Source organism: Amphiprion ocellaris, chromosome 13, assembly GCF_022539595.1.
Source record: "Amphiprion ocellaris isolate individual 3 ecotype Okinawa chromosome 13, ASM2253959v1, whole genome shotgun sequence".
Lineage (NCBI taxonomy): Eukaryota > Metazoa > Chordata > Actinopteri > Pomacentridae > Amphiprion > Amphiprion ocellaris.
In genome coordinates, this window is record NC_072778.1 from 15,333,656 (window position 1) to 15,477,337 (window position 143,682).

Genomic DNA, 143,682 nt, shown 5'->3' on the forward strand with positions numbered 1-143,682 from the left:
CTCGACTCTGCAGGCGAAAGCTAACTGTTACCAGCTTTGATCCTCTGCCTCCCAAAGAAACAACCAAAAAACAACAAGACCATGGCCCCGTAGCGGCAGAGCGAGCAGCACCCCAGGCCTTTTGATCAGGACAGAGGGAGGCCCCAGAGAAGAGCTTTCATCTCACCAATGCAGGTGTCTGCTCTCAAAGCTTCTCACCCCAGATGGGGGGTTGCTGTTCTTCCTACTGACACTGTATGGTACAGCTGAGTGTGAGCGACACAGGAGCGAGTATCACATTTACACTGTGTAAACAGGAACATGTAGAGTTTGATACTGCGGTTCACTTTGTGGTTAGTAGTGTAACAGGAAGTTAAAGTCCCAGCAGCCCACAGCTGGACAGGCCCCCAAAGTGCTGATTCAAGCCCTATCATTAAAAACATGAGGCCAGGAGCAATATTCCTTGGTTTGAGTGAGCTTTGGTTTGTGAGGAAATGTTCCATGTTACCTTCATGTAGGTGGACCGGCGCCTGAAGTACTGTGGCTCCGGCGCCCTCCTGGATGCTCGGCTGTGTTGACCATCTCTGCTGCTTCCACCTTCCTCCTGAGCCTCTGCAGGTCTCATCACCACAAAGTTCACACGCACCTCACTGCCCTAAACACACAGAAATGAAAAGCAAAACATCTGATAGCAAATAAATACACGATATTTGGTATCATGCAAACAACAACACTCATTTATGTGACTGTCAACCTCTTCCACACCAAAACTGAGTTGACAGATCGAGGATTAGAATCACAGAAATTTCATAATGGAATCTGACTTTCTTGAGATGCATAATCTGTTACATTCACAACACTTACGACAACTTTATGTTTACCATGCTTGTAGTTGGGCTTGTGGTATTATAGCCCCATCGATCACTTTTCCTTTAACAAGATCTTTGTATTCGACTGTCCGAAAAGCTGTGACATTGTATGTGGATTCTCTTTTTTCCTTCCCTTTACTGTCACTACCAGGCCAAAAGATCTCATAACAGGCATTTTGTCAATGACAGGCTGCCATTAAATATGTTGGATAGATTTGTGCTCTTGAGAGTTAAATCTGTATTAGGGCCAAGGCCTTCTCTATCATGCAACGCTCAGAAAAATACTCAAACTACTCGACTCTGTTGTGTTTGCTGTTATTTATGTGCCATATAATGAACACTGCAGCATTTGTTGTTGTTGTATTAGCATTACATCATTGCAAAGTATGTGCAAGCAGATACTTTGAAAGCAGCCTCGATGCCACATTTAAATGCTTCAATTCTATAGCCAACTACTGATGATGGGAAACTAAGAACCGATTGTTGAACAGCTGCCTTTTTATGATTTAACTACAGTATTCTATTATCCATTAAACAAAATCAGTGTTTGCATATTGTTTATCTTCTTATTGGATTTCTTGAAAATCGTACCTCCAAGTGAAGGTATGATTTGATTGCTGTTTGTCTGTTTATCTCTCTGTCTGTCTGCAGGATTACATAAAAACCACCAGCCTGAATTGTATGAAACTTGGTGGAGAACTGGAGCACAACCAAAATAAGAACTCTCTAAACTTGGCACAGATCTTGATTTCTTTCTAAATAATAATAAAAAAACAGCCAAATAGGGCATTGGCTCTGGCGGAGGATAAGCTCTCTGAGTGCTCCTCTAGTTCATGAGTGTGATGCTTTTTGGCAACCATCTCCAAAATCTAGAATGTCTGTCATTCTATAAATGCAACAACAGAGATGAGTTCAGAGTAGCCAATGCTCACCTAAAGCAGCCTGGAAGTTCTAAAATCAATCTTAAATCTATAAAATGGTTTTAAAAAGTGTCAGTGTTAATGTTTAGTATCTGTCATCTGTAGTTAATGTACTAGAATTAACAAAACCACATCTTTGGTGCTTATAATGTACCTGTATGATCTGGGCGGCGCTCTCAGGCGTCCCGTGCCTCAGGTCGTGTCCATTGATGGCCAACACTTTGTCGTTGTTCCTCAGTTTTCCGTCCTTGGCTGCCAAACCACCGGACAGCAGGTCCAGGATGAAAACCCCGCTCTCATCTGACTTGCGGATGAGTTTGATGCCAAGCGGTTCTGTGCGCTGACTCTTCATCAGCGTCACCTGCAGGACCGTGCCGGGGTTGTGATTGGAGGTAGCGTTGCCGTGGGGACTGTGAGAGGGTTGGGAGGCAGTGGAAGTGGCGGGAGTGGACAGGTGATGATCCGACCGTTGATCCCTTAATTTGAAACCTTTCTCCTGCATAACAGTGAGCCTGAGGAGGGCAGGCTGCCGCAGCACTGTGATGGCCCGGGCGTGAGGAACTAAAGCCAAACTGACGTCATTCACCTGGAAACACGACACCAGAGAGAGAAGAAGCAACATTGTGAGTGATGAGGCAGCTGAACACACACACACTGCACTACATGCTGTACATGTATGTGCACTGCATGTATGGAAAATTACCTTTTTATTGTTAAATAAAAAAGAATAACTATCCAACTTTATCTGTAAGTTAATTTTGCTAACATCAGAGGAAGTGATTTTAATATGATCTCACTTCCTTTGTCCTCTCCAGAATTAAAACAGTCATAACAAGTATCAGTTACAGATTTATTAATCAGCGTGCCTCTTCTGCAGATTGAGTTTCAAGATCGTAGCGATGCAATCTCCACACATCTTGACCATATCTCTTTACGTCCACAAACTTTCCATAAAAATAAAACCCTGCAGCTGTAGTTTCACATCCTGAAAGTGGGCTGTTGGCTGGCAGGTTGTTGTTTTCATTTCCAAGTTTGGGATTGCTTGGCTTTAGAGGAAAAGCTGTATTTCAGAGGACACACTGAGGCCAAAATAGTCTGTCAGCTCAGTTTACAGCAGTCCCACATACCGGGACAACCGCAGGGTAGAAACACAAGAAGGAGGGCATTACAGGTATAGTGGAGATCACTACTTCTTAAAATCTCCTGTTAGTCATTTTCTGTACTTCCATTCTTGTCAGTGGAAACCAAAATATCACTGCAAATACAACATTAAACCAAACTCAACATTAGCACTTTAATACATATAACACTTACATAGGTATTGACCTAATGTTTTGCTAATGATTTAGATTTTAATACAATGATTACTGTTGCCATCAAACTAATCACACTGCTTCATAATAACTCAGATTATAGTACTCAGAACAGAAAAGAACAGACTAAATACTAGCTGTCGTTTATGTTTGAACACTGAAGCTCACAAAGGGAAAGGTATCCATCAGTGACAATAACCAGGTAAGGCTGTTTACACTCGATGCATTAGTAGTCGGTCATATTAACCACGCCTTGTTACCATGGAGCTAAAACATGTTTATCTTGAATATCTACTTTCCCATTCCCAGGTGAAAAGCACCGTGTTTACAGTAGCGAGAGAATACAACCACAAGGTGCTTGTGCATAGCTATTTAGAGCCGCTCCGTGTCACGCGATGCCACCAGAGTGTTTCTGAACGTGCTTGCTGAAGGAGGGAAGAACAACTTCACCTTACAAGTGAAGTAATCACAGCTCTCTCCTCGTTTAGTCTCTCTCACCTCTAAAATATGGTCCCCTGGGGCCAGTCTGCCATCACGAGCAGCTAGTGAGTCTCGGACTATCTCCTGGATGACTATGTTTCCTAGCGGTGTGTCTTTCCCCCCAACGATGCGAAGGCCCAGCTCCTCCTCCGGTTCGTCTCTGAACAGCTCCACCACGTTGGCCTCGGCCACCAGACTGGATCGCAGGGGGGTGTTGTCTGGAGCAAGGACAAACAGACAACCAGGCAGGATAAACAAGGCTGTTCCTTCCTGTTTATGAAGCAAAGACTCCCAGTCCTGCACTCTCTTTGACTGAATTTTAGCTTGTAAAATGCGTGATAAACAAACGTTTGAAATATTATTTGGTAGCCAAAAATAGTTACTTAAAGGATAATTCTGGTGTTCTTTGATGTAGTCACCATTTCAAACAGCAGTTAGAACATTGTACTCTGAACAGACAATATGAAGGTTTCAGCTGTTTGTAGTCTAGATTGAATTTGGATTATTAAGTTTCTTTTCTGTCTTTGTTAACACTTTGTGATCTATTCTTACTTCACCTGCCTGTCAACTCAGCTGCAAGTTTCACTTATCATTTAGTCAGTTTCATGAAGTACAGAGCTGTCATGTGGGGGTCAAAAAGCACATAAAAAAGTACACAAGCACCTATAAAAATCTACAAATTCCTATTAATAATCAGAATTAATTAACAACAGAGCATTTCAAGGTTTTAAACAATATTGTTTCGCTATTTATACATAAAAATATAGTAGAAATCCAAGAAATAACACTAATGTAGTTAGCTACAAGTCAAGATATTACTGAAAATGCTAATAATTCCTGGTTTGAAAAGTTTCTTTACTACACATAAATGAGACACTACATGAAAATTTCACAACAGCACATTACTCAGCTTGTCTCCACATGGCATACACATAAATAAATGTTGCTGTAAACAAAAAAAATGCTTCATGTATGAGACCCACAGTGGGATGAGTGGTTGAGGTGGGGTCACTAAGAGGAATCCCACTATGGGGAGAGAAGGTGAGGGACCGGGGCAGAGATATAACAAATATTAGACATTTTTGTATCTGTCATTTTGTGCGACTTTTTTAGCTAGGATTATTCCTTTTAGCAGCACTACAGAAACACTGCTTTAACTTTGAGTGATAATTCTGTAGTCATAACATTTAAAAGGTATCTCATGTCATTCCATGAGAGCTGCTGACCTCATACAGAAAGCTATGGGAACTTTTAACTGTTGAGCTGTTTGTGTTAAAAGAAGCTGAGCACATTTTGGACCCAAATCTCTTTGCTGATTGTGGAGAGATAGATATGATTTTCTTATCTATATACCAACAAAAATTCACTACATTTTTTAAAAGTATTTCTTTACCTGTAGAGACATGCTAAAAACTGAGCCGCATCAACCAGCAGACAACCTGCAGAGGAGCTTTAGGTGCTTATTTTTCCAGCACACAGTGAAGTCCAGCATGAACAGGAGACAGCGTAAAGCAGAGTGGACCTCAATAATCATCGCAGGAAGACAATACAAGTTCTCACAAACTGCAACGCACAGAGTACCTCAGCCCTGGAACTGGTCTGTGCGTGCACACAGAGCATACAAGTATTTACACGCTACAGCTATCTCTTCAGCAGTTCTATTGATCTATTTAGCCCCACGAGCGTTACAAAGGTATGAACTCATCTGACAGCAGAGATGGTGCAACCTGGATGAGTGAATATGCTGACATATTTACCGGGAAATAATTATTTAACTATTTAGCGTCACTGTTAATTTAACTACAGCTGCAATTCATTTCTCTACAGACTTCAAGAACAACAATTTTCAGCGCTAATTTGTTCAACATAAAGATTATAATGACAAGAATACAAACTCCTCTGTGGACACTGATTACCAGTTGCCAGGCAACCGTGCTTTAGCGGACTTTGCTCTATGGTGCTGGCTTGAAAGTGGCTTTAAGGGTTTTTCCCATGATAAGACTGTCTGGTTAAAACATCTGTGAGCTGCTACATGTGCTTACGGCTAGGCTGATGATTCACCTGCGACAGACAGAATCAAACCCTCAAGGCTAAAACCAGCCATTCCTGTGTGTGTCTTGACAATCACCCCAGCAAGTCAACTATTTCCACTGAGTCTGTATAAACATCATTCATTGTGATTTCCCCACATGCACCTCCTATTTCAAAACACTTCCTAAGACTGGGGGATTTTAAACATTATGTTTAGACAGAAAACAGACTAGCGGGACTGTGTCACTGTTGATGGTGGCTGTTGTGAAAACAAAATGACTCCATACCGTCCTCACTTTCCTCATAGGCAGGATTAATAAGGCCAGGCTGATCGCGGGCGTGATTTCGAGACTGTGTCGCTGAATGTTTAGCATCTTCAGACGTCTCCCCATCACCTTTACGTCCTTTTAATTCATTCCACGAGGGCCTCTTCCTCTTCTCTGCCTCCTCTCTGAGTCTTCTAAAAACAGGACATCTAAGGAAAGAAGGAACAGATAAGGAATAGTAACTGATCGGTGATTTTAATCTTTAAAGATGTGAATATAATGTTTCATGTTACTAGGAGTTTCATGGATGAATACAGAAATAGAGAGAACAAATCTAAATGGTAAATATGTTTTGATGTGGCAAAGAGAAGGGAAGAGAAGCACTATGCAGATGAGTGAACAATTTCACTGCATTGCAGGGTGTCTGGTGAGACAGTTTGAGTCTGATTAAGTCAGTCAGAGTGCTGGGACTGCTGCTCGTCCCTCATGCCTGAACTTTGCCTCCTCATTGTTTGCACAGAGAGGCTGCAGCAGGACAATCTGCCTCCCACAGAGGACTGCGTCATGGCTGGCCAACGGGACGATAAGCACCATACTGGCCATGTGAAAAACAAGGCCACTGACCTGCGCCTCATCTTGAGCTCAGTAATTACAAGTTTGTGTGTTCACAGAGAAACTGTGTCACCACTAGTAAACGGTACAGCTTCAGACAGTTGAAGCACATTCCTTGAGAGGACACAAAGGAGAAAAACAATTCGATGATAGCTATTTTGTAGCAATGTAGTTAGAATTCTTTGGCCCTGACTTAAATTTCACGTTTTTACGTTACTTAGCTTAGCTTAGCACGTAGACTGGAAACAGTGAAATAGCTAGATTTCCAAAGATTAAAAAGAAAATCTGCTTTTCACCACATCGGTGGCTCTATAATTAGCATGCTATATCTCATTCCAGATGAAGCGTAAAAACAACTAAGTACAACTTTCACAGTGATGACAGGTATACAGGAAATTGTGAAATTCTGAGATGCCTGTTTCTGCTTGTTATGAAAGTATCCTATGATTTCTCTGCAGTGGGAGTGCTTGCAATATATAAATATGAGTGGCTACACTGCTCTTTGTCTCGTTGACTTTAAAGACTATTGCAATTACAAGAGAAAATAATGACAATCGTTATTTAAGGATCCACTTTATTACAGCATTTCTACAACAGAAGAATCCATAAAATTGCTATATAGTCTGTTACACAAATCCTCACATAATACTGTAATTTGTCATTTTTAGATCATCCATGTCAAGAAAAGTTATCAAAACAATATATTCACTGGTGAGCTTTATCAGTGCTAGTAGATGGATTATGTTACACAGACATGCTAAAGGCAAATTTTGACGACATAAATTTTGTCTTCCACCCAAATCTGCGAGGGTCTGTGGGTGGCCAAAACATCTGACCATGCTGACAGTAAGTGCACTGACTGAGAATGTACAGGAAAAACAAATGCCACTAGATATAAATATTATGCTTGTTTAGCGGATATACCAGGAGAATCTCAGTTTATCATTAAAAGAGTTGAAATTTAAGAAGCCACTGCAGGACTTTGGAGGAGCTTTGATTTATATATGCTTTCCATCGAAAAAGCCAAACGCAGTGGGGAGTTCTGAGTTCTCCAGAAATAATGTGCTATGTGCGGCCGGTGTATCGAGCACTGTGGGTAGACATAGCACAGGATTTCTGAAGAATTTAAAAACTGCCCAGAGTAGTTTTCAGTATGAGGGGCAATGTGAATCTGCGCAGTCTGACACAGACCTACAGTAGTATGAACACAATTGTGTCACTCTTCATGCCAAGCAAAGCTAAATGGATGCTACTTTAACTTCATATAGAAAGGACAAGCAAAGCAGCTGTCTTATTTTTCTCAACTAACTCTCTGCAAGTAATTGTTTCCTAAAATGCTGAACTTGTCCCTAATGACTACATGACCGATAAGAGGGATTTGTTTTTGTGGATAATAGAAGGCTAAATATCAAACAGCAATACGACATAAGACACAATAAATCAGCACCAACACAAACTAGCTATTACCAGAGGTAACTGAAGGTTAAAAATGAAGGAAACTAGCAAGCACATTGTACATAATTGCTTTCCATACTATGGTTTAATAAATACTTGGGAGTGTCTCCAAGGAAAAGATGTTTGCGCATTCCCAACTAAAACAACACACCACCCATTGTGTTGATATAATGAGATGAATAAAGAACAATATCCACTAAAACTGCCGTTATCAACCTGCAGCATTCTTACCTGTTGTGCAGGTGAGGCTGCAGTTCACAGCGTTGCATCTGCTGCTGGCACTCTGCATTGTGAGGACACATGACTGTCAGCTTGTCCAGCAGGTTCCTGACCAGCAGGCTGGAGGGGCGACACTGATGCAACTGCAGCCGCTGGCGGTCCACAGGGCAGAAGTCCTGCTCCTTCAAGAAGTTGCTCAGACAGTGAAAGCAGTAAGTGTGGCCACATGGTGTATCCATAGGTCTGAGCAGGGGCTGCAGACAAATGTGGCAAACCAGTTCATCATCCACCTCGTCCTGGTACTCGTACAGGTGGCTGTCCGGGCCCTCGTGCTGCTGGCCACACTCCTTACAGACACGTGCCCACGACAGACCTGCAGCGCTGCCGCTGCCGGCAACTTTGGTTTCTGTTGTAGCCATTTTCTGAGGAAGCTCAGTCCAAATTCCTGTGTTTGAAAAAGATCGGCGTCCTCTTATCTCCACACAAACTCTGTCAAATATAGTTTATAGGTCTATGTGTGCATGTTCGAAGCTGAATCCACTCAAACGGAGAAACGACGATCCAGAGTCAGCAATGTTATCTCCATGTCTTCATCTTGATTTTCTGTAGAGAGAGAAACACAGTTAAAATGTACAGCAAAAGTTGGACTGTGCTTCCTCGTACTGGCCAGCTACACAGGAAATGACAAATCCACAGAGCAGCAGCAATATGGCAACAAGCTACAGCTGCTTCCTCCCAGCGAGTTTCCTGAGGGACAAAAGGAATTCTCATCTCAGCTAAAAGTCGCCGTGCTTCTCAGTGAAAGCGCTAAACTCTGTGAAATGAGGCAGAAGAAAATGGACTAAAGTCAAAGCGCCGCTAATGGGAAGGAACAAAGGCATGGCACTACGCGAGAGTAAGAATTCTGAATGAACGGGGCAGAAATGCAATCCCCTTCACTAATGACCCCTTGCACCCAATCGGCAGTGGTCTCCATCCCTTTGTGCAGCTCCTAATCTCCTTTTAATTCCCCTTCATAAGGAGCGTACTGATTGGGAACGCATTCTTTGGAGAGACTTTTGGGACATATATCAATTAAAATAAGATAAATATACCTTGTAAGACAAATTTCTTCCACTAAAATGACATATGGAGATGGAAGTGAAGATTTCCAACTGGAGCAAATTTTTAATAAACGCTATGTAAAAAGTAAACATTTATTAAGTGCTATAGTGTGGTACATAGTCAGGAGCAAAAAGTGCATAACTACATAAAACTTTGTGCTGTCTCAAGGACTAAAACACCACCAAACACCACCCCAAGATACATGACTTAGTCCTAACTACACAGAAGTTCTCTCTCTTGTACATGGCTACCACAGTGAAGTCACTACCTTCAGTTTCTTTGTTTTTTGTGACCCCTGTCCAGATCCCAGTCACGAAAAGACTGCTTTATCTTCAGTGTTATTGAAACGACTCACCCGAGATGATATCTTTGTTGTCAAGTGCCCAGTAGCCACTGCACGCAAACACAAGACTCTAGCAGTTGCCTGAAGCCTGAATGAAACCAGAGCTCTGCCTCCCCAGCAGCAGACCATCAGAATAATGCCTGTGTGTGTGTGTGTGTGTGTGTGTGTGTGTGTGTGTGTGTGTGTGTGTGTGTGTGTGTGCGGACATATTTTGTGTGCATCAGTGTGGATGTGTATGAGCTTCGACTGCTCCGGTGTGAGGAATGCAGAGGGGAATTGGTATAACTAGGCAGCGTGAGAGGAAAGAAAAAATGTTCCTTCTGCCTCTGTCATCAGTGCCAGCGAATGTATGTCTGTGTGTTCGTGTGTTTGTGTATGTGTGTGTGTGTGTGTGTGTGTGTTTGGGGGTTGGGGGCTCAGACTGCTGATGTTGCACTGCCACCGGTAAAGTACTCTCAGTAGCTGAATGACTGATTGCAAACACAAAAGCCTGGCTACAAATATGTGTGCACACACATGCATGCACACAGGCCTTCTCCCTTCCTTTGTTTCTACTTTGTACAGGTGATAGGTTTACCTGTAATGGATAGGGGTCACGGATCCTGTAGCACAGACGGAGAAGCACAGTAGAAACCAGGCTATGCTCCATTTATATTGAAACCACATAACCTGGTGCAAGAATGTGAAATAAGAGAGAAACAACACAGTACACTTTTAAAATATACCATGGTGCCTGACGGCAAAGGTTCTCTTATCAATAGAATATTCATAGTTCCACTCCTACCAAATTCCTTTCCTATTAGTTTATATCTAAAGTGTATTATTTGATTTGTGATATAGTGACATGCACAAACAGGTCATAGAGAGTCACTGCAGATACTTACTGTGAAGGTATCGGTTCAAATATCTATCAGTGACCAACATTTCCAAACTATCTGCAGTGTTTCACTACCTTTCTCAAGGATACAACATGAAATCAATAACGAGACTCGTCTTGCATGTGAAAAGGAGACGCACTAAAACGGTACGGCATATTGTAGTTCAATGAATGGATAGGTCGATTTTCTATTTACAGATTTCTAATTGCAAGCTTTGCTGTTTTAGAACATTTTAAACTGATTATCTCTGTGGTGTTGGCTGCTAGTCAGAGAAAAGAGGAGAATGAAGACATCACCACAGGCTTTAATAAATTGTGACAAATGCCACACATCTACAGAAGCCATCATTTCTATGCTTTCCATTCATTGTTGACGTAAACAGCCCTGAAATGCATTCTGGGAGCTCTGCGATTGGCACCTCGTTACCCACTTCTCATTTGCATAAAGTTGAGGTCAAGGCTACATTATGTAAATCAGGGTCATCCAGTCACCACCAAACTCCAGAACTCAGGAAAAACCTTGAAAATAACACTTGCAGCTGTGAAATGAACACATATACAGCAGTTGCACTGCTTATTTCAACACATTTTGGTGAACTGTTTTCGTAATATAAGCAAAAATTTCCAAATGAATCATCATGTTGGTCCGGTTTAAAATCAAAGAACTGGCAGCCGACAATTCTGACTAAATTATTCAGTAATAAACATAAAAAAAGAACAATAATGAAAATGTGTATTCACTGCCTTACAAAAGTGCACATTTCTCATTTCATCGACTGTTTTCAAAAATCCACTGCATATAGCGTAATTCTAATTATCAAGCAAACTTCAAGAAACATCTTAAGCAAAACTATACAAGTTTTGCAATAGAGGTGGTAAAATATGGTTTACAGGTTTAGAGTCAACCAAACATATACAGCTCAATACAACCAGATTCAAACGAGGGAAACGCCTTATCCATATCAAAAGCCTAGTAATCATGTGATGGGGTAAGCTCTCCAGGGAAACCTCTGTGGTCCAGCAGTGTCCTCCAGTCTCCAGTGGGATTACCCAAGGTGGAGTTTTTTTCAAAGCAGGACCAAATCACACGCTTTGATGGTTGACACAAATGAGTCACATGTTCTGCCACACCCTCGGTATGCACAGGTGAGGCCTTGTTAGATAATAATTTCTCCCATCCATGAGACAGAAGGTGTGTAATGTCTACCTCTATCTTAACCAATGTCTGGTATTGCTAATAGAAATAAGTAGTAGTGCGCATGAAATGGAAAATTTGCCAAATCACTACAAAGAGGTGAATAACTCTTAATCATCAGTGTCTGAGTATGACATAATCAAGTGGAAAGCTCAAACATGTGCATGAGATTAAAACATGTTTTTGCTCAAAGCTTGAATATGTATTGAAACTAATAGTCCAAGCATAAAGATACTGTCTGCCTTGTGTAGCCTCAGTACAGAGAATGTATTGTTCCAGTGCTCAAGGTAACCTTAGATAAGGCTGCACCCTGGGAAACCTAGGAAATGTAGAGCGGCAGTGTCTTATTGTGCAGAGCTGAAGTTTGACAGATTACTATGACGTGGGTGTGTGTTACTTGTGCATGTGTACAAAAAACTACTTGCAACTTGTATCTATGTGAGACACAGTGAGATGCTGATGAAATTTTGCCTCTCCTGCTTGCATATATAATAAAAAATCTTTTCTTTATGGTAAGAAGCAGTTTGATTCCTGAGTGTCTCCCGCTGTTTGTTAATGGTATTGTATTATTTCTCTCATAACTAAAATGAAATGCTGTCTATTTTGAGAACAGTCTGAATATTACATAAGTGCTATAGCAACAACATGCAAATTCCCCTGCTACAGTGACCAATATTTACATTGCATTTTAAAATGCAGAATAAAAATCAAATCCAACAATCATCTGGGGGACACTGAAGCCATCGTTCTACTCCACAACATTCATACAACTAAACCCGCCTCAGTCTCAGACTCACATGTGATGCACCTGTCTCACACACAAATCATATGTAGAGGTTAAGCTTATATTCACAGGGCATGTGAGGCTCCACCTGTACAGCAGCAGCCTGCACATACCAAACAAACACCACCCAAGGTGTTACCTTAAGTTGTCACCATTATTACTCGAGTACAAAAGCAGCCTGTTCAAAGAATATTATTTTAGGTAACTGCAATGCTGCACAAGGCTGCACAGTGGCTCGGTGGTTAGTACTTTCGCCTTGCAGCTAGAAGATCCCTGGTTCGCGTCCCCGCCTTCCAGGAATCTTTCTGCGTGGAGTTTGAATGTTCTCCCTGTGCATGCATGGGTTTTCTCCGGCTTCTCTGGCTTCCTCCCACAGTCCAAAAAGATGCTGAGGTTAATTGGTAACTCTAAATTGTCCGTAGGTGTGAATGCGAGTGTGCTAGTTTGTCTGTATATGTGTCCCCTGCCTTCAACCTAAGTCAGCTGGGATAGGCTCCAGCCCCTCCACGACCCTAATGAGGATTAAGCAGTGTATAGATAATGGATGGATGGACAATGCTGAACACAATACCACTAAAAGAGACGTATTTATGCCACTACGCAACATTTCCTCTTTGAAATATATAAGAGTTAAATTCAGTTAAATCAGACAGCGTGTATACCAATATATCAACATTGGATGATATTGTCCTGTCAGATATATCAATACATATCAGCAGCATACATTAATAAACTGCTAGCACTAAAAAGTACAATATGTCCACAACGGAATGCAAGAGAGTTGAATTATCAAATGTCTGAAGTTTAGTTTTAAGCATCTATATTGCAGATGATGAAAACTTGTAGTGTCTAAAAACTTCCTACTTTAACAAATCTGCTATTCTTTACATATATACACATTTACTTTCTAGCAATGTATTTGCCAAACTCATAGCCAGCTTATAGTGAGGACACCACATGACTCCGCACCTCCTTCTGTCATATGTGCTCTGCTACATGTGCTGCTGACACACATATTATTACTAGCGTATAATAATAAGCTGTTAATTAAGTGTTTTTCTTCACAAAGTCAATACGATATCCACGAAAAAGCCACTTATCAACAGTAACAAGGGCATTTGCCATCAGTTTCCAGCCTGGATGTGTTTGCTGTCAGTCACCATAAATAACTCACTGTCCCCCACTGACAAACCACGACTGCTGGTGTGGTCCTAATCACTTCACCGCTGTGACAGATCCAGCTGACAGAGGAGGCAATAAAAGTATTTGTCGCCAGGTAAGAGTGTCTCTAACAGGGCAGGTAAAGTGAGACCAGGACGGCATGTCTTCACCTTCAGCTAACCTGCTCCCACGGCGCTAACGGCTACACACCTTGAGCTCGGTCACAAACTCACTTTTCTGTCAGCCGGTGGATTTTTTCCTACTCTAAACCGGCAACATTTCACCGTTAAACGGGCGTTTGTCTCACAGGCTAAAGTCTGACTCTACCTTACGTTCATGTTGGTTCACATAAACGAGTAGAAATTGCCCAGCGAAACTCGTCTTACCTGTGCGAAGGTTGTTTTGCGGAAGCGGCTAACGCGTCGCTAGCTAAAACAAAGACACAACCGTGAAGTGGGAGAACCGAAAAGAGCCCAAAGTGTTGCCAGCGTCCAGCCCGCCGAGGACTTCTTCCGTCCGGATCATTTCTACCGCAGAGCTGGGAGGTGAATTATCGCAGCCTGCTGTCCCAGGTGGAGCTCAGGCTGCAGGCGAGGACTGGGCGACTTTCCCAGTTTCGAGCAAACACACTTAGAAACCCAGAGGTTAGAGCTCAGGAGGAGGTCCATGCAGGTGTACAGACACACTGAGCCTCTTTCACTGGAGGGTAACTGATCAGGATACAACTACACAGCCAACACATATCCTCATGTAGACAAAACAGTCTCTAAAACAAGAAATCAGCCCCAATCCTGCAGCATATTTCCCTATTTAGCTCAGACTTTGAATTTACAAAATAATCAGCTGTGACGAAAGGCTCAGATTTGCAAAGAGTTCTGTATAGTAGCTTAAAATAGATTTCAAATGGTGAAACTAATGAAATTGTCGTGCAGATTTAGTACATTCACAAAATCCTGCTCATACCAAAAATAATAGACCTACGTACATTGTGACTTGAAGGATCATTTAAACGGTCCCCATAGTGTCTAACTGATCTATTTGTCATGCAAATTTGGCACATCCTTTTTTATTCTGTGTTTTGTATCCAGTGCAACATTTAATTTTCTTCCAGCATGTCATATTCCATATAGATGTATGAAATCATGAGAGTGTTTACATGTGCACTAGCGTCCTTGTAACGATCGGATTTTGAGTGTATCCTGCGCACTTCATGTAGACAAAATAGTATTTTCAAACAAGAAATCTGCCCAATCCTGTGGCACATTCCTCTAATTAGCCCAAACTCAGCATTCAATTTCCTCTTAATTGTGGTCTAACAAACTATTCAGCTCAAGCAAAATAAAAAATAAAAACATCTACCTGTTTCAGCAAAGAATTATATATTGTAGTTTTTTCATATAGGCAAAATAATATATACAAAAAAAGCCCAAATCTTGCTGCATATTTCTCTATGTACCAAACTCAGCATTTACCAAGCAATCAGCTGATGCTCATATTCGAAAAAGAGTCCTATATCGTAGCCTAGAATCCAACCTAAACAACCATACTAATGTAATTGTCATGACAATTTCATACGTCACACTCTTGTGCATTAGCAATGCTGGTTATGATTAGACTCTACTGAGGCCAAACCTAACATTACATTTCTTTTTAATTGTGGATTAACAAAGTATTCAGCTATGGCAAAATGGGGGGGAAATCCTGCTCATACGAAAGAAAGGCCTGATATTGTAGCTTAAAATATATTTCAAATTATCCACATTACGTTTAATTGTCATCTGCTGCATATTTTGAGTAGAATCTAATACTTAATTTTCCATCTGACAAGTCATATTGCAGTGAAATCATGTGATTGTATTTACATGTGCATTAGTATCCTGGTGATGATCAGAGTCTATTTATGGAAGATTCAACATTAAATTTCTTTCTGATCGTGGTCTAACAAAGCATTCAGCTATGACAAAGGGAGGAAAAAACATTCTGCTCAAACTGAAAAAGAGCCCGGTATTCATCCTTCCATCCATTAGCTGGTGCTGGAGCCTATCCCAGCTGACATAGGGTGAAAGGCTAATGTAATATATCTTTGTTGTCTGGTTGGATTGATGTTGTTAGTGTTTGAGTTTTAGAGACTTTTTTTTTTTTTTTTTTTAACCTTTGAAAATTTCACCTTTTTTTGTATTGTCTGCTGGCGTGCCCACGACTTGGCTGGTACTAGTCTCGTTTTGACAGTCCATCCTGTAGAACATAATAGACTGATACACTGATGAGCAAATCAGTATGCTTTAAAAGTTGTGGAAAAAGCCTGAAAATCTCTTTTAGAGTTGGTAGCATCATTACTCTTCAAGTCAATCACAGATGCAACTGATATGGAACAATCCTTCGTATGTAACGGCATATCTCAACTTATGTTATGAGCCCAATGCTGTTGCCTAAATGATCAATTAAATGATCCACATAGGGTGTAACTAAAGCGATTGTTGTACAAATGTAATATATTGCACTTTATTATGAGTTTTGCATGCAGTGCCCCATTTAATTTGACAAGTCACATTGCTTGTAGATGTTTGAAATCCTTTGAGTGTATTTCTATGTACATGAGTATCCTGGAAATTATTTGATTTAGGATGCATCCTGCTTTTCTCATTTACACTAAATTGTCTTCACACAAAATCCATATAATTTAAATGATCCACACAATGTATAATTATTCTAACTGTCATGCAGATTTCATACATTCTTCTTACACTACCGTTCAAAAATTTAGGGTCACCCAGGGAATTTCATGTTTTCCATGAAAACTCACACTTTTATTGATGTGCTAACATAGTTGCACAAGGGTTTTCTAATCATCAATTAGCCTTTCAACACCATTAGTTAACACAATGTAGCATTAGAACACAGGAGTGATGGTTGCTGGAAACATTCCTCTGTACCCCTATGGAGATATTCCATTAAAAATCAGTTATTTCCAGCTAGAATAGTTCTCTGTGCTGATGACTGGATTTCTGACTAATTTAGTGTTATCTTCATTGGAAAAAAATGAACTGCTTATTTAGTTGCTTATTTAATTTACTACTTAGGTTACGCTAATAGTCACAGCAGCCAGCTTGCATGTACGGAACACCACCTTCGACTTCAGCTTAAATTGTCATCGTTGTCTTCGTCATAAAGACTAGATGGGAATTGTATTTATGAGCAAAAGCCCAACATGTGGAATTGACCCCAGATTCAGAAAGTAATAATGCTACTCTGTTGGTGACTGACTTTGCTCAGAAAACAATAAACATCAAAGATCTGGAATATCCAAACTAATATTGTGATCAGTCAACATTTGCAGTCTTTTTATTTATAAAGATTCGACTTTAAAAACTGTTTTTAAAAAAATGTAAAAATAGAATGTGCAGAAGTGGCACAGATGTTAAAAGATTAAGGTAAAATAGATAGACTGATATTTGGATTAAATGGGTCAACTTAAATTATGTTTACAGAAAGCTTCTCAAGTATAAAATGGGCAGTGGGGAGGGGGGGATCTTGCTCATATTAAAACACATCTTGATATTATTGTATTGTTTAACTGGTGAGAATCTCAAGGTTTGGATGAAGTCCCTTTGTGCTCTAGATGACTTTGACAACATCAATTAATTGAGAAAATAATCAACCGTTATGGAAACTGTAATTAGTCACAGTCCTGACCAGAAGATTTAGTTTAGCATTTAACATTTAGTTGTAGTAAAGTATTTTTGCTTTGTGATATACTTTTACTGAAGTAAAATATCTCAATACAATATAGGATATATTCAGACTGTATCACTTTATTTTCCTATGTGGTTGTGTGATGACAACTGTCAGTGCTGTCAGTGCTTATTAGACAGTGCACCTAAAATCTGACTATAAATGAAAGCATTACCTCCCTGGTAGCTTATTTAAGTAAGAGATAATTTAAAAAAGGGTGGTTGCTTGTCAGTTGACTGGAAAACAGTTGTGGAGGTTGTCAAATGTCCATTCTGATACTTGAATGTCAGATTAGCTTCTGCTTAAGTCCAAAAATAGCCAGTTTGAAGCTAAGCCTTTGCTGTAAAAGAGAATATGTGGTATCTTCACCAGTGTTTCACCATCTTCCAGCCTTTTAGTTTAGTATTTTAAACTAAATATACCACATAGATCTGCATCTGAATATCCATCATGTAAAACAAAATACTCTAACATATGTTTGTTGTGTGCTACTTCCCATCATCTGCTTTATTCAGGCTGTATATATATTTTTACATTAGTGATAATGAGGTAAGAACAGTTAGTGTTGTCTTAACAGTACTACACTAACTCGATAATGGCAATACTTTAAATGTTTCAAATTTCCACACTTTCAGTACTTAAACACTTTTATTATTAAATCAGTTATTTATTTTTACCATAAACAATCAAGTCTGAGACTATCAGACAGTTGTCAAAAGTCTCCCAGAGCCAAAGGTGACATAATAAACTAACTCTTTTTTTGACTTGCACTATGTAAGAAGAATCTGTGATGTGCACTGATGATAAATCTAAAAGAAAGACTGAAGTGTACTAAAGCCTTTCCTGTTTCTGCTGTAATAGGTGCATACTTAACACAGATCCCAAACACTGAGTAGCCTATTTCCACATCATAAGAAAATGAAATAAAGTACTTTAATTTCGATCATTTAGACAAACTGAACATGACTAACCAACCAACTGAGCAACTTATTAATTTAAATAACACATTAGGCATTATACAGTGCATTTACAGTGCAGCAAATTCTTATTTTTAGGAATGTGGAACCCAAATGTTATTGATAATTTACTCAAATGATTAATAGATTATCAAAACTTTTCAGTATTCCGGTCTGTACCGTAGCTTACAATGCCACAAGTCAAATGAAGTGTCTGTCAACAGATGCTGGATAGAATAATACTCCTAGTTTTGGGACTGTACCAGTTAAAAGGGCTGTGACACATGAACGGTGTAAAGCAGAATACCCCCTGCAGAATGGAAGGGAAGTCTGTGCCATAAAACCTCTCTGTGAAAGCCTGTTTCCCCCACAATTTATAGCGGTGGTAGAAAACCTCAATACAAAGTGACATTTGCTGATACAAGCTCACAGAATGAGACACTCCATGGAGGCAATACAGATGTCAATTGGTGTGTATTTCATAAGACGGCCAGGAAGTGAGGCTACTTATCTCCCTAATCTGACATAAATTTAGGGGCTTAATTGGGAAGTGTCATAATTTTTTCCATGAAAAAGTGGTTTAACCGACATTCTTGCCTTACTGGCAGCCTGAAATAAAAGGTAGTGGACACATTTATTAGCAGTTACCTAAAAACAGGATGCATTTACAGATTGAAAACAAGATAAGATAAATCCCAAAACCACATACAATACATACATGTACAACACTCTTGATTTAGGTGTCATTCTGCTATTACTAATTTAACCATTTTAAATCACAAAATATGTAACTTTAAGCTCAGAACTATAGCTTTTAATAACCCAAAGCACTTTAACCTCGTTGTGACACGTTTTCTTACACATACTTTATCAGAAACATTGTTTATAACAAGCTGACAGCAGGATGGTATTTGATAAATGTTAATTGGGTAGGAAACAGTTGGAGGTTGAAGGTTTCAGGGCTTCTTCCAGCCTCAGATGACATCAATGAGAAAGAGTGACACCATGTGTTGACACGAGGTATCGTAGGTCAAATTCTTTCAATAGTTGTTGAACGCATATAAACATACATATCTAACAGTTTGATTATGGTTCTGATGTTGATTGATTACAAATGACAGAGTGAATCTATCTATCTTATCATATTTTGCACCACCATGATCACAAACTCTAATAACAACAAGCAGGTTTAAGCTATTTTATGTCACACAAATCTGGTGTGTTTAACCGCCAAAAGGCGCGTCCTTTTTCAGTATTTAGCAATTGTTTTCACAGCATTGAATTTGGTCAGGAAACTTGGAAGTGGGTTGAAAACACGGAGACAAGACAAACAACGACCCAACAATACAATATATCCTGGGGCTCGGCCTCGCTCGCTCTCTCGCACACTCTGAATAGATCCACAGCTCCGTGTTTGAGCTGCACTACCTGCAAACAAGAAACAGGCTGTTTGTCTTTCCTGGGATCAGTAAACATCCTCAACACAAACAAGTTCCTCTGGAGTGAGAGAGGAGAAACTCACACCGTCAGGGCAGCTGCACTCTCACTCCACGCCGGCCTTTGATGTCCTTCAGAGAGAGCTGATAATGAAGGCTCCTTACATCTTAATTCTTTTAATTGGAGCAGGGATGTAACAGGTTGATGAGACCTTGCTGTCATTCTCTTGGCTGGGGACAAATTTAAAGAAAATCATAATTCTTATTTTTCAAGATGTGGGGAGAAAGTAGGTTGTCTAAATAAAGAATAAAAAAGAGGAATGGCTATATAAAGAATAAAAGATGTCTCTCGAAGGACAAATATAGAACTCCGTGACTTTGTTGTGGTGTCATCTGATGATCTGACAAATGCTATTAAAGCATAAGGATGACAGTGTTCTACATGTAGTTCCTGTCGCTGTTAAAAAATGTCATGAAAATATCCAAACCAGCAATGTTAGTCTATATCTCAACACAGTCTGACTCTCTGTGGCTCTCAGGACAAGGAACATTCATTTCTACTGAAGAAATTTACACTTTTTAAAAAAAACTCGATAGTTTTGACTATGACTCAAAGAGGAGTAAAAACAAGTATTTGATTAGGACTATTTTCACCTGCAGATTGGTAGTCATTTGGTTTTCCAGTGAGAATTAACAGCTGTAGGATGAGGCATGTGGGATGAACTTTAAAACGAACTAGAGCGTGATGAAAGAACATGTCTCAGGGTGGTGGCGTGACTCAAACTGTGTGTTTTTACTGAGGTTTCGGTCATCAATTAATATCTGTGGTATAAAGGAATAAGCTTTAAACAGCACTGGCTACACAACAGATGTTAGATTTGAAAATAAAGAAAACTATATTGAACATCTCCAAATGTTTCCGTTAACTTTCAAGCCTACACCTCATGGGCCCTTGCACAGCCAAAGAGAAGCAGCCAGCTTACATCTGTGTCTGCTCTTTTGTTTTTAACTGTTGCTAAGGGGAAACCAAGGACACTTCAGCTCTGCAGCAGCTTGCAACCTCCCCCCTCTGGCCACTCAAGGCAAAATAAAAGCCCTCCTCCACCTCGCCCTGGGCGAGACAGCGAGGCATTTGGTTCAGGCCACAGCTTGCACTGCAGCCCCAGGTCCTGTCTGGCCTCCACATTACAGATTTTAATCAGTAACTTATGAAGCAAATCTCACCAGACTACACTGTGACATTCAAACTTCTCATCACTGGTCATTGGTTGATTCTGAATTTCTTACCTGATTATGGCAAAAAGATTTGCTGCACTGTACAACCGATTTGTCTCTTTTTATTATCAGCAGATCACTTGTCAGAAAATGAAGCATCATTTGTGCTTTCTGTTTTATAAAATCATAGCTAAACATGATAAGAATGCTATTACAACATGACATTAGGAACACGCTTGTATGTTTACGTGTGAGAGACAGAAGTTGTCCCTGTGTAAATATGTTTTAGCTCCAGATGATCATCAAGGGCTTGCTTGTTTGTACCTGCTGTGTCGTTCTGCTCGTCCACTCAGCATGACACCCTGTAGCCCAGGATCAGGCCCTTGGAGATCAAAAGACTCATGTGATTCTTATCAGATAATATTCTTGTTCACCTTCCCTCCCCTTTGAGTCCAGTCTCCTCACAGTGTTGACCTGGACTGTGCACACTGTTCGTTATGGCCCCTTGGCCTTTCCTCTTCTTATCAACGTGATGACCAGGCTGTGATAAGGCAGGTCCGGCCTCAGGACACAGGGAGGGAGCTGTCCACTCTTTTCAACACTTGCATAACTTCAAGGCAGTAAAGGGGTTATCTCAGCTCTGTGTGCTCTACACTCTCGCAAAAGGCACACGTGGCATATCCCTCACCGTGCACAATATACTGGTCGTAAAATTACTCTGACTTGTGCAGTACAGTACATTAATTTTGTCTGTTCATGTGAAAGAACCACACCCATTTTTATAGTTATAGACAGCATCTCGACTTCAGGTCCATATGAATTTGATCCATGATTACACCTGATCTTTTTGCATTGAGGTCTTCATTTAAAAAGGTTGAAATCAGCTGCATTTTAACCCCGACACGTGACAGCAGCACATCTGTCTCAGTGCTACATACATTTATGAGTACGCCGGCCGGCTGGGCAGACAGACAGGGAGGACTGGTGTCCAAAGTCACGACCCTGCCCTGACCTGAATGAAGGAAATGCTCATGCTGCTCGAGACAAAGCAGGGCAAAGGAGAGTCTGAGGGGCTGGCTGGTCAGCCTCTAACAATAGGTCCGTGCTTTAAGGCCGTGGGCCACACAAAGGCCACACAAACCCCCTCCTTCCCCCTCCCACATTGCAATAGAGCTGGCATTTCACACTGGCCTGTGAACAGCCATTCAATCAAACTACTGTTTAACCTGACCCCTGGCCTACACAGAAATCAAGATGAGTCTGGCGGGATGTATTTAGGTAACTGACCTGACCGACGCTACTTCAGCTAGCCAGCAGAGAGTCACTCCACAAACCTTCCTGTCTGCTGGTAATATTATATTCAGTTCAGTCTCAAAAGACAGGATGTGTCCTATTTTGTCATTATTCCTTCAGATTCCCTCTGAATATTCCTTAAAAGCATGTAATCAATAGGGCATCCAATAAATAATGTGTCTAGTGATGGGTCTAAGAAGCAATAGCACCCTGGGGAACAAGAGACACCACCAGACCCTTCGTCTGGGTCGACTACCCTCAAGCCAGGGCTGAGAGAGGCAGCCACATGACCCTCTGTCTCCTCAATGGACTGCTCCTCCCCTCTACCTGTACATGGCTCGGATCAAGGTGTGGGGGCTGCATATCAAACAGACCAGGGCCTTTGATGTGGATGGAAACACAAACACTGTTTTGAGCAGAGTCGTAACAGCTTATTTGTTCCCTTTAGTCATTCATTGAGCTGCTTGTTGAATGTGTATGTCTTCAAAGGAGTGCTGCATGCACCGGCGGTACAGTAGCCGAGGAGGCCTTGAGAGCGCCTCGGCCTGGAGAGGTTGCAAGAAGGCCATCTGGCTTCCTGTTCCTTAGATTTGATATTGATTTATTGACTGTACATGGGAAGATAAGGGGACAACAGCTGCCAAAAGTTGTCCTCTGCATCCTCGCCGACAATAGACCTCCTGGTCATCTGCATCCTCACTGGATACATTTTGCATCATTCATTGTTTTTGCACAGGTTTCACATAGAAAATAGAAATTATACATGAAAAATAATCACAGTTTGTTATTTTTCTACCAGCTTAAACTGTCTTTTAAAAAAATTCAGCAACAAATACAGAATTTCACTGGATATTTTACCAGGAATTATATAATATTATTCCCAATATTTTTTAAATCAGTGCTTCTAAAACTATTGCACAAATTAACTCCTTGAGGCTACAGATTTACTGCTGATTTTACACTTTAAAGACTGTGTAAGCACATTTACTGCTATGCAGAGCTGAGATAACAGCAGTTTCAGTGTTTGTTGTAATAAAGACTGTTCCCAGTAATGAGGTGCAAAAGTGCATTTACTATTCCTAACAAACCCTGATAACCTTTTCACAGTTTACACCATCACACAAACCATTAATTCAGAATTAGGCTCCTATGAATAACAAGTCTCCCATTCCTGTTAAGTGAGCCGGGAGCAGTTTGGCCTGAGCCCGTCGGTGGAGGTGTGAACACACTGAATTGTACTTATGCCTCATTTTTCTCACCAGTGCAACCCCCGCCTTTAGAGAAAGAAAAGGGACACACTCACATACAGACAGACTCTAGTGTCAGCTAACCAAGCTTGTTCCTCTTGCCTACCCCCAACCTTTCTTCCCTTTCCCCTCCCCTGCCAACACAAGCCTGTGATGTGACTGTCTGAAATAATGAGGTGAGAATTTTACTGCAGCAGTCTGTGGGCCTGGCACCAGTCTGTGAGGACCACAGCCGCCACGGCCTCTGAGCAAGGCTCTCTGGTGTTGGTGCGCCCTCTGTTGATTGCTCTCGCTGCATACACAGGCTGAAGCCCTGGAACAATGCACTTCAAAGTGGGAGATCAAGGCTTGACTTGCGCATGACATCCAGAGAATGACAATGCCTCAGCCAGCCTACACCTACTGCAAGGTGCCAGTCCCCGAGACACAAAGGCAGGCAGGCAGCTCCCGCACTGCCTCTCTTCATGGAGGAAGTGCTCATTCAGGGGCGAGATATACATACAGGAAGAAGGCAGTGCTCTATCTGTATTCTATACAAACACTGGTGGGCAGAGGGCCAGAGGAAGGACAGCGGAGGAGACAGACTGGCAGCACATTCTTGCTGGTGGCCTGTTTGATTGCTGAAGCATTAATTGATAAGATACAACATGAGTCACACCACTTATCTTTAAAGAAAGATACCCCATTATCTTGTGGATTACAAGACATATGACAGGGAGATCAAAGAATTTTCAAAGTGGGCCTTTTTTGGCTACATTGATATTTCTCAGTTGGAGCACAGATATGAAGGTAACGACTCCTTTCACCAGCCTGCTACGCTCAGAACTGCATTGATTTGCTGATGACTTCAGTTAATTTAACCATCTTCCACTGCATCAAGATTGGTTCTTGAGTTTGCAGCAGTGAAAGCCACTGTCCCACACACACACACATGGACACACCCTTTTCTCCCCCCGCAGTAGGCAGCTAGAGGCGGGGAGTCGGGGCAACTTCTTGTGATCAGGCTGTCATTTCCTCTGGTTTGCTCTGTTATTCCAGAGCGTCTTTGTGAAGGAGCCAAGTGGCCCAGGCACAGACAGAAGGTGGGCTCCTCACATGCATCTGTGGTTGTCATCCCGGCAGGGGAGGGAGGTGATCCTGGCAGGCCGAGACAAGGACAAAACAAACACGGAGCTGAAACAAGACAGTGACATCAAATCCCTGCTGATGAATACACTTATACTGTGAATCAGAGCCGGTTTACATTGTGGTGCAAAAACAAAATCATAATGGATTAACCTGGTTGATGCAGACACATGTTGACAGTGTCACTGCAGATGTTGAGACAAAAATGGAGGATATGATATGATTCATAAATTTGTAATATAATGCAGATTTGACAAAGATGTGCAGGAAAAGTAGTGTCTCTCAAAAGGCTATCCTGAAGATAAATCAAAAAATCTATCTACAATAGAATAAAAGCATCCTTTAATTGTTCCAAAGCTTAAAAAAACACAGTTAATAACCAACATTTAACTCTGTTTGATTGTTATATTCTGTTTGTTGTAGCTGCGATAACAAACATAAATCAAAAAGTTGGACTTTTGCACCACCTGTAGAGATAAAATCACCCCACAAATACTGAAAACGTGTGGTTCCTGCAGACAGCAGCTGAAAATATGAGAAACTTTCACAGTTCCTTACTTACTGAAAGTAAGTCATGACAAAAAAAATAACAAAAACTAACTGCACTGACCACAACTTTCACTTCCTCCAGTCTGATCATTGTGCACAGTAAAATGCATGCACTCGTGACCTTCGAGGTAAATTTTAGCAATGTTTTAGTGTCTATCAGCTCCATGCACTGCTGAAGTCATCAGATATCTGATTGTATCAGGATGAAAAGTACCAGATGTCCTTAGAATTATGGTTTTTAAAAATATGCATATTTTCATGAAGACATAAGTACTTGTGCGGAAAAAAAAAGTCTAAATGCAAAAGTGCAATTTATAGTGATATCTGAAACTCTTCTAGCTCTTCTACCTTGGACTCTATTTGTCACTCTACACAATGATTTGTTACTGGCAATAGTTCTGTCTCGGATAGGTGTGCTAGACACATGGATCTATTCTTTTACAAAGCATATACCTGACTTTTTAATCTTTTACATGACGCTGTTGCAGTCTTTTTTATGTTGGCCTTTGCCAAACACACTGCAATGGTTAGATTACACTACAGGTGCTGTTTATACTAAACTTGGAAAATTTAGTTTTACTAACTGTACACCTGCAACCTGAAATAACATGCACAATTTAGAGCATAACTCATTTTCTATATATGTATTATTTGGGTTTATTTAAAAGTACTGAAAAGTAACTAAAGCATAATATACGTCAGTGCAGTTTTGGGTTATTGTGTGAAAGCTTCACTGTTTCCATTTTATGCCATTTCATACTTTTCCTGCACTATGTTTCAGAGTTTCATGTTAACCTTTTGACTGCTCTTCATTTTGTTAACCAGTATTTCTTGATGATGTTAGCTCTGTATCATATAAATAACATTCATTCCAAGGTACACAGTTTGAGTACCACTGCTCATCTGGAACGTCAGCTGAGCTTAGAAAGACAGAAGAGGGATGATCTGGCTTTGCCTAGAGAACAGTGTCTCATACTTTATATTCCATTTATTCCAGAATAGCTTAAAAATGGTGCAATTATCAGGTTAACATCTAAAGACTGCTGGTGCTGTACTAAAGGTCCCCAGTGTTTCAAAATCCTAACAGTACCTTGGGTTGTGGACATCCTGGCCTGACAAACACCTAATTTCCTGCATTTTTCTGAATATTTATGCATCAGTTAGTTTTCTACATCAGTTTATGGTTGCAATGTTTTATTTATGTCAAGGAGAACACAGACTGAAGGCACTATGGATAAATGTTTTTGTTTTTTTCCATAATTGTTAATGAAGGTATAAATCAGAAGCAGTCCACCAAATAGGTTGTCACATATGAGGAATTTCATTTGGCGTTTCAGTGTATAACAGGAAACAATGGCAATTTATACAGTTCTACAGTTTCGTTTAGCAGATGCTTTTATCCAAAGCAACGTACATCTGAGAGTAGATATAGCATACTCTAATCAGTAGACAACAATTTGGATAAGTGCCATAAAATAATTTTAAAATAAAGACAGAAATATGTATTTTTAAAAGTAAGTGTAGCAAATCCAAGGGGTTTTAAGTAAGCAAAGGTAATACAAAGTAATAGAAGTGTTTAGAGTGTGCAGGAATGTACAACATATGCACATATTTCTAAATACTGAGGGGCATGTGTCCCCCGGATGTCTGCACATCTGCATGCAGGTTTCTGTTAAAACAGGTCACAGAGCGTCCTCTAGTGGTCACTGCTCGGCCTCAGCTCAAAGTGACGTGAGTTTGTCACATAACTAGTGATGGCTGATCGAGGCTTTGTTGAAGCTTCGACACTTCATTCAAAACATGGTTCATTACTCGAGGCCTCAATGACACACAGTGCTCGAGTAGGACATCTAGTGGTCAATAATATGAAGTGCAATCAAGACGTGGTCGTTGGTTCATGGATTGTTTTGATTTGATTCGCCATGCACACATTCCTGTTTGACTACACTAGATGATTGTATGGGTTGTAGTGGACACAAAAATAATATTACTAGTAATAATAATGACAATAACTATTGAAGAGCACGTTTCTTATTTCCCATGTTTTTTTGTATCCCTATATACTCTTTGCTTATATTCTGTGTTATGAAACATTTAAACGGTGCTGCTACATTCATGAGATGCTCTACAAATACAGACTGATGTCATTTTCACATGGGGCTGGTGCAAATAAAGATTATATGGATTATTATGGATTTTGGCAAAGTATGTCTTGGGGTTTATTGGTAAAGAGGTCAGTAAAGAGGGTGTGCTTATGTAACTGGTTATGAGGTTTTATTGAGAAATAATTTATCAACAGTTTTGGAACCACTGTTCCCTCTAAGCTGCGCGCGATACTTTTTTTTTTTTTTTTTTGCGCATTTATCATCTATTTTTTTTTTTTTTGTCATTTTCGAGTTTTTTTTAACTTGAGTCTCGACTCGATCGTTTTTCTCAGGAGGTTGGACTTCAGCCTTTGTGCTGGAGGGTTGAACCCTCAGTTCCAAGACTTTCAAACCCTCCAGACCTCCCGAGTCCTCAGGACCTGAGCTTTCACACAGTCTGAGGGCTGAAATTTTCTGTCCCACAGTAGTTCTCTGTTAGATTGAACTTCCAGACAGTCCAAGGACTGATATCTTCTAAGTTCCTGAGTACTTCTCTGTTAGTTTGAACCTTCACACAGTCTGAGGACTGAAATCTTAAAAGTTCTTGAGTAGTTCTCTGTTAGTTTGAACCTTCAGTCTGTTAATGTTTCGATTAAATCTTTAAGGTTTTTCTTTTTAAATGTTTTACCACCTTTTAATGTTTAATTTTCTTTTTAAATCCTTCATTGTATTTTCAGTGTAATTCCTATTTGAACTTTTATTGTCTTTAAGATATAATTTTCTAATTAAACATTTCATTTTTTAATTAAATGTTTTGTCTTTTTTGGATAGGTGTAGTGAGAGACTGACAGGAAACGGGGGAGAAGAGTCGGGGGAAGACTTGCAGCAAAAGGCCACGAGCGGGAATCGAACCCGGGACGCTGCATCAGGAACCAGTCCCTGTACATGGGTCACCCGCTTAACCCGTTGAGCTATATAGGTACCAATGTTTTGTCTTTTTAAGGGTTTAATAATCTGATTAAATGTTTTGCATTTTTATAAATGTTTAACATTCTTCTTGTTTAATTGTATTTTTTAAATGTTTAATGATGGAAAATACTTTATCTGTAATTTCTAATATTTGTATTTTAAAAATTTTGTTTAATTTCATAACGACATGTATTGTATCGTGTCGAATTATCTCATTCCATATTTTGTCTGTTTAATAGAGTTAAACATTAAATTACATTACATTCTATTAAACAGACAAAATATGGAATGAGATAATTCGACACGATACAATACATGTCGTTATGAAATTAAACAAAATTTTTAAAATACAAATATTAGAAATTACAGATAAAGTATTTTCCATCATTAAACATTTAAAAAATACAATTAAACAAGAAGAATGTTAAACATTTATAAAAATGCAAAACATTTAATCAGATTATTAAACCCTTAAAAAGACAAAACATTTAATTAAAAATTAAATGTTTAATTAGAAAATTACATCATAAAGACAATAAAACTTCAAATAGGAATTAAACAGAAAATACAATGAAGCATTTAAAAAGAAAACTAAACATTAAAAGGTGGTATATGTACATATAATTTAATTGTATTTAATGTTTAACTCTATTAAACAGACAAAATATTGAATTAAATAATTCAACAACATACAATACGTCATTATGAAATTAAACAAAATTTTTAAAATACATATATTAAAAATTACAGATAAAATATTTTCCATAATTAAACATTTAAAAAATAAAATTAAACAAGAATATTAAACATTTAAAAAAATGCAAAACATTTAATTAGATTATTAAACCTTTAAAAAGACAAAACATTTAATTAAAAAATTAAATGTTTAATTAGAAAATTACATCTTAAATTTATTAAATCTTTTTAATAATAAAACTTTTTAAAAGTTTTATTGTTTTAATTTTTTTCGTTTGATTTAATTGCTTTTTGTTCATGTAGTTTATTTCTTTAATCTTCTTTTTCTGTCAAGATTTTAACCCCAACCTTAAAAATGAAATAAACCCTTAAATCACAATGAAAATACTTCTGTTGTCACAATCATGAGTTAGTCAATTATTCAGTTTATCAGTTCAACTTTATTTGTTTAGCACCTTTTACACAGATGACAAAACTAAACAAGCAAAGAGAAAAAATTATGCTAAAACTAGGATTAAAACTCAAAAACATTAAAAAAAAAAAAAAAAAAGATTTAACATGGTAATAAAATATGTTGTGTCCAGGGATGGAGGAACTTTATTGAAGTCTTCTTGGGCTCACATGGGAAATCATTCAAAATATAAACTTGATATTCAGTCTAAGGAAACTGCAGACCAACAGAAGAACCGACAATATCTCCTGTTTTCTCCTTTAATGAGTCGACTCTTATTGTGCTTTCAGACCAAAGAACTACAGACTCTTCACAACCTGCTCAAACTCTTGGTACAGGACTTCACCACACGGATCAAGAAGGTTTCTGTCTCATTTCTACTCTGAAGCTCACCTTCTCCTGCTCAAACTGCTGACAAATGTTTCTGCTGCTCTAGAGTCTGGTCTCCAGAACTTCCTAAAAACTCTCAAAGTCTCTTCTGCTGCAGGTTGCTTTGTAGAACTGTTCCAGAAAACCTCACTAAACCACATGGAGGGGCCTCAAGATAGTCGTCCAAATGAAACCGTACAAAAACCAAACTAGCACAACCCAAATGCTAAAGTCTCCTGCAGCCTACCAGAGAACCTCTGAGAACAGAGAATCAGGACAGGAACTCTTACCTTCTAGACAATCAACATCGGTTCTCAAACAAGAATACAGAATGTGTCTGACCAAAAACCTCTAAAGACTCACTACAGCCAAGATCAAGACACAACTCAGCTGTACCAAATCCACTAATGACTGCACACATTAGCACCATGTGTTAACTGTGGCTAAAGAACCACATTTACCAAGACAACTATCCAGTACAAAGCCCTAAAACACACCAAGAAACACATTAAAGACGATTTTACTGCTGGAAGCTGCAAGCCAACGCCTAAAAAACAAACTAAAGCAACAGAGTCAAACCCAGTTCTGTGGTGAAGAGAAACAGAGGAAATGTTTGTCTGCAGCTAAATAAAGCAGGAAGACACTGAGCTGCTCAGGTGTTCCTGATAACACCAATCAGCCACCTGGACAGCCAATAGGAACACAGCTTACTGGAAGTCCAGAGGGCTGGGTTAGTGAAGGAAATTTAGTTTAAAGTTGAAGCAGAAAGTTAACAAAGAAAGTTGAAAACCACCTTCTGATCCCTGAAATCTCTGAGTTTTCACACAAAGAACACCTGAACATGTCAAACTGGTTCCATAGTAGAACCATCATTGTAAAAACGTCATAGTATGGTGTGTTGCTCAAAAAACATTAGGACCTGGCTGTAAGGGGACAAACATGTAAGAAACATGAGAACAGAGAGAACTCAACCAGTAGGTCACAGTTTATCATCCCCCAGTCATCTCCTGAAGTCCATATGGTGAGAGACATCAGTATCTGGTTGTTAATTTACCAGAGGATGCTTATAATCATGCTGATGTGGTCTGTACTCTACAGTATTTTAGTGACTCAATAAATGCCTAAGTTGTTTTTTTTAAATGCTTTTTAGTTTTTAATGAACATTTAAGAGCCTATGTGTAATCAATAAGTGGCCTTTGCCTATCTTAAGAAAAATTCACTCAGAACTCTGATATGTTAACAGTACTAAATAAATCAATAAATACATGCATACACACAAAAATAAGTTAATACATTAACTGTGTTAAGATAAGATTTAGATTTTTAAAAAAAGTTGTTTATGTTTTTGCAGAATCCAGTATTGCTCACTGGTTGGTCATTACATTTTGTTAGTTTGATTTCACTGTTTAAAATGATGCCACCTCTTTTCAGACAGAACCTGTGATAATAAAACAATACAAAATTTTTAGTTCCGTGTTAATAAAGCACTTAAAGCTTTAAGTATGGCTAAATGCTTTTTTCAAAATTAAATATATCACTCCTTAGGTGGTAGTGGCCCCAAGTTCAGTAAAGTTGGAAAGATATTCACAGATTCGGACTTCCAGCATCAATAACTCATTAGATATAGGTTGTCAAAACATAAACGGTGCCTCTTTCCCATTGTTGCAAGGCAGACAATGTGCTACAAGCCCAGTTTTATCAAAAGTAGCTGTCTTTCAAGCTACAGGAATAACATTGGTGTCTATGGAGTGAACAGGGTCCGTCTGCAATTTGCAAAACCACTGCAACAGTAAAGAGAGACAAATATTCAATAACTTCACTCTTATACATTGTAGTGTCACTAAAATCACTGCAGCCTTCAACTGGCTCCTGTTGACAAAGTGTTTTAACAGAAATGTAAATGCTGTAATTTGATTCTTTTAATGAACCATGTAACTTGAATGGATGTGATGCTGGTGTGACCACAGTGCACACGTCTGATGTTGCTCACAGTGGTCCAAGGGACGCTCAGGGAGTTTGTGTGTTTGCTCAGACTCATGAAAAACTAGAGGGAACATTGTTTGGGACTCAAGCAGTTCCTTCTTTTACTCACTATCTCCCCAGCCTTAGAAAAAAAAAAACCTGTTCACACGGTACAGATGAGGCTGAGGTACACAGGAAATGTTTGGCTCCATTGTACAAGTTTGGGTAAACAGTTTTGTGGGTTTCCCAGTAAGCCAGTGGGTCTGCCGTTCTTTCTACAATTGCATTCGCTGTGGCACTTTGCATTTGCCAGGCTCTACTTGCGTCTTCGTCTAATAGGCTCCACAGTTGAACTGAAAAATATTGAAGATCATCATCATCATCACCAGAAATGTCAGTCATTCCCTATTCAGAAGAGAAAAAGAATACCTGTGGAAGGTGCTGCTGGTGGTGCTTGTGAGGTAGATGACTGCTGCTTGGTATTCTTTATGTTAATTGTTGTGCATTCTGTTATTAAACGTTGTTTCACACTGGCTGCCACTCTGATTGGTGAATCCAAAAGTTTTGAACTGCAGAGCCACAAGTGTAGCAACAGTCAGTGAACTGTTCTTTTCTTTGTTTTGTAGTCTGTCAGCTAAGCACCTGACAAGGTTCTGTGCCAGGTGTTGTGGCATGGGGGTGGTGAGTTGGGAATATATATATATATATATATATATATATATATATATATATATATATATATATATATATATATATATATATATATATATATATATATTCTCTACGAAATACGAAATCTGACATACTACTAACTCTCAAAGCAAAAACAACAGCAAAAAAAACAATCTGTTCTGCGAAAAACAATTCAAATGAACAACACTAAATAGGGATCTCCTATCCCGGAACACTCGATCCCGCTGAGTGATTCACATAACAAACCGAACCAATCAGGTGATTCGAAGCAGTTGAGTGCTTCAAACGTCACTGAAGTGATTCGAACGTCACGAGTCACGTGACCAAACCACGCCTCGGCACAGTGCCTCGATACGTTTGCTTCATGAGCTACAGCGCATGTGTCGAAGCCTCGGGTATCAGAGGACCATCACTACACATAACACCGCTGGTCGGGACAGCAGACGGACACCTCCTCGCTGTCTATAATTAGATGTCTAACCTGCACGAACATATCCTCCGCTGTGCCTCGTAGAAAACAGAACTCATCGCAGGTGGTGGACGGTGATGGCCTCAGTGAAAAAGGACAACAGACTGACGAGCTCGCAGAGCTTCCTGTGCGTCGGTTTCTCCGGAGTTTTCAGCAAAACGGCCACGTCGCCTCTGGAGGTGGTTAAAATTAAAAGCCAGGTGGGGACTTTTCACTGTAAAAGAGGCTTCTGGCAAAGTTTCCTCATCATCTACCAGAATGAGGGACTCCGAGGGTTTTGGAAAGGAAACCTCTCTTCTTGTTTGCGGCTGTTTCCTTACACAGCTGTTCATCTCACAACGTACAAAAAGTAAGTGAAGCTCAGTCTGAATACAGTTTGTGTCACATTACATCCACCGAACAACCTCTTCTGTGCGGGTTTACACATATTTATGCTAAATTAGCTTGTTAGCCAACTCGGTCAGCTGACGTTGACTTAGCACGTTTAATGTTGATGAAGAGTTTAAAATAACAGAAAACACATATTAACTTATGTAGCACAAAAGTATTTATGTGCGTTACTTTTTTTTAATGTGTGACAAGAGTAAAAAACAACATTTTTTCGTTTAAGTTGTTTATTTTCATTCCAGCAGCTAAAGCTGTACTTCCTGTTTCACCGCGCAAGGCGTAGCGTCTGTTTTCAGCCAATCAGAAGGCAGCATTCGCTCGGTCGATACACAGCGTGTTTTTAAAAGGCAGCAGGTAACTGAGCCCTGAGGATTGTCTCACAGGTAGTCTGAGTCAAACTACAGTAGCTCTAAGTTGCAAAACACATCGTGAAACACAAATTCGTCACATATTTCACAGAACAGTCAAGTCACTTCAGTGTTGTCTATTGTATTTAAACGTGGTGTTTCATTGTGTTTTACACCAAAAGATACAGCTTAAGAAACTGTTAGTGGATTAATTAATAGAGAGAAGCATGATCCTTAACTGTTTTGAAATTCATTCATTCAGTTTTTATTTAAACTCGGGAGTACCTTGAGATACGAAAGCCTCATTCACAATGTAGTCAAGCAAGGAAATAAAATATGTAGGCATAGAAATAAGAGACTTGGACAACAATAACAATATTTAAAGTAAAAGCTACTGAAGTAATAAACACTTTAATTAGAATATGTACATTTTAAAAACAGATAAATCAGCTAAAACAAAATGAGCTGCAAATATACCAAGCTGAATTGCCCAAAGAAATAAAATGAGTCCTGGCTTAGATTGGTTTGCAAATTATTCCTTGTTATAGGTGCATAATGGGCCAAACTATAATTGTCCAAGCTCAGTAACAGTCTGTGGTGTAATCCAATCATTGTAGCGTGTTCGGCGGAGCCCCACATTAAAAGACAGCTTTGATTCGGCCAGAACAAAACATGTTTTTTCAAAAGCCGTCAATCTGCTGATTATTTTCTCAAATAAGTCATTAATAGTGTCCTCTGTAAAATGTTTGATAGTAGTCAACAATTAAGCCCTCAAATGTGGCCCAAACCTAAACATATTCCTTTTCCTGTCTACATTTAAAACGCAGTTTATAAGCTGAAGCTATTATAATGAACTTAAATATTTTGTTTAAAAAATGGCAGTATTGGTTATCAAAATAGATCCACAGATATTGATTGACGTAATAATGAATTGACTAAAGACTTAAGCATGTAAACATTAGAATAATGAGTGATTTTATACTACAAAAAGATTTCCCAATTCCATCCATATTATTGTAAATAGTTGTCGTTCATCTTTGCCATCTGTGATAGAACAATTACTGTTTTTGCGGTTTGTTATAGTCTGAAAATGACAATAAGGGCTTTTTCCCCAATTTTTTAGTGTGAATGATTGATGACACATTTTAGTAAATTAATTACTGATGAAAGACAAGTACAGTCTTATTTTAAACACACAAACAGTCGTTACTGTTGGACCGTGGTTTGACAGTCCTGTGTGATATAAACAAGTCATCCAGCGTGAGAGGAAGTTGTGCCTGTGAAGCAGAACTCAGGGTAGAAACTTTCTGTCAAATCCCTCAGGTTACTACCGGACAAAATGTGCCACAGTGCTGACAGCTGATAATTAAACAAACATACAGGGCAGGTAGTAGTAAAGACAACAGTTATCCGGCATCCAGTCATAAATCCGCTATCTGCTGTCAGTGAACTTACACGAAACTATCAGAGAGGAGGATCCTGTGACGCCTGAAGACACGTGTGCGGGTGTAAACACCATTGACTGTCCTGTTCTGTACATTGCGTTCCAGGAAAAGAAAACTCCCTCTTTGTCTTAGTCACACGCATGGCTTTAGTTATTCATGTGCTCCTCTGTAGCAGACTTGCTATTAATGGCCTTTTAAAATAATTACTTCCTCATGATGGATGTCTACAGAGAGATTCTTATTACTCACTTAAATAATTGCACCTGCGCAGATGTCCTGAATGCAGTTGGTATTATTTGCACGTACACAGCAACACAGAAACACTGGAATGATGCATTAATAAACAAGGCACCTTTTGATGTATTGAACAAGGGCTGCAACTAAATTAGTTTCTTTACTTATTAATGTCTTAGTATATACAACAAAATAAATGAAACTGGAAATAAATCTCCATCACACTTCCCCCAGAGGCCAAAAAAATCATTTCCTTTAGCAGTTCAACAGTCATTACCAACAAAAAAAAAATCAATATACAGTAATAGGAAACAAAGGAAAGGAGCAAATTCTCAAATTTAAAAAGATGTAATTAACAAATAACTGTTATCATTCAAATACCTCAACAAGTGATTAATACCAAAAAATGTTTCTGAGTTTTCTGTCTATCCACTAATGTATTAATCAGCTCAGTCAATCCATTTGAAATGATCAGATTTTTAGAACAATTTCTAAGCAACCATCTATTATTTGCCTGATAGTTTTATATCTTAAAATATAGATTTTTATCTAGATATTTTAGCTTGATACATAAAAATTTTCCGAGATAAATTCTCAACACACTAGTGGCAAGTTTTCTTCTCACATTAAAAGTGAGCCTATATCTGAATGATAATATCTCAGGAACTGTTAAAGATAAAAAGCCAGAAATTTTAACTGTTGTCTCTCATCATTAATTTAGAATCTGCAGTATTGGACAAGTAGGTCAAATAGTCTCTGATTATGAGTGATTTGCCAAAAAATCATAAAAAGTTCATCTGTTTTTTAAAGTCCCATTTTCGAGCCCACATTAAGCCCACATTAAGCAATTGATAATACAATATTCACCCGGTGATATTTTCTGTACTATATGTAGTTGCATGTCACAATAATACAAAACAAAGCATATAGAAAGCTTTTTAATATAAAATATCTGGTAAAAAAAATGAAAAAAAAAGCTTGTTCTTTTGAACTGTCATAACTGAGCATTTATGAAATGTTCTACCACAAAAACAAAAATATTACTTGGTAGCCTAATCAAGTTCTGTAGTTTCAAAATAGTCCTGCAAATATAACTAAGAAAATATTTACAATGTAGAAACAGATGGAACTCTTACCATATTTATTATACTTGGCGTTCATATACTTTTATAGCAGTTACTGTAAATGTTCTTGCACTCACACTTTCACTTTTTGCACGGAGTCCAGCTTGTGATATTAGTCTTGAAGACCAAGTTTATTCCCAATGAAACACAAACCAAGAGAATCTAGTTCCACAGTGATCATAAGAATACATTCACCAGTAAAGTCTCACTCACAGAAGTACCTCAGATTAACATGAAGTATATTTCAGGCTTTTTTCTTTAACAGTTAGTGAGATAATGTCATCCAAACATAGCTTCCAATTTCATTTTATGAAAAAATGTGCTGAAAGTGGGTCAAAAGCAATTATATATATGTACACTGATCAGTCATAACATTATGACCACCTCCCTAAAATCTTGTTGGTCTCCTTTATGCTGCTGAACTCCTCTGACCTAGTGGGGCATGTCCTGGTGGCACCAGTGAATTCTGTGGGTCCTGTGGGTCATAATGTTGTGGCTGATTGGTGTGTATCCAGCTGCAACAGTGTTTACATACTTAGCTTCACTCAAAGAAAATCCTTAGTGTATGAAATTAAAGCTTCAGTAATGACTAATTTATAAATTAATTCATATATATGGTTTAGTTTATTGTTTTATTGTTATAAAATATCCAGAATTTATTATACAAAGTTCCAAACAAATTAGAGACAGTCAAGCAGGGGCCACTGACTAAACTAAAAGGTAAATATGTATGGACTGGCTAACAAATAAATCATAACTGACACTGAATGTTTACATTGTGAAATAATCCCATCAATCTGCCTACAGTACAATAAATTGATTGTGTTTTGCCCTCCTCTGTGCAGGATTGTCCACCTTCACATGGATGAACAGGGCTTCATCTCTCAGTGGAGGGCCTTACTGGCTGGAGGACTGGCTGGAGTTGCTGCTGCTCTGGTCACGTATCCTCTGGAGGTGGCAGAGACCAGACTCATTGTTCAGAACTGCAGACAGCCCACATATATCGGCGTAGTTCACACACTGTCGAAGATCTACGGGAATGAAGGGCTGCTGGCTCTCTACAGGGGATTTTCTCTCACTGTCGTGGGTGTGTATGCACAGTAATACAAATTAAATAATATCTTCTAGGTAGTGTTGAGATATCAGACATTAATGCTGGTAAAATAACTCTGCTTTTCACTTTGTTTATCTTGCAGTCATGTAGTTTTTGGTGATTTCGTGACCAAAACATTAACTGTAAACTCGATCCTTACACATTTCATTAATGATATGTTTTACTGTAACTTACAGTACATTTTAATTGTCTGCAGGAGCGTTTCCCTTTTCTGTCGGATGCTATGCGGTCTACATGAACTTGGACAAGCTCTGGCAGGAGCCTCCTTTTCGCTTCACTCCACTGCAGAACTTCATTAATGGCTGTCTGGCAGCAGGAGTGGCTCAAACCCTCTCACACCCTTTTGAAACTGTAAAGCGGAAAATGCAAGTAAGTCACAGAACACTTCTTCTTCTGCTTCTGTATGTCGGCTGTTTTTTTTTTCCTGAGAATTAAAATGCGTCTATTAGAAAAGGATTTCAGTGATTTACAGTGGAAAACACATAATTACATAAATTAATCAATACATTTGACACAAGTGCTCAGTGGGAATTTAGATTTCTTGGGTTTTCCGTGTTTAGTTTTGAAGGGAGCAAACATAAAATTATTAATTGGTAATGTATTGTAGTATATAATATTGTACAGTTTTCACCTCAATCTTCAAATTAATGAATTGACCTTTTATTATACGTCATTGTAGAGTCTTAACCTAAATATTATAATTTGTCTTGTATATTTATATAGTAAATAATATTGTAACTTAAATTTCTAACGTTAATCTTATTCTTGCACGAGAGTCCACTTTGGCTTAATGTCTGTTGTTTTAAATGTGCTACATAAATAACATTACCTTGAGCCGACATCAAAATTTAATACAATCGCCTGTTCTGAGTCAATCAACTAATAGTCACTAAGGGTTTTGTCCGCTGAGGATTTATTGGTTTTTAGTTGTTTTCTTTAAGGTCTTGAAGGAAAAGCTGGAGTTAATGTAGTAGTTATTTTAATTAAAACTGCTGTTCCTCTTGAAGTCATTCTACTGCTGATTGAATAATTGTGAAATGAAACACCAGATTTCCTGCACAGTGATTGCGGTACCACCTTTTGTCCACTAGAGGGCAGTGGTGGTTCACCTAATCACAGGCTGACCTTATTTGGCCATTCAATGTTTTCAAACATGGAAAGTGAACCTTGACCAGCAGAATAACATTAGAAAGCTTTCCAGTGTTTCTTCCAAAAATAAATCACTCTACTTTCTTTTAATGTCCGGGTATTTTATCTATATGTGCATTAAAATCATGTTGATCTGCACCGTGTTCCCTTTAAATCAACTCTGAGACATCTTCAGTACGTTAGAAAGGACACATGGGGAACAATGGCACTGCAGAGGACAGAATACTACATCCGGTTTTATTATTAGATACCACAAGGTTCAAACAGCAGCTGGGAATGTGAATGTGCCTCAGGTCTGCAGAAGCTATAGATAAGTTCTCTAAAGATAGCCGGTCACTATCAGACAGCAGGCGCATAGAGAGCCGTGTGCCTCCAGTTCATCAGACCATCACACCGACGTCGCCTTACTGTGAAACACAATGTTACATAATGGTTTCACTTAGAGATTCAGCTGCAGTCTGAGTTCAGGAGAAGCTCAGAGTTAAACATTAAATGCGGGGCAGAGAATGGATGATGGAAAAACAGCTGAGGATGTTTGGGGAGGCTCAGGGTAATGATTTAAGCTAAGTGTAGTTTAACTTCTCTTCAAATGAGGCTGTGTGAACACTGTTACTAGTGTCATTGCTGCGCATTCCCTTTGAGAACCTTGAAACTGAAGATACATTTTCTCTGTCACATGATACTCAGTCTGCAGAGCTGTGGTTAACAACAGATGTCACGCTGGAGGAGTCTTGTGTTATAATCCATTCTCAGTATTACTACCACATTTACATACTTGTGCAAATAATTCCCTCAATCTTTAATGGTAGTTTTCAGTCATTGTGTTTTAATTTGATCATTTTCTCGCATTGAATGTATTGTTTAATTCCAAATGAATGCATTTTTAAAATAAATCTGGCTAATTTATTCTGGTAAGTTGCTACTAAACACACAGTGACATGTATCTTATCGTCAATCAAGCACTTTCTGATTTCCACAGTAGAGACAGGAGGCTCATTTTGCCTTTACTGCACTACTTCCCGTAATAAATAATAATGAAATTACACACAGCACACAATTTTAAGACCCTGCCTATCAGGCTTCACTTGACCTTTCCAGTTATTACTTTATTGGCACTTTTTGCTGCTTCATTGATGCTTATTTTTTCTTCCTCAGGCACAGAGCGCCCGTCTTCCCCATCTCGGCGGAGTCGACGTCCATTTCACGGGAATGATCGACTGTTTCGTGCAGGTTGTTAGAAACAAGGGCGTCCTGTCGCTGTGGAATGGTCTCACTGCAAACACAATAAAGGTACGGCTCACTTATATCTGGCTGTATTTGATCATGCGTATGGACAGAGCACTTGTCTGCTTGATCGTGTGTTACAAACAAGTAGGAACTGAAATAACTGCACGTGCTCAGGAGCATGAGTGACTTTATGACAGTGAAAGGACTGTAACTCATGGCCTGCTCAACAGCGGGACTGAGGAGGGGGAGGCGGGGCATGAAAGCAATGTTCAGTGTGAAATTCATAGCAGGGGCATCACGAGCAAAGTGGAACAGCATGCCCCACTCTCCTATTACAGCTGCAAATATCATCATAGCTGTACATTGTTTGACATGAAGTTGAACAGACATTAAGCCCTCACTTTTTTTTATTAATTCCCAATTTTGTGTCGATCTCCGGTCAAGACGTAAAATCACATTTGAGGTCATTGATTATAAGTGTTTCCATCACACTCAAAGTACGTTAATCTACGCATCTCTCTCGTCATTCCTTCTCAGATTGTTCCCTACTTTGGCCTTCTTTTCACCTGCTTCGAGATGTGTAAGCAGGTTTGCCTTTACCGCAACGGCTACATTATCTCCCCTCTGAGCTACAAACTCACCCCTGGGGTCGACCAGAGCCTCGGGCCGTACGAGCTGGAGGAGGTCAAGCGCTACTTGAAAAACAGGAACTTTGGGTCAGGGGATTCGTTTGGAAATCGCTGGTGAATCTTCACATGAGAAAATGTCTGGTTAAAAAAAAAAAAAAAAAAAGAGACTGCTGACCAGCAAAAGACTGAAAAAAGTTACATGAAAGCAAATAATGTCTTGCCAGCCACATTCTACCTCTTTCAGCACTTAGTCATTTTATCTGACAGTATTATTTGCTCATGACTCCTTCACTGAATCCAAAATATTGACAGCGTTTAACTAATATTATGTGCCTTATTGCTGCATTAATGTAACATAGTGCCATAGCGTATTAACAGAAAGTAGGTTGCAAAATGCTCTTGTGCTCTGTAAAGTAGAATTAGAACTTTATGACTGTATGAGATTGTTGTATGATAAGCTGCTTGAGTGATAAATTATATTTTTAATGTATAATGAATGTCAAATTTTTATGCTTTATAAGTTTGAGTAGGTTATGGACAATCCTGCACTTGTTCTGACAAGGATTGTAATCAGAGAAAAGTGCTTATAATAAAATGTTTCTTTTTACTGAGACATCATTGTTAAGGTGTTCTTTTGTACGTTTTATTGATTGATTGATTGATTGATTGATTGATTGATTGATTGATTGATTGATTGATTGATTGATTGGCAGCCTTTGTGATGTGCTAACCACATTGCTTCAAATTGCAATTTCAATTTGAGATTAATTTGCTGTTCAGCCCATAAATTCATGTCTAAAATTAACAGTGTTGTTCAAGTTTTTGAACCTGAAGTCCCATAACACTGCCTCCTGTTTTCCTGAGTGACACTTTCTCCTTCAGTGGGTGACTCCACTTTGCCCTGCAGTAAAATTGAAAGTCTGTCCTTCCTTTAGTCCAACTTGTTTACAGTGCTGACAAGCACATCTGTAGTAGCACATTTGTAGTTAATTTGCAGATTCAGATCAGTAATTCAAATATAATAAAATAATAAATCATTACTGCATTGTTGATATTACATGGTAAGATAATACTTTATTGATCCCTGTAAGGAAGCTGACCAGCTACCCAACTTGCATATTTATTCATAAATTTTGATGTATATAAATACTACTTTTACTTCAGTAAAATTCTGAATGACTTTACTTGAGTTTTTCTGCACTGTTGCTTAATGATTTGAGGACTTCTGTCACTTCTGGTGTCTAAATCTTATTCTTATGTCTAACGGTAATTTGTGTTAACAGGCTCCGTGATTGTTATTCGGTTAATCAGGCTGGATCAGTGTGCTGAGACAGGTTTTGCATGGATTCAGTCAGCTGATTGAATCATGTCCTCCTCACAGTAGGAATCTGAGTGACAGCCAAAGGACATTAACAGATGGGATGACCTTTACCCACACTAGCCTTAAGGCCTCAGCTGCTCCAGGCTGACATTTGACTCGACCTTGAGCTTGATTTAAAAAAAATAAAAAAAATCCACCTGCATCACAGTGTCTTTTGTGGATTTGTTGAGAAACCTGATTAAATCCAACTATATCTACTAACTTATCGACCAATAGTTAACTTTCCCTCTTGTGGGGAAAGTAACGGTCTCTCCTTCTTATTCACCTTGATTGACAGGTCTGAGCATCGAATCTGAACCGAGGGACATCACATAGCCCCGCCCACTACTCCCGCAGCCGTCCAATGAGAAGCGAGAGTGGAAGTTCACGTTTTTTCTCGCGTTCAGTCTCCTTAAATCCCCTCACTTCTAGATTGGATTCGGCCATTTCAGCTCCACCGGCAAACCCCACCGAGAGAGTTACGGGACGGCGACTGATAACATCCGAAGATGAGTGAACAAGCTATTTCCTTCGCCAAGGACTTCTTGGCTGGTGGTATTGCCGCTGCCATCTCCAAAACAGCCGTAGCCCCCATCGAGAGAGTCAAACTGCTGCTCCAGGTGAGTGTTTTTTTTTACTGCACCTGACGTCGAATAACACTAAAACTGTCGGTTAGCTAAAACTGTCAGTTGGCTAAAACTGATGCTGTACAGATGTAACATCCCCCCCCCCCCTTTTTTTTCTGTTGAGAAATTTGGATGGAGATGCTTTTAACTTGATGTAAAGAGATAAGAAGTAGTAAAGAGTGACAAAAAATAGTGTCATTGTTAGGAGTAGTAACTGCGCTAAATATAGTAAACGGGAGCAGCTCTGCCAGAGATTGGTGCAGGCTCAGATGAGGAATGGGCATAATCGAGGCGTACTAGACCTGTTACGTAATACACCGGCCTGAAAGCTGCTGCAGTCTCTCCTAAACCAAAATACAGAGGCTTATAGCAGACACACATGACCGGCTACTACTACCAAGGGGTGCACAAGTCCTCCTCTTCCATGACAGGTCATTAGTTTTGCTTGACATCAGACAGCCAAGGTCACAGTGGGGTTTGCGCCATGGCCCTCCACTGCTGCATTGGGCCTCATTGGGCTCAGCAGCAGCAGCAGCAGGAGGAGGAGGAGGAGGAGGAGGAGGAGGAGGAGGAGGAGGAGGAGGAGGAGGAGGAGAAGAAGGAGGGGCTGTGAATTGTTGAATGGATGCCTTAAAGAGTTGTTTCCTGGCACATGGATGCAAATGTGTCTCAGGCAGACACATCAGAATCACAGGAATTTATAGAAGTCAGAGGGTTAACGGGTCACTCAAAGGTGAAGTGTCTGGTCTGCTTCTTTTTTATATTGTGTCTAAGGCACTGCAGTATTTCTTCTTTGATTACAGGTGCAACATGCCAGCAAACAGATTGCAGCTGACAAACAGTACAAAGGCATCATCGACTGTGTGGTCCGTATCCCCAAAGAACAGGGCTTCCTCTCATTCTGGAGAGGGAATCTGGCCAACGTCATCCGATATTTCCCCACTCAGGCCCTCAACTTTGCTTTCAAGGACAAGTACAAGAAGATTTTCCTCGATGGCGTAGACAAGCGCACACAGTTCTGGAGGTACTTTGCGGGTAACCTGGCATCTGGCGGTGCCGCCGGAGCCACGTCCCTCTGTTTCGTGTACCCCCTCGACTTCGCCAGAACACGTCTCGCCGCTGATGTCGGCAAAGCGGGAGCTGAGCGCGAGTTCAAAGGCCTGGGAGACTGCTTGGTAAAGATCTCCAAGTCTGATGGCATCAAGGGTCTGTACCAGGGCTTCAGCGTTTCCGTACAGGGCATTATCATCTACAGAGCTGCTTACTTTGGCGTCTACGACACAGCAAAGGGTGAGGCTTCGTTATCAGACATTGCAAAGCTCGATGCTTCTCTTCTCAGGGGGCTTTCGTGCCTTTCAGACTTTAATTAACCTGCCTCATTGATGTTTTTCTTACAGGAATGCTTCCAGACCCCAAGAACACACACATTGTGGTTAGCTGGATGATTGCTCAGTCTGTGACTGCCGTCGCCGGTCTTGTGTCCTACCCCTTCGACACCGTCCGTCGTCGTATGATGATGCAGTCTGGACGCAAAGGAGGTAATAACCGCAACATATTAAAGTACAACTTTCTGTTTTTGCTGATGTTTTACTAGAATAATGGTGTGACATCTCTGCAATTCTGTTTCTGTCCCACAGGCGACATCATGTACACTGGCACCCTTGACTGCTGGAGAAAGATTGCACGTGATGAGGGCAGCAAGGCCTTCTTCAAGGGAGCCTGGTCTAACGTGCTCAGAGGCATGGGTGGTGCCTTTGTGCTCGTCTTGTACGATGAGCTCAAGAAAGTCATCTAAGTTGTTTTTGTATGTCCACTGTTCATGTTGTGAAGTTTAACTGTAACATATCTTGTACATTTGGAAGGACTTAAATGCAGAGCTATATTTATAGGGACCAACTAGTATTTTCTACTAGTTGTACCGGGGGAATCAGTTATGCTCTCTTCTCTTGGCCCATGCTTTCTCTTTTTTTGTTTTGGCCCTCACCAGAATGTCATTCCCTGAACACAGGAACCTTGCCGGAAAAAAGACAAAATAAAGGCAACCTACTGAGTGAATCTCCTGCCTGGTTTTAAATGTAATGCCATGTGTGAAGGGTGCCGTTACAGACAGAGTGCGATTAAGTGTCCTGGGGGTGCATGTCCTCCGTCGGGTTGCTTCAGGAAGCTGCTTGGCAGCCTCCTGTGCGAAGTGTAAGCTTAGAGCTGCAGGTTGTAGTTGGGAGCCAGCCAAAATCAGCTGAGAAAGTTGACCTGCTGACAATATTTCAATCCAGACATGAGTGCAGAAAAGTGATACACAGGAAGTCAGGTGCTTTGCTGATGTATTCTACATATACCAATGTTTCAGTAGAACATTTGCACAAGTTACTCCCTGCAGAGAAACAACCAGGATTACCTGTAGTGACGTGGATTATTCCAACCTTCTAAATATACTTTTATCTCCTGCCAGGCATCCTCTGCCTCCCACTGGTGTGACTGAGAACTTTGACCTTGAGCTGTTTGATTATTTACCACTGTGACAAAAAAGTTATTTACTGTTTCTGTCAAATAACCTTAATATCTCAACTCCACAGTGTAGCAAGTGAATACAGCAAAAAAAAAACAAAACCCAAAAACAAGGAACGGATAGTGCCATCAGTTTCCTAGTTTGGTGTGAGGCTGGTGTTGGTGTGTATTTTAAGGCACGTCATAACTTGAAATCCTACTGATATATGATCTTGGCAGGAGTAAAGAAGCACATGATTGTTGCTGGTTGTAGTCTGAGCAGGACATTGTGTCCTTATTGGTGTCTAACCAGGGTGTAATGTTTGGACTCAGCAAAAACAAAAACTGTTTGCATTATCGTCTCAGTTAAGACAACTTTTATTATAACTGTGTTCAACCAACAAACTACATTTGAGTTAAAGGAATCGGCTTTTCCACTTCAATCAAATGTATTTTTCATTACCTGTTTTAACCTAAACTGTCTGAGCATGTTACCATAGAGGACAGAACTAAGAATCCTGAACTCAGTGTGAAGAAATATTAAGTTATCAAGCCAATTTTAGTAAATTACTCCAACTTGAATTTAGTTTAATGCAGACATTTGACACATAATATTAAGTTGATGCAATTACCAACATTATTATGTCAACACAGCTCATCAAAATAATGTTAAACTTAAATAGTAAATCTTTTTTTTTCTTTTTAAGTCTTTCAACCATGCATTTAATTGAGTGGTGTTTCACTTAGTAGAGTGTAGTCGACTGTAACCTTTGTCCTTATGTTGAGTGTCCAAATATTGGACAACTCCGGTAAATGTTTTTATTGCATCAAAACAACCCCTGTGAAGAATCCACACTAGTGTCCATTTTTAAACTCAGCAGTACACTATCACATTGTGTTGTGAACTACAAGCTTCCAGTGGGGTCACAGGGACGGTTGGCAGCTTTAATCAGCCATTTTCATTCTCCAGTTAAAGAGCTGATGCCCACTGGGAAAACCGCCTCTCCATTTTAGGATATAAAAATTGAGACACTCAATTAAGAAGTCATTTGACATATGTGGTCTTAAACTGACAGTAGAAATAAGTTGGTGTAAGTGTGTGTAACCCAGGTTCCAGACTAATGGCAGCACTCAGGATCTCAGTCTGCCGTGGATTTGAACATCACAGAAATCCTCCAGTGGTCTTTAGTCAGTGCAGCTGTAATTGCTCTCATTGAAACTGTGACTGCATAATTTGAGTGAGTGAGAAAAGTTGCGTGAGGTTCTTTGAACCATTGTGCAGCTCTCAAAGTTCATCAGAAGTTTAACTCTCACTGGAGGATGTTTCTTTAGTGTTTTTTCACTTTTGTATCCCGTGAAACGTCCCCTGGAATCAAATCACTGACTTTCAAAATTAATCGAATTAATCTTGACGAGACACAGTCGTTAACGTCTTGGACACTTAACCCAGACTGATCCTGAAATGAGGGCACAGCCTCGTTTTAGCAGCACTATCAGATTACACGATTTACTCAGCTGGACGTACTTTAATCTTCCTTTCAGTGATTCACAAAGTCTTGGACGTGACCTCTAACCCGGGGAAATTAGTTTTAATGCAGTTTGACCAGTCCATCCTCAAAAGCCCCTCTCAGCAGGTAGCCCATAGCTAATCCTTAGTTCACAGAATCCTCCATTACAGCTTTAACAGGGATCACAGACATTTACACACTGTCTGTCTGTGTGGCTTAAGATACGCCGCGACTCCTCCAGGTCATATAAGTAACAAGTCAAACAAGTGCAGTCACTGTCACAAAACTACACGTACTTTGCCAGTGGGCTGCTATAATCCGCAGCATGTGCTTGAATTCATTAACATTTCCCAGTATTTGCAAATTATATGCATTTTATGTAGGGTTTTCTTTCAGTTTGAGGCCAAAAAATCACACTGACTTACAAAGAAAGCACCCGGAGAGAAGTGAATATTTTCAAGTGTATGCGGTGAAAAACAGCTGTTCGTTGTTTTTGGTCAATGTTTTAGCTCTTTCTGCTAAAAGAATTTTATCAAATTAGTATCACATCTTTAAGTTTGAGGTTGCTGTAGATAAGAAATGATTTGGATCTTTTATCAAAGTAAAAATAACACTGCCACGGTGTAAAAATACTACGTTACAAGTAAAAGTACATGAATGTCATCAGCAAAATGTACTAGAAATATGAGAAAATACCAATATTCGGTGCAGAAAAATTGACAAAATTATTTTACTTATGCTGTTGGGTTGTTTAGTCTATAGCAGTGCAATACATTTAGACCCTCATATAAATCGAAGAAGTGAAAAGTACAATATTACTTTCTAAAATGTAGTAAAATAGACTGATAAAGTAGCAGAAAACAGAAAAACACAAGCACAGTGCTAGAGTATAGTGCCTGAAACCATGTACTGGAGTAAAAATACACAGTAATCTTCCCTTGCTGCTGTGGTCGAGTCTGTGAAGGGACTTGATAGTCAGAGTGAGTCTCCACATGCAGGTCTACGGATCACTGAAGCTTCCCTTCACTGCTGGTCACTAAAAGCCTTCTGTCAGCCGTGGTGTTGCGTAATTTCAGCTGTTAGACGGAATTACGTCACTGCTCCACAGTGTCATGACCTCAGAGATTTCCACTCATGGGGAAAAGCCACACATCAGGATTATCTATCTATCTATCTATCTATCTATCTATCTATCTATCTATCTATCTATCTATCTATCTATCTATCTATCTATCTATCTATCTATCTATCTATCTATCTATCTATCTATCTATCTATCTATCTATCTATCTATCAGTATTTCTTTTTCATACATATACAGACATTTTGACAAATATCTGCAGTCTCATCACATCTTCTTGTGTTTGCTTGACAGCACAGGATCAATAATATCCAGATCAAACTCTCTAATCACTGTCTCTCTATTGTGAAAATCAAAAAGCTGCATCCTTCTGATCTTCTGCTCTGTTTAGTATTTACTTGAAATAAAGTTTTAGTGCCACCTTGTGGTGTTTAAGCAGCTAGGTACTTTTACTTTGTTTTCATGCTTCAATCTTGTGCTTTTTTGCTTTACAGATTCAGATTAATATTACAAATATCACCAACAAATAAAGTGTGATGGATTAAGATACAATAAGGGAGAAATTTCCAAATTGCCTTTCAGAATATTTAGTAATTAAAATATTCATAACTTTACTAGTTGCAACATTACAGTGATCAGTAATTAAAACCTTCAAACCTTGTATTGCAAATTTTGGTTTAGTTTTGATACTCTGAGTGTATTTTGATGCTAGTATGTCTTCATTTTTACTTAGAACAGAGGAGAACTGTGAAAGTAGGGACATTAGGTAGAAAATTATATTCTGTATGTTTTGATTTTTTTTCTAATTTTCTTCTATTTTCTTTAGATGTTTTTAAACATGTGTCCTTTTGTAATGTTTTATTGTTACTGCACAGCCTTGAGAACGGTCACTTTGCACGTAGTTGCACATTCAGTATAAGCATGTGACACATAAAAACTTTGAATTTTGATAAGATAAAAATGAAACTGTGCCAAAATAGAGGGACATAAGAAGAAAAAATAAACAATAAATATTTAGAATTACTTTTGGTATTGTACAGATTCTTCCATATGTAGAATTTCAGATTTGCAGAATGGAAATCAACAACACTGACGAGGTTATTCTGTATGTAGAAAAATATTGGTATTACAGATACTATTATTAAGCTTTTTTACATTTAGGAATAAAATTGTATTGAAAAGAGCATTTTAAATGTACGAAAGAGTGACCAGTTTTAATGCACTGGTGATGCACCAGAGTGAATATGAGAGTGTTTCTCCCACCGCTGGTAATCTAACAGCTCAGACCAGCCACAGACTGTCAGACTGAGTGCTCAGGTGAAGTGTCACCTGTAGATGGCATCCTGTTGCAGTTCACAGCGGGCACGCGGGGATTTCTCAGCCAGCCAATCACAGCTGCGCTTTAACCGCTTTCACAAAGTTCGCCTTTTTTCCGCCTTTTCACTCCGAGTTCAGAGGAAGCAGCTCGGGGGGACACGGCTCGGGCAGAAGATGTTGGCGAACAAACCAGCTGTGGATTTCTGCAACTCACATCTGCTCAAAGTCAGAGACGCTCTGAGGAGGCTGCAGTGAAGCAGGAACATGTATCTATGGCGCCTCTCCATCGCCATAACGCTCGGCTTGGTTTGGTATTTGTCAGACTGCGGACGCACAGTCACACAGTACTTTTTGTGTTTCCTCTTCTGCCTTTCCACTCCACTGTTGTTTGGGAACACTGGGCGAGAGAGCAGCACTCAGACTGATGAAGAGACGAAGGAAAACCCGCTCCAGGTTTGTGTTTCGTCCACTTTAGTGTCTGTTGTTGCTGCTTTTACGAGCCCTGCTTAGAGGTCCAAACTGAGGGATGATGGTTTAACGAGTTAATGATTAAAAATGTGCTTGTGGGTCATGTGATTGGGCTTTAAACATCACCTCTACAGTTTATAGGAGTCTACAAATCTCCCGGTTGTTGATGCACTAGTGATGGCTTTAAAGTCCTTATAAAAGTGCACGTCAGTTCTGTAATTCATCTCCTCCACATACCAGAGCTGTGAGGTGCTAAAACTAGTCCAGTTGTAGTGTTTTCATTCGTAGCCTGAGGTGCACTTTTTCCACTGAGGCCTGAAAAACAGGTTTTCAGTGTCACCTGGAGTTCCGCATTAATTGATACTCTAATATGTCTTTAAAAAGGTTTTCTCTTTTGCAGGAAACAGCTGAGGAGCAGTCCTGTGTCGATTCAGTCGATGGAGAAGCTCCTGAACAGGCCGAACCTCAGGAATCTCAGTATCCACATGTAAAGCGCTCTCTACAGCAAGGTGAGGCTTGTTTTTCCACAGAAGGAAATGTGCTTTTATGTGGTGTAAACATGTGTGCCATCGCAGGTTGGAGGTGTTTTGCCTGAGGATTGAAGTAAATGTGAAAAGTCACAGTTCCGCTCCTGATTTCAGGGTGTTATGTCAGCAAATTTTAGCTGTTTTGACTTGACACAGTTGAAAAAGGACAGTTTTACATAGACACGGCTGCAGCTGGAGCTCATGTTACATGAGGCGAGGAGGAGCTTTAAGGGCAGAAAAGATGAAAAACACACCCTCAATAGATGGATTGCATATGACAGCAGTGTGATAAACAAAGAACAAGATGGAGGTTTTCAAACAGCACTATTGCTTGTGTTTGCTTTGCAGCAGTATTTAATAGTTTTGTGCTGATCTTGCAGCTCCTAATGAGCTCAGTTTCTGCCGGACTAAGTGAAATTTCACCTTTTTATTCCACTCCATCTCTACACTATACACGATAAAATCAATGTAATCAGTGGAATTAAACAGGAAAATGAGCAATGATTTGGTCTCGTAAATGTTTTTTTTCTTCAGTCCTCCTGTCAGCCACAACATTAAAACCACTGAGAAGTGACTCAATTATCTCGACACAATGGCACATGCTCATGAGTGGGATCCATTAAGCAACAAGTGAACACTTAGCTCTTGAAGTTGATGTGTTGGAGGCAAGAAAGGAAAAGTGGGGAGCAGAAGGACCTGAATGAATTTGACAAGTGATAATTTGTGATGGCTGACAGTTGGGTGAGAGTGTCTGTGGAAATGGTGTGTCCTGTGGGGGTGTTTCTAATATGCAGTGTTTAGTCCCTACCAAACATACACCAGACTCAGCACTGTATGGGGGGAGTGAAGGCTGAAGGCTTGCTGGTGTCATCCCACAGAAGAGCTGTATAAAAATGTGCTGTGGCACAAAGTGCTGAAAAATCTCATCGCTGCTATGATTGAAAGCTGTCATCAGAACACACAGTGCAGCACAACTTGCTGCATACGGGCCTAAATAGCTGCAGACTGGTCAGAGTGTCCATACAGACCACTGTCCTCTGCCAGAAGTACCTTAAGTGAATGTCACAGCAACGGGGAAGAAGGTGTCCTGGTCTGACGAACTGCTTTTAATTTTACTTCATGTGGACTGCAGTGTGTGTGTGCGCGTTACTTTGGGAGGAGATGGCAGCAGCGGGATGCACTGTGGGACAAAAGGCAAGCTGGGAAAAGCAGTGTGATGTTACGGATAGTGTTCTGCTGGAAACCTCGCCTCTTGGCATTCATGTGGCTGTTGCTTTGGCAAGTCCCACCTGCCTTCACATTGTTGCACATCCGCCCCTTCATGGCAGCGCTACTTTCTGATGGCAGTGGCCTCTTTCAGCTGGATAATGCGCTCTGTCACACTGCAAACATTGTTCAGAAATGAAAAGAGCTCAAGGTGTCCAGTAAAGCATCTGTGATGTGCTGAAAAAAACTTGTTTGACCTATGGAGGCTCCACTGTGCAGCTTATTAAACTTAGAGAACCTGCTGCTATGCTTTGTGTGTGCCTGGTAGCACAGGAAACATTCAGAGGCCTGTAGAGTTTATGCCTTGAAGGCTCAGAGCTGTTCTGATAACACAAGACGAACCTACACAATATTAAGCAGGTGGTTTTAATGTTGCTAATTGATGTATGTACATACATATGACTTGTCAATGCCTCCAGACCTAATTTTTGCCTTTTTTTTACCTTCTAAACTGTCCTCACACTGCTTGAGGTTTAGAATTCATTCCAGCACAAATTCAACTGTAAGTCTGACTACTATTTTCATCGATTTAACAAAGTATAAAGCTGCCAGGAGGTCAAAATGACAAGAAGATCTACAAAAATGTGCAAATCTTTTGTCGTAATCACTCAAAATTTTATTAGAGAATAGATTAACATTGTAAAAACACATAATTTGAGTGCTTATATACAGAAACACAATACAAAAATGGAAGAAACTTTAATGTAATAGAGTCTAGTTACAATTTTTTGTGCTCTTTACATTAAAAGTGTATGCCAGCCTGTGAATCACTACAAATATGACTAATTCGCTTTTAGGAATATCTCTTTGAAAATGTTCAATGTGATGCTATGTGGAAGCTCCACATCAGCGCTGTCATGATCTTTTCTCAGTTTGTCTCCTGATGATATTGCAGTAAAGTTACTATAATATAAATAAAACATTCTTGGCTTATTCACAGATGAGTGAACTTCTCACCACCAGCTCCTCGCAGTCACAGGAAAACTCTGTCACGGATTTTTGCGCTGAGTCTTGAAATGAATAATTCGGCAGGAGTTGGGGAACTCAGAAGTTGTCCTGAATTTTAAAAAAGGAAGAAGGGGAGAGACAGAGCTTGAATTTCACCAAACAAGCTTTAAATTCACTGCAGTCCTCGGGTTTGATGTTCGGGAGGGTGAGCGCGGGAGCTCGGTGTGAATGTGATTTTCCTTTGTGACTGACTGATATTGTGACGCTCTCCTCAGTGTTTGAATGCGCCTACGCTCAGCTGGTCCTGCCTTGGTACAGCGTCCCTGAGCCATGTGAGCAGCAGCCTCTGCACCAGGTGCTCAGCAGGGAATTTGACTTTGTAATCGACCGCATCATTGAGAGAGCCAAAGACTTTGATGTCTGCCAGGCAGTCGTCGGCTCCATTCGGATTCTGACCCAGCACTTGCATAATGCGAAGCAGTCTGACAGGTGACACATTCTTTTCTTTTATTGTGAGTCAGAATTGACACCGATGCTGCTTCAGTTACTCTTTGCACCCAGTAATGTGTCTGAACTCTGTAAACGCCTCAATATTTCTTATCACCTGTGAATTATTTACCATACTTTTACTGGATCATGCTGCACTGGTGGCTTCTTTTATGGCGTTTACGAAGTAGAACATCACATCCGATTTAAGATCAAGCGCTTATCAGACATGTGGAGATAAACATCTTCTGCTTAATAATGTTTGCACTTGCTTTTCTTTCGTTTTCTCCTTCAGAGAGCTCTTGTTCAACTCCAGAGCAGAGGAGATCGCAGTTCTCAGAGAGTTTTCTGACGCTCTGGTACGTAACCTTTTCCCCGACTCTCTCTGGGGCCAAGAAGTCAACCACTGTGCCTTAAATGAGATCATTGCCTTAAAGGGTAAGAAAGCATTAAATTATCTTTCTGCAGTGTGTCCCATGAGTTCTTTCAGGAGTGTGAATTGTATGTAATCCCTTATTGTCAGTGGTATTGTAGAGCTTAGAGATGAATTTAAAGGGAAAGAACCCTCTGCAGGGATCTGCCAAGTCCCCTTAGGGCTTAGTCATATTTTTTTTAGTAACAGATAAAATGTTTTGTCTCATGAGAGTGTTGCTGTGGGGAGGACTTTGACAATTATGCACGTTACTCAGTTGAAATAAGTGCTTTTTACAGCTGTAGTTAAAATATGATATGCATGTTCAGGCTGCTCTATAATTTGGCACTGAGAAAGGGCTCATCTGTGACAACAGCGTTCACTGATGCAGAACTAAATATTTGTAATACAGGCCTTCATTATCACAGCAAAAGGGTAATGCTCATTTCCTCTAATATTATGCTTTCCTCTTACTAATTACACTTTGCTTTCATGCTGTGAGTTACATGAGAACAAGCTCACGCCTGAAGCTGGAGCCAGAAGATGCTTAATGAAACCGAACATTTAGACTGGACCAGCATCTTTGAGGGTCGCTAATTAGCATGTTGTGTCTTTAATAATCTGTACAAAAATTGAAGTATGAAACATCAAGTTGTGGCGGTTTTGTGGGAGAAGTGTGTGCACACTGATCAGCACAACTTTAAAAGCACGATTTGTAGATCTTCCTCGTGCTGGTAAGACAGCTCTGACCTATCGGACCAATAAACACCTCTGGGGTTCCTGTGGTATGTGGCACCAGGATGCTGCCTTTTGATGCTTTAGGTCCTGTAGGACGTAGGGCCTCCATAGATCTGGTTTGTTTTTGTGCATCGAACAGATGCTCAATTGGGTTGAGATCTGGGGATTTTGGTGTTTTGATCATTGCTTTGGGCTCTTGGCCATGTTCCTCATGCCATTCCTGAGCATTTTATTATGGCGTGCTGTGGGGTATATTGTCCTACTAAAGGAGATCGGTGCCATTGGGGACCTTTGTTGCCATGGAGCAGTGTGTTTGGTCTGCAGCTATCTTTCAGTGGGTGGTCTGTGTCAGAGTAACATCAATATGAATGCCAGCACCCAAGATTTCCCAGCAGAGCATTGCTTTGTAACAAGATGATCAATAATATTCACTTCACCTGCCAGTGGTTTCAGTGTTATGGCTGATCAGTGTGTGTATTTCATAGGCAGAAAACTAACTTTCTTGACATCTGTTGTCAGTCACTGTGTGGAGTCATTCTGAGGTTTCTTCTTTTGTCCCAAGAAATAATCAGGCTCATAAATCCCCACTGAACAGCACGTTCTCCCTTTTAGCACTTCTGTTTTGGATATAACATGTTAATTAGAGAACTTCAGGGGTGTTTGTGGGCATTTTAATGATGGAGCAAGAGTAGCTGGTTCCAATATTTCTGTTATCTGGTGCACCAAGCTGTTTAGTTTTTGATAATTTTAACCAGGACCAATTTGCTATGAATTCTTTTATTCCAACCACTCAGCTGTCTTCACTCCAGCAGCACTCATGCTAAAATGTAATAGTTGGAAGGATCACATTTCATGCTCGTTGCTGGCTCTGGAATATTGTTGGGGAATGACAAATATGAGAAATGTTTCGTCCTAGTTTGGCTGCAGGTGTCACTGAGTGTTACCATGGAAACACTGACCTTAGTCAGCCTGGGGGTTGAATAGTTAACTTTATAGGTTTAAAATATTATTTCTGTGAAAATGTCTAAGTTGCATTAGATTGATCTAAGAGTATATTTGATACTAGTGTAACAGTAAAGACCAGTCTAATGTGTCTTTGTGAAACCAGCTATTGTTCTTTATGCTAAGCTAAGCTAACTAGCTGCAGGCTGTAGATAGATGTTAACTGTACAGATGTGACAGTGATATCAAGCTACTCATCTTGCCAAAAAAACAAATATTTCCAAATTTGCGGAGTTATTGCTTCAGAAGTTTAAACCATGTAAGTTATAGTTTCAATTCATGCAGCTATTGTATATTAGTGATTCAAACCAGCACTCATTGTTAGAATTGTTACTGTCAAATGAGAATATTTTGTCTCAGAATCTCAATGTGTTCCAATGTCAGGATAAGCAAAGTATGCAGGATAACTATGTTGGTTGTTTGCTCAGGGCTGGAACTGCTGGTTACATGGCTGTCCAACCCGGACAACCTGAACCAGCTGGTGGTGAGCCAGCTCGACAGCGTGAGCCCCAAAAGCTCTGCAGAGGAACTGTGTGGATCAGACCCAGATCAAGCCTCTCTGGCTTCACAGGAGGGCGAAGGCGACGGGGAAGGCAGCGAAGTGTGAGTGACTGTCATCTTCTGCACCCTGCTGTCTTGACCTGGTGGTTGTCAGCCTCAAAGTAATGACTGTAACAGCCACCTTCTGTGTTCAAAATTGGAATTGACCTGGTTTTGTTTAGTTGCATTTTTTTTCTTATTTTTATTTCTGAATTTCTAGGAGCTTGCAGGGGGCGGGAATTTCAACGGGGACCAGGATCAAGTGCAAAAGAAAAGGTGTGCTTAGCAACTGAGTTGTTGCAGCTTCTTCAATTTAAAATTCTGTCACTTACACATGCAGGAACGGTGTGTGTGATTTCTGGCTTTAGTGGTTTTTCAGTAAGAAAATATTTCAAGGGAAGACGACAGGGACCTGAGAAAGGCAGATGGAAGAGTTTGTGGGTGTTCAGAGATTAGACAACTGTGCTTGCATAATGTCTTGTACGACAGCTTGATGAATAACAATGTGTTGTGAGCTATGTGACACTATAATTTCCTTTACCAGCCTGCCCTTCTGTGCATAATTAGTCCCCTGTTTCTTTTGTTTGTTGGTTCAGACAGCTAATTACACAAACAGCACGCTGAATGCCAAATAATTTCAGCGCTGTCTTCAAGCATCTCTGATCTTTGTATTGAAAACAATCCAACAGCTGTGATGACTGACTTGATTCTGTCATTATAATGAACCCTGTGATATGCATATTGTCTGTACCATCGTAAAGTCTGAAAAACATCCTCATTTGTCACAGTCTGTAGGAATTATTTATTAATCTGTTGGGAATTTTATTAGCTATTATTGGGTCACAGAGGTTATAACATTTTCACCTTCCACAGTCATATGTTCTCACAATTTGCAAAGTCAGTGCAACCGAATGTCTAGAGAGAATTTATTGTTATTCACTTCGATACTCAGGATACAGAGTCAAGGAATTGTGTTCTTTTTTATTACCAAGGTGAGCAAAATATAGTCAAATTTGAATTTTACTACGTGATGCTTCCTAATTTTCAGGCAACAAGCTCAAGGAAGGATGGTCCAAATTTGTGGACAAAATGAAGTCGAAGAAAGCCAAGAAAAAGAAGATGAAAAAGATAGAGCAGGAGCTCATGATGAGGGTCATGTCAATGCAAGTGGACATGTCCAATGAGGATGATGTCAGCAGCATTGAGGGCTCAGTTCAAAGCCAGGAGGACTCTGACAGGGTGAGACTGCTTCACGTAACACAATAAGCCAAAGTGAAGACTACAATTTGCCAAATGTGACAAATTCATTGCTGCTTTTTTGGTCAAACACCATCAGGAGGACAGCGATCTGGAGAACTACCTGGCGAGCGTCCAGGAGGATATGATGGAATTCAAGCTCTCCTATGAGATGTGGCGGGTCGGCCGCTGGGCTGTCAGCATCCCTCATGTGAGTTATAAATATCAGTGACGGTGTGGAATGTCCTGGAGGCTTGTTTAGTGTCTGCTGAGGCTCTGTAAAAGCTTGTCCTTGGACGGTATGTTAATGTTTGAGCTGTCTGTTTGAATTGTGTCGTAGGCCGACTGGGAGGATGAGGAGCTGATCTTCACCGTTCACCTGGAGGAAAAGGACAGTCCTGAGAACCTGCAGTGGGACATCAAGAAGACCTACATGGATGTTATATATTTCCGTAACAGATGGCAGGTACAAGCAAAGCCTCGTTTGTGTTATTTTCCCTGATTTTCTGCTTTTGTTTGATCCAGTCTCCCCTGATATACACTCAGCTGACAGTTTATTAACCACATCAAGCTCAAAATAAAGCTAAAATACAGTTTTCAGTAAATCTTATTAAGTCAAGATCTGAATGTACACACCTTTTTATTCAACTTTGTAATCATTTTGGAGGGCACAGTTCAAATGCAAGTGAATTGTATTGTGTGATAATAATTTTAATACTTTGTCTACCCTATTTTTATCACATTATATCACAATATCACAACAGAAACAGCTCTCAGCCCAGTGCAGTCCAGTTCAACAGCCCAACATGCTAGATGCTGATAAAAATGACCATAAAGTTGAATCAACATCTCTCTGAAAACAGCTATAACAAAAAACTGAACATTATAATCTTCATAAAGGGAAGATTTATTGCAGCACTGTTTCATTATATTGCCTTAGTTTTAAATTATCCTAATAAAGTGGAAACGGGGTCTAAAGTCTGAATTCTGTAATTAAAATGAAACTTTAATTCTAGTGTAATATTACATTATTAATTAAATATAAAATGAGTTAGGGATGTATATAAAAACCAACCCTGTTTTTTTTACCCAGTGCTGTGTTGCCACCTCAGATAAAATTGTTAATTAGGAAAAAGCTTTCTGCATTGAAAAAAAAGCCTCATTTGAAGACCGACTTCTTGGTTTTGATTGATTTCCTGAAAGTGGAAAATGAACGCCTTGCTTCATTAGACTCACTTGTCACTGGTTTTGCATCGCCTGCTTCTCACTGAACTGTGCTGGTGAGCAGAGGGCTGCAGATTTTCTTGATCAGTTAAATCAATTATTGGCTTTATTTTCTGCGGTTCAGGTCAACGACTATTTGAATTCTTGACTGGATGTCCACGATACGAACCAGCAAATTTAACTATGAGATGGCTTTTGATTTCTTTCTTCCTATTTTCTCATTTAAAAAAAAAATCAGAAAATGGTTTTTAAAACAATTACTACAACATCCTGGAGTCCAAGGTGAAATTCAAAGATGTCTTATTTCGTCTAATCACAGTACAAAACTCCACCGTCTTTTACCACCAAGTGACTAGTATTTTTTCATGGTAAATGACTTAAAGGCTTATTGGATTGTTAAAATTGTTGAGTTCAATGGTAAAACCGCAGTAGAAAATTCAGGCCGACATCCCATCATCATTCTGTCAGTGTTGTAAATTTCAATCTTCTAAAAGTAAACAGGCTGCATCATCGTGTGTGTTTTCTGGTTGTCAGGATTTTTGACATTTTACTAGTTTATTCCTCAGTGTCTGTTCACTCATTCTTGCCAAAGAGAAGATTATAAACCACAACTTTGTTTTGCAAGTCTGTAATACGGGTCATAGTGGTAACCCTCAGCGTTTTTTTGCATTCATGGAGGATACGGTTTTAAAATGTTTGCCAGATGTGAGGGGCCTTGAAGCTTGAAGTGCTCATCTCATAAAACCTGACTTTTTTTTCCCCTGCTCCCAGGACTCGACCAGCCTGCCTATGATCGTATTGCTGGAGGAATTGGAGGTCAGCAATGAGGTCAAAGAAGAAGCCAGAGTATCAGTGGAGCATTTCCTGCAGGTGAAAGACGCCAGAAAACTTAGACCTGTTGATGAATAAAGACTTCAAGCTTCATGACTCAACAGTTTCTTACTTTGTTTTCCAGGAATTGGTTTCTGATAATCTGATGGGTCACACTCAGCCAGTTTTTCAGTTCCTGTGCCCGCTTGACAAACTGCTGAATGAAGAGGAACATCATGGAGGCGTGTGGAGCCTCCTCAGTGGCTTGGCTTACTTCCTCACTCCCGGCCAAGAGGAAGAAGAGGTAACGTTCCACTGTTGCTTTTCTCCAAGCTGACAACTTAAAGAATGATTCTGGTCCATTGCCAGCTGGCTTTGTACATTTGTTAAGAGTAAGACTGTACTTACCGAGCTAATTCCTGAAATCTGGGGATGCAAGATATTTGTCAAATTGGGCAAGAACACAGTGAGACTACATGTCGTTGCCCAAAAAGCGCTCGATCAGAAAAACGTGTTTGCTGTGTCCTGTGCAGTGTTTCATAGTAGAGGACAAGTCATCTGTGAGGCCTCGCAGAGCCCTGAGAAAAAGACCAGCGTGTCATAATTTGTCATGTGACAGCTTCCACAGTCTGTCTGCAGCCTTAACAAATAGCACAAAGCACTTTTCCACACTCAATGTGTGAAAGAGATGGTAAAGGACAGACGAACTATCTGATCCTCGTGGTGCAGCTCAGTAACACATTCTTTCTTTCATTTTTAGAACTTTTTCTAGGCCTGTATCATTCACGGCATGGTTTATTTAAGTTCCTGTTCTCCATGATTACTCATTGACATCTTCCCGTTGATGTCAGGCTGTGATTGGACAGCGACCAACAGTATAAGCTGTCATCTGTCTCAGCCAAGTCACTGCAAGAATTTATGGCTGCATAATCGCCTAATCTGACACAGTGAGACGCAGATGTTGTGAAATGTAAACCTGGCACTAGAAAAATATATTTCTGAGCGTAAACGCAGTCACGTGGTGAAATTATTACTCAGAACTATCCATTGTAAACATCCTTCAGTTTACAGAACAGGCCAGATGCAGATTTCCTGTGCAGGAAGGGATTATTATGGCTGACTTAGAACTTAACTGATTGCCTGGCTGATATCTTGGTGTTTACTTATCTTTCTTTAAGAGCAGGATTTCTTGTTTTCACATTCAGATGTTGTAACACTCTGACACATAGATTTGCTTTGCTCTTTCTCACACCAGCACTCAGATAAATTGCTACCTGTGCTCTCGGTTAACTCCTCCTCCTTGAACTTCAGTTGCTGCTGTTTGCTTGGAAACCTCTGCTGTTGTATCTCTGCTCCTGCTTTACTCTAAGGGACTCTTAAGCTTGTCCACAAAATATAGTGTCTGTTTATATGAACTCCCCAAGAGGAAGATAAATATATTACAGTGCTGAAAGGCACAAGTCCATGAATCTAGTTAAAGGGGAGCACCCTCACATAAGAGATGCGCTAAATAAAGGAACGGAATCACAAGGTGGCAGGAAAAATGTCGCTGGTCAACACCATATCTGGCAGATCTGACATCGGATAGCTTGGAGAAGTTTGATAGTTGTTACCTAAAAGTTTTTAACCGGACATGCATTATAAGCCCAGCTACATTTGAATCAAACCAGAGATTCACTGCTCACAGCATTTGCACCCATGTAGCACAATCTTTAACCGCTCGGCTATCGGCTTCCCACCAGATACAAAAAAGTTCATTAGCAAAGTCAGAGATCCAAGAGCAGAAATTTTTGAGAAAGTCAGATAAAACTTGAATGTGAGGAGGAGGAGGAGGTCAAGTGTGAAAGCAGCAATATGTCTGGAAGCAGATGTGCAGTTTTTGAGCAAGAGCAGAGCAAGAATACGTGCGAGCAGAGACTGTTGAAGTCGACTAATTGAAATAGAATAGGCTAATGTTATTAAAATCTGCCTTTGTGTAAGTTTCTTGATATTTTAAAATTTCAGTTCTGAGTTGCTACATCACACCAGAAAGTCAAATCTAACATGCTGGGAAGTTGAAGCTGGTCAAGTACCAAAGCAGGACAGTGTTCTGTTTATTTCTGCTGAAAATCTTCCCTTTTTTCACCAAGCAGAGTTAAAACTAAGCCAGTGACCTCCGGCTACATCCTGTTGAACTTCCCCTCCTTTTCGTTTAGCATCAGACTCGTAGTCTGCTATATAATGTTTTATGTTTCCAGCTGTAGCCACGACTTGCATAGAGATGTGGCATAAGAACATTTGCATCATTCATTTAATTGTGTCCTGGGGGGCTACACCTCCAGCTATTTGGAGTAGGTGGTCATGCAAAATGTAGATCTAAATGATCTAATTATCTAAATGGCTTCTAAAGCAGCCTGCTGGAGGACTGAGGGGATCTGAGCTGAAAGGAAGTGTGGATTTAAAGCAATCTAAATAACTGTGGGTGAATAAAATGTAGCAGGAGTGTTTAAAATAGACTGAAACAGAGTCAAAAATGTGATAATGTCAGATCTTTATTCAGAAGGAAATGTTGGCATCACTACAGCTATTGAAGGTTGAAACATGGACAGTAAAGACTGACATATTCAGTTATAACGGAAGCAGCAGAGGTTGAGATCTCCTGACTTTTAGCCTCTGAGACAAGATACAAACTGAATCCACACTTCCCACGATGCAGCTTGATAGCATCTTTCACTAGAGCCTCTCTGCATGATAAATGCAGTGAAGTCTCAAGCTGAAACTGAGATAACTCTGATAAGATCGCTGTGAAATAATCAGGGTTGTTTTGTCAGGCTCCTTCCAGACAAGATGGACGATTGTCACATGCTGTACAGGACTTCTTGTAACAACTAAACCATGCTTCATGTATAGATAAGCTGGATTGCTCCTTTAAAATGTGTTACTGAGCCGATAGAAGGGGTTTGTTTAGTTTCTGTGCCACGAAGGCCGTTGCCTCAGGGTCAGCAATCACCACAGGATTTTGTTTTTCTTTGCAGAGCTCCAGCCCTCGGACAGAAGCCCCCAAAGACAACATTATGGCATCTCTGCATCCAGAACCAGCTCAGTCTTTAGAGAACCACAGTGCCTCTTCTGAGAAGGACAGCGATGTTCCCAGTGTTACTGTCCCAACTATTGTTATCTCCCCATGTGATTCCTCATCAGAACTGCGAGAGGAAGCAGAAACAGACTCACAGCCAGCTATTAGTTCCTCAACTGAAGACTGTTCCCAGGACAAAACAGAAGACTCTGATAATCCCATCGCATCTCACTTTAAAATGATCCTCAAAGGTATAACTCGATCCAGGTCACAAGAGTCTCTGACCTCAACAAAAGTGGGCACCGATGACGACCCCCTTGAGTCAGACGGAGGCTCTCAGCGGGACACCGTGGACGGCATATCATGGCGTCATTTCAGTGCAAGGCCAAATAAAAAGGAGAAAACAGGTTTCAAGATGTCTGCAGTGAACAAGGCTAAACGAAAGGAGACGCAGGGCACGTTGCAGAGAGGGGAGGACTCCCAGTGTCAGAGGAGCCAAGTCAACTGGGAGCAGATGGAGGCCACCAAAGCCATATTTGATCTGCTGAAAGAAATATCTGGTTTGTTCAGTGTTTAAAGTCAGATGGCGATGACGTGTATACTTCACAAACAGCATTTTTCAAAGCATACTACAGCTTTTTACATTGATTAATGCATTTTCTCTTCAGTCTAGACAGTAGTTTTAATGCTGATACCTGTGGAGACTTGAAAGTTGCCTGTGAAGGCAAATCATTTGGCAGTGAAGGTTTTATCTGTATTGATCATCACGTGGCATTTTAAGATGAAAGCATGGCTTGTTTTCACAAGACGTGGGCGATGCATTCATGTGTTTAGATACTGGAGGACTGACAGCTGGCAGCCAAACAGTGTTATATTCACAAACCTTCTTCCACTGAAAGCTTTGTAGGTGTGGAGTCAAAATCATAGGTTGAAGGTTATGTAAAGTGTTATATCACAGGAGCTTTGTCTGGAATATTAATCAAATAATCTTTGAAGTTTGGTACCATCTAACAATAGCACAGCCTTGAAGTTCACTGAGATGAATGATCAACCTCAGGCAAACTTCAAAACCCAAAGATTCATTTTTGCCAGTGAAGTGAAATAAATTGAAATGAGCTCAAAGGCAGGTAAATGTTCAAACAGCTGTGGTAAATCAGTGTGTGGTAATGGTGACCTTGTATCCGTCAGTACTTTTGATACAGACACTGTACGCTTTGACAGTGTTAAAATTTTCGAGAACTGAGTCCAGTCAAAATCATTTATATGGCTTAAAATGACAAATTATGAACTGCAGACAGAGCAACATGTGGTATGTTTTTAATCTTTATTTGTATAAAGGAAAAAAGATTTGGACTGATTTAGAAAGATTTGATTTGGATGAAGGAAAAAACACTTAGTTCTAGGTGTCATACGTTAGAACCTCAGATGTTTTCATTAATCTCTATAACGTACTATGAAACAGGCTCTGCAGACAGACCACATATCAGGCTTCAGAAGCACCTAACCGCAAACTGACACATTTTTGACAAAGTGTTGGTGAGAATACGAGGTGCGCTAAGAAAAGTTGACTGTTAAAAAAGCAACAACTTTGGCTGTAATTCCCTGTGAAGCAGCACTACACCGCTCCCAGCGCTCTTGGAACAGTGGAAGTTTCGTTCTGACCACTCGTGGTTTTATGACTTTAATCTTGCACAAAGAGCAAACTCTGTCAGACTGATTCAGCCTTCATGTCGAGGGTCATCACTGCTCATGAGACCAAACTGCATCACTGGATCCATCAAGACAATCGTCATTATCTTCCCACCACTTCTTCCTCTTTCCTAGAAGACAGTTCAGATTGAAAGGTTGACGTTTTGACACAGTCGTTTCACAGATTCAGCATGTGTACAGATGGTGCTTGACACATTTAGAAAGTGAAACTTCCAGAGTGTGTTCCTCATGTAGAGTGTTGGGAGCGACGTTTCACTGCACAAAAATACCGCTTCAAATAGGAGTTTTGGATCACAGCTCATAGTGGAGCATCTAAAGATCTAATTTAAGACAATTTTATGAGTTTTTGTTTTGCCTGTAGTTAGAGAGGTGTTTATTTAAAATACTTATTGTAAAGTATGCCATCAAAATTAAATTGTTTGGATGTTTGTCCGCCCTCTAGTGTCAAGCTTTCACATCTGCACAGTTTTTGACCAGCTAGTTGGACTCACCTGATGTAGGTTGCAGGTATACACCCTGCATCAGTTGCTCATGTAGGTCGTCTTCTCTTATTTTGCTCTCTGCGTGTTACTGTTTTCAAAATCTCCAGGCAGAAACCTAAGAGACTGCACAGATTTGCTGAAGATTTGGATCGTACAGTAACGCAGAACTGCTAGTTTTTTCCCGGTGGATTATTCAAATGTTGCACTAAAACAATTCTACCTGCCACCTAAGATGACTATGATTGGTTTGAAGAAATTCAAACATGCCAGTTTTCCTGCTATAGCAGAATGATACTGAGGTGCAGCCAGACCACTGTGTTGTGCAGAATGGTCTGGCTAAACGAGAAGCCAGAAACCCTGGTGTGGTCATTTTAAGATGCTCTTGAAGACTAAGCTAATCCTCTTCTTGTCTTTTCAGGAAACTCCATCCTCATAAACATATTTGATGCCATTTTGAAACCTGTGATGCCCATCTTGAAAAAGTAAATTTGGTGCCAACACTCTCCCACAGTTCAGGTATTTGTTGTATCCTGGTCTATGAAAGTGATTTTTTTTTGTTGTTGTTGTGTAATCCTCTCCAGGAAAGTCAACTCTTTCCTCAACAAGATGAACCCAACAGAAGTGCAGATGGCTGCTTACATTGACACTCTGCGTAGCAAACAGTGGCCAGATGTTGCAGCTCCTCCTCGTCCTCCTCGCAGCGAAGAGGAGAAAGACGAGACCAGGGACCGAGCACATAACCTCATCAATGCCAGATGTAGGCGCCACCTTTCTGCACTTCAGTGGGAAACATTCTGGTATTTTTGGCAGCTGATGCCCATCTAAAGTTAATTTTCTTTGTTCCCTCTGTAGACTCAAATTCCCTCGTCCTGAAGAAGAATGACATGGAGACAGTTTTTAATCTCTTCCAGAACAGTGAGGAAAACAAAATGCTGGTCTATGTGAGTATATCAGTGTTCACCTTCTGTCACCATCCCTTGTTCACTGGGTTTAATTTTCCTGCTTTACTCGCATAGAGTACAAATCTTGTTCTTGTTGTTGCCCATCTTTCACAACAGATGCTCCTGTCATTCCTTTTGAGAGAGTTTTTACCCAACGAGCATTCACTGAGTGTGAGTGCTGCTGCTCTACAGAAAATGACCAACTCCACCAACTGATCTGTGAATCCCTGATTGTGTTTTTAATGGTTCTGTGCTGATGTTTTTAGAATATCCAATTATTTATTAACCATCTTAAAATGCCTTTAAACATTTGTGACCACTTCCGTATCGATGCCAAACACCATTTTCTGTTGTTTTTACATCAAACATATCAAATATACTGTGAATATTTCCTTTGCTTTTTTATTTTCAATCTTTAAACTGCTTTTGTACATTCACATATCGGTGTGATGAATTGTGACGTACTTGTGTGACATCAGAAACATTCTTTGCGGGAGCCAACTTTGAATATTGTACCTCAAGAGGAGAAAGTAAACTGTATTTCGTATTTACAGTTTAAATCTCAACCTTCACATTTTTAATGCAAAAGAGCAAGAATTTTTCACTTCTGTCACTTTGAGCACTTTTGTATGGTGAGTGTTTGTATACTGGTTAATTATGCCTAATGTTTGAAAAAGGCAGAATATCTCACAATTCCTGATCACATAAATCTGTCAAAACATGGGCAGTACAGCTGTCAGTGTAAACTTGAAATAATGTTAATTTAAATAACTTGAATTTCTTCCAAATAAAATATTTTAATAAAGGATTTTTTTCTGTGATATTCATGGCTTCGTGTATGCAAGTTAAATTTAGACAGAAAAATGGTTTGCAGTAAATGTGAGATATGAATTGGCTGCTGATGCCAGCAGCATATTTGCTTTGAAGCAATATCCGAGTAGAAGATGATTCAGATGTGTTGAACGACCTAATCCTCCATGGGAAATCCTGTTAGTGATGCATGAGATGTATGAAAATGATTACTGTTAAAAAAAAAAAAAGAAAAAAAACACTTGCTAAAAATAGCTTGATAACATGCAGCGACATTCATATATTTTCCAATCGGCTATAATCAAATAATATTGTATTGAAATGCAAATGTTTATGTTTCCCAGAATTTAACAACAATATCGGCACCAAAAAATTATATGGTTTCTCAACAGTGATGCTGATTCCAATTTAAAACTGAAAAAGAAAAGCTTTGTTGCTCTGCTTGGGGGAAAAAAAAGAAAATGCCAGCAGCACTGCTGTGTTTCCTTAATGGAAATGCTGGCTGTAATATTCATGCTATTTCATTATGGAAGTGTAACAGAATTAATTACAGGATTATTCTGGTCCAGGTCACAGGAGGGAGCTAATCTGGCAGTGTAACAATATAAATTAAGTTTTTATTCACTTAAGTTCCTCGAGCCAGGTAACAACAATGCACTGAACCAAACACAGCAATTTCCAGAGGGGAACTGATAGATCCTATTTGATTTTGTTAGCAGCCTGAGGTGATGGCTTGTTAATAAGAATTCACAATTACAAACTTATGATGGAAATGCAGGTGAATTTGTAGTCTGTCCTTCAAAGTGCTCTACTGCTCCCACCCATGGTTCAGCCTGTATTAAATCACTGGTTGAAGGTCATTTGCTGCCACTGAACTGCAAATATTGGACTAAATCGACTGATGAAGATCAGATGGATCATTCTATAATTGGAAGACATTTAGGCTTTAAATTGTTTGAACAATAAACCTCCTCTTTTACAGTTTTCTGCTACATATTCATCAAAAACAGGTAAACTATCAAAGGCTTGATTGGCTCAGCTTACGCATTAATGGTACCATTTTTATTCCATGTTTTATTTGTTGTTTGCTAATCCATGCTAATGTTAGCTTTTTCTCAGGAGTATTGAAGCTAGATATTTAGTTAGCTGTTACCGCTGATCAAGAGGACAAACTTACTGATGTTACAAAGTAAAGAAAAAGTAAAAATAATTTGTCTTATCCTTATAATATGCATAACAGGGTTGCATGAGGTAGAGTGAGACATTTAATCAGGGCTTAAAATGTTATGAAATGATGAAAAATAGAATTGAGGACGTACCTTTGCTCTACCCATTCTTTAGGAAAACTGTTTGATGATGTTAATTCCAGTGTATCATGTGATTCACTGTTTTCTTCTTTTTCTACCAGCTAAAAAGATTATGCTAACAGGGTTGTTGTGGGACACACATTCCATGCATTATAATTATTATTTAAAAGATTATGTTGACTAAAAAAAACAAAAGACATCAATGAAAAAATAATATCAAAAAAAAGAAGATTTAAATACAATTTTAACTGTTTTATTTGGGATTCCATTTGGTCATCAGAGGGGTGGGAAAGGAGAAAAATGGCATTTTAGGGGGAACTCCAGAGTTATTTGGTACGTTTAAAAATATTTTCAAACATTCTTTTCTCCTAGATTTTTTTTGGTTTGGTCTCAGGCCAAGTAAATTTATACAATAGCTGCATGTTTTAGTATTTTGTACATGGGTTATTTGAAATTTTATGGGTGGGACGTAAAACGTCCTCCAATTCTAAAATGACCCATATAATGGGAGGGAAACCTCCAGAAAAGCTACAAATGGACCTCATAACTAAACACACTGACAATAAATTAAAGACAGAAAATAATTCAATGAACATCTTAACAAGTCAGAAAATATAAAACACCACTGATGAAAATTAGACTGAGGGAACTTACTGAAACTATCTGTTTGCTGTCAGACTTTACCCTTATGACAAAAGAGAAACAATGGCTAACTAATAATAATGATGAAAAAATGGTCTCATCACTGTGCAGAAAGTCATAAGAATTAAACCAAAAATGAATGAAAATGCATATGACTAAACCCCAGAACAAATTTACTGACTTGTTGAATGTTGTATTAGCAACACCTCAACTGCTGACAGTGAGTAGCTTGTAAGCTAACGTTAAACTATTGGCAAACTAAAGTAAAATAACGCATCAAAAATGAAAATAGAAATTCACAAAACAACTACAAGAAGAAGTATCTGTAAATAACACTCCAGTGACCGTATTTGGGAGTAAATAAGATGTATTTGTCATAATTTAGTGGCTTGACAGTTATGACAAAATGGTGACTGTAACAGTGTCAGTTAGCTGTCAGTGTCAGTGACAGATCACTCAACTGGAGCCAAGTGCAGAACAGAATATTTGTTTTCTTTAGACAGCATCTGGTTTGTTTTAAAGTCCAGCGAAGCCTACTCAGGTTTCAAAATACCATCTGGAGAATATGAAAAAGATGATAGTAATATACAAGATTAGCATATTTCCATTCGATGGGTTGGAATAAATTAATCAGACTTTAATTGTGTAGCACTTTTAATAAAGATAGAATTTAATTAAAGATGGTTTATATAACAAAATAATAACAATAAAATGACTGCATAGAAATACAGTTTGAAAACCACAGATCTAATTTGCAGTCAATTTAGTGCAGAAAATAGTGCAATTTTCAGGTAAAAATCTAAAGATTGCTGGGGTGCCGCTAACCCCTCCCAGTGTTTTCCAAATTTTACCAACACTTCTGAGCCTAAATGTGCAGTAACATTTGCCATACAACCAGTGGTGGTTCTACACATGGGCCTACAGGGGCCATTTCCCCTGTCCAAATGTTGCTGGCCCCTGTGCTGAGTATAGAATCCAGACAGGTCAAGGCCTTGGATCTTAACGTATTTGAGGACCAGTTTGCCAAACAGCACCACAGCAGTATCTTGTTGCTGTAGTTGTAGGATTTTGAATGTCAGGAAACCAAATGTTACATGTGACTGATTTCAAATATTCTTGATGCTCCACATTTCAACACCGGCCCTGGTAACCTCATTGTTTCAGTTGATGCATTTTTTGTAAAATAAATAAAACAGAACATTTGTTTGATTTTCATATAAAGTAAAGTAAAAGCTTTTAGTAAAATTTGTCTAGAACCGCCACTGCATACAACCGCCTGCCCTGCTGCCGAAGTGCTCTTGAGCAGACAGACCTGCTGGTTGTGATGCAGCTGCTCCTCCGGTCCGACAGGGGGCAGCGCGGTGAGGAGCCGCAGCAAACTGTCCGCTGTGTTCGGTAAATCCAACATGTCTGCGCCCTGAAGGATGCAGCTAACGGCGTGAAGGAGCAGGACAGGTGCCAGGTAAGACAACACCGAGGCTGCTGTGGTTTCCGCAGAGTTTAACACGGTCTTATTTAAAATTTTAGCAATATTTAAAGCGGTCTGTGTGGACGTTGGGACTGTCTGTGTCCACTTTAGCTCCCTGTAGCTTTTTGCCTTTCAATGTGACAGTGGACTCAAGCTGCTGCTGTTGTGAGACATGTTTGTTCGCAAGGGAGTATTTTAAAGATAAAGTCTGTGAGTGTTGTTATAGTTTGTTGAATTCAACAAAGAAAATAGTATTAACCAAAGATGAATGCTGTGAATCAATGGTACCCAGCTTTCCTGCTATGTGTATTTGTTGCTTTTTACTAAGACTGCTGGATAAACTAGTAACAAAAGGAGTTTCAAGCACGTCTGGTAAAGACCTTGGACATATTTTTTACTGTACGTGCTGTGAGCAAAGTTTGAACCGTTCTGGGTATTTCTACTTAAGATATTTCACACTCAAAACCTGTTTCATTGCCAAATAGGTTTCCACATGGGAGAAATTTGACTTAGTGTTTTGGTTCATAACAGTAAATGCTGACAAACGGGACATTTTATGAGAATAATATTTATCATCTTTTAGGAAAAACAACAAGTTTTGTATGTCAGATAAGCAGTGAGTGTTACAAGATGAATAAGAAGCAAGTGTAACTAAACAAGGTTATTATAAAGTATTGAAACTATTTACAATGTTATTCAAGTGAGGTAACTACGTAGATTTTGCTGGACTGTGCAAAATTATTGTCTTTATTATTTGCATTGTGGGAATTCTACTGAAAGAAATACTACAAAAAATAAATTCCTACATATAAATTCACACTCCGTCTTACACAAGTTTGTCTCATATCCCTCCCAGCAAAACATAAAAACAGTCAGGGTAAGTCTCCTTGGGTTTTGTCTAGCTGTTCCAATAATGAGGCACTTCGAAGTCTCCACAGATTTCTTTGTGTGGGTCTATCTTCCTCTCATCCTCCTATGAAACTGGGCGCTCAGATTTATACCAATGAGAGACACAAGATAAGACCTCCAGTGCAATCCTTAGGCCTTGGGATCAGGCTGTCCTCCTGAACGTAAACAACAGTGGATGAGAGTCAAGATTTCCCATGAGAGAGCACGTATATGAAATGTGCAAAAGAACAGCATAGCTAATGTCAGCAGTGAAATATATCATGTGTGTTTCTGTTTGTGTGGTTTTTTGAGTGTTTGAGGTTCAGCTGGAAATACGTGATGGCACATACATCAGTCAGTAGCATTTTAAATTATTTACCTCTGTTGCCAGGCTACTGTCAATCACATCCGCTAAAACTGCAAACACGCATTCCCTCAGCATCTGTTAAAAGCCTTATGCTTTGCCAAACTGAATCTTACTGGCATCAAAGCTCTCTTGTTTCTTAATTGTACCCAACTGAATCCCTGAATTCACAGATATTTTTCTCAGTGGACCTCTGCGGTCTTCTCTCACCGCATGAAAAGCACACGTGGAACCAACAGCACTGACCTTGGCTTTGTTCCAGCAATTCTTGCAATGCAGTGCTGCAATTAATGGTGTTATTTATTACAGCTGTGGTTGACAAGCTAATATGCAAAAAGGACTATTTATCTTCATTATTCCTGCCCTCAGTCACCCCTAGTTTTTGGATCTACTAGTTGAAATAATGTTCTAAACTACCAAATGATACCTGTTCAAAGAGAATGGCAAGATGCTTATGGACCAATGATCTAATTACTTCTTTTCCCAAATCCTCCTTCAAGCCAGGCCAAAAATGTTGTTCTGTTTGGACTGAATGATAGTTTAGCCAAGAATATATAAGATATTAAAGGTTTGTAAAGATATTTTGACAATGATAAACTGTCTGGACAAGATCATAACCTATTTATACCTATTTATATACAGTTTCCTTACCTTTTCTTCTTGCGACTGCTCATCACAGGAGTGTATGTGCAGGAGTTGTGGAAAAATGTTTTGTTTCTTATCACTGACAGTTGCATTTTAGTAATCTTTAGCAGTATGTCATGAGGAAAAATAGTAAAGGCTAAGAAGATGTCCAAAAGAAATGCCTAGATTCAAATCCTCCCTGCTCAGCACTCATTGGGATCTGTTTTTAGTGCATGTAAACTGGAAACATAGTGCTTTACTACTATATCATGCATGGCCAACCCCTCTGTCCTGACTACAGTACAGTCATTGAGAAAACACCTGAGTGGTTTATAATTTTGGATCAAGGACACAAGTTTTCCATCTCACAGAGTTGTAGAATAGCTGAGTCATTTAACTGCAACTGCTTTTTGCAGAGTCCTTGTCAGTAAGGACAGCTGACCCCTCTTCATTCTTGTGTCCACTTCTAAGGTCGCTAAGCATCCGCCCTGTACGCTTTAATAAATTATTGATACCTCCCAGCACTAGGGACATGAAGTCCAGCTGCAGCCGGAGATCAGACCCAGGGGGCCCAGATGGCTTCAGAGTTCAGAATGTTTACTGTCACATTTTGGCTGCCGTCACACTTGGCTTGCAGCTTCTGAGCAGTAATTCTGAAGAATGAATTTTATAATGTCAGGGCCTTTTGTGTAGCCACGTCGCCTAGAGATGGGTGTGATGCTTCTCGTCTGTGTGTAATCATATAAGTCTGTGGCCGTGCTGCTTCTCCACCTCTTCCTCCCCTCTCATTACTTGTTTTTGCAGTGTTGTCTACAACATGAAGAAGTCTGATGATGCAATAAAGATGTCTTTTTGCTCTTTTTTGGTGCATCCTATCTGTAAAAATCATTGATCCAGGCATAAACCCTGACATATCTTTTTTCAAATTGGAAGATAAACATTGCATTTTGCTTCTAATATAACTCCAGCCTGTTTCTCGACACACCAGTCAGTGGTTTTGATGTGCATTGTGCTCTCATATCAAACAAAAAAACTGACAGCTATGTTGCCACAACATATGAAACAAGCTGCCTGCAAAATATATCAGAAAATTATGTGGAGTCAGAGTTGTTTTTCAGTTTTTTATTATGTTTTTCAAGTACCGACTCTGCCGCTGAGTCTTCATTGTTGCTGTTGCTTTTTTAGATTTATTCCAAGTGCTGCCAGTTTGTAACACATGCAGTCTGTCTTGCCACTCAAAGATGATGGGGGAGGGAGATGTAATTCAGCAGAGCCAGTAAAGAAAACGGCCAGTCTGAGATTTGATAACAAGCAAACGGGGATATTTCATGCAGGATGTCTGGAAGTCATCATGATGCGAGTACATGGTCCTGATTTGAACCTGAGCTGCAGCGATGGGCGTATGCGCTGCTTCAGTTGTCAACTTTCCACACAACAACATTAAAACAGCGCAGAGGATGACTGGTGTCCTCGTTAAAATTTTGCACCATGGCTACTTTGAAACTAGCAGTAGATATCCATCCCTGTGTTGTTCAAAAGCATGTGGCCTGTTGAGCATTTCATTCACACGTATATGATTACTGAATAATTTAGGCCTCTGTGCAACTGCAAAACAGTTTCCTTATAGACCTGATGGGTGCATGCTGGGCACAAACAATGGATTTAATAGATAGATGGATGGAACATCTTTGGGTTTTGAGACTATTCGTGGAACGAAAGCAAGCAATTTGAAGACTTCACGTTGGCATTTGAGAAACGGTGACATGTCTTACAATTTTTTTAAACAAGTACCTAAACCATATATATGCATTCATTTATCGATCAGTCATTACTGAAAGCTTTAATTGCATACGCTAAGGATTTTCTTTGAGTGAAACTAAGTACCTAAACACTGAACTACAGGCGTGTCTTCTTACATTTGGTTATATAGAGTTTAAATGTTACCATTTAGCTCAAACCCGCCTCACACAGTTGCACACATTCACACCTAGAAGCTGCTCAGTACAACCGCAGTCTGATCTGACTGAGCAGCTGAGGAGTCCAGTACTTGCTCAAGAGCACCTCAGGGGTGGTAACGAAGGCTGGCCAAGCGCTGCTCTTAAAAAATGAAGACACAAAGATTGAACCAGTGACCTTGACATCAGAAACTTCAGTAGAAATACTGCTTCTCCTGTACAGGCAAAGAAACACATGAATGATGAAAAGAAGCGATGAAACACAGTGATTCTTTGTTCTTTTGAATTTGATGTTCAGTATTTTTCTGATGAGGCATCTGACAAATAGGATCTTTTATTTTTCTTAGTATTATCATCGTACCACAGCAGTGATATGGAAATCAAATTATGATGATTCAATGATTGATCGATTAACAAAAGTATTATGTGCAGCCTTTGACTATGTCCCACTCTGAGCCACATAGAGAAATTATTATGTTTAACTAACTCTCTACATGATACTAGTTATAGTGAGGAGCCAAATGGTTTGAGTGTTAATGTTAGTATTTTAATAAGTCAGTACATAGCATGAAATAGTTTGGAAGAGAAGTCACTGACATTGAGAAAGCAGCAATACTGGAGGCAAAGCAGGCAGCCTGCTCCGAAGCGGCATGTTTTGAGCCACACTGCACTAGTATATTAAAAATGTGGCCTAATGGCAGATGGAGGTCACTTCAGTGTTTGTGTAGACTGAAATATGGTTTTTTGTGTTGATGTGTGAGATTGCTGAACACATTCACCCTGCAGCTATGATGATTTTTTGGTAGAAATTTAATCTCTGCCTGCCCAGTAAGAATGTCAGCTAAGTGTAAGATGTACATTTAAAGTAGTAATACCTTTATCAGAATATACTTTCTCAGCACAATAGCCCGCTGAAAATTTAATATGAAGCTGCTGTTCCTGCTTTCTGCCTGTTTTAATGTAATGGGATCTGGTGTTACATCAGACTATTTGTCGCAAAATTCCATTATTGCTGAAATTGTGGGAGTAATGAGGTGTTTATTTTTGAAATTCACAGCTGAGCTAAAACCTCGGTGAGATGAGACCCGTGGGTTCAGCTGTAGGTTAAACCTGGTCGTGCAGGTTCCCTTTTTCAGTCGTGAGGGATCGTTCAGGCTCTTCTTGAGTTCTTCGTTTTATTTGACTGGCCTTTAGCACTTGGCATTCAGCAATCAATAGCTCCAGGGCCGGAGTTTGATGGGATGAATACTAATGCAGTGGAATAGCATTGGCGTATGACTGACTCTCTATAACTTTATATCTGACATTATCTCTTGATCTTATCGAGAGCGTCTCGTGTGGCTGAATAAGTGATCACAGGCCAGTACATTTGTTCCGTGTGGTCACTGCATTAAGCTCATCAATTACAGTGAATCTGTGGCTTCTAACTCAAAACATGGTGCCACCTAAACAGTTGCTGCAGGAATCCCAGAGTTCCTTGCTGCTCAGCGAAGGTCCTTCCTCTGCTGTTTATTGTGCTGCTAACAAAGGTTTGGTCGTCTTATTAATTCAAGGATGCCAGTCGTTTATTGAGGCTCTAATGGTATTCAGACATTTCTGCACAGATGAGCAGATTCATGAAATTGCTATTATAATTTTAATATGCTTTTGCTTTTTTGCTGTTAGTATCCAGAGACTTGAGCTTGTTTCCAGGGCATGTATTCCTGTTTATCGAAATATGTTCCGCAGCAGGGTTGTGTAGTGGTGAAAGGCTCTGTCTGAAGTGACACCACTAACTCACTGTGAATTAATCTCCCAGCTGTCTTATGTGAAATGTAAAGGTGAGTGCTACCACTAGATGGACCGCCAAACTAAGAGTTGAATATAAGAGATTGTAAGAGGTAGTTTAAGTCTATTGAGAAGATAAGAATAAATTTGGTCCTTTTCTTTGGAATTTCAAAGAATATTAATCATTGCTTCTTTTTGGAAAATGTGCTCTGGCAGGTTTTATCTGTATAAGGAGATGGGAACAGAAAGAAATTTATTTTCTATTAAGACAGAGTGAGGAGACCAGAATAAGAATACTTCAGTTCCTATCAGCGTATGACAAAATTACACCCTCAGGATGGGGAATATCACGTAATGGATCACGCGTTTCAGACTTAACCAAGGATGGAAGCTTGCAGAGTAAATTAAATTTTTTCCTCCAAAATCATCCTAATTAGGATTGGGAATTATCAGCTAAGCTGGAGATACCATGTTATCACAACACATGAGAACATGTGGTAAAGGAAGTCAGAGGAAAATAGAAAGGAGCGCTGCACCCGTTTAAAAATACATTCCCAACTGACAATAGCAATACTAAAACTCTGGTGTAATATGATAATGTATATTATGTTTATCAGGTATAATGTTAATTTGAAATAAGTGTGTTTGCATACTTACATTTGCTAGTAGCACTGAACACAACTGAGGCTGGTGGTAGTGTCTAAATTCTCCTCCATTATGAAAAAATAACAATCACCTCTGAGCAGAAACATAGAGGATGAAAATTCTTAGTTTTTTTTTTTTTTTTTTTTTTTAATCTTTTAAGAAAAAAAATTGTAATTTTAATGACAGTGCTTGCCTTCCATGGTGCAAATGTTACACCAAAACATTGGCCCGTCAATATTTCGCAGGGCCTCTATTGCTACATCCTGGGCTCAGCACCACCCAAGATGGTTGTAATTAATTTAGGGAAACACAAGGAAGCCAAAACGGTTTTTTTCCATTCTATAGCAGAATGGTGCTGAGGTGCAGCCAGACCATTCTCCAACACTGAAACAGGTCTGTCTGTGCAAGACTACTGAAGTTATTACAGTTCCTTGTGCTGGGAAAGTAAATGTCATGGGAATTCATTCAGCAGTCCTCAAGACATTTCACTCAAAACCACAAATGTCAACTTCATGGAGGAAAAGACAAGAGATCACTGCCTTTTGTGTCAGTCCATCTGGTAGATGTAATATATTTCAAGGAATGATAAGAAAGTTTTGACCTGCTCATGGTGCTACATCAAAAGTCAGTAGATCAGAAGTCTTTAGGATTCATCCTGTGGGCCTAATAGATATTAGTACCAAATGTCACAGCAATCCATCCAATGGTTGTCAAGACATTTCACTCAAATCTAAAAATGCCAACTCAGGTAAAGTCAGATGAGTCATTAGGATGTATCATGTGGTTTCCGTTAATACACAGTTTCATGACAGTTCACCAAAGTGGTGTCGCTCTGCTTGGAATATTACAGATAATTAAACAAGTTGACATCAGCCATAATCTGACCTTGACGACTTTTTCCAGTTCGTTACAATACAGAATCTACACTAATAGAACCACAATATTAAGAACACCTGCCTGACGTTGTGTAGTCCCCCTTCACGCCACCAAAATGGCTCTTAGCAGTCGTAGAACCTCTTACGGTGTCCTGTGTTGTCTGGCGCCTGGACGTTGGTAGCAGATTCTTTGGGTCCTGTGGGTTGAGAGGTGGAGATCAGATTCTGGCACGTCTCAGATGCTCATTCTGTTTGGACACCAAGGAGTCGGGAGGTTAAGTCAGCATCTTGGGCTTTTCTCGTGTTCCTCGAGCCATCCTGAGCAGTATTTGTGGTCTGTTTGGGTGCATTGTCCTGCTGGAGGAGGCCGCTACTGTCTGGGGTCATTGCTGCCATGGGGGCGGATGGGTTTCCCAGCAGAACATTGCTTTGTAACACGATAATCAGTGTTATTCACTTCACCTGTGAGTAGTGTTAATTTTAAAGCGGATCAGTGTGAAACTAGAAGCGCACTCTGAGATCACATCCTCCTGCTCCTTCATGCTCATACCTCTGCGGGAAATTTTTGTGCAGTTCTGCTCACAAATAAATGAACAAACAAACACACAGCAGTAAAAATATACCTCTGCCTCAGCTCTCACCTTGGCAGTGGAATAACCAATACTCAAGTTAGTACTAAACCTTGGCAAGCACAACTCAGCAATACATGCTGTTGTTTGGTGAACATGAGTTCCTGAAGACCTACAGAGGTGGTTTAGAATGGGGAAGAGGGAGTAGCTGCTGAGAATAATAAACCAACCACGTAAAGGTGCTCTGATAGAAGTGAAAAGCCTTTTCTGAGGCAGAGTTTTCAGGTAAACACACATTTCCACTTAGACTTGAATCTTTGTCAGAATGTTCCTTTGATAAGATAATAATGTTTGATTCTTCATTTCATGCGGCAATACAGAGTCTGTGTCACTGGGAAATGTTTGACTTCATTTTCCTCACTTTTGCCGCTTTAATTTAGCAGAGATATGAAGACGAGAAGGCAGATAATGTGTAACAAAGGTTATTGAACCAGCCTTAATTCTGTGTTGTTGCAGGTACAAAGCCTGATCCCTCTGAGAAATTAATTAGTATTCAGCTTTTATTTTGTCCAACTGCAGCAAAAAGATATGAAAGATATAAAGTGAGGAAGGAGACAATTTCTACCATAATGATACAATATCAGTATCATTCATACTGAGCATGCTCTTAGACCTTCAAACTAAAGACAGCTCTTAAAAAATATTTTATCTCTTTTTCAAGAATGTAATTTAAAGAGGAGCAGAATCTCTCACCCTGACTTGTAAATAAATAACAGATTTAGAAGCCTCATTGATGCTGGCTACATGCTCCCCTTAATGAACACTAAAGTGAATAGCCTAAACAACTGGGCTTCACTGGTGCAATTAGGCCCACATTTTTAATAGCAAACTTATTCATTTCTTTAATCGAAGTCGGTTTTATCCTTGAAATGCCGTCAGTTTTAATTATGTTGAAACATACAACATGAGCGGCTGTTATTGCACCGTGACAACCTTCACAACTTCTAGAGGCACAATAATGAATGGGTGATAAAGTGTAATGAGTTTTTACATGGAGGGATCTACTTTCAGATTATCTTTTTACAACAGTCAATGTAGACCTGCACGTTATCATGAAAGGTGGGATTTTTCTCCAGCTTTTCTCCTGTGTGCTCAGTTTTATTGACATGTTTACTTCTGTCAAAGATGTTGTTTCCATCGCTGATAGTTTATTTGACAGGTAACGGGGGAGCTTGAGAAGTTCCAGATTTTCTTAGAAATATGAGGTTTAGGGTTTGGTCTTCATAGTCGATACAACTAAACTATACAAGCTGATGATTAGAGACTTTATGCCAAATCCAAAGGGAAGCTGTAAGGGCAAGATAAGAATTTAACTGTAATAGGATTTACATTGTTGGGTTCAGTGGCAATTTAATGTATTCTGTAACATTTGCCATGTTTTTTTTGCTCTATTATAGCTCAACTCACCTTCCTTTATTAGGTGGTTATTTAAATGCTGGATTTGTGGCATGCCATTTATCAAGCATTTTTTAATAAAGTGCTTTCACACGGGAACTCTACACAGCCCAAACAAATTGCTCCTTCTGTGCACTCCTTATTATCGATGACGCTGTTGCCAGTAATTTCCATAGGAATGTAATATTCAGCCTAAAGAGCAGCTCAAAATTGTGTCTGTTCTCTTCAAATTACTGCAGCTTTAGTTTGGTTACTCACAACAAAACATTAACCCAGCCCTGATTGAAGCTTATTGTGAAGCCTTGAACCATGTTTCCCACTGCTGCACTGTTAATGCCGCTTTATTCCTTGAATCTAATGTAAATTCAGCTGCGTGAAACGCACTGTCAGTGCGGTTGTGATGCCTTATGTAGGTCAATTCTTCTTCAGCGTTCACTGCATGGCCTTGTGATAAGTGATTTCATTTTGTGAGGGAACTGCAGTTTTATTATTCATACTCCTACAGAGATTGGAGTTGCGGTGCACTAAAGCATGACGTTGTCATTTCCCCCCCCCCCCACAGAACTGTTATTCCCTCTGCCCTAAATTGGAATTAAAGGACCAGTCTGTACAATTTAGGGGGATCTATTAGCAGAAAGGCAATCTGGTATTCATAATTATGCTTTCATTAGTGTATAATCAAATGTAACTACAAATCATTATGCTTTGCCTTGCTTAGAATGAGGCCTTCATATCTACATAGGGAGGGGGTCCTGCTCTATGGAGTCCACCATGTCTCTAATGTATGCCAGGAAGGAAACAAACACTGGTTCTATAGAGAGCCTTTTGCGTGTTCAGATTGTAGTGACGGCCACCAAAGGTCCTCCTACATGCATTAAAAAGGAAGGCTGTTCAATTGGTTTGTACCTCGCCTCTAGATGTAACTAAATCTTACACCCTGATCCTTTAAACCCAACATTTAATGCTGGTCCTAACTGTTTTCCCTCACAGTCACGAAACTCTAGTTAAGCCTCGTTTCTCTGTGTGTGATTTTATTGGTTGATATTTTTATAGCATTCTTTTATGCCTCCATGCCAGCGCCAGCCATGGCCAGAGGTATTATGTTTTCAGGCTTATGGTCTGCCTGTCCCTCCTTGTGAAGGCGATATCTCTTGAACACCTGGAGGTAGTTTTATTACATCTGGCCCAAAAGTGCAGCTGGACTCATGAAGAACTCATTATTATTTGGTGGTCAAATTCAAGAAGTCATATGCTAATTATGATGAGATTTCACATTAATGTCTAACAGGACAAATGATGAGCTGATGACATTTCATATCCAAAAGGTCAAAGGCCAGCTTCACTTGACGTCATGATGCTCTTTAAAAACACGTTTCCGACCATTATTTCACCCCATATTTCAGAACAGAAAGAACAATTGTGTACATTTTTCACATTTGATCAGATACTGATTTTGGGGACCATAATCTTGGGTTCCCACCTTTTAACTGTGCATATTCTAAAGATGTTTTGTGCTGCCAGTTTGAAGCTGTGTGTGAAGCTTTCATGTTTTAGAATTAATAGAGGAGCTTCTTTGCACCTGCGATCAGATTTGCAGTGTAGTCTGTTGTGGCTACAACTTTGTGTTGTATCAGAATCAGTTTTATTGGCCAATAACTTCTTAATACTTCTTTAAAAAGTCCTTCAAATTCTTCACTACATATATTATGAGTCTGGACAGATATGGATGTAAATGGATTGTTGTACAACCACGAGACGGCAATCTTATTTTCACTCTCAAACTGCAGGTGTAGTTATTTAGCTTAGCTTGCCAGTTAGAGATTCATGAGTCCTTCTGTCATTGTTTGATAACAAAAGTGGCTTTTCCCACTTCAGATTTAATGCATAATGGTCTCTGCATTTCTATCTAACCAGCAGCACAATTCTTTCTACAATGAAGCAGCTGAACACATTAGGTGAGTAGCGTGAAATTGACCTCTGAAAAGTAGCAGTGTATGTGAGTTACATTGTAAAGACAGCTATTGAGAGAATTCAAACTAAATAGATTCCATTTGGAACTCTTTCTGCAGTATGCGTATCACCTTAATGCCCTCACAAATATTGCCTCATGGTGGTTGCACTTTAACGGCTGCTGGATAATCAGCAGTCCAGATAGAATCACAACTTTTCTTGGGAGTCGCTTCTCCCTGTTTGTTGCTCTAAAGCAGCATGAGGTCCCATATATCTTTCTGGTACTGTCTCTTCTGTTGATCTAATTGGATACCCTCTGTTGCCTACAATGAATCATTGCTGGACCTCTTCTCTCCCCTCAAGTACTTATTTTTATTGAATGCTGGGTTCCCCTGATTCACACGGCTCAACCCTAAAACTTGTATTTGTCCCTTGGCTCCAGTCATTGATCCTTTTTTTTTCTTCTTTTTTTAAAGCAGCTGTGTCAGTATTACTTTTATTCCAGTGGAGGATTAGAGTCCTACTTTTATGTCCTCTGCCTCCCCAGAGAAAGGCCACAAGTTCAGGCCTTTCTACCCACTCTACTAATTGACTTCTAATTTGGCAAATGTATTTTAAGGTGGTATGAAAAAGCAGCTCCCTCTTTGTGTTCATGTATTGGATTACACTTCCATCCTTCCATGTTTTTTATTATTGTTACGTGTCTCTACTCTGCCCTTGACTCTTGACCTCTACTGATGCAGAAGAAGCTCTGCTGCAGTGCAGATACGTGGTGATGACACCACTCAAACTGAGGTGAAGCGAAGGAGGCACTTTTGGCATGCACCCCATGATTTTTTTGGAGAGAAGTTTAAATCCTGTTAGTTTTCAGGCTCTCCAACGTGGCGAGCATCTCACTCGGTTGTTGATCCACACTCCAAACACCTCCAGGAAAGCGGCTCTTGCTGAGCCGATCGAAGGCAAAGATTTTTTTAATTACTCACCCGCTGAAGAATGGAAAGGCACGGGTTCTGCCTGTGGGTATTTGTATCGACTGGAGTGTATGATGTTTTAATGAGACCGTTGTGTGAGTGATTTGTTGCAGTTCTGTATGCTTGAAAGGCTAATTTGTTTGTTTTCTTCTGCCTTTTCAGTGGATGGATTCTCAGTTGACTTGGAGGCAGATTTAAGGCTTTTCAGACACACCAGGATGTCAAAGATCTCCAAGGCAGCTAAGGCTGTGAAGAAATTGGATACAGGCAATGTAATCCGGGCCATAGTGAGGTCAGGACAAGCGGCCCCTGGACCCCCACTAGGCCCCGTCTTGGGACAGGTAAAATTACCCACGATTCCACTTCTTGTTCCATCTGTTCGCTCTGAGTAATCACGAGTATTAACTTAATTGCAGGAGCAGAGCTTCATTTTATCAACTGACCTTCTGCACACAGCCTTCATTAACCGCCAGACAACCTGATCCTTCCTTATTTTCACTTTGCCAATCACATAGTTGCCTCTCTCCCCTCAGTCACCTCATCCTACATCCCCACCACCACCACCTCCATCTCCTCGCATAGCCCTATTCATATTCCCATTCTTATTCTAGTCGCACAGCTCTATTGTGCAGGTGGGTGCCACACACTGCCTCAGTCTGCAACTATTTTCTCACAGTTTCCAGGCCAAAGACACTAACACCTCCATCCACTGCAGCTGTCCATATACATTAGCCTCACTCTTTACAAGCCGGTTGATGAAAGGGAATTGAGCCTGTGAAGGTTTTGTCTTAAATTCTCGTATCCTTCTTTCTGCTTCAATTGCTCCACAGAGACAGCTGAAGTTGTCTTGTTTTTTTATTGTTCAGGGATGCACCAGAGCAACTTTTTCACCACTGATCCAAATTCTAAGTAGAAAAATGTATGTGGTGGCTGGCACAATAATAAAAACTATAAATCAGCAGTCCTCAATGTCACTGAGCAATGAACAAAGTGGAGTAAGGATGGATAAGAATAGCAGAGGCTGAATTTCTTTTTTTGCTGCAGTTTAGCTTTTCATTGCTGATGATCCATTAATTAACCTCGTCTTTGTTTCTGATCACACAAGTGTATTGTTTTAGATCTTCCTAGTAAAATTTATATTTTATTTTACACCATAAATGCCCAATCTGCTGCTGCTTTAATGGTCATTCAGCTATTAAAGTTTGATTGTCCTTTGCAAGATGGAATTAAAGCAACCCTATGGCTCGTTCTGTACATACAAATGATCCAGTTAGGCTCTTTAATGGACAGAACTCATCAGCCGTGGATGTTGTTGTACACTTGGAAACCAGATCAGTTCTCACAGTTAATCCGTCTCTGTGACTTAATGATGAAACTCAGACAGGAGAATGGAAGTGTGTACAAAGCTGGCAGCAAAGGGATCTATGCATGATTAATAATATCAAGGAAATGCAAATGTTGAGATGTCAGAAAGAAGTTAAATAATGTAAAGAATATCATACTTCATCTGACATCAACGGTAACTGCACCGTTACTTTAGGCTTCTGTTCAAAGGGATCTACTCTGCTGTCGGCAGCTGCACAACATTACAATAACAAAATTCTGTTCATTACTGAACCTGATCTTCCAGACAGACTGAGACTTACATTTACTGCTCCAAATTCCTGTAGTTATTTTAAACACTTTCTTCTACTGATATCTGCTTGATGTCATATTTTCCTCTCATATTCACATACAGAGGCTGCAACTAATACAAGCATTCTGTTATCATTATTTATTATCATTTTGTCTAACAATCATTTGGTCTAGAAAAGGTCAGAAAATAAAAAAAGTCTTTTAAATTCCTCTTGTCTTTGTTTGCCCAACAGGCCAAACCAAACTGCTCACCCCCAAAATGCTAATTTTCAATGAAAAGGCTCAAAGTTGCACATTTTAGGAGCTAGAACCATTACGTTAACAATGTAATGTAAGCTATTCAGTTATTCGACTAATCACTTTAGCTTTATCTGAAGTATCTCCATTCAAAGTGGTTCAAACTCTCACACCGTTTTAGTTCACTTCTAGACTCCGTCTGTCTTTCTTTCCAAATGCTGCATCATTTATAAAGGCAAAGTCTGTGCCGTCGCTGTGCAGATGGCACTCAGTGTTAAAAATCAGAGTTTTTCACATCACAGAGGTTACATTTGTGCTGCGGGTCTGCCTTAAAGCTGCTGTAATGCATTTTAAAAATGGATCGCATGACAACCTGAGATAAAAGATAACTAACAAATGATTTGCAGTCAACTCTGCAGCTCTTCTCAGCTCTACAGAGAAGCACATTGTTTTGGTTTTCTGGCATGTAACTTTGTAGTTTTGGTTCTCAGATTTGTTTTCATGTTCCGCAGGGAGCTGCTTTCATAAAAAAACATTAAAACCCACAGTACACTACCTGCCCAGCAATGAACAGCAGAATGATTTTGGCAACTAGTTGTTGAGCATAGCGGAGCATTTAGCAGCTAAAGAACACAATCAATATTGGACTGACAGTCATCAAGTGACTGGAAATGCAACTGATGTGATGTGTTAATAGGGAGCAGTGTGTTTATAAAGGTAGCTTTATAATCCTAAAAGCTGGGAACACATCGGAGCTGTTTCCATCTAATTAATGCTGCCTTCAAGTGGCCAGAAAAAAATCAGTTAATACAGGCTTGAGAATGATTGCTCTCAAGAATTTTGATGTTCATCTGTGATTTCACTTTTGCTAGGAAATGCATTGAGTGGTTAGTAGAGGTTCCAACAGCTGAAAGAGATTTTTATTCAACAATACAACGGTGGATCTGTGCTTTAATCTCATCCCATTTAAGCATCTTTTATCCGTGCTCAAAAATACCGCAGCCTGAATTTAAGTGCCGCCAAGTGAAGAGACTGTAATAACCCAATTTTACCATCTCTGCAATGTTTACCAGTTAGATGTATAATTGATTTTAGAATTTTTACTGATCACATTTAAGGCGCAGCTAAATCTTCCGTCCTCTTTAGCCACACTGGAGACCGCTGAGGTCCCACTGAGCTGCAGCTGAGAATTTAAAGGCTCACTCTGACTGGCACTCAACTCTCAACTGTAAAGGTCATCGAGCTTTTCCATATGGCTCGTTTGTAGCAATTTGTGAACTTCAAAGGTTAATTGCAAATGGATTTTTATGGATTCTTACCTAATTTTGCGTAACGTTACCCATTGTACACCTTTAGCAGTGGATGCAATAACTTTTTTTTATTTTTTATGGCAGAATCACTGCTGTTGACTGACAGAGGGCTTATATTTTATGGCAGCTAACCAACAGACATGCATAAAAACTCAAACAATAGCAATCATACATTTTTGAACAATCCTCCCTCTGTCTCGCATCATATAAAGCCTTTCACAGTGACATGAGTGCTGATATGTCGGCATCAGTGGGAGTCTGTGGTATTTTTGGGTTTCCTTTCCCAAGGATGTTATGGTTGGAATTTGATCATTTTGAAGAATCTTGGATTTGTGACACCTGAAGATAACACGCAAACTGAAAATAGTGGCTGCTTTACCAGCCTCAGCTAGCATGCAGTGAGGTCTTCAATGCCTGTCTGTGTTTGTATGATCCATTTCTCCTTTGAACACTTGCTCCTTGCTGTTTGAGTGAGACGCACGGTAAATAATATATACGAGCCAACTTAAATGGTTTGTATTTGATTAATGTGGAGGTTTCCCACTGGGAATTGCATTTTGTTCACTGCGCATGCTTAGTTTTATGTTTCTGTTGCATGAAATTTTTAATTTTAAGTTTTTGATTACACTTAGACATAGGTGCAACATAAAGACAAATGCAAATATAACAATATTGTTAGCTGCAGACAATGTATTTAAATGATAAATTTAGAGACCATGTTCTTTTGAGGGCGAGGGGTTTCCTTTCCTTTCTGGTTTTTGTGCATGTCAAAGGTCGACAAACTTGAAAACCCCAAGTCTCCCCAAGATTTACTGGGCCAGCTGAACGATCAGAGCAGATTGGACTTTTCAGAAGGGGAGCCTTAAAGAGACAAAACAGAGCACTTTAGACTGAGGACGGGACGAGGTGCTCCAGCAATGTACAGTATGAGCATGTAAAATATATTCTAGTAGACCACAAAAAGAAAAGCATGTAATTTTAAAGGTGAATAATATGGGATTTTTAATAATGTAGACATGTTGCTGCTCACAATCTCCCAGAACCCAAGGCGACATCTTTAAATTGCTTTTTTGTTGGACCAAAAATCCAAAACATAATTCATTTCTGTGAAACAAAATAGCTAAATATGAAATACAATGCTTAGGATAGTTAAATACTTTCTTTAAGGAACTGTACTTTCTTTATACTCCCGCTTCACTGCAATTCAGTTGTGTATATATGTCACTATTTACATGTCTACATTTTTTTGTTAGCCTTAGTTACTTCACCGAGATCTATTATCATTGAGATATATCAAGATTTAGTCAATGAATAAATTATGATGCTTTATCTTCAAGTTTAATCAGTCTAACGGAATTAAAGTGATTAAAATTTGCTGCAATTTAGTAGCCGCAGCACTGAGGAATGCTCACACATTGATGCATCAGTAAGTATAATTTAATAATGCATTATTCTGAAGTGAGCCATTATTCATTAATTGCATCTGGTAAATGAAGTTTATTTTGATGGTCATACTTATGCATGAATATTGCATGATTATTTCTGCACTGTGGTGTTGCTACTTCTCAATAAATTAAGATCTTCCTCCACACTGTTCAATTTACAGTGAGAAAAACAGAACAGCAGCAAATCCTCAAATTTGATAAGCTGGAATCAACAAACGTGTGGCATTTGTGTTTGATCATTGACTTAAATGATTAAGCAATTGTCAAAATGCTTGGTGGTTAATTTTCTTTTGATAGACTTATCGTTTCAGCCCCAGTTCTCTTTTTTTGTTCCATTTAATTTCAGCATGAGGTAAATGTCACCTCAACATCTGAGACCTGTATTAGTATGCGAACCTCCCCACTGTTGCAATGCATATCATAAGAGTTTCAGATTCTTTTGCATCATTTCTTTCTCATAGAGTAGACTTTGAAGTTCTCTCCAAAAGTGGTAGTGCTGATGGTGTGTGCTATGATGAATGATTTAGACATCTGTCTGTTAAACGTGGCTCTTTCTGCTAGGATAGGTTGGAGTGAGCTCATAGGCATACTGTAGCTGTCGCAGCAGCGGGGGTAATGAGGTGAGATGGGATGTAACCAAGTGCTCAACCAAGCAAGACAAAGCCATATTTTTGTCTAAAGGTACCTCTTTTTGTAGTGTTTGGGATGTCATTGTTGTCATGTTGTGCATGTTTGTGTCTCCTGGCTTCCGTGCTCCATCAAGCTCACAATGTGTGTAGCAAACGGTAAATAAATGGCAGTCAGCAGACGCTCCGCTTTAGGCACTGGCCCCGGCCCTTTAATCTTAGCCAGCCTCTCCTCCTTAGTTTTTTTCCTCGTCTCTGACTAACCACCCTTGACAGGGGAAGTGCAGAGAGGTAGGCTGCCTGTCGGCTGCGGGGCAAATTTAAACAAACGAGAGAAATAAAAGAAGGAATGGGAGACAAAAAAGGGAAGCTGACAGCTTTGGTACATGAGAATAATTACAGGCTGGAGTGAAATTAGCACACACGCATAGAGGGAAAGAGCAGGAGCACCGGAGAGAATGGCAGAAGAAGAAAGAACACAGCAGAGCAGCTCATGCACTTTTCTTCAGGTTATGAGAGTCGGTGGGAGCTGAGGGAAAATGCTGAGCTTAACAGGTGTAACAAATTCTAGGAGCTAGTCATTTGCAGAGGTAGCTGCCTATGCAGTCACTGCTTTTAGTATAATAGAAATATGAGAAGTTGCCCAACAGGGATTGGATCGAGAATGCATGTGTTTGAAATGTAGAGTGAGCAAAGGAGAGGTAGATGGAAGAAAGAGGGTAGGCGAGAGTTGCATGATGTCTACTACACTGGTTATCCCTCTGTGGTTTTTTCTTAAAAGTCTCTGAACTGAAGAGAAATTCCCCACAGATAATTTAAATGAATTTCTTTCTGTGGCTATGACTGTACATTAGTCTTAATACATCCTGTAAATACAGCCTGTAAATCAAGCATAAAGCAGTGAGAATAAGCACTTGCATTTTGACGAATGGCCTCAATTTCAATTATTAGGACCATTAAAGCTCAGAGGACAGGCCGACGGGTGCATTCATAAGCACTGTGAGCAAAGAGCCCGTTCGCTGAAAAACATCACGCGCACTTACTATACCCTTGACAAGCACACCCCATCGCATCAAGACTTCTCTCTCTTTCAGCATTAAAGGCAGACAACACGACAGCACAGTCAAGGATTACTGCGAGAGGATCTGAGCTGATGGGGTGGCTGGTATAATTGTGATAAATGACGGCCTTTCGTCAGCGTGCCACTCCGTGAAGCAAAAAGCATGTTTTTCTGCTCTGAATATGTGGGGACGCGCCCATTCACTTCACAACGTCAGCAAAACATAAAAACATGCAATTTACTATGTCTGCAGAACGAGCGCTGATTGACTTTAATATAGTGGAGGTTTTGCAAGAATGAGGCAGTTATATGTCCCTAAAGCCTCTTGGCCCTGAATAGTTTGGGCTGACTCCTCCTGTTTTCCCCTTATGTGTGGGTGACAGTCTGCCAATAAGGCTCCTACATAATAGCCAATGAACTGTCAACACCAGGCGAGTATGAAATACTTTATTAGTCTGTACTCTGTCCTGGAGATGTAGCTGACAACAGCTGTGGAATAACTTCACAGTATACACATGGCATATGTCCAAGTTCCACATGGTACACATGATGTGTACGCCTCACAATGACCCAGAGGCTTCATGTGTGAAACAAGGCACTTGACAGTACTGTACATCCTCTACACCTGCTGCTCTGACCCATAATCCCATGAGACCCAACATCTGACAACCCAATGAAAGGCTCCATCCATAATTCAAATGGAATTAAAAAGTTAACTCTTTGATTAGAATGAAAAAGGGGATTGGAGGGTAGAACAGGCAGCTGGACAGTTTTCTTGTTCTTCTTCTTTTTGAAAATAACAGTGACATTGAGACAGACAAGTACAGATGACAACAAAACATTAAGTTTTCGAAACTGTAAAGGGATTACTTACATTGGTATTCAGTCTTTGTAAACACTGTAGTAAAATAGACCTGTACTGCGGTTTGAGTTACAACAGCATAAAGATGATGTGAAATGCTTATTGCCCGTCATTGTCCCTATCAGTGCAAGATTGTATTAATGCAAATAGAGTCTTTCAAAGTTGGCATCTTGAGATTTGCACATTTTGTTGTGTTAAAATTGCTGCAGGATGATTTTAACATCAACAACAAATGTTGAAATGTACTTGAAGGTGCATTATACATCTCCGTTACTAAAGCACAGTTATATCTGAGTGACTGATGTTCAAACCCTGCATTTAAGTCACATAATAGATGCTGTACGACCTCAACACAGCCTAAAAGGAACGATCGGCCTTGAGGGCTATGAGTCTGCAGGTTTTCACACCAACCAAACAACACAGTGACTGATTCCTTGCACACGTATTTGTGCATGTTTCATGTTCAGAATGAATATCTAGAGTTCATTGGAGATGAAAGAAGGTCCTGAGGGCGGCCGTCGCTGTGGGCTCCAGGCTGATATGGGGGAGAGTGTGGCTTTAGGATCGAGACATTTTCTGCCAGACAAGAGGGACTAATATGAATATCAGTGTTCCATTTGGATGGAATGAAAATCTGGCACCATGATGGCATGAGAGGTTCACAACCTCTGGGCAAAGTCCCAGCATATATCTGGGAAGGTCATGGGATTAATAAAAAGATATGATATGTGGTATAAACATCTTTAATTCACACTAAGTTTTTATATCTATTTAACCTTTGCATTTTTATATTGTGGAAAACTCTATATTTTACCTCCTGAGGCATCTAAATAAATCCAACAGGGGAACACAACTTGGGGTTGTGAGAAGACTTCCATTCTCAGGGTCACTGGGTTGGACTCTACATTAAAATACTGAAGCACAGTGTAGAGTGTTGAATTTGACTTGTAGATGGATTTAGAATCTGTGCTCTGTGTTGGTGAGGGAAAAATGAATCATCACTCCTCTATATTAAAGTTTTCTCTGAAAGTTCTCTGCAGAGTGACAGAGAAAATGTACACTGAAAGGTCACAGACTGTATTTTGGCATCTAAGGGTAGATGAGTGTTGATCTAATATTTCTACAAAAAAACAACATGAATTTTAACTTAAATTTGTGTTCCTCACTTCTACACAGATGATGATTAGCAAGAAGTCAAACTACAAGGACAGAATAAAACAGGCAGGCGACAGGTAAGGCAGTTAAGCCCAGATTAAACAACAATGAACACTAGACTTCAACATACATTTGTGGAATTGTCTGTACACTCTGACAGATGCGTTCACAGTGTTGACTTAGACAATACACTCCCATAAATCACAGCAATGCATTTTCTGTTATTCCTAGCACAAGAAAATGTGCAGATAGCCAAGCTTGCCAAATGCATTTCCACAGCTCTGCATTATACCCATCGCCGTTGTACTGAAATTCAATACAAATTATCTGCTTGGATGTGATACTGGCTTGGCTGGTCTAAATTTTGAGTTTGAGTGTGCGTGCATGCATTTGTGCACGCGCGCATGTTCATGGTGATTCTCTAGAGTTCGTGGGAGATGAAAGAGGGTCCTAAGGGCGCCGCTGTGGGCTCCAGGCTGACATGGGAAAGAGTGTGGCTTTGAGATCGAGACAGTGTGTGATAATGAGAGGGGGGAGCTTTCCCCTGGGCCTGGCCCTCTCCCTGCTCTGAACTCTGACTTGGCAAGGTAGAGTCTCCTGGTTCTGCTCCAGCCACAGTCTCGGCTCCTGCAGCACCACGTTCCTGCTTGTGTCTCTCCCAGGCTGAGCTCAGCTTCACAGCCAGAGCCAGCAGGTTCTTCCCCAGAAACACAGTGGACACACGGGGGTCCCTGTACCACAGCATGCCTGTGCCCCGCAGGGCCAGGGTGAAGATATTGATGGTGACCAAGCTGAGCCAAGGGTACAAAGCCTCCTTACGGGGTCCTCTCTGTCCTGGCAGGCCGGTGGCCCCCAGCTCTGTGAGGGCCACGCATGGCAGCAGCAGCAGGAGGGCGTAGCAGTAGAAGAAGACCAAGCCCTCAGCCCAGATGGGCAGCCTCTGCTCAGTGGCCCCTGCAGTCCCCGCCGTGGACCCTCCTTGGGCTTCCCACAACCCTGCCTGCAGGTCCAGCACGTCCAGCAGGTCAACCACCACCCAGAGGAGCCGGCCCCGCACCTCCTGCTTCCTGCGCTGTGGGGTCATGTGGTCAGCTCCCGACAGGATGAGGAAGAGGGAGGGCAGGCAGATGGACAGCAGCAGCGTCAGGGTCTTTCTGGCCAGCGGGTCGGGCGGCCGGCGCTCCTGCCTGTAGTTGTGGCAGACAAAGAAGAGCTTGAGCTGGAGCAGGGACAGGAACAGGAACCAGAGGGCGTTGGCAAAACCACGACGTGGCGACCGCGCCTCTGACACCACGCCAGCCGAGACGAAGCGCAGCGCGAGCAGGAAGCCCACATCACCTAGCAACACCGCCGCACATTGCCACACACTAGGTCCTGACAGACCACGCACTCCCAGCATGCTCTGCTCCAGCAAGTAGAGGTCCACCACTGCCATCGTGCTCACCGTCACCAGGGTTGATACGCACACCTGGGGCGTGGGCACCATGCCTGGAAAAGACACACACACACAGATGCATCGTGGGGAATGTGTCACAGCAACAGAATTCAAACTCTGATCACATTGCTGCACACGAAGCCATCTGTGCTCAGTAAAACTGACAAATTTTCAGGATGAGAAAAAGCTTGTTTTTTTCCCAGTACAAATTCAAAACCAAATGTAAAATGGTTTGATGCTTGTTGCTATGGTTAAAGACATTAGCTGCAGAGTAAGCAGTGAGCACCCTTCATCTTTGGCCAGAGCTACATCTACCCTGGCTGCTCAAGCTGGGAGGCCTATTAAATAGTTGTTTTGTTTTTTTTTTTGTCTGCGGCTCTTTGAATTAAATAGTCTTCACTTTCCATAAAGGTCCAAACATTGCTTCTTTTTGATTCTGAGATTTTCTCCAAGTTGCTGTTACTTTTTTCTGTGTATTGTTCCTGCTCCTTCTTCCACTCGGCTCATTCATTAATTGCATTCAGGCGCAACTAGGTGCCCCATCAAAACCTTTTCTTTCCCTCTATAGTCTGTCGTGTTTGTTCCCATACTGTGCTGCAGCCTTTAATCATCCCAAATTCCCCTCTCATATCAGATGAATATTGATAACTTGCTATTTGTTTAGAGACGCGCTTGACTCGTGTCTTTGTGTACACACCGTGTGCATCCGGGTGAGTGCATGCAGGCAATGCTAATTTGCTGAATGAGGTTTCATGTTATTGTTACAGCTCATATCTCAGCCTCAGACACAATAAACCTCAGTATTGATCTCGGTGTGAGAAATGATCACTGACTTTACAGTGTAATCGAACCAACGTCTCTTTATCGTATTTAGCTGAAAAGCACAGCGCAGACCACTGGACTGTCTGTTATCTGCTCGGCGCCACTCGGGGGTGTCAACCCCTCGGCTGGATCGATGGCATTATAATATAAAATCATCACCCGCTCAGATGTCTCCTAACAGCAACAGTTGAGCGTGATCGAACGAAAGATTGTCTGCATGATTGCGGCCTCTGAGAAAAGTCTGCCAGTGAAAAATGTGTATTGATATCTTGCCGATGGAAGACACATCACTTCCCTCACTGTAAGACTAACAGGAGCTCTGCCATCTCCTTGGTGCTGTCTGAATCATTGAAGAGGGCTGAAGAACTCCGCTGGGTAAAAAAAAAAAAAAAAGGAGGTTTGAGATAGTGTATGTGTGTGGAGAAGGAGAATGAGAATAAGACTGCAAGTGAAAGATTAATAGGCCTTTTGGCTGTCTACATGCCTAATAAAGTGTTACTGCATGATAGTAATAGTTCATAAATAAGCTCAGGGGGAGAGGGGGTGAAAGTGATGAAGAAGAAAAGACTCAAATGCAGATAGAAAGTGGCTTCCACCCACTAAATGAGGACACGGATTCTATGGGCCAGCTTGGCCGGGATGAATCTTCATGTATTCATCACCAGGAGTATTGAAAAATCTCAGACATTAAGCATTTCCTCTGAAACAGATGAATCAAAGAGATGAGGAAAGGAGCGATCTCGACTGATTAATCTGCTCGGAGGCATGGTGGGAGGACAGGCGTGGATCATGCCTGCATTTGTAATATCTGATTGTCTATGAAGCCTTTTGTCTCATCACACACAGCAACTTGATTATCCTTCCCTCACCACTGAATGAATTCCACCAAGCTGCAGATTAAGAGGATATTGGAATTTAAAATTGTCTTTTCTTTCTTGGGGAACAACCCCAGCCTGCGGGGGGTGAGGATGAAGAAGTTTACAGCCGCTGTTGCAGCTGGCTTTCTCGAGGTCGTGCCTCTTAAGTTATTCCACCTGCGCCTTAAATTTCACCCTGGAAATCTCCCCCATCAACCTGTGTTTGTGTTTTGACTCCCTGTCAGCGCTGTGTAATTTATTCTGTTCTGAGTGAGGGACCGGGATGACAGCCCGCATGTCCACTCGGCTCATCAATAATGACCAAATTCATCATTCTGCTGCCTCAGAAATGACACTGCTGTTGACAAGGTGAGGCTACCTATTTCACTGTAAGCATGAGTAATGGGATTTAATAGTGTGCTGGAGAGAGATTTGTGTATAGTCCATTTAACACTGAAAATCAATTTTTTTCCCCCTAAAAAAATGTATCCACCTCTCCTCCATCTCGTATTTGACATGAGTGCTCGCCATGTGCACTGTCGCCTCAGTTATCAACCAAAAATCACTTTAATTCTGACACATGCTGACAGAGATAAAGCAAGGGGTGGGGTTGCTACTTGCATTTGTTTTCTATTAATAACAGGTGATTCCCAATGGACAGAAATCCATGCAGAGCAAAGATTGATTTGTCTACACTTCCAGTTAATCTCCATAAACACCCACATCAACCGCACAAATCCCTACCAACTTTCGACAGGTGCAACAGGACCACCAAGGGCATCAGGACATCATCTGAAGCCATTGTGTGCAAACTAATTAATTAATAGAGTCTAGGGTGTGCAATCTGTGCAAATGCAGAATAAATCCTCTCTGCAGACATAAAGCCACAGGACTAAAACATCTGTTGATTTATCAGGTAACAGCTCAGGAGTTGCCTGATGGGTTTTGTTGTTTCATTTTTCCCCACAGTTATTGCTTCTTTTTTTTTCTTCTTGAAAGGTGCTCATCATTAGCTGCTCCGCCTGCAGTGCTGTCGTGAGACATCCTTTAGTAATTTAACTATCTCTATTAAACCCGCTCCTCTGCAACACCTGTTTCATAACTGCCCTATTAACAGCAGGTATCGGGGATTTCTCCCTGCATGGCTGCTAGTAAAGTGAAGCTTTAGTTACCCAAACCATTCGTCTTGCACTTGGGCTCGATCTTCTTGGCTTGATTTAAAAGCAAATAATGTGTTTTTTCCCCCCTCAAGCAGAAGCGCCGTCGATGCCCAATAAAGTCTCTTTTATTGTCGTTGATGAGCCGATAAAAGTCTCACAGTCCGGCTGTTTGTGTACAGTCAGGCTCCGGAGGAAGGCTCATGGAGAGGCGGAGAGAGGGCAAAGTCATCGCTGCTGCCACACCGAGCAGTTTGTAGGAGAGAAAAAGAGAGAGAGGAGAAAAAAAAAACCTGGCTCGTACTTATCAAGATTTCCTCCTCCGTGCAGATCTGGCATGGCAGATGTCTCCGTCCCTCCGATCAGTCCGTGCTCGTTGCAGAAAAAGGCTCGATGTGAATCTGTCGCCTCCCGCGGCGCTGCTGTCGGTTTCTCCGGTGCCACAGCGGCGAGCAGAGCTGCTGCTGCTCGGTCGCTCGGTCGGTCGGTCTCCGGCTGTGCGGAGCAGCCAGAAGTCGGTCAGAAGTGGAGCAGCGGCGGCGACGCGCAAGTGTGGAGACCCGCAGACCGACCGGGAAGATGGCTCAGGAGAGAGAAGAGAGGCAGAGCGGAGCAACAGCGAAGGGGGAGAAACTCAGTCACGCTGTCCGAGTTTGGTGCTGGTGTTAATTTGTAAGCAGGTTACGTGCTCCAGCCCCAGACCTCCCACCCTCCTCAGCCTCCCCATCCTCTCTCTCTCTCTCTCTCCCCCCTCCGCCATCAGCTGTGGAAGTTTAGCCATGAATATTTCAGAGCACTCGGTTACAGTACATTCATTGGTGATGGTAATAACGAGGATGCCACTTGCACAAGATGAGTGTCTTTGTTCGGGAGCAGCCAGACACCTTATTTAGCCCTCTCTGCTTGAAATAAGAGCGGAGGAAGTGGAGCGAAAGATGCTTGTAGCCTGTAGACACATTCAGAGCTCAGGAGGCAGATGTTACAAGTTTAATTAGTCCTCCTTCTGTCTACTTACTGTCTTAGTCACACAAGGAAATCATTGCTCTGTTGTAGATTAACTCATTACGGCTGGCTTAGTGCATGCTCAAACAGAAGGATTGGGAATTTTCTCACGCAGATTTGGTTAAAAGTGAATCTGAGGGCTGGTTGATTTTCTTCTTCAGGATTCAATTTTGGTTTCTTTGTCAGCCGCAGATGGAGTTGGAAGAAATTTCACCTTCTGCTCAAGGTCCAGCTCCTTCAAGTGTATCTGTGGGCACCTCGGTCTGCTCCTGGAGCAAAGGCTCCGGTCCTCAGGTCTCTGGTTTCTGTGGCTCTCAGTGTGCCGGGTTCATTTTAGAGTGAGAGGTTTAATCAGACTGGTGAGAAAGGGGATGGAGAGTCATCTTTCTTGTCAGATTCAGCTCTGCGCTCCGCTGGCTTCCAAGAGAAGAGAGATTTTCCATTTTCCCCACTTCAGTGTGGCTTTTTTTTCTGTGTTCTTCTTCAGCCGTCCTCTTCCTATTTCTACTGCTTTTCTGTCACCCCTCTCCCCTTGTTTATCCCACTCCCCCCTCCATCCTGCTACCCTCCCTGCCTTTTCTTTTCTCCTTTTTTTTTTTGTTGTTCCCTGTGGGTGTGGTTGAAGGTCACTGTGCACACACACACACTGGCTCACTTTCACAGAGGAAAGAAGTGGAGAGCGAGGCAGGAAAGAAAGGATGAGGGGAGCAGTGTGAATAGCAGAGGAGGGCGAGGGGCAGCCAGGCGGGCCGGCCGTCCACAGTACTGTGCACTCATCACTTTTTGCTTCGGACATGATTGGGGAAGTTTGGAAGGACACACTGGGTTGCAAACTGTCCAAGAATGCTAAAGGCGTCAACATCTCCTCATCAGACCCGAGGCTGACCTCCACACACATGGAAAACACGGAGCACTCGGCGCCATCACCTCCCTGCCCTCGGCTCCGACTCGGTGTCATCTCACAGTGTGAGCCATGAATTACAGGAGCGGTCCACCACTTAGCCTTGCTCTTCCTCAAGCAAAATTGACTCCGCAGCAGCTAAAATATTGTCTGTTTCACTCCACGCGTTCATCTTTCTCGCCTACGTCTGTCACCTATGTTACCCATAATTCAACTTGATTGCCAGCAGTTGTTCTGCTGGTAGCGGCTAATGAAGCCTGGAGCTGTTGGCCTCCAGCAGAGACGAGGCAGCGAGCTGCAGATGTTTGATTGAACTCACTTGTCTCCAACTCCACTCCTCCAGATTTTTTTTCCCCATTTCAGCAACATTAATTAGAGCAAACGGTGTAATTAACGGTTTTCTTGTTTTACTGACTGGGCCTTTTAATTCTTTTATTGTCACCGTTATCCAAGTTTCTTATTTGTTTTCCTACATCTTTCATTTTCTTGCTCAGCTACATTATGCATGAAGCCTCCATACCTCCATGTCGTCTGAGTTGAAATAAAAGTTGAATGAGACTTCAGCTCTAGCTGTGACTCAACCAACATCGCCTTTTATAGCAATTTATCATATTTCACAGTTTTGTAGGGAGCCACGCTGCAAAAAATGAACATTTTTTTGTGTACCAAAAATGAACATTTTTTTACAACTTAGATTTAACAATTTACTGTTATTGTTACAGATTTTCCCTGTTTGTTGAATTACTAATAATATCTATTAAAACCACAGAAAAACAATTAAATTAATTTACAAGTGAACCATAAAAAAGCTAGGTCAAAGCTGTAAATAATGTCCACATCAAAAATGTGTTTTTGTAAATGGCACTAATACTGTATTTAAATTAGCAAAATTCTTATAATTTTCCATTTTTTTTCGGTCTATGAAAGAAAATTGTGTATATTAAGGATTTAAAATGATAGTTAAGTTTTTACCATTGTTTTAGATGTCAATTTATTAGTTTTTTTTACATGATTGATTATAAAATTAATTTTCTTTGTTTAAATCTAAATATATTATTTTGATAGTTGCTGTCATTTTGCAGTTTTTTAACTATTCCACTTTAACGTACGGAAAAAAAATTTACAGTGCACAAAAGGTTTCTTTTTTGGCATATATGCAATAGTTCTTCCAACAACTGTAAAGTTCCCCTTTAACTAACATCTTTACAGTTCAAAATTGCCTAATGTCTCCTTGAAAACTTCACAAACACAACAGCGGCTGCGTGAAGACCTCATTACCAGTTGCTGTTTCCGTCTGACTTCATTTCAGCCTTCGTCTCTCTTCCTTCGAGTGTCTGTCCTCCACATGTCAGCGTATCTTGTGATTTTTCAGCCATCTCCAGCGTGGAGTCACAGCTGCCTGCGGTTCAGGCTCCCGTGTTTCTGCTGCAGCCTCCACACGTGATTAATCATGTGAAGTGGCAAAAAGCACAACACTGTCAAGACTGTGAGGGGGACCTAATGGAGTTGAAAATGGGATGTTTTGTCGTGATGCAATCCATTTTGTTCCACCACCGCCTGCTTGCTTGCTTTCACCGTGCCCTCAAACAGCAAATTCTTCTTCTTGTGCCAGGTACAAAAAAGTGAAAGCTGTGTCTATTTCAAGAAAAGATCCAGACAGTTAAAAACTCTACTGAGAACTTTTGGCTTGTTTTGGTTGTTATGAAGATGAGTGCCTGAATTGGGTCCACTCCTTCAGCCCTGCGTTCATGCTTGTTTGAGCAGCGCTCCTCTGCTCTTTTATGCAGGCCTGTATATTGGCCTCAGCACAGTACACTGGAGACTGGGGGCGAATATCGTTTTCATTTTCCACTTTTAAGACTAATCCACTGATTCTACTGTGGAAAATCAAGTAAAATGGACGTCCAGCGTGAACTCGATTTATTTTGAGCTTTTTTTGCAGTCTGTTAGACCTAAACTGACCTGCTGTTCAGCCTCTCACTCTCAGTTACCCCTCGGCTGCTGAGGGGTTCGGCATGGAACCTAATCAGCTGTACGACGCTACATTGGGGCTGAATGTGATAAAATGCCAACACCGGAGCAGATTAAATGAACAAGTTAATGAAGGTAATGAATGAGAGTGTTTCACACTGAAGAGTTTAATTAACCTCACCTCCCACCAGCCTCTCTCCACTGTAGCACCTTTTGTCACCGTATCTCAGCCGTCCTCCGTGCCGCCCACACAGGGCAATTTATCCAGTGGCCTTGTGTGCCAGGGGCAATTAATCGTGGCTCCTGCCCCAAGGCCTTATCCTGAGTCTGTAGCCTTTATCTCCATGTTTGTCACGCTTCCATAAGCACAATGCTACTCTTGACCTACTCTCCCTCTCTGTCTCATCTCACTCCATCTCCTCCTCCTCCTCCTCTCCCTTTATCTCTCCCTCATTTGTTTTTTTATTCTTGTTTTTCAGAAACACCTGCGACCACACGCAGCGAGCACTTCCTCACTGTCAGCGGTCTGTGGCAGCTTAATATGCACACACATCCACTCTTCAACTGATATTCTTGTCATATTGAAATGAAGCCAAAGTATTCATACATAAACATACCCCTACACTCACCCATATTTATGAGGACCTCCCACGGCCTTTGCTTTACGTCTCTCCTCTACAGGCATTCACCCCTGTCAAACAAACCCTCTGTCGTAAAAATATTGACCGAGATCGCTGGCCACATCCTGACAACTTTAATACACCTCAGCTGTCTCTCCTTTTCCCATTCCCGTCTCGCCTCTCCTCCCATCAAGTTCCCTCCTCTGCTCACACTCCATCCTGCCACCCCAGTGCTACATCTTGTTAAAAAGAGTTAGTGAAGCTGAAAGGCCAATCACATTAGCACGAAGGCGGTGTCAAAAAACCACTGCAGAGAATATGGTGGAAGGGTCAAATCAAATGGACATTTCTCAGATTTTAATTGCAGACGGCTAATTGCTCACATAATTATGAGTAATAAGACTCGGCCGCGCTGATCTCCAATGGATCACATTGCAATTACTTGCCACTGTCGCTGTTGGATTTGATGGCAAGAAATATCTTCGTAGATTAGCGTTTAATCCTGGTGCCCAGGATCTCAGAGGGTCTTTGAAGATGTGCGGCTGAATGTCCTCATCCACAGCCGGAGGGGAAGGCCCTGCTTCGGGTGATGGGCTGCAGCCATTTTATACTGGAGAGCTGGAATCAGTCATGGTAGAAGAGCGAGGATTTATCCAGCAGCTCGGACTCGAGGATGATTAGATGCTCAGATGCATTGAGTGGGACTCGCGATTTGGCTAGGACATGAATGTTACTGTTCCAGCTCCCTCTCACTGATAAATGTCATGGGAAGTTGGAGGAGCCAACCTTGAACCATGCTTTCATGGCACGCCAGCTCTCTGCCACATTTTGAGGAGGTGATTACAATTACCAACATGGTTCAATCGGGATAATTTCTGCAGTTAAGCTATTAAATAGCCAGAGGCCAAAATACAACTTCATCTTCAGAGTCGGAGATGCCTGGACTTTTGGGGAACAGCTTAATTAAATTATGATAACCTGTCTCTGGTGCATACTTAATTGTGTACGAGGCTCAAGGCGAGCTGTCTGTTGTCCCAAGTGCATCATGCTTAATTTCTTCAGGCCAATCTTTGTTATATTTAGCCGTCTTTAGTAGTGAAGGACTGTTTGGCCACGAAAGGCCGTGTGAAGTCTTTGCTTCTGTCTATCTTTAGCACAGTCCCTTCTCTCCCTGCATAATGTCTCGCTGTCCGTGCTTAAGCACATTTTAGAAGCATCAGGCATTATCTCTTGCTGGTCAGGGAGGCCTTTTCATGGCTTTGTGTGGCATGAAAGGGCCGTCTGAGTCGGTGGGAGAGATCATTATCCGACATGGGCTGAACAGAAGGAAGGGAACGGGAGCCGAATGTATGAGGCAGAGCCCAGGGGCTTGCTTTGACTCACACCCAACATCACAGCCTTTATATTAATCCATATTTAATTAGACTTTCCTTTAATGCACCCTCCCTGCTTGTTTACCTTTGCTGTGTTGTTTTATGGGAGGTGGAGGGAGGGAAGGGCACGGGTGGAAGGTACTGAGGTTGACATGGGATTACTATTAATAAGTACGGAAGGGAGGGAAGGTAGAGCCGAGTGAGGACTCTGGGGATGTAGCTGTTTCAATTCATTAGCAGAATATTGTAATTCAGATAGCGCCCATCAGCTCAAACAATAACCTGCCTTGATTTCGTGTGATATGTTGAAATTTCAATCAGTTTCTTGTTATTGTTTTAGCAAATGTAGAGAAACACCACTGAGGAATGAGCAACGGTTTCGACACTGATGAAGTGACGGGATGTGTAGATCGAGCGAGTCATTAGCATTCATCAGGTGCTTTTGAAGCCTTTAGTGGAGATGATGTTCAGAGAACTTTCTGCTCCGTTAAGTTCACACAAATGTCTTCCCCATCCTGTCATTGGAGAATGTCTCAGGATGACTGACTTTTCATCAGATCCATTATTAAAATCTGCTCTGCTCAGTGTGCTCTGTCATGGAGCAATAGAAACGCGCAAGTCCATTAAACTGTGTATAAAAACCCTTTTTTTCTTCTCTCATTTCTAAAATGAACATTTCAATCAGTGGTGTTGCCTCTGGGAAGGATGGCGGGTGAAGGTCAGTCTAAATTTCAGCAGTAATAATTAGATCCTTTATTAGTCTTTGCTACTGAATTCAGCTCCAAAGAGGAATGCTGCAAAGGAGAAGTGTTGGCCGGGTGTTGACTTAATGTCACCCATCCATTTTGCTTTCGCTCTGGTCTGCCTCGCAGGAGCTAGAAAATGGGAGCTCATTCATCACTGGGTTTCTCTGGCTCTGGGCACCAACATGCATTCAGTCATAGCTCGAGTGACAGACACACACAAACACTGTCTGGAACAACAGGGGGCTGCGCACACACAGATGCATCTGAATATAACTAGTATGGGGTGTAAAAATGTTTCTACTGTAATGTTATAGTGCATAAGTACGAACATCACATCACATGGCTGCTTCTTTATGTGTGTGAACATAGTCACACCTCTGAAGCTTAGTGATTGATTGACTGACAGCAGCCGAGGCATCTGTATTCTGGCAGCACACTGTGACATGAGTGACGTTCAGCTGAATGTTTTGCGAGCGCAGATTCCTCATACATTTTAAAGCGATCCTTCACTATTTCTCCATGTTTATTTACCTCTCTTTTTTTCCCTCTGTCCCTATCCAGAAAGGAATCCCTATTGGGCAGTTCTGCAAGGACTTCAATGAGAAAACTAAGGAGCTGAAGGAGGGCATCCCACTCCCTATCAGGATCCATGTAAAGGTGCGTCTGTGGGGCTGGTTGTGGGGCTGGTTGTGGGGCTGGTTGTGGGTCTCTGTAACCTGTCCCTGACCCATTACACTTAGCAGTCTTCCCTCCCACGACTGTGGTTAATTCCACTAGCCGCATAACATTACCAGAGCACTTCCATTATTCATATTCTACCACTGAAGTAAGCCTTTCCATTTGCATTCATTAATGAAGCAATACCCAGGGGAACTTGGAGTCGAGAAGCATTAAGTGCATGCAAGAGATGTGAATTGCTCAGAAAAGAAGTGTCATGAGTTTGTAGTTTTTATTCTACACAGCCGCACATTGTGCGACTCGTCATGCCCCCCTCCCACCGTTGTGTGTTGTTTCAAATCAGGAGTTGTCCTTTCAGCAGCATAAATGTGTGTTGTAATGAGGTTTGCGTTGTAAGGAGGGGAAGTCTAATCCTTTAAAAGGCGTGAATTTATTTTGACATGCAATATCCAGCAAGAGCTCTGTCATCACATCTGAGGCCAAGCTGGTAACCATCAGCGCCATCTACTGGTGGTCTGAAGTGCTGCGCCTCTTCTGTTTTCGCTGCACTGTGTGTGTTCTGTGTGTTTAATGTGTGCATGCAGCGTGATTCAGCCTCTGACACAAACATTTCTCAGCCGGCTTTCACCACTTCAGTAGCTTTGACTGCATCTCACGGTGCCTTTCATCTTACTTTAAAGCAACAGATTGACTTTTTGGACAACCCACTTTTTCACTGTCTTGCAGAGAGTTAGATGAGAAGATCGATACCACTCCCATGTCTGTGTTAAGTTAAGAGTTAGAGCTGGAAGGCAATTAGCTCAGCCTAAAAACTGGAAGCAGGGGGCACCAGCCCATCTGGATCTGTCCAAAGTTATAAAAGTCAGACTGCCGGCACCTCGCTAATTATGTATCTATCATATTTTTTTAATCCACACACAAACAGACATTGACCGAGATCTGGAGCGTTTGAGAGCCATGTTAGCAGCACTTTCTGCTAAATGCTGACGTTTATCACACGTTGCAGCTGAAGCTCATGACTCAGATGTAAACAGCTAAACTCATCGCTGGTGTTTATGCTGCAGAAGAAAAGCTGACAGTGGGGTCTGCTTTCAAATATCTTTGTGTGACAATCGATTCTAATCTTACATTTAAAGGTCCCTTATGGTGAAAATCCATTTTTATTGTGTTTTGTATGTTTTATAAACTCAGAGGTGTAAAATAAAACTGAGAAAATATGAAGATGTATCTTTTTGCCATTGCTCCAACCAAACCCCCCGAACCCACCACCTCCTTTGACTAGGTGGCCTCAAAGCTTTAGTTTCTCTGTAGAAACTGAGTCACTAAGATGATGGTCTAAAAATTTGCCCCCCTAACTGCCCACTGCTTCCTGATTCGCCATCCAGAATGAGCAGCTGCTTCACAATCAGCCAGGTTTGTTTACTTTAATCGCTCCTGCTAATCTAAAATGTATCTGCCAGGAGCAAAACATGCCAAATGTTCTGCTGTTGGCTGCAAGAGTGAATAGAAACATCCTGCACTCCCAGCATCTCAGGAACTTAAGAGCAAGTGGATTACTTCTATTATTGATGGTAATGTTACCACAAAAACAGCAAAATCTAGCATGTTGCTTGGCCAATGTGGCTACTGGTACCATTAGCTTTGATTGTTTGCCCACAGGTCAGAGCTCTGTGGAAACTGTACAGCTGAGCGACATTCAGACATGGTGGAAACTTTGACTAATTTAAACCAATAAACAATAACTGGCTGGGTTACTGGGTTTTCACCTGTTGTACTTCAGTGCAGCCTGAGCTCAACCGGTGTTGGCTTCTCTTAGCTTCTCTCCTGCTCTTTGTGCTCACATATACTGCATTTTAATACAACCAAATTCCATATAAAGCTGTTCTCACTTACATATTTTACTGTTTGTTGTCAGACAACAGGAAACAAAATAGTGGCTGAAATGCAGCCCTTTAGACGACGTGTTAACAAGCAGTCACTTCATAGGACTTTACAGGCAGCTCTGCACCGCTTATTTTAAAATTGTGACGGTGTCTGACAAACTCGCAATATGCATGACTTAAAAACAACTTTGCTGTGACTTGAACTGTATTACATATAAAATGATCACCCCTTTGCAATACTTTGAGCTGAGAAGTTAAAAGACCGTCTCTGTGAGACTTTCATTAACTTGTTGAAAGGGGGAACATTATGAGATCTTCAAAAATTATTTTAAACGGTAACAAATGTAGCAAGTTTAACTTAAATAAAAAGTCCTCCATATCAGATGCTGTTTAACTACTAAGGCAGCAGCACTGTACTTCAGGGCCATGATCATGTCCCACTTGTCATAGTGTTTAACAAGCCGGGTACAAGCCTCGTGTACGACACTTAAACCTGTACACTCAGTATACCATGAGGCTTTTAAGCTGCTTGAGAGGAAGCCAAACACCCATCACCACTGTTACTGCCTAAGAAATCACAGCCTACTGAGCTGGGACAGTCTTATTTTACTGATGTTTGTCTTGTCACTAAGATTCTACATGGTTTGACTCCTCCCCCTATTAGTGTCTTCATAAAGCAGAAAGCTACTGATGACAGACACACTGATTCTGTGGTCAGAGGTGATTGTTTAACACCTGTGAGAAGGACAGTCAGCTTTTTCACTGAGGGCAACACTGATCAGGGGCTATGACACATATGTTGCATTTAAAATTAATTTTAATTAATAGGTAAACAACAATCAAACATGTGAAAATGCCCAAAGATATTCAAAGCTTGCTTTGTTGTTTTATTTTATGTGCTGTTGTCATTGTTTTCCTTATGTGTTCTTATGGTGTGTGTTGTTATAATGACAGTCCTGTTGTCCCTGTCTAATGTAATTTATGTGTCCTTGTGTCTGTCATCACATCTACCCAGGGACTGCATTTGAAAATTAGACAGTTAGCTAAACTGACAGATTTGCAGAAATGTCTATTATTGTGCGCTGTCACTGTAATCCTTAACTGCATAAATGAGAGCACCATTGATTCTGCAGGTGTTTGAAACCAAATTTTGCACAAATTAAAGCCTTGATCAAATAAAGCTGCCAGAGGAAAAAGTCAGGAGATCACCCCATGTTTTACAATTCATCCTGAGAGAGGCATGAATGTGGGTATCAAATGTCATGGATATCCATCCAATAATCTTCTAGATATTTCAGCTAGAACAAAGTAGTCCATCAGCGGAACGGCTGACAAACTGACCTTATCATTAGAGTTACACTGTTAGAATGGCTTAAACTGCATGTTTTGGTTTTACAAAGAGTTTTGTACTGAAACAGACTCGGTGCAGTAACCACCCGGTGTCTGGTCATCACAGAAGTTGCCAGGCAACAATTTATGTTTGGATGTATGGCTTAAGAAAACAACATACAGCTTGCTAATGAGTTTTAGAAGTTCAGGCAGATGTTTTTCTGGACAGACTCAAGCTAGCTGCCTCTCAGTGTTTCCAGTCTTTATGCTAAGCTAAGCTAATCCCCTTTCATCTCAGCAGCTAGTGGGGTTACTGCTCCTATAAATGTTCTTCTCACGTCTGCTTCTTTCTCCGACTTTGTAATTTTCCCTGTCTCATTTTGCCTGTAAGAAAAATCCTGCTGCAGTAGATGTTTGTGTTCCATTTTATAAAAGGGAGGAGAAAACAACATCAAGTTATTGGACCTTTATAAGCAATAGCTTCTCTGTAGATAGAGAAAATTTGTTCCTTTCTGTCGAAAGGTCAGTACCGTTAGATAACATGACTCTGATGACAAATCACCTTCCTCTGTGGTATCTTCTCAGCTCAGCCTACATTTTATATTGTCTGCTGTTAGTTTTTTATGTGACAGATAACAGATGATCCAAAGTAAACTTACCTCTGATGATTTATTGATTGGATTGAATGTCAGAGTTTAGTTAATGAAGGTCCCCAGCCACAGAATGAATTAGAATTACAAGAAACGGGTCAGAATAATCAGTGAGGCTGAAGAGATTATTGTTATTTTGGTTCTGAGGGGAGTAAATGAGGCTGGAGAGCAGATGTGCCGCAACATTTAAACAAAAGAATTACAACATCTCGGGCTGACGATTTAGGTTGCTTTAAAGTTACATAATATGTTAAAGTGTTTATGCGTTATTCAAAGCTGCAGTGACCAGTTTTTTATACAAACAGTCAATTAAGTGATTATGTGTGTTGTGAAAACATCTGCTGGTAGCGATAAATCAACACAGAATTACCACCTGACTCTGCAGTTCCTCTCAGCTCATTGTTTTGGGCGGTATTCTGTAGCTTTCCTCTACTGATTCAGTCTCATCCGTGTTATTTTCTGCCACTGTTGGCAGGAGTTCAGTGAAAAAGCTCAGATAAACCCCCTGAACTGTACCTGCTCAGCACCACAGAGCAGACTGTGGCGACTGGACATAGTGGGGCATTTAGCAGCTGAAGAGTCAGATATTCTCCTGAGGAGAGACCAAAACCAGATTTAAAAAAAAAAAAAAAAAAAAAGCGTAGCATTTGGGCTTAAATTCATCAGGAGGCCAGAAACACAAAATCAATAATAATGTTGCTTTGTGTCTGCTGGATGTGACAATAAGCCACTCTTTGCTTCCAGATTTGACTTTATGTGGTGATATGTCAGTGTTGCTGCATGACATCCAAGTAACAATAAATCATTAAATGCAGTTTTAAATTATGCTCTCCTATTAATACACAAAACAGTAGTTCATAATCAGTGACAGAAAAAAAATAATATATTACCTTTTGTTTGGCACAGCAAATGACATAACTAATAACCCTGAATAAACAACTCTGATTATTAAAGTAGAGCATCTGACAGTGATGAAAGAAAAAACAAGTTCACCGATCCAAAGGGTAGGATTACAACTGGGAATTAGTTTTCATAAAAAAAAAACTCAAGGCACACAGCTTCCAGACCCCAAGGGAGACCAGTTGTGTGTTTATTTTTGCTTTATTAGTGTGACAATAAGGGATTTTTAAACTTTTTACAGCTTATACAAATAATCTGCCTCAAACAGTTGAAGCCCCAGACGTGCTCCAATGCTGTGAAAAGTCAGTCCAAGTGATGTTTTTACTTCGGTTTTAAATTAGCTGAAATTGCGTTGAGAGTTTCAGCTGAAGTCAGCAGTTCAGGAAAACCTAATGACTCATGTCGGAGTCAGAAAATCATCCTCTGATTTCAGTTATTATTCTGGGTCAGAAGATGAGAAAGTTAATCCGTTCCATAATTAAAACCAAAGAGATGAGTTTGGTGTTGTGCTCCTGACAGTGTGGTGGCAGCTTCAAAGCTGATTTTAAACCGTCATGCGGAGGTAAAGTTGTGAACTAAGTGTCCAATGCTATGTGGGGAATTTCAAAGTGTAAGTGCAGTGTTAATACCAGATGTGTTTCTTCTGATGTTAGAAACGACACATTTATGTCACTAAACCCACCAAATATGGCCCTTCATGGAAATTCTAGGTGTTGTTAAACTGGTCTTAAATGACTGTTGCTGTTGATTTTTCCAGTGCTTCAGATGATGTTAACAGCAGTTTTTTACAACTGCACACAGCTTAAATGTCCGTGTTCATGCTGTAAATCCCCCTGGCATGTAGTACACACAATCAATAGAAAAGAAAAACCAGCAACAAAGCTGTGGAGTGGACTAGTTGTGTAATGATTTTAAATGTCAACCATGTAACAGTAGCGTCCTATTTCACAGAATATCAGTCAGTTGATGACATATGAGAGACAGGAGTGTGACCCTCAATAGAAGACACCATTTTACTCACCACTCTTGTTGCCATTGCTGCAGTTTGTTTCTTCAGGACATATTGTTGGTGCATGCTGTGAAACTTCAGACCAACTCCCTGCAGGTCACACCAGGAAGATTTTTAGTACAGGGGGAAAATGTGAAATCATTGCATTTAATGGAAATAGTTGGTACAATGTCCCTTTCATTCAAACATCTTGATCTTATACAATTCCAAATTCTAAATTCTAGGAATTTAAAATACGATAACTATTGTAGAAGAGTGTAAGAGTTAATTTTGATGCAGGAAGTGGTATCTTAAAGGGTTTTTTCATCAAATATCCTTTTATTTTGCTCGATGAAGTTGCCGCTAGGTTGTAGTTCCATGCCTTTCCCATTAAGCCGGGGATGTCAAACTCATTTTGGTTCAGGGGCCACATAAAGCCCAGTTTGATCTCCAGTGGGCCGCACCAGTAAAATCACAGCATAATAACCTGTAAACCACCACAACTCCTACTTTTCTCTTTCTTTTAGTTCAGAAAAGTGCATTCTGGAGGCTCTATATGCGACCTCCTTTGTGAAGGGATAGCAAATATAAGTTTGAACACGGGAAATTTGAACATCAGTGGACCAAGTACACTGAAGTTAAATGACACTATGTTGAAAAATAATGCAAAACCAATCTTTCTCATGTGGCATTTTCTGGTGAGATTGAGAACTTTTGAAGTAACCTCGAACCTCCATGGCTGAATTTACGTTAATCGCGCTAATACATGAAAGCCTGGAATGGCTGTTGAGGTTTATCAGGTTGAAATAATGAGCCTGCGTTTGTCTACCTCTGTCTGAAATCGAGCAAAGCATTTTTCAAAAAGTGCAAAAAAAAAAAAAAGAACTGCAAAAATTCAATCAAAATTTATTAACAGTAACTAGCATCAATGAAGGTTATGAATGGTAAAGTGAGTGATTGAATGAAAAAAGATGACTAAACAATGCTTTAACCTCTTGACGCCTAATGTCACGAATTCGCAGCATACCACTTTCTTTCAGACTGCAAAAATCTCTTTTGTGTACAGACCAATAACTGTTTCATACAAATATACAAATGTGTACAACCTTTCTGAAAAGAACATATGCCTATATCCACAGACTGATGCCGGTTTGTGCATATTCAATACGTACCTCGGAACCTTTTGCAAGCACTGGTTTCTTGTAGGACCGTTCGGAGTGGGACCTAATTATTATATATCTGTTATTATTATTATATATCTGTTCTGTGTAATAGACAAATTAACAATATCCATTTATTTTAGCATCAGCTGGAAAACAAAACCACAAAATAATGTTTTTTTATTTAATTGTAAATAAATTCAGGAGTCAAGGGACTAATTGATTACATCTCTTGACTGGAATGAGCAAAAGTTTTTAACACTGAAGAACTTATGACCTCTGTGTCTTCATAATCTTGGCTACAAGGACATTTATTATTTAATTCATGAAAGTCTCGTGTTAACGTGCCCAAGTCCAATCAGGTATTCACTGCAGCTCCTCTGTGTCTCCTCAGCCTGACAGAACATACGACCTGAAGATCGGCCAGCCCACGGTGTCTTACTTCCTGAAGCAAGCGGCAGGCATCGCGAAAGGGGCTGGAAAAACAGGTGAGTAGCGCTGCTGCCGTTATATTTCAGCTCCCACTTCAGTTTTCCCCTGCTGGCCCCATCCTGTAACGGACACGCGCCTCTCCACGGACTTGGTTTTTGAGCTTTGCTGTGATTGATGTTATATTCATGACATGCGGGGGAACTGCAGAAGAGGAAGGAAGTGGCAAAGGTTATGTGTTAAGAAAAGAGAATTATGGATTTCCACCTTTTACGCTTCGAGCTATCTCCAGCTTCGATTCAGCTGTTCACTCCTAATCCCACCCCGGCACCCTCTCATCATTCACACCTGCACACACACGCACTTCCCCTCGCTTTGTCGTCCTTTGTGGCAAACTTTCCCTGATACATTTATTGAATTTTTCGTCCTGTTTTATTCATGATTTCACTTCTGTTTTGTGTGTGTGTGTGAAGGCCACGAGACAGCCGGGATGGTGTCGGTCAGAGCAGTGTATGAAATCGCTCAGGTGAAAGCTCAGGATGAATGCTTCAAAATGAGGAACACCTCCCTTGAGAACGTCGTCAAAAGCATCGTCGGTTCAGCTCGCTCCCTGGGAATCAAAGTAGTCAATGAGTAAGTCCTGATTCTGTTCTCGGTGCTCTTATGATCTCATTTCATTAACCTGAGATTGTGTAAACGGGACCAACAGAGGACACAGATCCTGGTTCAGTGTGTCGTCTGGAGATGCTGTTATGCCTCCAAACTCCACTAGAGGTCAGATGAGTGACTGACCACAGTGGCCACGATCATGAACCTCCACAGCAGCTTCAGAGTGTAATGAAATGCAGTACAACAACCTTGAAGCAAACCCAAAGGTCTCAGTTAAAGATTGAGAAGTTCCTTAGGTTCTTATTTGACTTGTTTTTGGGGCATTTGGATTTTAATTCTGATATCAGAATTATTGAACCACAAACCAGAGACCTTGTTCACTACAGCAGGACCATACAGCCCTACTAGGAGCAGAGTCTCCTTTAGTATTGAGTACACGAGCTAACACTGCATTGTGCATTGTGCATACTAAGCTACATTAAGCAGGTAAATTAGAAGAGAAATTGAAATGTTTCAGAGCAGAAACAGTCTTCTCTAAAACTGAGATTGTGTCATAATTTGTTCCTGAGTGTATTCGCTTATCCCTCCAAACCCCCAAACCTGCTGGCGGTTTTGAAAGTCCTGTTGTCTTTATAAAAGCACCAAAACTGAACCATTGACAGAAGAAATCGTCAGTTTTTTGACTTTCAGATGATCTTTGAGTTACTTTCCTGTGATGTACTGTTCCCTTCAAACTCATGCTGCAGCATAAAATTCAAAATGCAACCAAATCTAAGCTTGATATTGTGAAAATGACTTTATTCTGTATGAGTAATTTACAAATTCACCAAAAATAAACTCTTTGTTTTGGGTAGATTCTGTGAAAGCAAAAATATCTGCGCTCCTCGGTGCAGCTGTGAAGCATAAGTGACTCAGACTCTGACAAAAATTGAAGGACAATTCAGCTAAACTGCAGACTGAGTTTACACAAAGCAAAGTGGATGAAAACAGATTTTAATGAAAAATGAAGGACATGAAATATCTTACTAGTAACACGTGGACACTTGGAAAAAATTTCAACATGTCGATTTCATGTTTTTAGAAATGCTTGTAAAATTCAGAAGACGTTTCTGAGTTCTTTCTGCTTCTAGCCATGACTGTGTTTTTTCCATTGAGATGCATCACTTGAGCAAAAATGTGCAACAAACCTGCCCAGCAACTGCCTGGAGTTCAGAGGGTTAACAGCTAATTTCTTGACCCTTGCAGTTCCATTCTAGTACCTCACTGTGCTTAAAGTGGCTATACTGAATCTACTTTACTTCTGCTGCCAGTGCTCCACATATCACTCAGCATTCAGAGCTGAATGTTCTCCTTCAGTTTTAGTGTTTGTGGCTGATGTGATTTCGCTGCTCAAGCAGGTTGCTTTAAATATCTGTCTGCGGCCAAGCTAAGTAATTATATTATACCTGGTTGTTGAGTGCGCTGACTGCCCCGCTCTACATATAACAACTTGAACATAATAACCTGACAACGACTGAATGGAATTACAGGCTCTCTCTTTGTATGGCTAAATCCCTTTCTGGGTGGCCTGGTTTATCTTGTAGCATAAGCTGCACACAAAGGCTCTGAGTAAGTTAAATAAAATGCCCTTTAACTCAGCATGCATACCAAAACTTTGACTTTGAATATGCGGTGCACACAGGCAATGGAGGAGCGGCTGCAAATGTAAGAAACTCTCCAGAAACGGATAATAAGTTTGAAACCTTTGAGAAAACTAACTTCTTTTCTATCTGAGGATTGTATCATTCCAAGATTGCAGTGTCAGTGTTCAGTGGTGTTGCCTTGTTAGCATAAAACAGTTAATTGTGTTTATTTTTTTGCACACTAACTGCAAAAACGGCATCACGAGACACAATATAATTCATGATGTGTATAATCAGTCTGTAATGTGCAGTTAGACCTCATGAATTCTGCAGACATTAGCTGCTAGAACTTTGTGCCTTTTTATTGGATTTCATTTAGATGCAACATTTGCAAACCTGCTTGCTTTGCATCTTAAGATCCACCTGTATTTTTCCTCATATTTTCAGATATTCATTGCTTATGACGTGCACCGACTTCCATTTATTTTGCCATCAACTGTTTGCGTTTTGTATTCAAGCACAATCATCCACTTGCACCGTTCCTGCCTCTGCTTCAGTTAATGATGTTGTACTTCTCCCAGAATGAGTTTTTCCCCCTTACTTAAAACTTATCATATCTTGGGGCAGGAGCACATTATCTTTTATTGAGAGTACTGTCAGCGGAGAAATTGACATCTCTGCATCTTTTACAATGGATTTTTCCCCAGATGGTTGTTGAACACTGCTGCATTGTGGTGAGTCCAGAAAGAAGCCAATTCTCTTTGATTCTGGGTAACTCACCCAAAAATTAATCTGAGTTAATGTTGCAGATGGCTGAAGAATTTTCTGCTATCAGTTAGAAATTTCTGCTGCTAAACGTCACTGCATAGCTGCTGGAAATGTGCTGATGTAACGTTTGTCATCCACATTTGTTCAGTTTCATTACGGTTTAAATCACCAATCTACAAAAATGTGTGTCGTTGCCAGGAAATCCATCTTTAACATTTGTCTTTAGAGAGTGATTGTGTGTTACTGAAGGTTCCTGTAACACTTGAATATCATCTTTTCTTCCTTATTTCCTTCCCTGTCTTCAGTCTTTCAGCTGATGAGTACAAAGTCTTCCTGGAACAGAGAGAGGAGAAGTTGAAAGCAGATGCTGCAGCAGCTGCTGCCGCTGCAGCTGAAGCTTTGGGCAAAAAAAAATGAAGACCTGCAATACTGACCTCGCATTCCTGTTTATATTGACTTTATACATGTACTGCATTCATGCAAAAACACTGTTAATGTTGTCCGGTAGATCTGAATAAACCGTCAGTTGTTACATGATTCTGTTTTTCCCTCGTCTTTATTCACATCTGATATTAAAATATTTTAATTTCAGCGTTTACATCACCTACATTTAGGCAACAAAAACAACCACTGAGGTGCAGAAAATATTTATGACCCTGAGTGATTCATTTCCTCTGAGCCGAGCTAATGAAAATGTAATTGCTCTGTCTTGGAAGGATTTGTATATTCAGTCTCTTTGATGTTTTTATCTATTATTAACACTTCTGGAAGCAGCTTGGCTGTTTGAAAGGTTGTGCAGATGGTTCCCTGCACATTTCACACTTTTTCTATCAATCTGGGATCTAAAGGGTTCATCATATGAATTATTTCAAAAATCACAGAGAGGAAGTCTTGAGATTTATATATTCCTAAGGAGTCAGGATCTTTTCATCTTATCATAAATTTGTGTTGTTCAGATTAATGTTCATTTTAATTTTGTTTAAACATGTTTAGTCACATATGTTCAAGTCATTTATCAAGCAAAAAATGAAAATTCAGTTTCTAAAATGTGAAGATTGCTTACTTATAGATTTCTAAATTGTATAGTTTGATGGTACTAAACTGTCGGTTGGACCAAAGAGACATAAAGATGTAAACTTGTACGTTTTTGCAAATCTGTTACATTTTAGTGTAGTTTTTATGAGCATCAACTTCAGACATGATGTAACGACTCAAATACTGAAACAAGGAGGAGCAAATAGTAAAATGGATTAACTAAATTGAAGAAAATAGAAAAACATTCTACTCTTGCAGTGATATTGCAAGTGGTCCATATTTTTAGCCATTCATCAATCAAACTTCAACAACATTTTGAACCTGTGCCTTAAAGCAGAAAACATATTCATTAATTATTTTTATTAGAAACAAAATTGTAAACTCATTAGTTATTATCTGGCGTAGAACCAGGCCTAATGATTTATCATCAGTTGCACAATAATGATCATTGGATGCCCCTGGGACAGTTTTGTTTGGAACATCCGTTTGATTGCTTTTGTGATATGTGATTTTATACATGTACTGCTACTATTGTGATAATAATTCCATCCATATCATGTATTTCCACAAGAACCATGTCTTTATTTAAGTTTTAGTGTCGATCTTAATGCATCTTACTGACACCTGGAATTTGTTTCGGTCATGTTACCATGAAATGTAAAACTGTCCTCTCTTTGCAACCTCTTTCTTACATGGCTTCACACAACATGCAGCACAATAAGCTCCTCTCGGCTGCAGTGTTTGTCTTCACCAGAAGATAGCAGCAGTCAGCTGTGCAGCGCTCCTTCCTCTCATCTTACCTCCATCTCCAACACTGCAGCAGGTAGTGATGGAACAAAATGTTCGTTTGCAGCAAAAATATATGATGTTCAAGGCTTTGCTTCGTTATATACATTCGATTCTGTGTTTTATTCATTTGTTCTGTAGGAAAGATGATGAAATCTGTCAGAAAAGGGATTGTAGGCCTCATCCATAAATCTATGAATTTCTAATCTTTTATCTCTCACAGGAAATGGTACAGCAATGTATTTTTCATTATTATTATTCTGTAATTTCGGTTATGTTTCCACTGTGTGGCGACGGAGCATCAGTTTGTCCCATATCCCTCTTTACTGTACCTCTAATTTTAGCCTCCTCTCACTCTTGCTTCGTCTCCCCCTCCTCTCTCTCCAGCCCTCCCCGCTCTGATCCTTCTGAATAGAGGCTGAGAATAGATGGGAGGCTGTTTCAGTCAGAGCTCTTGAGCAGGAATGCCTATATATGGAGTCTTACACCACGTCGAGCGCTGATAGAGTCGCAGGTACATCAGTGAATGTGGGCTACTGTGATTTGTAAAGAGGGGTGGCGGGGGGGTCATATGCCTACTATTATGTGTGTGTCTGTGTGTGTGTGTGTGTGTGTGTGTGTGTGTGCATCATCATAAGTGGGAGGCCATCTGTGTGTACACGTCCTCGCACGCAAAAACCTCGATGCCAAGTGTGTGCGTCAGTCTGAGTCAGATAGTGTCTCATTCTGTCTCGTCATGTGTGTGCGTCAGTGCTGTTGCTGAGCGAAACTCGCTCCAGGGGAAGAAATGGAGGAGAGTGAACGGGAGGGAGGAAGAGAGGCAGGGATGGTGGGACGACGATGATGATGATGATGATGATGATGATGATGATGGTGATGATGAGGCTGAGGGAGGAACAGGGGGCTTGCTATGACGACACAAATGCATCAGCCGCATTAAGTGCACTTTAATATAAATGCATTTGTATGACAACCAAATACACTTATAAGCATCACAATAGAACACTGATCCACAATGTCCATTCTGCAGTAAGTAAGATGTTTAGAATATATTCCATCTTTTGCAATAAAAATCTCTTTCTTATATGTACAGACCAATAACTGTTTCATACAAATGTACAAATGTGTACAACCTTTCTGAAAAGAACATATGCCTATATCCACAGACATAATGCATATGCATTAAACATCTTTTTCAAATATCACACATACAGTAATATAATTTTACACATGTATATTAACTTAGCCTTGAATAGCTAGAACGTAGGAATCAATCCTTTACTTGACCGTAGACAACTCTACGTGAGCATGTCGACACCATGGGAATTGTACCATTCTCAACCCGTGTCGCTTGGTAACTGAATAGAAATAGCACCCCATCCCTATTTTCATTTTTTAAAACAAAACTTTTGTATTCTAACCCCTCTCAAAAAAGAAGAATCGCTCATTCACATAGTCAATTGTGCCTCACTACACCGCACTCCAGTGGAGCATTGATGTAACTGTCCATGTTGAATGGACAATGATAAAGAGTTCAGAGTTCAGCAGGTCAGGGCCATTTCAGGCACACAGGAGCCGCTATAAGCTGCCAGCATTGCAAATATTGATGCTGCAAGAATATCCAGCTGACTGCCCTCAGGCCAGGCAGAACCTGAAGAGCCCACATTCAGAGTCTAATGTACAGTACAGCGTAGCAGTGGATTTGTGGCATGATCAGAGCCCCGACAAACTTCCAGACAATCTCTTGTTTGGCGTAAAGCGACAACATTCTTGAGATCTTCTCGTGCCAGGATCTCTTCACATGTTTTCTTTTTTGTTTTGCACATCACATTGATACACAAGATTTCAGATGGAGAGATAAGTATGAAATGTTAAAGGTTTGAAGCCGCAAACTCAAAGCTCAAAGTATCTCAGGTTTAAAAGGTTCAGTTAAATACTGTTTGTGAGTTTTGATGCTGTCTTAAAGGCTGTGAGAAAGAGTGCTTTCAAACCAGAGCTGTAGCTCCTCTGAAGACTGGACGGAAGATTTCATACATGAAATCTTCCTTCTTTTGATGTATTGATAGTGCTCATCCTAAGGATGTAAAAAATTTGTAAACATTTGACTTCCAATACGTTTGAGGTTTGGGTTTGCGTTGCTGCATGTCAGGCAAAAGTGCTAAAATTCATCTCCCTATTGAAATAGCAAGGAATGTATAATTTTTTTGTTCACAACAGATTTTTCACTACGAGTGAATACAAATGCGCGTCTGGAAGTTAAACAGCGCTTAGAAGTTCAGAGAGGTCTCTTTGTCTGATCATATCTGAAGCTCATGTAACAGAGAAGCTGAGACACTACATGGACTCAGAACCCAGTCAGTTGTGGGTCCATGTAGTTGCACCATCATGTAAATGTTGCACCAGTTTTGTAGTATACAGATAGATGACTGAACAAAAATATAGAGCCAATCTTTGTTCTTAGGTGAGATGTAGGAGTTAAAGTCCTTAAGTTGTATATACATTATGTATATTTATACACTTAATTATTTTTTACTTTTCAGTAAAAGGGGCTCCACAAAATATGACAATATGCCATACTTGATGAAGTAAGTCACAGACTTATTTTAGAACGGAGGAACACTTCCACTCCCATCTGGAAGACAGAAAATAGAAAAGAGAGAAAGAGAATGTTAGTGGTGCATTTCCAGAGAATGATTTGTCATCTCATTTTAAAAAAAGAACTGTGAGGTAAAAGTGAGACCTATTCTTACCTTTGTGGAAGCACTGTGGCGATGGATGACATTGGAGTTGATACAACTCAGGTTGTTGCCCTAAGCCAGGGGCGATCGAGGCACCTGCCCCAAACATGGGTTCCAGGACGGCCAGTTCCTCCAGGAGGGACTGAGTGCAAGACACGGCGGACGTGGGCGAGGCGATGGGCGTGGAGGTGACGGGGCTGGGGGAGGCAGTGAGGATGAGGGGAGGGGAAGCTGGGATGGAGGAGCAGGAGGACACAGGAGATGACACCACCTCGATCTCCATTGCTTCCTCCACTAGCCCCTCCCCTTCCGCCTTTACCCCGGCCTCAGCAGCCACAGTCGCCCCGCACCCAGCCATAGAGTTACATTGCGCCGATTGGACGCTACAGACGTGGCCCACTCCCTCAAACTGGGAGGGTTGGCGCCAGCACACTGGGGTTTGAGGAGAGGTTGGGCTGGAAGGGTTGGGCACAGGGGAGGTGGAGGGAGAAGGGGAGGAGAGGCTGGATGACTGGGGTGGAGCGAAGTCATCTTGGAGAAGGGTCTCTAGGATGCTCTCTTCAAACAGAGAATCATCATCGTCAAGGAAGATGGGAATGTCCAGACCTCTCCATGCTTTGACGGAATAAAACTCCCTAAGCACATGGACGGAATCAGGAGTTTCTATGGCTGGAGACAGGAAGGGGGAGGGAGGGGAGGATGAGGGTGAGATAGAGGGAGGGGAGAGTTTGGACAGGAGTGGATCAAGGTAGAATCCCTCTGCCAGTGAGCTGATGTGTTGAGCTAAGAGGGATATTTCTGCTCTTTCCTTCTCTCTCTCAAGGGAGAAGAAAGAGAGGCAGGGCTGTTTGCCGGGTGAAGCCTCAGGGGTGAGGAGGCCCTCGGGGGGACACTGGAGGGGCCCCAGTGGTACATCTACATACAGTGGACCCCGAACCTCAGGCAGGGTCATCACTGTGCAGTCCCCGTCTCCGGGGCTGTCGGGTGTAGGGGGCAGTTTCTCATACAGGGAACCACTGCAGGGCTCAATGGGGAAGAGGAGCTCAGTAGACGGGGTGGGGAGGGAGAGGGGCAGCTTGGTGGAGAGGGTGGTGGGAGGAATGGGGCTGGAGGCAGTAGTCGGTGGGGCTGTGGAGGAAGCTGAGGGGGCCAAGGAGGTGGTGGCAGTGGCAGTTGTAGCAGAGGGGGGAGGAGTGGTGGTGCCAGTGGGGTCAAAGCTGAAGAGGGGCTCGCCAAATGGGAAGCTAGCCCCACCAACCTGGGGGGTGTAGGGGGGAGTGCACACAAACTCTTTGGTCTGCTGAGCTTGTGAGGTGGGCACTGGGGGGAGAGGCAGAGGGAGAGCTGGCAATGGAGGGTCGAGCTGGAAGGATGGTGGCAGAAGAATGTTCTGGGTTAAAAAGTCTAAATCTGCTACTGTTTCAACAGTGACTGGAGTGGGGGAGGAGGCAGCTGAGGGGGTCTCTGTGGGATGCTGCTGAAAGAAGCTTTCCTCCTCCAGAGAGGAAATACTGGAGCGAGGGTCACCCTCCAGCTGCATGGCCTCAGGAACAGAGCTCCCTGGTTCATCAGAGGAGCCCACGCTGCAGCCAGCAGTGCTGAAGTCAAAGGATTGGGCTGACAGGCCGCTGCTGCCTGGAGTGAAGACTTGATCTGGACTGGACAGAGTTTCTGGGGACTGAAGACTCAGACCCTCCTGCTGAGAGGTTCCAGCGCTCAGGACCAGCGTCAGCTGGGTCTGTTCTGAGCTGAGCTGCTGACGCACTGACCAGGCCTCAGAGTCACTGAGAAACAGAAGGAGAAACAGAGGAGAACAGGGGAGTTAGATTTGTGTTTGTGGCCACATTTATGTGGTGTTTTATGTGTGTGGGGTTCAAAAAAGAGCAGTAAATACCTGATGATGTAGTTGTTGCTGCTGATGGGGATTTCTCCAGGCTGCAGCTGTAGCACCATGTAGAGCCAAACAAACGACTGGTCCTGAGCCTGAACACGAACCACCATCTCAGCTCTGCCTTCTCCTCCTTCTCTCACTGAGGAACAATAGTCGCAGCACAAGTTGGCATCAGTGTGTAATCCTATTAATCATCATAGTGTTCTTTGCTGTGTGGATGTGCCAGTGGGCACAATGTGTGTAATTGTGTGGGCATGCATGGTTGTAAATGGTGTGAAGAGTACACTTACAGAGGCTACGGTGCTGAGTGGAGGCATGTGACAGATCCTGTGGGTGGAGGAGGCTGTACCAGGAGCGAGAGCGTAAAGCTGTCACATCAAAGCCAAGATAGGCGCTCACACTGCAGGGGAGAGTGGGCGGTGATGTGTTAGGAGGAGGATGCTTCACCACTTTACTTTTCTCACAAACCAATTCATGTTAAAGCAACAGGTGGAGGACGGTGTGTTATTTGTGTGAGCTCACCTGTCCTGTGCTGCCTGCAGCCTCATGTCCCGATTGTGCTGGGAGTGAAAACAGGCCAGGAATAAGTTGCTCTCAGCCAGGGGAGGGGTGGAGGTGGACTCCCTCTCTGCCCCGGGGCTGGAGCGGGTAGGATGGGGCTCCAGAGGAGAGCAGAAACACACCCACACGGGGTTGGAGGTCCAGTATGACCCGGCGGCAGGAGAGGGGGAGGGGGGCGAGATGCAGCGAGCGCGGATCAGAACCAGCTTGTTTCCAGCACTCTGCCTCCGCACGGACTTGGAGGTGTTGAAACGACAGCGGAAGAGACGGTCTGTGGAGGAGAGAAGGGTTATTAAAAATTATGTTGGAGGAGGAAAAAATCAAGAATAAACTTGTGAAATAAAAGTGTACATTTTGTACACACCCATCTCAAGCGATGAGGAGGCTGACAGGTTGGTCCTCATGATAAAGTGGTCTGAGGCGTCGATGATATCATACACACCGTCTCCCTGTGCCACGAGATCCACCTGGAAAATCACACACAGGGATGTTATTAATGAATTACACACTGACGCTCGAATATACCTAAATACATGAGAAGCGTGTAGACTCACCATGGAGTGTCCGAGGTGCTCGGAGACGCTGTCTGACAGGTAGAGGAGCTTCCCTTCCCCGGTCAGCAGCATCAGAAAGCCCGGCAGCGCCTGCATCAACTCCGACAGCTCGTGAAAAGACAGGAACCGTGCGCTCTCCTCGAGACTAGCAGCAGTTCCCGCTTCTAGGGAAAAGCAGATGATGGAAAGAGGGAAAAAAAGAGGTTAAATTAGTTAATAAACACGAAACTATGAGAAAGAACACAGTGTATCTGAGCTCTGCATTAGTGGCCGCAGCGTGTTTCAGCACCGCGGACAGCGACGCTGCTGCTGCACTAATAACATGAAACATTTCAGCACCACGGATACAAATTACATTATTAACCGATTTATCAGCTTCACAATCGGTTATTTCCGATCAATTAATGAGACACAGATGATCCTAAAATCACATTTGTATCAACACAGTCGCCTGCAGTGCCGCTAAGACACTTGTTGATTCCAGCACTGAGAGATTACAGTCTCTATGGAGCAGCAGATTCATCAACAGGTCGTTCTTATTCTTACCTTGAGTGAAGAAGACAGATTTCCTGGTGTACATGCAGGCGAGGGACATGATGTGCAGGTACGAGAGCCGCGCTTTATCTGCATCAGATATGGGCAACAAGTCCTTCAGGTTCCGGATCTCGGCGTTGATCTGGTCCCGTCGAGCCTTGGAAGCTCCTTTGGTTGAACGGTACATCGTGGCCGGCTGCTGCTGCTGCTGCTGCTGTTGCTGTGGTGAACTGTGGAAATTCCTCCGGATAGAAGTTGCTGTGAGCGGAGAGCTGCTGAGGGTCGTGGCTCGGCTGAAGTGCCCCGTCTCCAAAGACGTGTCAAGAGACAGGTGGTGGAAGTAGAGAAGCTCTTGGGTGTGTTATTGGACTTTCATCTCAGCTGGTTATTGTTGTTTTCCCAGAGCAAGGTTTAAAAAAAAACCTTCTCCCGTCCGCTGTCTGTCCGCTTTATCTCCGCCACAGCGTCCGGCTCGGATGCTGGCCGGGTGCTGGATGTACGTCCCTCCTCTCGGAGTGCAGGTGAATCGGCGGCTGTGGTCGCCGTCTCTCGCACAGAAGTCCGGAACCCGTAAATCTGGTTGAGGGACTCTGCTCGCCGGTCACTTATATAGCCTGGGACTCCGCCGGAGTAGGGGGGCTCCCGACGCACCAACACCGACGTAAAACGGAGGGAGGGGAGGGGTGAGGAGGGGGGGGAGACATGCCTCATATCAGTGTTAGCATTGGTGGAAGTCTCCCCCCTCCCTCTCCCGTGCCCTCTCCTCTCGGTGACTCTTCCTCGACGTCAGCTCTTCCCTCTACTCGCTGATGACGTCGGCCTGAAATCGGGAGCTCCGGCGACGCAAAAAGCCCGATTTGGACAAAACCGAGTAAGGGGCGGAGCAAGCGTAAAACGTAAACGGAGTCACCGGACTCCGGTGTATTGGAGGAGGAGGAGGTGGAGGGGGATGAAGAGGAGGAGAAGGAGGGGGAAGGATGGGGATGGATGGGAGCACTGGGCTGAATACGAAAGAGGTTTCTGTGTTTCTGTGTCTGGCACCTGAGCTAGACTTTACCCGTCTCTGCCTGTTTGGCCCCGGACCTGTCGGTAAACACGGCAGATGCTGGTTCGGTGCGATCCAGCACCTCGTCCTGACCACATTTTCTGTTAACATTTTTTAACAAAAAAGACATTAAATGCTGCGGCGCAGAGCAGGTGGTGATGGAGGAGACGCGGATGCTGAAGCTGCTCCTCGTCGCCTTTTATGAATGGAAATCATTTCTGAGCAGGAATCAGCTCAGAAACCTTCATATATGTGGATAGAATCCATCTGTTTAGTCTGTAAGATGTGATCGCTGCGCGTGTGTCGTGTCTCTAGTGGAATTTCATAATTTCTTGTTGTTAGGAGGTGATCTTGTGTACATTTTCGTGTAATCTTGGCGATAGAAAACACATAAAATCGCTGTTTGCCATGTTCCTGCTGGCTGCTGTGTGAGTAACGCCGAAGACAGATTTCCTGCCTGTAGGCCTGATTTTATTCCTAAGATAACAAATAACAGTCGACATTATTTAATATCAATTTACATTTTTATACATAAGCATAAAAACATCTATAAAACGCGATCAGCAGCTGAGAGAAGCAGTTTGACCAGTAAGACACTAGTTCAGACCATCACACACGCTGTCAGGATTTTTAAAGCATTTAGATAATCGACTCCTGACTCAGACTTTTTCTTCTTCTTGATCTGCTTCAGAGTCACTCTGACGATTTTCAGAATCTCAATGAAAAGTCATTTTAATGAATGGGGGTCATGAATAATGCAAAGCGCGCTCGTCAAAAGAAAAAGAAAAAAACGCCAGCCGCGTATTGCGCAACCTGCGAAACCGGTCTCCGGTCGCACGTGAAGTAAGCAGGGCTGTTTCTAAAAATAGATCTCACCGGTGACCGACACAAGGACTGGGAGGCGCGCACCCGCGTATCCCGCTCCCATCGCCCTATTTATAGAGAAGAGATTTCACCGTTAGACCCCCAGAAACAGGTTTGTGGCGGCTTCACATCTGGACACACACCCACGCTACATTTTTAACCTTCTATCTCTAATTTTTCCTTGTTTGGTGGTAAAACTGACAGAAGAGAATATTCTGGCGCGTTTTCTCTTACTCATTGTCAAAAATCAGATTTTCAAGGTGATCTAAACTCTTCTGTGATGTTGCAGGGACACTAATTGTTTAAAAAAAAAAAAAAAAAAAAAAGCCCCCAAAACTAAAATCATTCCATTTCAGGGTGAAGGCTCCAGGAAAATAAGTCATGTGAAGTGATGGGATCCTGTGTGTGGTTCCAGAGGGACTTAATAATCTATTCTATTATCTAGATAGTCTAGATCTACATATCACTGTTATTATCTAATATATGAATGAAGAGTCACATATCTTTGATGAATCATGCTGCTTAGTTTACTTGTGTGTGTGTGTGTGTGTGTGTGTGTGTGTGTGTGTGTGTGTGTGTGTGTGTGTGTGCGTTTGTATTTATATCTCGATGGGGTCCACAACCTGACAAATCACTCACGCCGTGGGGTCCAATTTTTCCCGTGGGGCCCAAAACCGGGGCCCCACAGGCACAAGCATTGCAATCAATAGAAAATGGCCTCCTGACATGCCTGGTGCGATTTTCTTGAAAAAAAAAAATGGACCCCATGGAGTCTGACTTCACACAAAGTGTGTGTCGGACAGCGTCCCCAGTGGTCATTGGTGGGTACTGCAGTGTGTAAATTTGCATCCGTGGGGTCCATTAACGGAGAGTGTGTGTAAGTGTGTGTGACAAAAAAATTCATATTTCATACAGATTTATGCATTTTCAAGTGATTAAACTCGAATGTTATTGAATTACTTTGCCTAAAATCAATTCAGGAATCAATTTAATCACTATAGCATCCTGTCAAAGCAGTCAATTTGTTTTATTTGCAGTATGTATATGTAAATATAAATACATATTTTCATATAAATATTGTCATAGTGATTTTAGGATCTTCTCACTATCCAATGTTAGGATGGTTGTTGTGCTGTTCCACTGCAATGTGTTCGGTCAGAAACACGAGGAGATGCCACTGTAGTTTGACGTCTTTATTGAGCACTGCCTCACATATAACACATTCCATGCATATTCTGTGCAGCTCTGTATCTCCCACAGCTTCAGTCTCCTCTCCACTACAGTCAGATACACTACCAATAGCCGTAACATCCTATTGGCTGTTGGCTGAGGTGACATGAGGGGTGAGCATGTCACTCACATGGGAGAGAGGATGCAACCTGGCTCACAAGAACTGCAATGAATCCTTTTTACAAATATAATGAATGTACTAGTTAAAGGCAAACTGTGAATGTCATACCTCAAGAAAGTCCTGAGGGAATTTCTTCACATTTATGCCACACCTCAAGAATTTAAACATCCACTTAGACTTGGACATTAACTGATTCGATTTTGAAGGTCAAAGGTCAAATGATGTCAAAACATGTTTTTGTCTATGACTCAAGAATTCACATTAATTATGACAAAGCGTCAAACAAAACCAACTGAGATAAAATTAAGTGATGACATGTATCCAAGGTATAACACTGAAGGTCAAAGGTCAGGCTCATTCCTAATAGTCAGATATTTCAAGAAAGGCTTGAGAGAATTCTTTCAAATTTGGCATAAATGTTGACATAGACTCAAGGATGAACTGAGTAGATTTTGATGGTCAAAGGTCAAGGTCACTGTGACCTAACAAAACATGTTTTTGGCTTTGTTTTATGAGATCACGTCAAATTAATTTGTTAATGATGACAAAACACACAAATGTCTGAAAGATTAAAGGTCAACAACAGAACACTGTCTCACAAAAATGCTATTTATGTCAGTTTATGGCCAACATCTCTCATGTTCCTATATCAGTTGACATGAGTGATGTCTATTTCTAAGCCTGTTCTCCTGTCTAATGCCTGATCTTCAGCTGACAGTGCCTGCTAACATGCTCCTGACACACCTGCAGCTCATCCTCACTAACTGCCACTCCCAACACCTGCAGTTTAAAGACCAATCTCTCCCTCCGCTCTCCACCAGTTTATTGTAAATCCACTCATGCTATCTGTTCAGTTTCTTTTCCTCGTGTGTTTCTTTCTGCTTGTAGCCCTGCTATTACCTCCAGTTCTGTAAATCCTCACTCAGACTGCTTCCCCATCACACCCCAGTGTTAGGATGACTGTTTTACAGTTGGATAAAACAGGAGGCTTGAGGCGAGATAAGATGCAGGTCAACCTGGCATTTGTTCACCAACATTCACATTAAAAGAACACAAATAGCAAAGGTGGTTAACTGGTGTGTTGTGTCGCTCCTTTCCTCTCTCCTCGCTCTCACTCAACTGCCAGTCTTTTATAGGCATCCCCCTAATCAGCCCCTCAGGCCTACCAACATAAGGGTTAACCAAAATAATCAAACACAAGAATTTCCCAAAAACGCAATGTCTTTAATTTTAACTATAATAACAAACATTAAAACTGGATATCCATTTCCGAAAAACGACTACCAACATCCTCATCAAGCAATACATTTATTTTATCACCTGAAGAGATTTCTTCTCACCCTCTCCTCACCTACACTTGGTTCCTCCCGGAACCTTTAAAAAGATGTTCCAGCCCATGGGGACTCTTTGGCTGGAACACCTGCAGTGACAAAAGACAGGTGAGTCATGTCACACTTTTCAATTTATGGATTATCAAAACAATGCCCCACACCCACTTCTACAGGCATTCAGTTATAAATGAAGTCCAATCAATTAATCCTTGTACTCAAACTGTTGCTTTCTGCCTTGTAGGCCTCAGCAGGGTTTTCACCCAATGTTGCAAGGAGAAGCCACCAAACAGCACATGGCTGCACATGGCAGCACATGCCAGCCTCAAACCCACACTCATTAAATCCATAAGACACAGTCATTGTTTTGTGTCTTATTGTATCTTGAATGTGAATTCCATATAGGTAATGAAGCTACCTTCATTAGACCCAGTTTTCCTCCCTGGATTTTGCCCACTGCCCCATCTCCTACTAAGCTCTGCTTTCCCTCAGTTATAGTTTTTGGTTTTTGTAATTAACTCTAAACCTGCATCCGTCTCTGTGTCTCCTTTGGGAATACATAATATCAATATCTACAAACTGAATTCGCAGTAAACAGAAAATCTGCCCTCTGTGCCCTTCTCCTCCCTGACTGAGTATTCAGTATTTGTACAATGTCACTGCTTGTCTGTCAACAATAGTCACCTACAGTGTATATCAAAGTACGTCAAAGGAAAAGGTGAATCACTCAAAAAACTAAGCTGGGAGATTTAAAAAAGCAATTGGATATATCCTGGCCTTTTCCTTTACTTATTTTTAAACTTTTACACTGATTCATTAACTGTACCACTTTAACAGGGCTCTGCTTGAGTCACACTTGTAACTGTCTGAACAACAGCAATGATTCTGTTGCCTTTTGACCAATTTCTTAGTCTGATGTGATGTTGGAGGCCATAGTTATGCCCTGTTTCCCACATATTTCCTATATGTTTGCAGACTGACTCAGACTCAGTCCCATCCTTCATTTCTATCACAGCTGATCATCATCTGATTAACCATGCCAGGATATCAGTAACTAACAGTGTTTCAGTGTGCTGTTTCAGCAGTGGAGGGACTTGAGGGCATCACATTTCTAACCATTAGCATGAGGGTCTTCTGGCTCACTTCAAGTCAGCTACCAACCTCAATTGCATGTAGCATTTACTTGTCCTTTCCTGTGCAGTAAGCGTTATGCAAGGAACCCTGAAGCATGAACATTTTTTGAGTTGTTTCTGGATTTTGCTACCAACCTAGCATAGCCTTCATCTGCCAGCTGTGGTTGCAATGGTAACTTTGCTAATGTTTACCGAAATCTGGTGTGAAGTCTTTGGTTCCTATAAAATATTGTCTAATTATGGAACATAGTGGTGGGACCTCTGCATCTTACTCACTCCATTAGATTGGGATGCTGAGCCAAACTGAAGAAATCTATTTGAAATGGCAAGATGTGCTACTTTAGCTTGAGCAGAAGCAAACTCCACAAGGACAGGGCCTAGCTGTTCAAACAGGAGTGTGGGTCATAATGTTATGGGTATGAGCATGTCAGACAATTAGGACAACCAGGAAGAAGAGCATTTCAGATTTTGAATACAATGCTCTGGTAAAAAATAACCTTGATTACAGCTAGAGTACATGACCAACTACAGACCTCTCAAAAAGGCTCCTTAAACACAAATGTGGGTTTGTTATGGAAGTTGAAATTATATGCTCAAACACATATGCACTGCTTGAATTTTATTTACCAGCTATATACGTTGTATATTTAATGCCAAAGTCATACATCATAACAGTAAACTATGAATCAATTTCAATGCTAGCTTGTACCTTGTATGTATCATCTAGCTATTCATACATGTATCCAACTGTATGTTATATGTTCCTTGTTCCCCTCCCCCCTTCTCCCCTTTCCTCTCCCTCTCTGCCTCTCTTCCTCTACCTCTACCTCTCCACCTCTACCTCTCTCTCTCTACCTCTACCTCTCCCTCTCTACCTCTACCCCTCTACCTCTCTACCTCTCTACATCTACCTCTCCCTCTCTCCCTCTACCCCTCTACCTCGCTTCCTCTACCTCTTCTGTCCCCCTCAACCCGTCCGGCCAGCAACAGATGGGTCCCCCCACATAAAGAGCCAGGTTCTGCTCAAGGATTTTTTCCCTGTTAAAAGGGAGTTTTTTCTTGCCACTGCCCCATTAGGACTGCTCTGGGGGTTCAGGCATATGGTTTCTGTAAAGCGTCTTGATACAATTTGACCTGTAATTTGCGCTATATGAATAAAACTGAATTGAAGTGAATTGAAATGGTTACGCTAATGGAGAATGACACTTTCATATCAAACACTTACTAAAAACAAGTACGCAGTCAACTAGTCTATTAAAAATACAAATGGACACACAAGCTGGGCATATTGATGAAGGTTATAGAAGTAAGAAATCTTTTCTCCAACCACAAATATGAAAATGGCAAATAGCAGAACATGTCCTTTACCAAAGAGACAATAAGCAGTGTACTGGTGTACTCCATTTGATTGCGAGATTTAAATGAAGCAACCAGAAAATTAGTTTGCACAATAGTTAGCAGGTCTTCAATCAAAAGACAAACAGAACAATCATTCTGGGAATGGCAGTGTATTGTTGTTAATTTGGGGGATTATGAACAAAGTGATGGTGTGGTGAAGAAGAACCACAAGAGGTTTATATTTTCAATAGGCCAGCTTTAACAGTTTACACTGTAAGTCAAGATGAATATCATGTAAACAAGGAGAGTCCTGACATGCCACTGGCAGAAGGGCATTCAGACATGGTAAAAAGATTGACTGGTTAATAAATTTCATCCACACCAAGTCATACATCATGCATTTACTGACATGAAAAGCCACATTAACTTTGAAGTTATGGCTATGGTTTTTACCTTTGACTGTCTTGCACAACTGGAGAAGTATAGCTTCTGTGCTGAAGTATATCTCCACTCATATTTTCAGAAAATGTTTGCATTAATCCTTCCTCTTGCAATGTTTTAAACAATGAGGTGCTTTGTGTACTGCCTTTTTGGCCAGTTGTTCGTTTTTCCACTCCATGTATGGCCATTTAATAAGTCCTGTTTGACGCGTTGAAAATACTGGTCACGTTCTGTGTGAATCTGCTTAATGCATCTCTTCATCTAACAGCTCATCCCCACTGCACTATGATCTCCTGCAATATTTAACTTGATCTGCAGATTAAACAACAGAAAATGGCCAAAAACTACATAACTAGACCCATTTTAACGTAAGTAAAGCACCAGTAATGAAGCTTTGCTAAGTTAGTGTCATAAACATCACATTTCCTGTTGCTTTCTTCATAACTGAAGTATCCCACTTGTTCCCTGATGGATCACTTTTATTGTGAAGGAATACCAACAGGAAATGTTAAGTTTTCCTTAACAGCAACTTAACACAGCTTTGCCATGTCATTACTGAGTGGAGGATGATATAGTCACCATGGGGACCACTAGACAGTAAAGGTGTGTACCAGCACCAAGTCAGAGGTAAGGGAGAAACACACACCTATAGCGGGCCCCACGCCGACCATGCCCATCCCCCATAGTCGGCATGGGGCCCGCTATAGGTGTGTGTTTCTCCCTTACCTCTGACTCGGTGCCGCAAAAGACAGGAAGTGTGTACCAGCATCCACTCAGACATCAACTCCGCTCTGCTGTCTCTCCTCTCTGCTGTCTCTCCTCTCTGTCCTTTCCGCTGTCTCACCTCTCTGCTGTCTCTCCTCTCCGCTGTCCCTGTTGTCTCTTCTCTCTGCTGTCTCTCCTCTTCTCTGTCCCTGTCGTCTCTCCTCTCTACTGTCTCGCCTCTCTGCGGTCTGTCCTCTCATCTGTCTCTCTTCTCTGTCTCTCCTCTCTGCTCTCTCCTCTTCTCTGTCTCTCCTCTCCACTGTCCCTGTCGTCTCTCCTCTCTACTGTCTCGCCTCTCTGCGGTCTGTTCTCTCTGCTGTCTCTCCTCTGTCCTTTCCGCTGTCTCACCTCTCTGCTGTCTCTCCTTTTCTCTGTCTCTCCTCTCTGTTGTCTCTCCTCTCATCTGTCTCTCTTCTCTGTCTCTACTTTCTGCTGTCTCTCCTCTCTACTGTCTCTCCTCTCTGCTGTCTCTGCTGTCTCTCCTCTCTACTCTGCTGTCTGTCCTCTCCACTGTCTCACCTCTCCACTGTCTGTCCTCTCTCCTCTCTGCTGTCTGTCCTCTCTCCTCTCTCCTGTCTCTCCTCTCTACTGTCTCTCCTCTCTGCTGTCTCTGCTGTCTCTCCTCTCTACTCTCTCTGCTGTCTGTCCTCTCTGCTGTCTGTCCTCTCCACTGTCTCACCTCTCCGCTGTCTGGCCTCTCTCCTCTCCACTGTCTGTCCTCTCTCCTCTCTGCTGTCTGTCCTCTCTCCTCTCTCCTGTCTCTCCTCTCTACTGTCTCTCCTCTCTGCTGTCTCTGCTGTCTCTCCTCTCTACTCTCTCTGCTGTCTGTCCTCTCTGCTGTCTGTCCTCTCCACTGTCTCACCTCTCCGCTGTCTGGCCTCTCTCCTCTCCACTGTCTGTCCTCTCTCCTCTCTGCTGTCTGTCCTCTCTCCTCTCTCCTGTCTCTCCTCTCTACTGTCTCTCCTTTTTTCTCCTGTCTCTCCCTCTCTCCTCTCTGCTGTCTCTCCTCTTCTCCTGTCTCTCCTCTCTGCTGTCTCTCCTCTAAACCTCTGTCTCTCCTCTCTGCTGTCTCTCCTCTCTGCCGTCTCTCCTCTTCTCCTCTGTCTCTCCTCTCTACGTCTCTCCTCTTCTCCTCTCTCTCCTCTTTCTCTCCTCCTCCTCTGTCTCTCCTCTCTGCTGTCTCCTCCTGTCTCTCCTCTCTGCTGTCTCTTCTCTGTCTTTACTCTCTGCTGTCTCTCCTCTCCGCTGTCCCTGTTGTCTCACCTCTCTGCTGTCTCTCCTCTTCTCTGTCTCTCCTCTCTGTTGTCTCTCCTCTCATCTGTCTCTTCTCTGTCTCTCCTTTCTGCTGTCTCTCCTCTCTACTGTCTCTCCTCTCTGCTGTCTCTCCTCTCTACTCTCTCTACTGTCTGTCCTCTCTGCTGTCTGTCCTCTCTGCTATCTGTCCTCTCCGCTGTCTGTCCTCTCTCCTCTCTGCTGTCTCTCCTCTCTGCTGTCTCTTCTGTCTGCTGTCTGTCCTCTCCGCTGTCTCTCCTCTTTGCTGTCTCTCCTCTTCTCCTCTGTCTCTCCTCTCTGCTGTCTCTCCTTTTCTCTGTCTCTCCTCTCTGTTGTCTCTCCTCTCATCTGTCTCTCTTCTTTGTCTCTACTTTCTGCTGTTTCTCCTCTCTACTATCTCTCCTCTCTGCTGTCTCTGCTGTCTCTTCTCTCTACTCTCTCTGCTGTCTGTCCTCTCGGCTGTCTGTCCTCTCCACTGTCTCACCTCTCCGCTGTCTGTCCTCTCTCCTCTCTGTCCTCTCTGCTGTCTCTGCTGTCTCTCCTCTCTGCTGTCTCCCCTCTCTCTCTCTCTTCTGTCTCTCCTCTCCTCTGTTTCTCTTCTCTGTCTCTCCTCTCCTGTCTCTCTTCTCTGTCTCTCCTCCCTGCTGTTTCTGCTGTCTGTCCTCTCCACTGTCTCACCTCTCCACTGTCTCTCCTCTCTGCTGTCTCTCCTCTCTGCTGCCTCTTCTCTCTGCTGTCTGTCCTCTCTGCTGTCTCTCCTCTCTCTCCTTTCTGTTCTTTCCTCTCCTCTGTCTCTCTTCTCTGTCTCTCCTCTCTGCTGTCTCTCCTCTCTGCTGTCTCTCCTCTTCTCCTCTGTCTCTCCTCTTTCCTCTTCTCCTGTCTCTCCTGTCTACTGTCTCTCCTTTTTTCTCCTGTCTCTCCTCTCTACTGTCTCTCCTTTTTTCTCCTGTCTCTCCCTCTCTCCTCCTGTCTCTCCTCTCTGCTGTCTCTCCTCTCTGCCGTCTCTCCTCTTCTCCTCTGTCTCTCCTCTCTACGTCTCTCCTCTTCTCCTCTCTCTCCTCTTTCTCTCCTTCTCCTCTGTCTTTACTCTCTGCTGTCTCTCTTCTCCGATATCCCTGTTGTCTCACCTCTCTGCTGTCTCTCCTCTTCTCTGTCTCTCCTCTCTGTTGTCTCTCCTCTCATCTGTCTCTTCTCTGTCTCTCCTTTCTGCTGTCTCTCCTCTCTACTGTCTCTTCTCTCTGCTGTCTCTCCTCTCTACTCTTTCTACTGTCTGTCCTCTCTACTGTCTGTCCTCTCTGCTATCTGTCCTCTCCGCTGTCTCACCTCTCCGCTGTCTGTCCTCTCTCCTCTCTGCTGTTTCTCCTCTCTGCTGTCTGTCCTTTCCGCTGTCTCTCCTCTCTGCTGTCTCTCCTCTTCTCCTCTGTCTCTCTGCTGTCTCCTCCTCTGTCTCTCCTCTGCTGTCTCTTCTCCTCTGTCTTTACTCTCTGCTGTCTCTCCTCTCTGCTGTCTCTCCTCTTTTCTCTGTCTCTCTTCTCCTCTGTTTCTCTTCTCTGTCTCTCCTCTCCTGTCTCTCTTCTCTGTCTCTCCTCCCTGCTGTTTCTGCTGTCTGTCCTCTCCACTGTCTGTCCTCTCTCCTCTCTACAGTTCTGTGTAGCTCTGTATGCACTGATTGTGCATGTTTGGTTGACATGTTGAGGACTGAAGAGATGTTGTTACAGTACTGTAAAGCTCTGTATGGACATATATAGTACTTAAACCATCTAGTGTTGTTAAAGTACCTTTCAGTTCAGCTGTTGTTGTGAAATGGCTGACTTATCACCATGGTTACTTATGAGTAACATGGGGGACAAAATAAAATCATAGCAGATTGATTTCAGAAGCCTGTCTTTTGTTCAGTAACACTTCCTTACAGAGAAGAATGATCCTTCTAATGGTCACAGGAGATGCTGTTCTCTCTGGTTCCATCAGTGGAGACCTGAAGAACTGCTTCTCTCTGCTTCTGTGAGGCTAACAGACGTAACATGACTGAGTGGTGGTGGTGGAGTTACTAGTCCCCATGGGGGGCTACAAATCTGACTGAGGTGACTGGACCCCAGAGGGGACAAAATTTCAGGTCTAAAATTTTTGTGAGAGTGTTTGAAGTTTCAAGTGATTTTCAACCTCACAGGAATTTTTAAAAAATTTAGGAGTTAAAATGGTGTCTCTAGACCATTCAGAAAGGGTGGATCCCATGAGGAGGGTCCTGGTCAGGGGGTCTCACGGGGAAAGAAATACAAGTATGTGTGTGTGTGTGTGTGTGTGTGTGTGTGTGTGTGTGTGTGTGTGTGTGTGTGTGTGTGTGTGTTTCATTCTGTGTTTCTTGTCCATGCAGGTGTTTGTGGGTCTGCCTCCTGCTCTCCTCTCTGGATGACTCAGCCACCTCTGCTTCCTCTCCTGTAGTTGTATTTCCATCACCGGCTCGCTAATGACCTGAAGGTACCAAACTGTTACCAGATAATCAGAGAAAACTTACAAATTTGCACCTCGAGGTGGTGTTAAATTGACTGTTTTTCTTCCGACGACGACCCCTGGTTGCTGCGTTTTATCTGCACAGTTTTAATTTGCTTCACCCCGATGGTGCCTGAAGCTGTGACAAATGGGAGATATGGGTTTGTCATCTCTGCTGCGCATCACATGGTTGAGCAGCGGCCCTAAAGCAGGGACAGATACATCACACACTGGTCTGAAGGGGGGACCGTAATCTGGCAGGGCAGTGAAATCAGTTGTCCTTTTGGCTATTCTGGTTGCACGACACACTCATTCATTAGGGCAGCACACTCAGAGAAGACATAATTACAGAAGCTGCCACGAAAGCACCAACGTTGAGTCATGCTCTGTGTTTCAGGTGCATCAAACAAGCTTTTGTTTGGTTTGATGAGTCGAAGATCATCCAGATAATCTTCCTGTCTCTGCTGGACGTGATGAATCTGAGCGTCGACGAACAGGTTGGTTTTCAATCTGAGTGTCCAGAAGGCGACATTTAAAACCTGCTGCAAGTTTGACATGTTGTACCTGTTGATTTCAGATACAAATCACACATTTATAATTGTTCTTTTTAGAGTAATTTCACCTCACAGATACCCAGAAAGTCAGTGACTTACAGAGGGGCATGAGAAATGTTTCTCCTTCCCCTTGAATCTCCATTAGAGCTGAAGCTGTTGATTAAACAGTTCATCAACAGAAAATGAATTTGCAGCTATGATAAACCACAAATCCACATGTTCTCTACTTCCATCTACATGTTTAGATTTCAGTCAGTTTTCTTAGTTCTTGCAGGTTCATAAAATACGACCACTTTGCTGCAGTTCAGTCAGTATCAATCCTTATTCATACAGTCTGATTTCATGTTATACTGGCTTTCTGCTGCATACATAAACTTGTATTCATGCCACATTATTACTTTACAGCCCACCATATGGAGTAAATAATCCCAATTTACTATTTAATTGATTTCATCAGTACAGTATTAACACATGCACATGTGGACAAAATTGTTGGTACCCTTCGGTTAATGAAAAAAAAAAACCCACAATGGTCACAGAAATAATTTGAATCTGACAAAAATAATAATAAATAAAAATTCTATGAAAATTAACCAATGAAAATCAGACATTGCTTTTGAACCGTGGTTTAACAGAATTATTTTAAAAATAATCTCATGAAACAGGCCTGGACAAAAATGATGGTACCCTTAACTTAGTATTTTGCTTAACAACCTTTTGAGGCAATCACTGCAATCAAACCATTTCTGTAACTGTCAGTGAGACTTCTGCACCTCTCAGCAGGTATTCTGGTCCAGTCCTCATCAGCAGACTGCTCCGGTTGTCTCAGGTTTGAAGGGTTCCTTCTCCAGACGGCATGTTTCAGCTCCTCCCACAGATGTTCAATAGGATTTAGATCAGGGCTCATAGAGGCCACTTCAGAATAGTCCAATGTTTTCCTCTTAGCCATTCTTGGCTGTTTTTAGCTGTGTGTTTTGGCTCATTATCCTGTTGCAAGACCCATGACCTGCAACTGAGACCAAGTTTTCTGACACTGGGCAGCACATTTCTCTCTAGAATACCTTGATAGTCATGAGATTTCATTGTACCTGCACAGATTCAAGACACCCTGTGTCAGATGCAGCAAAGCAGCCCCAGAACATAACAGATCCTCCTCCATGTTTCACAGTAGGGACAGTGTTCTTTTCTTCATATGCTTCATTTTTGCGTCTGTGAACATAGAGCTGATGTGCCAAAAAGTTCCAGTTTTGTCTCATCTGTCCATAGGACATTCTCCCAGAAGCTTTGTGGCTTGTCAACATGCAGTTTGGCAAATTGCAGTCTGGCTTTTTTATGATTTGTTTTCAACAATGGTGTCCTCCTTGGTCGTCTCCCATCAAGTCCACTTTGGCTCAAACAATGATGGATGGTGTGATCTGACACTGATGTACCTTGACCTTGGAGTTCACCTTTAATGTCTTTAGAGGTTGTTCTGGGCTCTTTTGTTACCATTCCTATTATCCGTCTCTTTGATTTGTCAAAGTTTTAGTTTATTAATTCAGTTAGCTTTGCCTTTAGTTCAGGATTGCAAGTCATTAAAAACTTGTTTTTATGCCACCAATTATAAAGGATGTAACAAATAAGAAAAAAACTTGATTGTAAAGGATTCAACTAACTCGACATAGTTTGTTGGTTGAACATAATTTAATTAGAAGTTGTCACAACTGAAAAGACAGATGCAAAATGTTGAATTAATTTTGTGAATGAGTGACCATTTGTTTTGAGAATGCAGCTTTAAAATTGCAATACCTATTTGAACTGTTTTATAGAAATGTGCCTGAATGCAGACTAACTTCATAAATCCCAACAGCACATTTTGGTGAGAGAATATAAATACTGAATATATAAATACCACAGTCCAAGTTCAAACAAGATGATTTCTCCCACTATCGTCCTGCAACTCTCTCTTTTGGACCAATTTCAACAATTTTCCATCTAAATATCTGACTTCTTGTGTTGTTTCCTTTCTTATTGATATGTTTAGTGTTTAAAAACTTTGATAACAACAGAATAAAAAGTATAGTATAAAAAATGTCTAATACACACGATAAAGAAACTAATGTAGTTCAATGCAGCATCTCTACCACTTTTACCTCCACCTCTTCAGTCTTTGTCCAAGTTGTTAGAAAGTTGATGATTGAACTTTATTTTTATTATGAAAGTCACAGTGGGAGGTAGTGGTGGTGTATTGCTCTGCATTAAATTCAAGAATGTTCCACATGTTTTGTTCACATGTTAGAGGGGCAAAATATTGCCTGGAAATGCATTGCCCTATGGATTACAAATAACACTTTTAACCAGTAATTCATTCATTTTTTTGATGCACATTTTGATATTTTTTAATAATTTACAATATGTCTAATAATCTGTGAAAGTTATTAAAATCCAAGTGGAGATATTTTCACAAAATCTGCCAAAAACCCAGGATTTTTTCATTAATTGTTTGTTGTGATGAAAATGCTTTAAAAAGATTTTTTTTTTTAAAAAGCGCCAGTAAACCCAAGTCGTGGGTTACGGAGGGTTCATAACATAATTATTAAAAGGTTGTAGAAGTTCTAATTCTTCTTTCACATCTTGTTCCCTTGAACCTACTTATTTGCATCGGTATAAACTATTTGTACACAGCGTTACACTGTAATGTGGCACAAACTGAACTGCATGTTCCAGCTTTGGCCTTGCTACTGTTAACGCATTATTGCATTGACCTACAGCATTTCCTTTCTAAAGCAACAAACTCTCACTCTGCTGACATTTTTCTCCAGAACAACCTCATGTTGCATCGTGACATTTCTTTACTCTTGATTTCTCTCAGTTTACAAACACATCCATCTCTCACCAATGCTTAAAATCCACCCAAACTGTCATATTTTGGTTTCTTCAGCTGCCACAAGGTCATGATTTTTCCTCCATAGGTTGGACTCTGTGTGACAACATACTGAGTTCGCTGCCTCTTGGCGTCATTAGCAAGTAAAATGCTCAAATTCTTCAATATATCTTATCCAGTATTCTTCTTTCTTGTTTAAACTTAATTATGCAGACAACGCATTTAAATCTGCTGCATCATTAACTAGCCTATGCGCCTTGTCTCATATTGGTCATCATTACAGTAGTTAATGACAGTCAACAAGCATTATCTACTAAATGTTTCTTTATTTTCCAAAGACTGACTGAAGATCACTTTCATCATGTGTTTGACCACAAATCAATCTGACAAAAAACTATCTAGATTTCACCTCTCTGTAGATTTGAAGGACCAGTGGACATGTTTCATTTTCTAAATCATATATTATTTATTCCTGGATAAGGCCTTTATCTGGCTTTTCATGACTCTCAATGATCAGTGCTTTTGTACTTTGTTTTCTGACTTGAATGATGTTTCAGAAGTTGTCATCTTGGAAAAGATTTTTACTTTTTCTTTCTTTCTTTTTTATTTAAGCTGCCAAACTCTGTTACCAAAGGAGTCTCAGTGGATTAACACATACCTTAATATAATTCATTTTGAATTTTGGAAACAGAAGAGGCATAGTTCCAAGAAAGTTTTGAGGTTTGTTTCTCATAGTCATCTTTATTTGTGCTTTTTTCCCCTTTTTATTGGATTTTGCTGCATTTTGCCACACAGATAATTGAAATAGTAAAAAGGACAGGTGTCCCCTTTATTTTTGTAAACTACTTTTTTTTTTTTACTCCATTCCATTTTTAACTCATGCAGTTGCAGAAATAAAAATACTCAACAGAAGGCATGCCCATTGTGATTTACAGACTGAGTAAAACTTACTTTAAAATAAAGATTTAAATTAATAATGAGCAAAATTTGAAAGAAATCAGGACAAGGAAGCATCAGTAAAATGCCTTTAGTAACAATCAGGTTCAGGATTGTTGTCACCGGGACTCTTGAACTTCTGAGTCTTTGTTCTGATGACCTGAAAGGCCTCATAAACTTCTCCAGGTGTAGAAACTCACTGATTTGTTGTAACACTATTTTCAAGAAGGCTTTATATTCAGCCTTTGTGGAAGCAGAAGTTTTAATCATTTGTAGACATTGTACAGGTTGTTGGCTTAAACAGATTTATAGTGCAGTGCAGGAAACAGTAGTCAAAACACGACGGGATGAAACAGTACATGATTTAAGATAAGATAAGATAAAGATAAGATAAAGTTCTTTATTTCTCCCCACTCCAGGGGAAATTTACATTGTTACAGCAGTTTTATTTACAATATATACAAGGGTGGCAAAATTTTTAACAGAAAAAATAAAAATAAAAATAAAGTTTAAAAGTGCAAGATGTGCAGTGCAAGAATGTCTGTGCAAATTTTATGGTTTGGGGTGGTAATGATGTAGTCCAGTTTATGTTAACATCAGCCAGTGATGCTGATGTTGTAAAGTCTTATAGCAGATGGGATGAAGGACCTGCGATAGCGTTCCTTCTTGCAGGGTGGATGTCTCAGTCTGCTGCTGAAGGAGCTGCTTAAAGACCCCACAGTGTCATGCAGTGGGTGAGAGGGATTGTCCATGATGGATGTGAGCTTTGACAACATCCTCCTCTCACCCACCTCCTCTATGGAGTCCAGGGAACAGTCCAGGATTTGTTGAAGCTGTTGGAAAGGCAAGAAACATCCAGACTGGAATGTCACAACATTTAATGAATTGGCACAAAATTTTGCACTGACATTCCCAGACGATGAATCTGAATGATTTTAATTCTCTGTTTTGCTGCCAACAGATTCACACTGTATGGTTTTGTGTGAAAGATCTCGATGGCTCTTGGACAGACAGTGGTGAAAGTTAGTGCAGACATGAATGTATTCCTCATGCTGAATTATAATCACTTTAGAGATTGGCTGTGTTTCCCTATGGCGCCATCATCAGGTCAACTACTGACATTCCTATTAGCTTCAATGCTTTTAGGGCTAATTATCAAATATTAGAATGCCTGCATAAAATCTGCATGTTGTCATTTTTGGCCATTGACTGGATATAAAAGATTTATATAGCCTCTGAGCTGAAAAATTAAGCCACTGCTGGAGCCTTACAGTGTATTTTTTCTAACAGCCAGCAGGGGGCGACTCCTCTGGTTGCAAAAACAATGTCTGATTGTATGGAAGTCTGTGAGAAAATGACCCTACTTCTCACTTGATTTATTACTTCAGTAAACATTTTTCTAATGAGTTTGTGGTCTCAGTCACTAGTTTCAGGCCTCCTTCAATACAGAATGATGTTCATTTGGTAAATTAAGGTCCCATCAAAAATAAAGTACACGATAAAGCAGAGTATGCTGTTGGTCATAGCTATCTTATGACTGACAAGTCATGCATGTATGTACCAAGTTCCCAGTAAGATCCATGCTCCACTCATCATATCCAGTTTAAAAGATTACGACAGCCAAATTCCAAATTCAGGGCTTCAGAATGGTTGTGAACAAACCAGTGGGTGACGTCATGGTCGCTTCATCCATCTTTTATACGCAGTCTATGATTTTAGCATATTAACTTTTAGCTCATAACATCACTGTGCCTCAGAGAAGCTAACATGGTTGTAAAACTAAAGTCCAAAAATATCCCCCAAAACAGGATTGAACAACTGATTTAAGATTTTCAGTTTCTGGAAACTTACTTATGGATGCTAAGGAAAGACCAGAACTTCAGATTGGTTGTGATTTAGATGAAACGATTATTAAAACATTATTGTTTTATTGCAACATTTAGTTAAATGGTTTGATTTTGAAGTCCCCCCACTTTCAGAAGCACATTAATTTACAAATTATATGTTTTTCTGCAATGTAAAAACCAGCCTGATTCTCTGAATGCCTCAAAATCAAGTCATTGCTTAGCAGAGCAACATATTAGTCACTGATTCCAGTGTTTTTGTTGAATGAAGCACAACTGTGACTCTGCTGTTGCACTCGTTAATCTTCCTTTAGCTGGATTTGTGACCAAGCACATGTTGTTTTCCTTAAGATGCAGTGTTTTCAGAGATTGCCTTATAAAACACCACTGGCAGACTTTCTGCAGTCAAAAATAGCTCACGTCTTTATGCAGGAGCTCCCAGAACAAAAACACTCAGAGCTGTTTGTTTTTCTTCACCCAACAGTCTAGTAGGTACTTAAGGTGTCCCGGTGTCCCACACACTCTGTTGTCTCGAGCGCTGCCATTGTTGTGGTTGTCATGAGAATCCCTGCCTTTATGAGACGGGTTGTGTTGGTATCATAGGTGGGTGGCAGAGAGGAACATGGCTGTAGAAAGGCGGATAGATGAAGAGCGAGGGGTCGGAGGGATGAGTGCCTCGTTTCCCTGACAGCAAATGGACTCAAATGAATCCAATTAGTGAGCCGTCTTTGTGCCAGAAACTCCTGTTTGTCTCCATATTCATGTGGAGGCTCATTTAGTCTTATAACCCACTTTAGTGCAACCACTCATCCAGATGCATTAACTCAGACTCATTCATTCACTCGCTCATTTTCCCACTCTGATCCATTTTTTCCAATCAATCACTCCCTCACAAGTTCACTTGCACTCTCATTAATTTGTTCACTCGGTCGCCGCTCATTCACAGGCACATGTCTGGTGCATTTGGCCTGTCGGGTTTTTAAATGTGATTTATAAAGGAAACTATTAAGTTTCTGCCTTTGACTGCACCAGTCATCTCTGTCCTTGTGTGTTCTATGAAAAGAAGCAAAGAGACATTTAATGTGTTATATTAGCACGACAAGCCAACAGTCAGGAGAAATAAAATCACTGCTTTAGCTGACTTTTGTCCATTTGCTTAAACGAAATATGAAGAGACATAAAAGTCAAACTAACACCGTTCCTTAGATATCTGACTAACCTTGAATCAAAGCAGCTTTAACATTATAATTGAAATCTATGAAGGGCAATGTGAAAACAATATTTAACATTTCCATGAATCTGAAACTCCTTTCCTTGTTTTGATGCCCTATAGCACGTTTAAGTTCTCTGGTTAGCTTTTCAACTACAACTTTACAGTTTTGGTTTGCTTTCGTTTCTCTCACGCTGGCCAAGCTGGCAGCTGTTTTCAACAAAAAGCACTAAAAGAAAAAAAATACTTCAGGCTCCTTGTTTAGCATCAAACAGACAGCAACTAGTTGATGAACATGTGGGGCATATTTAGCAGCAAGAGTGGGTTGGAAACAAAAATAGAGCTAGAAAACAAGTTTTGGACCCACGTTCGTCAGACTCCAGATGAAAGATAATGTTGTTCTGTAACTTCTGGAGGAATAAATTACCAAGTGTTCGCCAACATTAATGCCATATAAACTTTAGCTCCTTTCAGAAATGTGCTACTTTTAATTAATGTTACGACATCGTCATGTCTGAATGAGCACCCTGGTCGCTTTTCTACACAAGTCATGGTGGCAGTCTTACTATACTGGACCTAGTAACATGTAAGTCTCAGTACGACACAAGTCTTAACTGCATACAGCTGTAATAACTGGGGATAGAGCAATTATTTGATATTTTTCCAATTATCGGTATCTGTAATTTTATTGATCAATTATTGACAAGTTAAATGCGCTTTAAGTCTCAGGACTTTGTGGTAACAGAAATATCTCACAAGCAGAGACTACAAAAACTGAACAAGAAACACAAGCTATTGCCACAAACTGGGAAATTAACAACTTTCACGGTGGCTAAGGCTATGCTAACAGCTAGCTAAGTTAGAAGACAGCCGCGAATCACCTGAAACAGGGAAACGGTGATTAATAGTGCTTTAAGATATGGATTTTAGTTGCCAATAAAAGTGATAGAACAGCGCAAGATTAGGAAAATAGAGAATAACAACAGACAGAACTGCAGGAGATAAACTGATCAGTCAATCCCTCATAAACAGGGGAGAGCGTCCTAATTTAATCACTCCTCTTTCTGTTCTACATATTCAGTTACAGTCATGCTTATTAATGAAAAAGCCTAGTTATGAATGGCAGATCCTCTGCTATCACATGCTGTTAAAACATTACATTTAATGTATATTGGCTCCAAACCTTGTTTTCTTGATTACCAGTAACTGGCACTGGTATCAACCCTAAACTTTATGGTCTCAGTCACAAGCTGTTAAGTCCTTCATCACAGAATGATGCTTATCTTGTAAATTTTGGTCCCATTTAGAGAAAAATAGAGGATAAATTGTATGGTTTATGATGTGACTACCTTGTGATTGACAGAAAAGAGTCCTTAAGTGCTTAATCAGATCTTCACCTCACTAATCCCTCTGGTTTCAAAAAATAAAAATGGTAAAATGCTCAACTCTAGAGTTAAGAACAGCAGCACACAAACTAATGGGTGACGTTTCAGTGGCTATGTTCATCTTTTAAATACAGTCTGTGATGTGTATGACAAAATTTAGTGACCTATGTCTGAATGCCATCATTTGAACAGACTGATGGAGCCACTTTCGTGTCTCATGTCTTAAAGGGGCCTAAAATAGCTTCCACAACTTGTCGCTGTTTCACCCAGGTGTCTAAAAAAACATCTTTGCAAGTTTGAGCAATTATAAAAGGGCATCTTGTTCTGAGTGACAAATGAAGCGTTGTGCTGCTCAACGGTGGTGTGAAAGCTTTTGAGGACAGCAACAGTGTTTCAGAAAATGTTGAGGGAAAAAAAAAACCTGTAATCTGTTCCCTCACTTTCACTCTGTCACTCACCCACATATTGCCTCGCGTACCATCTCAGATAGGCTCATTTCACTCATTCAGTCGCTCACACACTCATTCATCAACACTTACTCTCTGTCACTGTCCTGCACACTCACCGAGCAGATGTACAAAGGGCAGGAGTATTCTGGCTCTTTCTGTGCGCACACTTTTCCAGCCGCAGCCGCCAACAGGTGTGACTTTCACAGCTTCGGCTGTTGGCAGCGAGCGAAACTGCGGATGAGGGACGAGCAGCATGTTCCTCCACAACCTTAGTCATCACATCACAGGGAACAGAGCGGACAGATCATCTGCGCCATCATACTGTCCTGTGAAAGTTTACCGCAGATAAAACCTGATAATGAGCGATAGATTGTGTTCATCTCGAATGTAAATGCACCTATAAATAAGTGGATTATTTCTGGAGCACTTCAGGGTGACGATGAGGGGACAAGAGGCTGAGTGGGGCTGGACTGCGCGGAGAATATTTTCAGGGTAACCAAAGGCTGTGGTTCTCATGCCAGAGGTGAATGATACTTGTCCTTTTTCCACTAAGGGTGTCTTTTCTTTTTCTGTTTATTTTTACACCTAGAGAGTCAAGGTCTGCGCTCTGCTTCTTGAAAGGAAGGAGCTAATCTGTCGCCTAGCAACACCTCCCACTCCTGCATCGAAGCGGGAGCGAGAGAGGATGTGGAGTAAAGAGAGTTGAGAAAAATAAAAAAACATGTAGGGAATTATGACATTTTAGGGGGCTCAGAGAAGTAGAGAGGGGCGACTGGGAGCACTGGGAGACTGACTGGGAGAGCTGGGAAACTGATCCACGCGAGGATCATCGACTAGAATCTAGGAAGAGGAGTTCACTTCTCAGCTCCACTCATGAACACGCTCAGAACCACATGTACATACACATCTATTCAGTCGGCTTTTTGTGTTCTTCGGTATCCGTTGTAACAATTAGTTTTTTAGTGTTTGTACACTGAATTAGAAAGTCCAATCAAGAACAGAGAGGAATTAGTTCCAGCTGGACTTTTTAAAATATCTGTACTGCTGCTATTAAATCAATTAACTCATAAATACATATAAAACACTATTATAGAACCCATGCATTGTGAAAATGACACCTGTAAGAATCAAAATGTAAACGCTAAACTTTGATTTTCATGAATTTGTACCATCAGACAGTGAGGGAAAAGCATCCTTTTCTCTAGATTGCTTATTTATTTTGACTGAAAAGCAATGATGCAGATACACACAGCAGCAATAAAGATCCGTGACTGGATCTGAAACAGGTATATTTTCATATAATATGTAACTCTCACATAGACTGATGTTAATATGTGAAGTATCCATCCGTCTCATGGCTGAAGGTTCAAAACATTATCCAAGAATAATCCGATGAACTCACACTCTGGTAAAGACTGACTGAAAGGAATCCATTCATCTGCGTGCGCTTTTATGTAATATTAAGGACATCCTCAGCATTTTATAATGTTATAACAGTTCAGTTGTGAACATGACACATTACATCACAAATTATTCAGTGGTGCCCCGTGAACCACCAACGTATCTGCCATGCATCTGGTCTTTGTTGTTCCTTTTCCCTCTTCACTAATTTCTGTCATCTTTTCCCAAAATCTTCCAGGAAGTGATAGTTTACCGCATGTCTGTTTTTGTTGTCATGTTTGTTTTTTGTATAGACGCAGCTGGAATCTAGGGTAGGACTCTACCGATCAGCCACAACATTAAAATCACCGATTTTCTGCTAGAAAATTTGGGATCTTGGCCTTCATGTTACTTTGGCATGTACCACTCATATAAACAGTGCTGCAAACTATGAACCCTGCCATAGTGACAAAAACTGCTTAGGAACACCTCGAGGAACATGACCAAGAGCCCAACAACACGTTGACCCAACTTCCAAACCCCTCAAAATTCAGTTCAGTCTGGCATCTGCATAATGCACCAGAACAAACCTGATCCGTCAAAGGCCGACACTGCAACCCACAAAACCCAGTGGATCTCCCGTTTATGTCCCGGTGGGAGACACCACAGGACACTTCCAGAGGTCCCAAATCCTCACATTGACACTTCAGAGCTGTTTTGGCCGTACAAAGAAGACCTACACAATATCAGGTCGGTGGTTTTAATGATGTGGCTGATCAGTGTCTGTGGTGCATATTTCAGATCTCCTGAAATTCTTGAGGGAAATCCTCTCTCTCCAAATTCAGTATCAGTGTGGGCTTCTGTCTGTTAAGCTTGTGAACCTGTTCAATCAAAAAAATCTGCACATCAGAAATGTATTTTTTTGTGCTTGCCTGTGCAGTTAATCATTTTGTAATCGCTTAATTTGGTCTTGTGACCCTGAGATCAAGATAGGAACCGCTGCTCGAGGCCAATCCTACCTGTCATGGCCCTGAGCAGAAGATGTGGTTCAAAAAATGTAAGATTTATTAGATTATTAGAGACCCACACAGCTTTAGAAACATGGCAGTTAAACTAAGTACAGTTCGATGCCACACATCGAGTTGAAGAACTTTGTTGATCGTGATGTGTTTTTGCCGTATTTGAACATACGTGTTGTCTGCTGCTCAACTCATGCTTAGCATCTTTAAGCTGTCGGATTTGAAGCTGGTCAGATCCATCGACAGACAACCTGTGAACATGAACCATACAAACACCCCCACGCTCAGCTCCACCCACACTGCTGCTCTTCACCTCCCGCCTTTATCCATCACCGCCTGCCTCCTTCTCTCGGCTTGGCTTTGTGAGCCGGTAGCCTTGTACCTTTTCTCTTCGCTTTTCAATATCCAGTTTATTTTTAGCAGCCAGGGCACAGAACAGGGGACAGAAGTTTTTCACTAGCGCTCTTTAGTTGTGCTGGAGTTCTCTGTCTCCCCAAGGTCCCTGGATTATACTTAGACTCACAGGAGAACATGGGGACAATAACTTAGTAAATAGCCTCGATATTTCTATTGAGGATGGAGCCGGCCACGAGAGGCTTTATTACCCTGTGTGAGGTTGAATGTATGCTCAAGGATGAGATTCGAATATTTAATGTGCGCAACATGCC

General features: G+C 41.0%; 7 protein-coding genes across 10 annotated transcripts in view; 4 read left to right on the forward strand and 3 right to left on the reverse strand.

Moving 5' to 3' along the window:
• The window catches only part of lnx2b (ligand of numb-protein X 2b), a 17,829-nt gene extending 3,559 nt beyond the window's left edge, over positions 1–14,270 (reverse strand). The window contains exons 1-7 of one of the 2 annotated variants that reach the window (XM_055016728.1): positions 13,995–14,270; positions 10,169–10,260; positions 8,157–8,747; positions 5,880–6,067; positions 3,580–3,779; positions 1,923–2,354; positions 488–634 (exon numbers count right to left, since the gene is read on the reverse strand). In XM_055016728.1, the coding sequence (XP_054872703.1) occupies positions 488–634; positions 1,923–2,354; positions 3,580–3,779; positions 5,880–6,067; positions 8,157–8,563 (1,374 nt within the window). In that variant the 5' untranslated portion in view covers positions 8,564–8,747; positions 10,169–10,260; positions 13,995–14,270. The remainder of the gene's footprint in view (positions 1–487; positions 635–1,922; positions 2,355–3,579; positions 3,780–5,879; positions 6,068–8,156; positions 8,748–10,168; positions 10,261–13,994) is intronic. The other variant, XM_023284887.3, reaches the window with a different exon arrangement.
• An 18,483-nt stretch (positions 14,271–32,753) lies between these two features.
• slc25a43 (solute carrier family 25 member 43) lies at positions 32,754–41,123 on the forward strand. Its single transcript, XM_023284875.3, has 5 exons — positions 32,754–33,203; positions 37,237–37,478; positions 37,702–37,874; positions 39,810–39,944; positions 40,419–41,123. The coding sequence occupies exons 1-5, from the start codon at positions 32,932–32,934 to the stop codon at positions 40,626–40,628; spliced, it is 1,032 nt and encodes a 343-aa protein (XP_023140643.2). The 5' UTR covers positions 32,754–32,931; the 3' UTR covers positions 40,629–41,123.
• Positions 41,124–42,304: 1,181 nt separating this feature from the next.
• On the forward strand, positions 42,305–44,551 carry slc25a5 (solute carrier family 25 member 5). Its single transcript, XM_023284865.3, has 4 exons — positions 42,305–42,490; positions 43,300–43,786; positions 43,894–44,034; positions 44,134–44,551. The coding sequence occupies exons 1-4, from the start codon at positions 42,380–42,382 to the stop codon at positions 44,289–44,291; spliced, it is 897 nt and encodes a 298-aa protein (XP_023140633.1). The 5' UTR covers positions 42,305–42,379; the 3' UTR covers positions 44,292–44,551.
• A 4,427-nt stretch (positions 44,552–48,978) lies between these two features.
• On the forward strand, positions 48,979–65,552 carry si:rp71-46j2.7 (uncharacterized). Of its 2 annotated transcripts, XM_023284870.3 has the most exons (16): positions 48,982–49,339; positions 49,755–49,863; positions 52,371–52,584; positions 52,877–53,019; positions 55,162–55,336; positions 55,494–55,549; positions 56,322–56,512; positions 56,610–56,720; positions 56,850–56,975; positions 58,505–58,603; positions 58,689–58,847; positions 61,558–62,158; positions 64,209–64,272; positions 64,372–64,547; positions 64,643–64,731; positions 64,849–65,552. In XM_023284870.3, exons 1-16 carry the CDS (start codon positions 49,151–49,153, stop codon positions 64,945–64,947), a joined length of 2,601 nt encoding a protein of 866 aa, XP_023140638.2. In that variant the 5' UTR covers positions 48,982–49,150; the 3' UTR covers positions 64,948–65,552. The 2 variants fall into 2 exon arrangements, with proteins under 2 accessions (XP_054872816.1, XP_023140638.2); XM_055016841.1 differs by lacking the exons at positions 64,209–64,272; positions 64,643–64,731; positions 64,849–65,552 and having other exon boundaries at positions 48,979–49,339; positions 64,372–64,541.
• A 3,290-nt stretch (positions 65,553–68,842) lies between these two features.
• Positions 68,843–111,788, forward strand: mrpl11 (mitochondrial ribosomal protein L11). Its single transcript, XM_023284873.3, has 6 exons — positions 68,843–68,952; positions 81,184–81,362; positions 100,797–100,892; positions 108,218–108,311; positions 108,726–108,885; positions 111,557–111,788. The coding sequence occupies exons 2-6, from the start codon at positions 81,240–81,242 to the stop codon at positions 111,666–111,668; spliced, it is 585 nt and encodes a 194-aa protein (XP_023140641.1). The 5' UTR covers positions 68,843–68,952; positions 81,184–81,239; the 3' UTR covers positions 111,669–111,788.
• tmem265 (transmembrane protein 265) lies at positions 87,768–94,295 on the reverse strand. Of its 2 annotated transcripts, none has more exons than XM_035954917.2 (2): positions 93,927–94,295; positions 87,768–90,839 (listed from the first exon to the last, which is right to left on the reverse strand). In XM_035954917.2, exon 2 carries the CDS (start codon positions 90,835–90,837, stop codon positions 89,773–89,775), a length of 1,065 nt encoding a protein of 354 aa, XP_035810810.1. In that variant the 5' UTR covers positions 90,838–90,839; positions 93,927–94,295; the 3' UTR covers positions 87,768–89,772. The 2 variants fall into 2 exon arrangements, with proteins under 2 accessions (XP_035810810.1, XP_023140639.1); XM_023284871.3 differs by having other exon boundaries at positions 93,638–94,295.
• Positions 111,789–114,003: 2,215 nt separating the features above from the next.
• Positions 114,004–119,945, reverse strand: npas4a (neuronal PAS domain protein 4a). The gene is made up of 8 exons (XM_023284880.3): positions 119,363–119,945; positions 118,817–118,980; positions 118,627–118,729; positions 118,224–118,533; positions 117,992–118,101; positions 117,705–117,840; positions 115,823–117,594; positions 114,004–115,704 (listed from the first exon to the last, which is right to left on the reverse strand). Exons 1-8 carry the CDS (start codon positions 119,535–119,537, stop codon positions 115,676–115,678), a joined length of 2,799 nt encoding a protein of 932 aa, XP_023140648.1. The 5' UTR covers positions 119,538–119,945; the 3' UTR covers positions 114,004–115,675.
• Positions 119,946–143,682: the final 23,737 nt, after the last annotated feature.

Bases quoted from the DNA above. Each gene is read 5' to 3' on its own strand.
- slc25a43 (XM_023284875.3), top strand. From the start codon at position 32,932: ATGGCCTCAGTGAAAAAGGACAACAGACTGACGAGCTCGCAGAGCTTC. The intron at 37,479-37,701 runs GTGTGTATGCAC...AATTGTCTGCAG, and splicing joins ATTTTCTCTCACTGTCGTGG to GAGCGTTTCCCTTTTCTGTC. The intron at 37,875-39,809 runs GTAAGTCACAGA...TTTCTTCCTCAG, and splicing joins CTGTAAAGCGGAAAATGCAA to GCACAGAGCGCCCGTCTTCC.
- slc25a5 (XM_023284865.3), top strand. From the start codon at position 42,380: ATGAGTGAACAAGCTATTTCCTTCGCCAAGGACTTCTTGGCTGGTGGT. The intron at 42,491-43,299 runs GTGAGTGTTTTT...CTTTGATTACAG, and splicing joins GAGTCAAACTGCTGCTCCAG to GTGCAACATGCCAGCAAACA. The intron at 44,035-44,133 runs GTAATAACCGCA...TCTGTCCCACAG, and splicing joins GCAGTCTGGACGCAAAGGAG to GCGACATCATGTACACTGGC.
- si:rp71-46j2.7 (XM_023284870.3), top strand. From the start codon at position 49,151: ATGTATCTATGGCGCCTCTCCATCGCCATAACGCTCGGCTTGGTTTGG. The intron at 53,020-55,161 runs GTAAGAAAGCAT...TTGTTTGCTCAG, and splicing joins TGAGATCATTGCCTTAAAGG to GGCTGGAACTGCTGGTTACA. The intron at 58,604-58,688 runs GTGAAAGACGCC...TTTGTTTTCCAG, and splicing joins CAGTGGAGCATTTCCTGCAG to GAATTGGTTTCTGATAATCT.
- mrpl11 (XM_023284873.3), top strand. From the start codon at position 81,240: ATGTCAAAGATCTCCAAGGCAGCTAAGGCTGTGAAGAAATTGGATACA. The intron at 100,893-108,217 runs GTGCGTCTGTGG...GTGTCTCCTCAG, and splicing joins CTATCAGGATCCATGTAAAG to CCTGACAGAACATACGACCT. The intron at 108,312-108,725 runs GTGAGTAGCGCT...GTGTGTGTGAAG, and splicing joins GAAAGGGGCTGGAAAAACAG to GCCACGAGACAGCCGGGATG.
- tmem265 (XM_035954917.2), bottom strand. From the start codon at position 90,837: ATGGTGCCCACGCCCCAGGTGTGCGTATCAACCCTGGTGACGGTGAGC.
- npas4a (XM_023284880.3), bottom strand. From the start codon at position 119,537: ATGTACCGTTCAACCAAAGGAGCTTCCAAGGCTCGACGGGACCAGATC. The intron at 118,981-119,362 runs GTAAGAATAAGA...GCTTTTCCCTAG, and splicing joins ATCTGTCTTCTTCACTCAAG to AAGCGGGAACTGCTGCTAGT. The intron at 118,534-118,626 runs GTGTGTACAAAA...TCTCCTCCACAG, and splicing joins CTCCTCATCGCTTGAGATGG to ACCGTCTCTTCCGCTGTCGT.